The sequence below is a fragment of the Artemia sp. Qi Xiang Cuo genome, chromosome 15 (genome assembly GCF_049724085.1).
Source record: "Artemia sp. Qi Xiang Cuo chromosome 15, ASM4972408v1, whole genome shotgun sequence".
Classification (NCBI taxonomy): Eukaryota; Metazoa; Arthropoda; class Branchiopoda; order Anostraca; family Artemiidae; genus Artemia; species Artemia sp. Qi Xiang Cuo.
The window spans coordinates 32,101,149-32,223,044 of NC_142808.1; the positions used below are offsets into that span (position 1 = coordinate 32,101,149).

The window sequence follows — 121,896 nt, forward strand, 5'->3', positions numbered from 1 at the left end:
TATATGATCTTTGAATTATTTTTAACAAAATAGCTATCTTAAAATTTTTATTGGATGCATCTGAGGGGGGGGGGGAGCTTATTACCCTCCAATATCTTTTGACGCTTAAAAAGTGAACCAGAACTTTCAATTTCCAATCAAATGAGTCTCTGAAGTTTATACAAGCATTTCTTCCATAAGAACCATATATGTCCCCAGGGCATAACTTATAACCCTTGTCCCTGAAGACTGTGGGGGGAATGTTCTGCTCAAACATATAATTTCCAGAAATTTCAACTACGTTGAACAAAATGGCTATATCAAAATTTTGATTTGATGTGTTTGGGGAAATGGTGGGCGTGGAAGGCTTGTTTGTTGCCTTAGAATCACTTTCGACTATTAAAAGGGAACTAGCCATTTAAATTTCCAATCGAATGAGCCCTTTCTGGAGTTTCTACGACAACGTTGTCTATACATAACCTTACATGCCCCCAGGGCATATAAGGTTTACTTAAAACCCTTGCCCTGAGGGCTGTGGGGGAGATGTCATCCTCAAAGACCTAATTTCGAAACATAAAACTACGTTGAATAAAATGGCTATCTCTAAATTTTGATTGGATGCGTTTGGGGAAAAGTTGAGCGTGAGAGGGGGTTAGTGCCCCTCAAATCACTTTCGACTTAAAAAGGGCACTAGCCCTTTGAATTTCCAATCGAATAAGCCTGTTTTGAAGTTTCTACGACACCGCCTTCTATAAAAACTTTATATGCCCCCAGGGTATAACTTAAAACCCTTGCCTTGAGGGTTCTGGGGGAGGGTCCTCCTCAAGAATATATTTTCTATATGAAAATCAACTATGCTGAACAAAATGGCTATCTCAAAATTTTGATTGGATGTGTTTGGGGGAATGATGGCCGTTGGGAAGGGGGCTAGTTGCCCTCCAGTCACTTTTGACTATTAAAAAGGGCACTAGCCCTTTGAATTTCCAATCGAATGAGCCTTTTTTGAAGTTTCTACGACAATACCTTCTATAAAAAACCTTATATGCCCTCAGGGCATAACTTAAAACCCTTGCCCTGAGAGCTGTGGGGGAGTGTCCTCCTCAAAAAAATATTTTATATCTGGAAATCGACTACGCTGAACAAAATGGCTATCTCTAAAATTTTGATTAGATGTGTTTCGGGGAATGATGGGCGTGGGGGGGGGGGCTATTTTCCCTCCAATCACTTTCAAATATTAAAAAAGGGCACTAGAATTCTCGATTTCCAATCGAATGAGCCCCCTTTGAAGTTTCTACGACGACCCCTTCCATATTAAGTACCTCTGGGGAAAAAATAATAATAATAAATAATAAAACATTGGAGTCGTATGGCCTTTAGTATAGGCAACGCTATAGCGTTGCCTTTGATAATTTAGTTTTTAAGTAATATTGATAGTGTGATTGATATTTTAGGAATTTGCGGATAATTCTTGAGTGTGTATAGTCTTCTCTCTTGCTACTCTTTTCCTGGTTACCAACTGATATCAAAATCGCAGCAGTCAATGGGGCACGGGGGACTTGTATTTTTGGTGAGAGAGAGATTGAATTTTAAGGAAAGGGAGGACCAATTATGGAATGAAGGTAAGATTTAAATTTTTTCTATTGAGATTGAAATCGATAAAGGTAAAAAGTTAATTCTTTGCCTGGTTTATATACCCCCAGGCTCATCCGGAGGAAATTTTTCAGGAGTTTGATCACTTTTTAAGCAGGGTCCAGTCTAGTTGATCGGAGTGCGTAATTCTGGGTGATTTTAACTTTGATTTATTGAATTTAAATGGTTTTAATTTAGAATTTTTTAATCTTGCATTATCTTATAATTTGTACCCAGTGAATCTGATTCCTCCCCATATCACTACTCAGTCGGCAAAATTAATTGATAACATATTTGTTTCTTCAAATCTATTGAGGCAAGCATTCTGTTATGTTCTCCTTCAACCTGCTTCTGACCACCTCCCGATTGTTTGTATGATAAATAGTATTAGAACTTCGGCAAAAACCTAAGTAAGAGAGTTTTTTTTTAGAGATTTGAGAAATAATAACTTGAGAAAGCTGAAAGAACAAGCAGAAAGAGCGAAGATCAAAGTGCAACTAGAGCATTCGACAGGTTTATGAATATTCTCTTACCGGTATATGAGGTATCTTGTCCTCTGAAGAAAATGACGAAAAAGAAAAATGAGTCAAGAAAGCCATGGATGACCACAAAACTGCTTGATAGGATGAAACCAGCTTTTTGAAAAACGTATACAGAGCCTGGAAAATGTGAGTCTATTTGAAGAATTTAAGCAAGTGAGAAACAAAGTTAACCATAAGCGTCTCAGTGAGAAAAAAGCAAATTATGCTTCTGCTTTTGATAGTAAAAGTGGTGATGCAAAAGGAATCTGGCGACTAATAAATGAGGTTTTGAAAGGGATGACTAATGATAATGATAGAGTAAAGAGTCTGTTGGGGAATGGAAGTGAAATCACTGATAAACAGGAAATGGCAGATGAATTTGGAAAATATTTCACGAACATTGGCACAAGTATTAAGGAAGAAGTAGCTAAAAAGTCTTGATGACATCTGGAAAAGTCCTTTATTGATAATCTAGGTGAAGGGTGCAGTTTTTCGTTCGAGAAGTGCGCAGCAAAGGAGATCGAGAGCATAATTAAAGAACTGAAGTCCAACTCGGCCGAAATAGATGGACTTAATCTTAGACCTGTAAATGGTATCCTAGTTTAGGCCTATATATTACCTTGCCTACTTCATTTGATAAATCTATCACTCCAGACCGTTGAATTCCCTAGTGGCCTTGGACTGACAAAGGTAATACCATTACATAAAGGAGGCAACAAACAAGAACTATCGAATTGGGGACCGATTTCGTTATTGCCTATTGTTTCTAAAATCTATGAAAAGATAATTCACAGGAGACTTTATGAATATTTGGATAAACTAGGAATATTGTGTGGCAGCCAATTCGGATTCTGCGGTGAACATTCTACTAGCAAAGCTGTTCACCATCTTCTGGATGTAGTCAATGGAACAATAGAAAAAGTTTTTATTCCTTTAACGATCTTTGTCGACTTCAAAAAAGCCTTCGACACTGTGGATTTTGAGTTGTTGCTGTGTCGCCTATCTAGTTTGCGGATAAAAGATATTTGCTTGGATTGGTTTAAATCCTATTTATATGGAAGGTCAACTAAAGTAATGTTAGGTGACATCGTTAGCGAAGTCTGTCCTGTAAAATGTGGAGTTCCATAGGGCTCAGTCCTGGGTCCGATACTTTTCTTGTATACGTTGATACTCTGAGGTTCTACATGCCTGAAGCAATTGTTACAGCATTTGCAGATGATACTGCTTTGACGATTTCTGCACGGTCACTGGAAGAACTACTGAATAAAGCAAACCGAACACTGGAAAACCTTTTGGTGTTTACCTTCTTGAGTTACCTTGCTGTTAATACTTCTAAGACAAATTACATGGTTTTTAGTAGGGTAGAAAAATTTTAAATAGTGCTTTTATAGTGTTCGGAAATTTTTCACTTTCACAGGGTTTTGAATAAATATTTTAGATTTTATGTTGATAATAATTTTAGTTGGAAGAAGCACATAAATATGATTTCTTCTAAACTTGCACGAGGTCTTGGAGTGGTGCGGCGTTTGAAACACGCGTTACCTTTAACTGTTTTAAGAAATGTATATCATACTGTTTTTCATCCTTTTATAGTTTATGGTTGCTGTATTCCTGCAACTAATTTTCTTTTAAATATTAAAAGACTGCATATTCTTCAGAATAAGGCACTTCGAGTACTGGGTGAGTTTGCTCAATATAAGCACAAGCGTGAATGTTTTATAAGTTTTTGAATTTTAAATGTTCATCAGACCAGGGAGTTTGGGATCAGGTTGGAGTTTTTACTTACCAAGTCCTTAATAGATTATTTTCTGAATGTTTTAGAGATTTTTTTAAGTTTAATTCTGATTATCATCATCATAGGACTAAAGGTCGTGGAAGCTTAGTCTCAGAAGTAAGGAGTACAAGTCGATCCAGCTTTGTAGTTAGAAATTATGCAGTTAATTTGTGAAATGGTTTCCTGGAGAGTATTTGGGAGTCAGAAAACCAGTTTCAGTTTAAAATTAGATTTAAAAAGTATTTTGTTGGGTAGGAATTAAAAATGTTTGATTGTTGTTTGTTATATTTTTTGGGGGGGAGGGGGGGGGGTTAGTTTGTATTTTGTGTTTTTTCTTTATTCGGGAGAGTTAAATAGTATTTAAAGGTAAGAAAACAGTAGGAAGAGTAAATGTGTGACTCTGCTCAAGCCACAATAGTGGCTTAATAAAACGTCATATGTTCTTACCATTTCTACGTTTGTTGATGTTGTTATTTAAAAAATGTGGTAAGTGTCAGTTAAATATGATGTAACTATTAGTTGAAAATAAATAAAGTCCTCTAAAAAAAAATTCAACAGTGCTGATGTTGGATGTACGAGAGCAACTAAACCACGAAGGCAACTGTTTGGGCAGCTAAACCATTCTCAAGCCTTTCCCTAAAACCGTTCCCCCAAACACATCAAATCAAAATATCAAGATATCGATTTTATTCAATGTAGTTGAAAGCTGTGGAAACTAGGTCTTTGAAGATGACACCCCCCCTTCCACAGCCCTCAGGGCAAGGGGTGTAAGTTATGCCCTGGGGGCTTATAAGGTTTTTGTAGAAAGTGTTGTCATAGAAACTTGAAAAAGGGGTCATTAGATTGGAAATTCAAATGGCTAGTGCCCTTTGTAATTGTCGAAAGTAATTGGAGGGCAACTTACCCCCCTCTCATGCCCACCATTTCCCCAAATGCAAACAATCAAAAATTTTGACAACACCCATTTTTCTAAGGTTTTGAGATCCCAAAGTTCTGGAAATTAGGTCTTTTAGGATGAAAACCTCCAAAGCCCTGAGGATAAGGGTTGTAAGTTATGCCCTGGGAGGTATATAAGGTTTTTATAGAAAGTTGTTTTCGTAGAAACTTAAATAGGGCTCATTCGATGGGAAATTCAAAGGGCTAGTGGCCTTTTTAATAGTCGAAAGTGATTGGAGGGCAACTAACCCCCCTCTCACACCCCCCTCACACACATCCAATCAAAATTTTTAGACGGCCAGTTTGTTCAACTTAGTGGAAAGTTCTGGAAATTAGGTCTTTGAGGATGATAACACCCTAAGAGCCCTCAGGGCAAGGGTTGTAAGTCATGCCCTGGGGGCATATAAGGCTTTTTTTTATAAAAATTGTCGTCATAAAAACTTCAAAAAAGCTCAGTTGATTGGATATTGAAATGGCTAACGCCAATTTTAATAGTTGAAACTGATTGGAGAGCAACTAACCCCCCCCCCTTCATTCCCACCATTTCCCCAAACACATCCAATTAATATTTTGAGATAGGCACTTTTTTCAATGGAGTTGAAAGTTCAGGAAATTATTATTTTGAGAATGACAAACCCCCCAAACCCATAAGGGCAAGGATTGTAAGTTATGTCCTGGGGGCATATGAAGTTTTTATAGAAAGTGTTTTTGTAGACTTCAAAAAGGGGTCATTCGATTGGAAATTAAAAGGGCTAGTGCCCTTTTTAATAGTCAAAAGTGATTAGAGGGCAAATAACCCCCCTCTTACGCCCACCATTTCCCCAAACACATCCAATCAAAATTTTGAGATAGCCATTTTGTTCAACGTAGATGACAGCTGTGGAAATTAGGTTTTTGAGGAAGAACCCTCCCCCCACATTCTTCAAGGCTATGGTTGTAAGTTATGCCCTGGGAGCATATAAAATTTTCTTATAGAAAATTTTGTCGTAGAAACTACAAAAAAGGCTCATTCAGTTGGAAACTGAAAGGGCTAGTGCCCTATTTAATAGGCTAGTCGAAATTGATTGAAGAGCAACTAACCCCCATTTCACGACCACCATTTCCCCAAGACATCCAATCAAAATTTTGAGACAGCCTTTTTTTCAACGTAGTTGAAAGATCTGTATATTATGTCTTTGAGGATGATAACCCGCCATCCCTCAGGGCAAGGGTTGTAAGTTATGCCCTGGGGTCAAATAAGGTTTTTCCAGAGAGCTTTGTAATAGAAAGTTCGAAAAATTTGAAAATTTGAAGGGGTAATACCCTTTTTAATAGTCCAAAGGGATTGGAAGAGAACTAACACCCCTTCCATGACCACCATTTCCCCAAAAACATGCAATAAAAATTTTGAGATAGGTATTTTGCTCAACGTAGTTGAAAAGTCCCGAAATTATGTCTTTGAAGATGACACTCCCCCACAGCCCTCAGTGCAAGGGTTCTAAACCCTATGATTTCTAAAAGCCAGAATATAATTTTTACTTTACTGAAAAATTCTTTTAAATGCTTTCCCTTTTAAAAATTTAAGAAATCAAAAATTAATTAAGATTTTAAGGAATAAATACCAGTATATGTATATTAAACTGACAATGCACATTTCTTCGGTAAATTCATTTGATTTTTTTTTCAGTAAAGTACAAATTATATTTTGGCTAATAGAGAGCAAAGGGTTTAGAAATTTAGTCAGATTAATTTGTGCTCGTTTTGAGCTTGAATTATATTTATTTCTTTTTTTTAGGGGGTTTCATTTATTTATTAATACTGATATGTGGTAGTTGTATGCTTTGTAGATAATTTAATTCTATGTGTGTTCATTTTTGGTTTAATGGAGTTCTTAACTTTGTTTGAAAAACTTATTTTGTGCAAAAAGTTTTTTAATTAATATCACTCAAATAGAATGCAAACATAAAAATAATAGTTGATGAAGAGGGTTATCTTCTTGCTCATGGTTCTGGTAACGCGTTTCCTGTTGATAGATCCTATTGTCGTCGTTCTTGTGTCAGTAATAGAATGAAAGCAAAGAGACAAAGAAAGCCCTACTTCTGCAATAATATCCTAAACCATATCTTGTCTACGTGCCATAACTGTTACCTATGTAAAAACAATGTGATAATAGACAGTGAAATCGCAGGCGAAATAAAAAGGTCATTGGTAGACAATATCACCTATGAATATAAGGATAAATTGATGGAATATAAAATAGATGTGAACATTATTACTGCCATTGATCATATACCAACAAATATATTCAATGAACCGAATAATACCAAAGACGAAACGTATATTAAACCTGTAGGTGACACCACTGGAAAAATTGTGAATGACTAAAAATGGGTTATTGATTATGCTACTGGTTATGAAAAAAGAGAAAAGAATACCTAAATTATCAAGAGCGAACATGATAAATTATTTAATGGAGCAGATTCGGAATGTCCAAAACTTGTTTAATGATATTAATAATGTATAAAACTATATGTAACATATTTTTTAAGTTAATATTCTACATTTCGTTATTTCAATAAAATTATTGAAATGTGTGTCTGAGTCGTTATGCTACCATCTATAACTATGTAGACAAGATATGGTCTATGACATAAGTTCAGCAGTAGGCCTTTCTTTTTCTCTTTGCTTTCATTACAATACTGATACCAGAACGACTGCAACAGTATCTATCAACGGGTAATGTCTTACCATAACCATGAGCAAAAAGACACCCCCCTTCATAAATTATAATTTTTATGTTGGCATTCTCTTTGAGTGATATGATCTTTGGATATATCACTCTCACATATCCACCATCAGGACTGTTGAATGGTTTCGGTACTTCAAAGAAATCTAAACTCTCACTGTCATGACCATGTACTCATATGTTTCCACTAGTGTTACCACTAGTGCTGGTTTCAAAGTTCAAATATTTGTCTCTCTTTTTCAGCGCGACGATGATTTTATCATTTGCACAAACTTTCTTCGAATATTGCATTTCCAATTTTAGAAATATGATTAAAGTGTTTATCCTTACGATTTACGAAAATTACTGATTTAATACATACAATAAATTACGTAGTTTCGATAACCAGCCATAGAGTACTACTGGGACAGCTAGGTAGTGTCTATGAGCAACCAGAGTACCATTGATACAGCCGCACAAATAAAAAAAATGAAAAAAAATTGAATAATTTTGTAAGTCCAAAAAATTCTAAATAAAAAAAGGAAGTGTCACTTTTCTTTCTTTATTTATAATTCTTCTAATAGTAAAAATCCCGACTAGCATATCTATATACTTCTCATTTTGTATCTCAAAAACATTAAATGTTATTTTTTTTTCAATTATATTTCATGTCATTTTAAGACTTGTATAAAATCTCTGATTTCATAGGATGCAGTTTTATTATTTTTTGTTTTGTGATAAGAGTATGTAATTTCTTAGGATGTATTTTGTTTTTTAAGAACTATTTTTTGCTTTGTATGAAGTATTTTTTTGTGTTTTGTAAGAAGCATTTTGTATTTTGCAAGAAAAATCTATGATTTTATAGGATATTTTTATGTTTTCTAAGAATGATTTTGGCTTTTTAACACGTATTTAGTATTTTATAAGAATAGTTTGTGAGTGTTAAGGATGTATTTTCATATCGTAATAATTATTTTTGTTTCTTTTTGATTGTTTTGTATTTTATAATAAGAATTTGTGATCTCTTAAGATGTATTTTTCTTGTAAGAATTATTTTTTCCTTTGTAAGAATTATTTTTTTTTGTAAGAAGTATTTTGTACTTTGTAAAAAAAATCTCTGACTTTTTAGGATGTATGGTTGTCCTATAAAAATTTGTTGTTTGTTTCTTAATAAGTATTTTGTATTTAGTAAGAACGATATATGATTTTCTAGGATTTATTTTTGTTTTGAAAGAATTATTTTGTGTTTTGAAAGTATTATATTTTGCTTTGTAGGAAGTAATTTGTATTTTGTGAAAACAATCTCTGATTTCTTAGGATGTATTTTTGCTATTTTTTTTTTGTTTTTTAATAAGAACTTGTGATTTCTTAAGATGTATTTTTGTTTGGAAAGAACTATTTTTGCTTTATTTGAAGAATTTTTTTGTTTTGTAAGAAGTATTTTGTATTTTGTAAGAAAAATCTCTGATTTCTTTGTATTTAAAAAATCTGTATTTTAATTGTTTTTGTTTTGTAGGAATTTTTTGGTTTTGTTAGAAGTATTTTTTGTAAGAACAATATCTGATTTCTTAGAATATAGTTTTGTTTTATATGACTTATTTTTGTTTTGTAACGTGTATTTTGAATTTTGTAAGAATAGTTTGTGTGTGTTTAGGATGTATTTTAGTTTTATAAGAATTTTTTGGAACTTGTCAATGATAAACGATGTGAGACGAACAGCTTGTACTAGGAACAAGTAAGCTATATGCTAATATATTAGAAATACTAGTTTTCATTTATTTTTAGGTATATATAGTAGAAGGCATTAAGGCAAAATATCTCAGTTTTGAATATATCAGTCAAAGCTATAATAGATTTTTCACTCTGAATATATAATTCAAATATAGAGAATTTTAAAGAGAGCTTGTGAGTACCTTTTTTAAATATTAAAAGAAAGAATCCATTTAAATCCATTTTGCGTGGCAGTAAGTTTTTACTAACATAGCCCGCAATGGTCAATATTGAACTAATGTCTAAACTTTGTCTCGCCAAATAATAGAATAGCACCAACTTGCTAAATAGTCATGAATATTAAGTTAGTGGGCTATTGAGCTATCATTAATCAGATTAAAATTCGGGTTCAAAGTTTGCGTATTAAGATGTGATATAATCTGATGTTTTTTCTGCAATACACTAATATGCAAAATGTATTAAAACCAATTGCTTTTCGTGTAGGGGAGAGGGCTTGGAGAATAGCTATGAAGTTAAGGAAGAAAAAAAAGGAGATATCACATGTCAACTTTCATACGCGGCAACCCCCTCCCCCTTTTTTATTAACCGTCTCGAGCTATGAGGCTGTAAAGTCTTTGGACCGAAAGCTCTATACCTCACAATTATTTTAACTGTTTGTATGCCTTGCAATGCGATAATTAGTTTAGCCTGGTAAGTGTAATGTTTCATTTAAGGCTTTTTCCAATTGCTAAGTGTTTTTTTTCAATGACCGTCTTTCCAAGTATTAAGTACTATTATTAGGTTAAAGTACTGTTTCAATTAAGTGTTTTATGAAGATCACTCATCAAAGTTTATGTTATTTGTGACTTTCATTTAGGTTATTTTTCTGTGTTCATGGCCGTATATTTGGCTTTAAAATACTATTATCTATCTATCTATTTAATATGCAAAATAATCGTGCCAAGCTCATTTTGCATGCAGACGCGCTATACTTTACCCCCTCTCCCCTAATATGCAAACCTATAGCTCAATTTTTTTCTAAAGTAACGAAAAAACTAGGCGTCTAAATATTCTAGTCATTTACCCCCCCCCCCTGGTGATTAAACCCCCCGAAAAATACCCCCAGACCCCCCCCCCCAGAAAATACCTTCCGCGGAAAATACCCCCTCCCAAAGAAAATACACCCCTTGAAAATACCCCCCGAAAAATATTCCTCTGATAAATACCCCCCCCCCCCGAAAAATACCCACCGTGGAAAACAAGGTTTTCCAAATTTGAGAATCTTATTTGATTTTTTTTTCTTAATTTTCGTAGGAGGAAGGAATTTGATACTTGCGCATTATGGGTCACTCACTCAAGTTTACGCTGCGTAAAACTCAAGAGAAAACCGTTTTTTCGTTAGTTTCTTCGTTACTTTAGAAATAAATTTGGGTTACATATTTGCATAATGGGGGATATTAGGGGGGATATTAAAGATATTAGGGGGGGGGGGTAAAGTATAGCAGACCTGCATGCAAAATATGTTTTGTACAATTATTCTGGTATTGCGATAGTATTGCGAAATACACATTGGTCGGTAGAAAAAAAGGTTGGTAAAACAAACTCCGACGGCAGCAATGCAGCCGTCCACTGTTAAACAGTTGGTGATACGAACTATAAGATAGGAGCGGCCCGGCTAAATAGTGACCAAAACTCTTAGAAATGGAATTTTGATACCATTCGATGCATCAGAAAATTCAGCTTATTATGTTGATTTCATATATATAAGTTTCATTTAGTTTAGTCTTACCCATTAAGGGCTACGAGCCTGAGAAAATTTGCCTGATATTCTAAAAGGGGGAATCACCCCCTAAAAGCCATAAAATGTTAATAGAATTCACATCATCAGATTCAGCGTGTCAGAAAACTCTATTATAAAGGGTTTCAAGTCCTATCAGCAAAAATGTAGAACTTTGTATTTTTTTGCCAGAAGAAAGAGTAGTAATCAAGGTACTATTTTGCCGCCTTTACGTTCCCTGGCAGCTTTCCAGTGCATGTACCTATGGATCTGGTTCTGTGAGTACAGTCTGGTTTGGTGGGGTATAATCTGGTTTGGTGGGTATAGTCTGGTTTGATGGGTATTATCTGGTTTGATGGGTATAGTCTGGTATGGTTTTTCAAAGAGAGTGACTATCCCTATGCATATAGGTAAACATTTTTACAGGGCATATACACCTTTTCAAAGAGAGTGAGTATAACTTGATTGGTGGTTGGGATTTGAATAAAAGGAATAGTTTTCTTTACAATTCATATTAGTAAGAGAATTGAATTCAAAGAGAGTAGTTTATTTGAGAGGATATTAGTAGAGAAAAAATGAGTGGTGCATTTACATTATTGGAGATTAATGATGGAACCGACAGCAGCAGCAGCGGCAACGATATACGAGTACCCAATGTGGCTGTGGAAATAACTGCCGGTTGTAGACTATGCCTTGAATGGGATACTATGTATGCTAGATACGTGATATCATTAAGCAAATTTAAGCAGGAGGAACAGCTATGTTTTGCTGGAAAAGTGAATATTCTCCATATAAATGAACTTCGGTCAGCACTAGATGTCCTATCGAGATATATTGATGAGAACAAAATGCATCAATGATTATTATTGTAATTATGTTCAATAAAATTGTTTCTAAATAAATGGTTTCCTTTTTTCTATAGTAGACTAGCGTATATTTTTTTGAGTAGAAAAAAATTCTGGTTAGTCTGAAGTTGGTTGTGAGAGAGTTAGAACTCTAAAAAATGGATAGATTCAAGAAAGAGCGAATCATGGGGAGTCTACTTCTTATTAGAAAACATTTGATTCTAGATGATGATTTTCTAGAGCTGTCAATTTAAAGGAAGATATTTTCTCGAAGAATGCTTGTCGATATAATGAAAACTGGTCCTTCATCATTAGACTCTTGAATGAAGCTTCTACATCGTGGTCCAAATGCATTTACACAATTTATTGATATATTGATTACGACACGGCAAAATGATATTGTGGATATGCTTTTAAACATTAGTTTAGAAATTTAGGACTTTTTTTCATGAGAAAGATTGGTGTTCGAGGATGCTTTACTCCTCTCTCCCTCTCTCTCTATCTGAGACAATATTTTGTTGTTGCTAGCTCAGTTTCTTTGTGGCAGTGAGAGTGTCAAGACCTGACAAAATGTTCCATACATGTCCGTTATATATGTACTCACTGGGCAGCTGGTCATCATGTGAGAATTGCACAATGATTGATGAGTATGATGAAAAATTTAGATCATATACCCAAAGTAAATTGCATAGAGGATATGCAGTACAAATTAAAGGTTGTAATTCCTGTCTTGAAGAGGTGTGTGACTCTCATCCTAGAGGCTACCTATGCTCCAATTGTCATTATGATAACTGTAAGCAGTGGGAGAGTACATATCCCGGTATGATCGGAAAGAATCCTAACCGTGATTTTAGTTTATTGCTACGAGATTGGTATCGTCGTGGTTTTAGATTGTTCTGAGAAGAGGAGCCAGGTCAGAGATTCAACTGTTGGAAGAACAAAAGAATATGGTTTCTACTTCATCGTTGTGAAGACAATGGGTGTTATGATTATACGCCCACTGATTTTAATCTGGCTGTGACAGAATGTGATTCGACACTTGAGGACACTGTTTATGAAATTGCTTCAAATAAGCAAATTGAAACATGTGAATTCTATAGAATGAATGAGAATAGTATTATTGACTATACAAAGAGATATGACAAGAGTGAAGTCACTCTCTACTGTAGAAAATGTGGCCCTGAAATTGCAGTACATCAGTATCAGTACACTGTGAATCCAGATAATCTACCTGCAATAGTTGTTGTCGACAAATACCTATTAGTGGATGAAATCTAAAGAGAAGAAAAGTCGTTTTATTATGTATATAAATTTTTTTAGTAATAAACAATTTCACAAACATCTTTAGTACAATTTATTCTTAGGGCACTAAAATCAATATTAAATACACTTGTAAGTATATTCTCCACTAGAAAGTCGTTCAATCGAGGTAAGTCAACGTAGATGTTGAGAAACTGCTTGTAGGTGTAGCCACGGCATCTGAACATGAAAAAGAGTAGTGCATGAAAGCCACATGTCTTAGTCGTTAAATCCTGTACTCTTCGTTGATTTTGAATAATGGTTTTCCCACTGCTTTCAATAAAGTTGCTGATGTATGGAGCATAGAATTTATACGATAGGCCAAGAAGATTCAAAAATTCAATATTCTTTATTGTTTGAAAGATGCACAGCCAATGGCCCGTAGTCAAAGTCGATGGACTGCTATTAACAATGATTAGGGTGTTGTTAACGCTTGGAATTTTTTCAATGAAGTCTGAAGGTATGCAATAGGACTTGTGCCGGGACATGTAAGGATCCATACTAAATACATTGATTACTTGGTTTGTGTTCATGGTGCTAGGTCTATTAGAACACTGCCGTCGGGTGTGATTTCCCAATAGGTTTCAAATTGACTCAGTGATATTAGCGTGATACTCTCAGTCAGAGCATTGGCAAATGTACACTCTAAACGTACATTCCAGGTTCTTGCTATGCTCATATTCTGTGTGCCTGATAAGTCCAAAACAATGGCTCCATGTTTTTTTGAACATACTAAATCGGCTATTCCATTTCCAAATAGTTGAGAATCGTTATCTAGGGATTGCATAGTCAACTTGTACAGAGTTCTATAGGATTTTTTGTCAAATAATAGAGTGTACAGTGGAATACCATTCACTTTGCACACGAGACTAGATAGAACAAAAAAATTATAATCATGGGGTGATTCTGTCCAGAATCCAACGGTACTAGCACTCTTTACAAAGACCAAGTCCAATTTTGATAGGACTTTTCTATTGATAAATGATGAGTTGCTGTAGGTACAAGATCCAATGTCACTGTGACATTGATTGATTATTATAGGGGGACCAAGAAGTTTAATGTTCTTACCATTGGCTTTTAGCTTTTTCACTGCCAATGCAAAAGAGCTCATAGCTTGTTGTTTTCAGAATTGAAGACTCGCTTATGTGATAATAACATTTGCATTGGAAGCTGCAGGTATTGTTTTTATCAAAATAGAATTGGATAGAGGCATCTGCAACCTCATGTCAATCTTGATATTGGGGGGTACCCATTAGGATATATTGAATGTCTCATGATTTAATTTTCCAACTAGATGATACTCCTGGGTCACTGCAGTAGTCACCTCACCGTCAGTATCAACACCTGATCGATATTCATAGCCCAGTGATTGTCCTCTCAACTCCTTGTATGCCTTTGGTGTCATCATCATAAATTGTATGTAGCTTGCATAGTTTGATAAATTATTGCTAGTGCTCACCAATGTCCCATTAATAAATACATTAATTTGTTTGAATAGGTTGTGTAGAATACAGTTTTCATAGGAGAGACCATCGCCGGCATTTGGAGTTTTATTATCTGACTTTTTCTTCACCACAACATTTAAATCAATAAATGTTGATGACAAATCAATGAAATAGTCTTCATTGGAAAATATTTGAAAGTGTATATTTTCCGAGAGGGGTTGTTGGGGGTGAAATTGTTCATAGGAGCCATACTTGACACTGACATCAACATTTTCAGCATTGAATAGATTCAATGAGGAACTAATTGATGGATATGATTCCTTGTGGGGGAGATAAGTCATCTTAAGAGAAGAAATCCTTCTTTGATCTAACAATCTTTTTCTTCTTATTTTTATTGGCCTTCGTTTTATTATTCCCTCAAAGTCTTTGTTGATGTCTTTTGCTTCTTGCCTGGGAGGAGACTGATGAGTGAATGACGCGAAAGCATCCTTTTCAATCCCTCCCCATTTTGCCGAGATTTTAATTGCTCACCAACGGCTCTTGCTGAAGATCCAATATTTTCCTTAACACTCTCCTTGAAATTCTTGCCCCGACCCCCAGTCCTGTAGTGTTGAGGCAGCAAAATTTGATGCAGCAGGTACAAGATATTTTCTGGCAAAGGGTAGTGCAGAACCAAATAGCCTAGCAAACCAGCTACCAAGACCATAGCCAGACATTGTAGTACGCCCCTTGTAGTAGTCCAATCCATTGGCTATTTGACTTGGACTCAAAGCACCAAGATAACAGTTGATATCGGGACAGACAAATCGAATTCTCCTATTGTTCATTTTAGGTGATTGTGCTGTCGTTGACAATGGGTCGAAAATGATCTTTGATCACTGCTAAGCCTTTGGTTATTGCCAGAGGATCGCCCAATTTACTTCTTAGTCTTAACTGGCATAGTTCTAAATACGAAGTTTTTACAGGAACATACTGAAGATGCTTTATATTATAGTGATGAACAAGTTCATGAGTTGTTTTTCGCTCAAGTAAACGTAGGAGGGGGACATTGGACTTACCGACTCTCGACGTTTCAACAAAGGATGCATAGAGAATTATGCAGGAGGCCAAGGCAAAATTGGGTGGATAATCAGCAAAAATAACTTGATCCATGCCGCAAACGAGGCCTGAGTTTATCCCATTGATGATATTCGGTTTAAAGCCAAGAACGTCTCTCAGATTATCATTGAGAATAATTGTTTCAGTGTCAACAGGTGAACTAAGGTAAATCCTATCATGTTCCATTGTATAATTAAAATGGAATGTACCATTCCTACTAAAAGATATTTTTCTATTGATTGGACGACGAAAATCCCCCATATTATCATATTCAATATATTTCAATTTGACATATGGATATTACCTAGAACTAAGTGCCTCAATCTATTCATAGTCGACGTAGCCCAACCGATTCATACTTAAATTGAGTTGTATAATTTTTATATCATAGACACGATCCTTTCTCAGGATGTCATAGGTATTTTTGAGAATAAAGTCGACAAGAGCCACTTCATATGCACCGTCAAATTTGATGGCGGGTGAGACTTTTGTCCAAAAATCAATTTTCGTATTCAAGTCATTTTAGAGAGCATCTGAAACGTTGGAGATGAAAGTAACATAGAAATAATGGGGCGTTGTCAGTATCATCACCATCGATTAAAGAATCAAAATCAGAATTGTATCCTAGCCACCGAACAAGCAACTGTTTCTTACCCCCGAAAGTTCGTGTCTTTAATATCTTTTCAATTTGATAGATTTCACTTGCATTTTTAACTTTTTGCAGGTCATAGTCATAAAACCCGCCGAGATTCTCTCCATCCTTGGTATCACGCAGGCGATCAGTTATGGGTTTAGTGTCTAGGATTTTTGCCACTTTAGAAAGTTCGGTGGACCACAAGTAATTCCCATTTTCAAAAACATTAGTTGTTCTATTAATTCGAACAGTATCACCAACATTGAATTTATTTTTTTTCTTCTTGACAATCGTTTCATTGGAATACTGTTTAAGAAAGGTGTCAATTGTATCATGATCAGAATGATGAACTTCCGTTGGCTTAGAGTCGGACAATGATCGATGAGGTCGTTGATTATAAATCAAAATGATTTTATCTAGATCATGAATAAAATCCGATGTATTTTTCAATTTACAATATCTTGAAATTAAAAGTCGAATAGTTCTTATCAATCGTTCGGCCAATGCAGCCTTTATAGGACTGTGACTATGATAGAGCACTGTACTATATTTTTCTAGTACTTTTGCAACATGGGGATTAACAAATTCACTACCGCGATCCGTTTGAATTTTTTTATACGAATCCTGTTCGAAAATACTTTCAATGGCCTGAGCAACTTCAACACCTCTCTTTGATCGCAATGGAATTGCATATGCATAGAAACTTAAAACACTGATTGCAAGTAGAATGTACTTGTACGGTGTATTGTGACATCTTTGAAGCTCATCTAGAGTCAGGAGATCTGCTTGCATTATATGCAATGGGTAAAAAGCATTAGTTTTTCAATATTGATTGGCACGAAGTCTATGATTTCTATGCAGAGTGTAACTTGATTCATTTTGTAGATAGTCTTGTAAACTTTTAGTGTGAACACCGGTGACTTTTGAAAGAGTGGTGGGGGTACTTAAACTCCCCACCTCGCTTATATTTTTATAAATACCATTCAGAACTCCAGCCATTTTGAACCTAAAAACGTTATGCAGCCTCCGCTACACTTTTGTATACTGATCGCTGGTGGTGATGGTGGTGTTGGTAATGGTGAGGTTGACTTGATACGTCTTTGATTTTGTTTAGCTGTCAGCGGTGTAATAGTCTTTTCCAGAATTAATTTATAATCTTATTCATATTTTATTGTTGTCAATGTTGTTGATGATGATGATGATGCATGTTTATTTAATTCTCTTAGAGTTTGTCTACTGCTAATAAGACTTTTGGGAAAGTTTATGACCTTTAAAAAGCTGTATAGATGAGTGTCAAATGATAATAGTCCTTTACGATTTGTAACCATGTCATAGATTAAATCAAGTAGATTATAGCTCTTGCCCTGAATTATAATCCCTTCCCCATTGCTCTCAACTTGAATTTGACCACTTTCCAAGAGATAGATTAGGAGTCGTTTACTTTGTTCACGATATGAGTGGGGCATTAGATATACAATTTTCAATACAATTGAATACAATTCCTCCTTCTTTAATTGTGTTCAAGCAGACTCTTGAGGAAATGTTCCTCTTTTGGGGTCAGCAGCAGCAGTGGGCTTCGACCGATAGGACTTGTGTTTGTCCACTCGGCGAAGTGCATCTTGAAGTAAAATCAGTTTTTTATCACCCCTAGTAGTCTCAGTGTCAAGGAATTTAATAGGATTGTCCTCAAAGTATTTCACAGGTGGGATAGTGACCTACATTGTAGTCGAAATATAACTATCTGCCGTTCTCACTTGAGGGAAACACTCTCAGGTTCTGCCCTAACCGGTACCGAAAGTGTAAAAAATCTACCACCCGCCTGAAGAAGTCATTTCCTTTTAAAATTCTTTCCTTCATTTTTATAGGCCAATGTTAGTACAATGGAACGATTTTGCTTTGCCTGTTGATTAAATAATTCTTGCAGTTGAACATTAACGTAGGTCAAATTTAAAAAAAGTTAAGATATTATATTAATGAAATCATTTTCAATACCATGTTTGAGCATTGCTTTACTAAGCTGAGGTTTTGAAGTGCTTAGAACTGAAAACAAATGTTTATTTTCATGTAGTTTCTTCAGTGTCATGATAGCGACTAATAGGTCTTTTTAGTGTTCACAGGGAGATATACTGTAATTTCATTGTCGAAAATATCTGTGACTACACGCAGATCCTCGGGTGTATTTTGATTAAGATCCAATAGGATATAACCGTAGGGTTTATTATTTGCCTGATTGTATGTTGAGAGCAGAAATTTAGGGGCAGCCGGATAGATCTGTTTATTGAGCGTTATTAGCGAGCTAGAATCACGGACAACTCTGTAGATGATATAGTAGGTGCAGTTCAAAGCAAGTGTTCGCATACATTTGCTCTGATGAAAGAGATTGTGTAGAACCAGAGTAACGGAAATCTGTTCATGATGAGAGTGAACAGTCAATGATTGCAACATTTGCTGGGACTATTGTTCAATAAATTCAGCCAGATCGTCGATGATCAGCCAAGAGTTTCGTTCAGTAATGCTGAAAACATCAAGTCCCTGTATGAACTGTATCTGCACCAATCCCATGGCAGCAATTGCTTTTATTTTATCGTATGACTCCTGCCAAATACTATAGCAATAGTATATTTTTTTTGGCTTTTCCACAAACATTTTATTACAATTTTTAATTATTTTAGTTAAGAGGGTTGTTTTCCCCGACATTGAGGGCCCACATAGACATGATGTGAATTGCGTTTTATATTGATAAATGTTCCCTTCAACAGTTCACCGGGAAAACTAACTGTAAACCATGATTGTATAATGACTAAATAGTTTCCCCACTACTACTCTGTTCTTCAATAAGAAGAAGACAAATAAATAATCATATTTTTCTTTTATTGTATACATAAAAAAGTTACAATACATTGAAAAAAAAACCCATTAGACAGGAAAAAATACACTTTTTTTTAATTTATGTATAAAAAAAAATACCACATTTACATAGGCACAGAGAGAGAAAAAACACTTAAATAAATTCACTTTTTTTTTGTTTATTTATAGAGAAAAAATACAACATTAGATTAAAGCACTTAAAATAATATCACTTTTTTTTTAATGAAACACTTACAAAAAAAATCTGCTCTAAGTAAAAAAAAAAGACAACTTTGATAGTGGCAGTGCACCCCCCCCCCCCGCTGGCGGCCGCCCCCCCCCCGGGCCGCGAGGCTCCCCCCCCCCCCAAGGCCACGAGGGCCCCCCAAAGGTCTTAGGAAATAATTTACAGGACTTTATTTAAACCGAGACTTTCCCTATGGGTAACACATTCGGCCCGGTCTGAAGTTAAATAGTGACTAAGAGGGAGGGTGGTCACACCGGCTTGAGAAACATAAACCTTGTTAGAAATGATACTCATGGCAATTTTCTCCACATATACATTAAAGTTCATGTAGTTGGGAGAACGAATTGCCAGCAATTTGCCTCGTGGAATTGTATATTAAACAATACAATTCCTATAAATGTCCATGTTAAAATTCTTATCCACATAGCGCTTGGGTACTCCTTTGCAACGTTTCTTGATTTCCTCATCGTGTTTCTGTATAAAGTACACCTTCGGACTTACGAACATACCGATAAAAATCATGTTGCGTCCCGTGTTAGATTTACAAAATAAAATTTTATTTTGTACCCAACGTATCACTAGCTCATGGTAAAGACTATTACAAATTGTGTAGTCCATCCGTGAACAGATAATTTAAACATGCGCTAAATCATCAATTTGATTTGGAGTTTTTACTTTTAACAGTAGACAATCCGTGTCCCCGTAGCAGACCTCTACTTTCCCCTTTTCCGGCCACTGTACCCTAGCCACATTGTAGTAGAATTCCAACATGAGCTTTTTAGAGATCTCCAAGATCGCACTGCCTGCAGCAATATTTTTATTCAAGACAATGCGTCTTTTTTTTTCCTATTCAATAGTACCGTGTCCGGGCCAATGATTGTGGAGGAAGTGTAATTTGGATCGGCAATAATTCGAGCACATTGTTCGGGATCGGTCACGACATCACAACGATTCCTATTGCGAACACTCTCACACATTTTGCCGAAAGCCGAATTCAAAATGAGTTTATAAATTTCTTTTTCGGCTTTCGTCTGCGCTGCAGAACGTTTGTTGACAAAAGTGTCAACAAACGTTTTCAGATAGGGTTTTTGACTAAATTGGAGTGCTCTGTGAACCGTTTGTGACGTTGAAACAGTTGTTGCACATCCATTTTAAAGCTACATGATGAACAACTATGTTTTTTTTTTGGCAGAAAGTCAGCAATAATTTTTTGTTTTGAATGTGACCAATTCACTCTTTCCGCATCGACTAAACGCCTGATGCAGGGACTCAAATAGTCCTTAGTCACAGGTCTATTGTTGCATGGGAAAACAAAATACTTTACTGAATCGTGAAGTTCGAATGGAATCTCTCAATCAATTTCGAAAAACCATCCAACCGGTCCAATCTCATCAACACCACTGTCTCTGGCGGGGAAAAGAGAAGTTTGAGGGTCATTTATCCATTTTAGTCGATGCAAGGTAGTGGATATTGGAACATGACCGAGGGGTAGAGAGAATTCAAATCGGGGAAAACTGCATCCGATTTTGTCCTCGTCCTCTCTCCTGTTGGATCAGTTTCCAAGATACGTTCCAAGTGAAAAACAAATCCACCCCTCATTGACTTTTCAATGAACAGATGCTGATCAATGTCTGTGATTAGCCCTATTTTTTCCCCACTAATTTTTAGGATGAGGTCCATCACTAGATGAGGAGATGAAAAATAATAGCCCAAATCAAGATTAAACTCTTCATAGATTTTGTCCATATTTTTACACATAATGTCTAACAAAGTTAACACGTCGCTCGACAAATACACCTTGCAGTAGTCAAAGCCATTTTTACACCCTCCCTCTGCCCAAACTTTTTTAGCAAAACTGTATTCATCGGGGGTGCACCTAAGATCGTGTAGACTGTCGTAAAACGATTAAATTGAAGGAATAGTTTCCTCGGCGAATCTCGACATGGAACAATAATAATCATAAGGATATATGCCCTTGACCGTCAACAAATCATATAAATCATTTGGAAATTGTTGCTTGAGAAGGGGGAAAGCGTTGCAGCCGTCATTGTTTTTCTGCACTTGAATTAATTCGCTCAATGATTTGGGGAAAAAACTGTAGAAATCTAAAAAGCGAATTTTATTCGTGTACTCAACGTTGGCTTCAACAAATTTCCACATACATTCCAAAACAAGCAACTTTTCCGATGATTTAGGTATGATTTTGTAGGAAAAGCTGTCTATCACCCATGCATCATCATCCACTGTTCCATTTCTTTGAAGATGCGCTAATGCTGGTAGCTTATACTTCAGATCGTAGTTAGAGTTATGTATAAAAACAGGAAGAAAAAGTTGCTGTTTAATTTTTAAATTACATGAATTGTGTGCCCACCCCCGAAAGTTACTTTTTCCCGTTGAATTGGGGTCAATAAGGTGATTGTGATCCTGGACCGCGTCTTTTGGGGCAAGAACACCCCTACATACCCAGCAAATCTTCCCCTTTTCCAGCACCAGTTGCTCTTTATCTGACAATATCATTAGGTAATTGATATGACGTAATCGTGAAACTTCGCCGTTTGCTGTTTTTATTAAAGAAACTGATAAATTTTCAATGCTGCTCACCTCCTCCACAGCCAAAAAAAAAACTTCCAATTGCATTTTATTGTTGGAATTACGACGAGCATGCGCATAGGAACATGCAACTAGTTTGTGTTCCTTGACTGTATTCACCCTTGATGGGTCTGATACCTCGACCAGTCTTGTTTCACAATCTATAGACACTTTATCAGTTTGGAGCAAAGACTTTTGGATATTTTTTAATTGTAAAGTATATTTGACTTCTACCAAGAGTTAAAGTGGGCGGTTGCCATAAATTTTGCAATGACTCATGTGATCTGAGAGTGTTCATTCATATGTGAATGAGGAAAGGCACATGGGGCAATAGAAACGTTCCCCTTTGTTCTTGCCTTGGGATAGGAGTCGACTTATTGCTGTAACGGGGAAAAAATGACCATAAGAATTTACATCTTTGGGAGGCTCGTAAATAACCCATACCCAATTTTTAACATTTTCCACCATCGGTGTCCTCACTGAATAAAAAAACCCTTTTTTATTTGGTTTTTTCCCCCCATCTACAAATTCAGTGTCATACTGGAGAACAGCCACCCCCACCCCAAGAATTTCAGTTGCTTTCTCGAATATGCTTATTTCTTTCAAGGACACCGGATACTTCCCCTCAAAACAGTCAGAAATTACTTTAGGGAAATTTTTTCCACCGTTACATGCAAGTTCATCGAGATTTTTCATTGTTGACTCATTACATGATGTTTTATGGGCTCCTGCTAAAAACGCATACTTAAAACATTGCAGCCCCGTGTCAAATTTGAAACCCTGAACTCCTCCTGTAGTAGACAAATCTGGGTGGCATTTTATTTTTAGATTACCCGCTCCCCTTAAAATAAAGTTTTTTTTTAATCTACTGAGATTCAGATCCATGTGTTCAATGTATAAGATGGTGGAACCACTTCCCCTCTCATTAAACGTGTCCAAAGTTGATATTAGTTTATTCACCCAGTTGAAAAAGTTATCTTCGAATTCGTTTAGACCTGGGTAAAAAGTCTTGTTGCCTGTTGAAAAATGAAAAAAAAAATATCCCCGGATGTCCCCTTTTGTAAATAAACTTTTTGATTAACTGATGCTTTAACTCCCCCTTGACCCCCCCATTTCTGAATCTGAATCTCTATTTTCGCTCGAATTCTGTCGATATAGCTATGGAGAACTCTCATAGGGTCAGTTAAAATAATGCCTCCGTCAATCGCGTTTTCCTCGGGAGGGTTAAAATCTACCCTGTATGTTTGCAAGTGACCTAGAGCAGATTCTAACAAATAAAATTCACGTAGTTCCGGGGACATAGCACTATTTTCATGTCCTGCACCTATTTGTACAGGATCCAATTCACTAATAGTAAAGTTATCGTTAAAAGTGTCCCCGGAAAAATTAGGCCCGACAATTTGTATAAAACTGTCAAGTTCTTCAGCTGTAAATTGAAAATCCAGGGGGATATCAAATAACATACCTTCACTAACATCATCATCCGGCGAGAGGGGACAATTACCCATGATACTTTGAAATCCTGGACCAGGGAAGGCAGAGGTTTTCACAGCTTCCCCCTGAAACTAGAAAATGAATGGATTAAGTTTTTTTTTCTTTGACGAAATGCATAATAAATTAGAAATTTTTGCTTATAGCATTATTTACAAAACAATGTATAATAAATTACAAATTTTGTTAATAACACACTCACACACACACACACACGCACACACACACACACACACACACACACGCACACACACACACACACACACACACAAACGTACACACACACACACACACACACACAAACACACACACACACACAAACACTGACACACACGCACACAAGCGCACACACACACACACACACACACACGCGCATACACACACACAAACACGCGCTGAAATATTCTTACAAGTGAAAATATCATTGCTAACCCCTTAGCTTATATTCAATTAGCCTATAACGTACTGTAGACACGGTGTCAGATATAAATGCGCCGTGGAAAAACTTTATGCAATACTTGAATTTCTACTTTAAAAATTTTTAATTTTTTCATAATTTTTGATGGGTTGAAATATAATCCAGTTGATATTTAGTGAAGCATTGGAATTTTCTGATATACGGGAAAAAAAGCGGCACATGTACCGCTCACAGAGGGGGGGGGCCCGGTGGGGGCGGGGAGCTTCCTTTGGAGTAGAAGGATTGGAGCTCTTTCGAGTTAGGGTAGAGGACTTCACAATACCGTTCAAATAGAACTTGTGTATTATAACGACACTAGAGTTTCAGCCTCAAATCCTTTTCAAAAACAACTTTTAAGAATCCTTTTTTTCTCGTGTTAATATCTTGTCGAAGATAGACATCCTGTTATTTAAAGCTCACTTTGCAAGGAGCACTTAAAACTCGAATCATACCTGTCGGCGGATTAAAAATTCAGGTGTACTGATGGGACATTTTGATAAGAGTCCGGATGCGTGCGAAAGCTTAGTGCAAAAACATAGACCAGTTTAAGAATGTTTCTTCAATTGCCAACTGTGAAATAGTGAATTGTTTTTTTTTATATAGTTAGTTTGTTTAAAGAAATAATGGATTATTGCATTAGAAAACATCTTGGCTAGAAGAGAAGTTACAGGTGAGGTTGTATAGAAATGTATGATAAGCTATATACTGCTAATTTGGTTAATGAAAGAAAATGAAATAGGATTATTATTATAGAATAGTTTAGAAAAAAATTTAAGTTTTACTCATCAAAAGTTATCCAGTTGAGAAAAAATTTGTCTTATTTTTGAAAAAAATATGGAAAAGAAAAAAAATATATAGATTTAAATGTTCTGGCTGCACTTATACATCAGAAGCCCCTAGCAATGGGTAAAGAGGAATGTTCCCCCCATTTTGATCAGATGAGGCTGACTCGAATTTCTTGCCAGGTTGCATAGAGATTCCCGGCTGGTCCAACGAACGTGTATTGGAACTAGCAAATCTGATGACTGATTGTCTTGCAGCTTGCATTGATGTGATATCATCCCATTTTGGTCTCTTTTCGGAGGGAAGGCAATTGCATGAATCCACCTCAACATCCTTAAAAAAGAAGAAAAATTTAGCAATGAAATAATAACCCCTCTTTTACAGATAAATTGCCCTCTAAAGTTTATTCTGGTGTTTGTAGCACTTTAAAAAGATTTAAAAAGCTTCTTCAGTAAAATTTGGAAAATTTTGAGTTTGGAGGGAAGGGAAGGGTGATTTCAAAACATCTTCCCGTGATATAATTTGACCTATAAAGTCGATTCTGAAACTTGTAGCGCTCAATCTATTAGTGCTTTAGAAATATTTAAAAAGCTTTTAAAATAAAATTTTTGAAAATTTTGAGTTTGGACGGAAGGGGGATTTTAAAACCCTCTTCCCGTGATATAATTTGACCTATAAAGTCGATTCTGAAACTTGTAGTGCTCAATCTATTAGTGCTTTAGAATGCCTGCTACTTTTTACAAATCAATATTTTTCTGCTCAAATGTTCCTTCGCGTACATACGAATATCATAGTACTAAACCCCTAAAATTTGAAATAAAAAAAAATGACAAAATTTAATTAGCTAGCTCAATTCTTACTTATTCAGGATATTAAAGGAGGGCATTGGACTCTCAATTCCATAGTATCAAACACAAAAAAGTTGATAATTATGTGCAAAGTTTTTAAAAGTTATATACCTAAATTACGAAATACTTAAAATCACAGAAAAAAAGGAAGAAAAGGATTCCTGGACATAGCCTAAACTAAAAATTTATTAAGTATATAAGTAATTCACCCTCTAGCCTATATCTCACCCTATACGCTTTTTTTTTTTTTTTTTTTTTTTTTTTTTAGCATTTTCAAAAGAGGTATCTATTCTAATTAACCAGCCTGTATGCTTCAAGATTTCGTGATTTGAACAAAATTCGAACTTTATCGTAAATAGCGAAGTATTGACTAGGGGGTAAACCCCTTAATATATGTGATAAAAACATATAAATATAGAAGTTTTGTTATGTAATTTAATTCGTAAGTTAATTCATAACTCAATTTTGAGAAAGCCATTTTTAGCCAACAAATTTGTAAACATGCTCTTCTTAATCAGATAGTGAGAAAACATCCCTTTACATGTAGAAGAACGTAGTGATTTGATTATTTTATTGGTGAAACTACCCGTCCTGTTTGAATATTAACACCTTTTTTCAGGTGGAAAGGATGAAAACGATTTGATTATTTTTATAGCGAAACTGACTGGCCCTGTTTTTGAATATTTACCGAAATTTGATGAAAAAAAACAGGGACTTTTTAATTAGAATAGGAAGCTTTTTTGAAAGCGCTAACAGCTTTAGCGTAAAGAGCAAGATATTGAGGAGAGGGACGAGCTTTTATATCTGCCGAAACTAATATGCAAATTCTATTTTAATTTTTCATATACAATGAGCCAAAATCAAAGTGAATCTGCCTCTCTCTTTTTTGAATATTTACTAAAATTGAAACACATGGACTGTTTAATATTTAAAAGAATGAAGCTTTTTAAAAGAGGTAACAACATGGTGAAAAAGAACAAAAGTGTAAGGAAGGAATTTCTTCCTTAACTTAATGGCGAGACAATTTCTTTTTATTATTATAATGAGAAAATTTTACTAACCAGAAGCTGCTTAGAATATTCCATATCTATGTAAATTATCGCAAAAATACCGATACTAATAGGTTGAATGAACTATTCAAACTGTTGAAAATCCTAACTTGAAATCTGAATACATACAAAAAATAATTGAATATATTAACAGCGAAACAAGACACGCTGGTTTTCTAACACGGGCTTACCCTACAAAAGACATGTATACCATGAATTAGAAATCCGGTAAATTGTGTCAGAAAAAATTGCACCAAACCAGATTATACCTACCTAACCAGAGTGTACCTACCAAACCAGACTGTACTCACCAAACCAGATCCATAGGTACATGCACTGGAAAGCTGCCAGGGAACGTAAAGGTGGCAAAATAGTACCTTGATTACTACTAGAAAGATAACTGATGAGTGTTTTTTTCGGTCCCAGGGGTGATCATATCGAACCAATGGTCCTAGAATATGGTAAGAGGGCTCTTTCGAAAGGAAATAAAAAGTTCTAGTGCTTTGTAAGTGACCAAAGGCATTGGAGGGTAACTAGGCCCCTCCCCACCTGTCTTTCCCCAAAAATCACCCGATCAGAATTTTGAGATAGCCATTTTGTTTATCATAGTTGAAAAGTCCAATAACTTTGCCTTTAGATATAAAATTACCCCCTCTCCACATCCCAGGGGAAATATCTTTCAGTCATAAAATTTGTCCATTATTTACGCATAGCATTTGTTATTGGGAAGCATGCATACATTTTACGGGAGGGGGACAAGTTTCTACTGGGTGTTTCTAGACGGGCGAATTATCCGTGGGGAGGGAAGTATCCAGGGGCTGAACTTGTCAGGGTGAACTATACACTGGGGGAGTATACAAGAATTTCAATAAAAAATTATTTTTGTATGTCTTGCTTTCTCTTTTCCGTCTCAATTTTACGCGTGGAGTTGTTAAGGGTAATTCTCCTCGATAAGTTTTCACCGGGATTGAATTGTCTAGAGGATATTTCCGTGGGGGGGGGGGTATTTCTCCGTGGATCTGGGGCCAGATTTCTTGGAATTATTTAAAAACGATCAGAAACTGAATAAAAACAAGTTTTTTCAACTGAAAGTTAGGAGCAACATTAAAACTAAAAACGGATAGAAATTATTGCGTATATGAAGGGGATTGCCTCCTTTTCAACACCTCACTCCTTACACTAAAGTTTGAGTTTTGTCGTAATTCTTTAAGACGACTTTTGAAACACAAGGGTCGTTTAATTAGAACAATGACAATCTTTTTTAAAACTACTGGAAAACTTACGTCAAGAATTAAATCAATTGTAGAAGCAAAGCTGTTTTTGCAACGAGGTAGGGATCAAAGTGATTCCATTTTGCTCCTGGTGCCTCCTGCTTTATTAGATAAATGCCTTTGTCTTCGTTTAAGTTACAAAAGGAATTCATTGAAAAGAAGGTTAAGAACTATTAAATTTGACTATCTTTTGCATCCAAGCCAAATAATGAAGATTATTCTTATTCTTCAATCATTGGATCACATTAACTGTTAATTGAAATTAATTGATACGTCATATTTCTAAATTCTGATCGATTGATGTTTCGTCGGTAAAATATTTACCGCTCAGTGTATAAGAGACGACAGTAGTATCGATGTACACAGTCAGAGGGGATATTGCATAATACAGGCAAGCACGCTATATTTTGAGACTATAAAGCGAGCAAACACGCTATATTTCAGAACTATAATGCGACCAAGCAATTAGACAGGTTCTTAGGGTCAGTACCTAGACTAAATAGATTTCCTCGGTATAATGTGTTCAAAGTTTGAATGCACTTCCTTTGAAAAATACCAGTTTTGGTTGAAGGGCGTATAATCATATAAATTTGGAATAACATCAATCTATTGAAACCGGCTACCGATGACAGGAAGATTTTGTGACTTAACTTGGCTTTACTTCTTGGCCGTCTTCTGTATAATACACAAATAACAATTTACCTAGCTTTTGAATTGACCTAGCTTTCACTTCTCAGACGTTGTCGCTATAATACACAAGGACGTATTGAAGGATGGGGATAATATATAATATTTTGTAGCATTATAGTATACGAAAAAGTTGAAACTAATAAAGATGTAGATGACAAGAAAAGAATTTTAGTATAGAAATTCAGAACATTCCTTAGAAATCAACTAGTGAGATCGTTATGGATTCGAACCATCAAGGACAGCAACCACCAATGACCCTAACTACCAAGGACCTCAGCCTCCAAGGGCCTCCTATCCCCCACTTACAAGGGGGCCCCTCCCTCTAAATTTTTGGGCCAATCCACCAAATTTTTTTACTTTTTTTTTGTTTTAGTTTTCAGAAATAACAACATCCAAGTTTATAATAAGTAGTAAGGGTGTATGCACTTTCACCAGTGATTGCGTAATTTGTCTTATCTCTAGCATGTACAAGAATATACACTACAGTTTCACGTGCACATTGTAAAAAGTGAGCAATCCTTTACCTATAAAGTGATCAAACACGTTTTGAGGGTATAATTGAGATTATTTAACACAAGCAGACTGGTTTTTGCTATTTATTGAAAATGCACATGGAATTACACAAGAATATACAGTGTGGTTTGACGTGCACATTGCAAAAAGTGAGCAAACCTAAAAAGTGGTCAAGCACGTTTTGAAAATATAGTCGAGATTGTATAACACAACGAGACTAGTGTTTGAGGCTACATCCATTTCTTAGGGCCAATCAGAGACAGCGGAGGTTTTTCTATATACGATAACTTGATTGGTTATTGGATTCAAATAAAAAGGTGTGATTTTCATTCGTCCTTGAGATTTTGTATATAATGCTCATGCATTACGATTAAATTTTCATAAGGTTCTAACATACCATGGATAGCACATTTGATATTATTGACTTTGAAGCTATGGCTACATCGATTTATAATGTGAGTTCAGTTTACTAAATTTTCTTAATTTATTTCCAAATAAAATCATTTTACATAGTCACCCCACTAGTAAATTCAAATCCAGGGCATATGCCCATCCCCCCACAATACAAACTCTACTATATGATGATTATAGTCGATAGAAAACGTAAAATACGCTCTTTTTTCCATTACGTAAACCCCATCTTCCCTCCCCCTCTGTTTATGAGTTTAATTCATTCATTACAAATAGTTCTTTCGTTCAAAATGTCATTTCCCATCGTGCTTTCGTTGCAATATAGATTAAAACCATGTGTGTTTAATCTTTTTACAAAAGGGTGATCTTCATAAAACAAACTTCACACGCTTGTGTTATCGGCAGAGATTAATGCCAGATGCGTTTGTGTAATTCTAGCCAGTTTGAAAAAAGAGATTGTTTTTGGTCAAATTAGCGAGAGTAAATCCTTTGAAATGCAAAGCACAAGTGGTGTTTGAACAATGTTGTCAATTTAAAATAGGGTATAACGTTATAGTATACTAAAAAGTTGATATTAAAATCGTATTCAAAATATTTTCTTCGAAAGAAATTTAAGTTTTCTATTAATTTTGGATATCTATGGATATTCTTTGAGTTATATCATTAAGGAAGTTACTAATTAAAGAATAGTAGACTAAACTCAGAATTGATATACAGCCAAATCGTATTTAAAATATTTTCTTGGGAAGAAATTTAAGTTTTGTATTAATTTTGGATTTTAGCTCGCCTTTAACAAACTTAGCCATAACAATTTTTTTGATTGTCAAAGAAATCACTCTTTTGCGTCTTTTTGAACTGCCTGGGGAGGGGGTGGGGGAAAGTATTTAAATGAACTATAGCTAGGAGGGGGGAAATCGAGTTTTGAGGGTGGGGTGAAAAATTAACATGTTTTTTAAACTTTTTAAAACTATAGTTATTTCATATAAAAAATAAAAACCTTTCTTCTATTGATTAATAAATTAGCAGCGCCATCTTCATAGGGTCATGAAGCATCCATTTTTGGTGGACCTCAACCAATCCTCGCACCACCAATGGAGTTTAGAGATGAGCCTACACTACTTCCTGATAATATGGACTGGCATAGGGGTTTTCTAAATGATTATTTTGGGGAAAAGGCCAGCCTAGACGATCTAACTTGTGACATTGACATGGTGGAGGACCCGGAATGGACAGATAGATTTATGCGAGAGCATTTAGGTGACTAACTAGCTTAGAGGATTTCATGCCAAGTCCATCCAATGCAATTGAACAGACTAGGAGTGGTGCTATTGACAATTTTACGTCACCCCCCACCATTCTGGTTAATGATACAACTAGTAGTAGTAATAACGATATAACAACATCACAAGTATCCACACTTCCAGATTTTTTTCTTTCCAACTCTGCCTTGTACCATACAAAGGTCTACAGCGCCAAATTCGGTGACCCCTTTACCTCTCTAGTGTCAGGGGATATAATAACAGATCCCCTGGCAATTACACATTTATATACTAATAAGATTAGAGCCATTCTTGAACACCCTATGGGGGCGTGGGGGTGGGGGTCAGTTTAAAAGCCTCAATAGCACTAAAAATATTTTTTTAAATCAAATTGCGAGCGAGCTGCATTCAAAATACGTGCACTCGGAGATGTTGGCAATTCGCCCACATTTATTAAATTATGAGGAGGTTTTTCTAGATTGGGCTAATAGCATTCAAACTAAATGGGAAAATTATAACAAGGGGGTAGCGGGTCGGTGGTTTTATTTATTGAAATTTTAAACGTTAATATTTGTAGATTTAAAAAGGATTTTATTTTAAGAGGGGAGCGGGGAATATTGAATTTAAATATCATTCAGATTTAGAGGGATGTAGAGGGATACAACGAATCTGTTTCGATTAGAGGCTACAGTGTTTCAAGTATGCATTTTTAATTGCCGCATACAGACCACTGCGAAAAGATGCATCTAAGAAAAAGTTGGATAAAATGGCAGTTAATGGTGGGGAGGGTTCAAAGAACCTAAAAGTAGATTTTAGAGGTTTAAACGGCTAATATCCCATAACACTAGAAGGAATAGATATTCTTAAAAGTGCTAACGCAAATTTAAAGACTGCTGTAATGGTGGTACAGCATGAAGCAAGGTTTGAGGAGGGCCGGCGTTCCAGTAAAAAGGGGTTGCTATATCCAGTGCGAGCTCCTTCAGTGGAATCATTAGGACGTTGGACGTAGCATTTATACACTCCTCCCATAGACCCCTATTCAATTCGACATTTTAATCCAATTACCGATATTAGTAGGGTTTTGAGGAAGGGTAAAAAGCTGGGAGGTGTGTGTTATTACTGTCTAACATGCCTCTCAAGATTTCACTCTGATTTAAAGTTAAAGCATCACATAAAACACTGTTAACGTCTTGGATACTGGGCCCTGGAAATGGTAAGTAGAGATAGAGCGATCTCACGTTTTAAGAATGTTCCAGACACGCTCCTACAGAGAATTAAGAATGCTTTAGAATACGAGGCGAAACTCACAGTCGTGTACGATTTATCAGATCCAAATCGTGTTAAAATTCACGAACCCATAGGGGTCTCTTCCGCTCACGCGCAACGAGATTCCAATAATATCATGCAAGTGCTGGATGTAGTTGAGATGTTGGGTGACGGTGAAGACTGCATGCGCTCGGCATTGGTCAGTCTAATAAAAACAGCAAACTGTGTAGTTTTGTACCTACGTGACACAAGCTATCCTATGCTACTACCACGAGATGACATATTGGCCCTTAAAAATCGTAAAATGTGGTGGGTTTACAAGGGAGAATTTGATCATGGTGTTCGGAATAGGGAGAGGAGGGTGAACGACCATGATCATTTTGTGGCAGGAAATTACATCGGGGGGAGGGGAGTAACTTTAGAGGGGTAGCACATCAGTTGTGCAATTTAAACGTTAGACAGCAATATTTCGTACCTGTTTTTATACACAATTCCAATTACGACTTAAAGCTTGTTCTACCGGCGTTGGCCCGCATTGCCAAGGGTGGAGTTGTAGATAACGCATGGATAGATGGTTCTTTTTCTTATAATATCATACCGAAATCATCGGAGAAGCTACTGCTGCTACAATTCATGTGGAAAACAGTAGACAAGGGTAACACGTGCCTGAATAAAATCCGTTTCTTAGACTCTTTCAGCTTCTTCCCCAAGTTCTTAAGTCAATTGATTCTGGTATAGAAAAGCGACAATTTTGATAGTTTCTCCCTCCTTAAACAGCATTTCCCCGATGATGAAATGTATGATTTATTAACGTGTTGGCATATATCTATATGATTATTACAACTCTGCCTCGAGGCTAGATGAGGTGTCATTACCGCCCATTGAAGCTTTTTACATTTCTCTTACTGAGAGTGAGTGCACCACTAGCGACTACGAATTTGCTAAGAGGGTTTGGGCAAAAAGCGGATGTAAAAATGGGTGGGATTATTGTAAACTCTACTTGGCCAATGACTTACTCACTCTTCTGGACATTGTGTGCAAAAATACGGATAAAATCGATGGGGAATTAGGGTTGGATTTAGGTTATTATTTTTCCGCTTCTCATCTGGTGATGGACTTGATTCTTAAAATCAACAAAGAAGAAATAGGTCTGATCGCCGATGTAGATCAGCATCTGTTTGTAGAGAGATCAATGAGGCGTTGGTATGTTTTTCACGGGGACTGTATCATGAAAACTGATCCGACCGGAAAGCACACCGATGAAAAGTCAGACGCAGTTTTTTTGGATATGAATTCTCTTTACCCATCGGCAATGTCTCACTACTGTTTGCCGTGTGGCAATTATAAATGGCTTGACAATCCGTGTGCTTCGAATTTCCCCATCATTGCTAGCGTTGAGGAGAATTGGGCACAGGGATGTTTTTTTTAAATTGACAGTGAAATACCCATGGAAATCCATGACTCGGTAAAAGACTTTGTTTTTCCGTGCATAAATAGACCGTTGGGTAGGGACTCTCTGAGCCCATACAATTTATCTTTAGTAGAGGATGGGAGTATGCACTGGGTACCTTCAAAACAAAACTAATTGCCGACCTAAACCCGAAACATAATATCGTTGTTCATCACGTGCTGTTGAAATGGATGGTGTCCACTGGTTTCAAAGTCACAAAGATTCATAGAGCCCTCCAATTTGATCAAAAGCCTTACACGAAAACGTTTATTGACACCTTTGTCAGTAAGCGTTCACAAGCGAAAACGAAAGTTGAAAAAGAAGTCTATAAACTCATTTTGAACTCAGTTTTCGGTAAAATGTGCGAAAGCGTACGAAACAGAAGTCGATGTGACATTGTAACCAATCCCAAAGATTGTGCTCGAATCATTGATGATCCAAACTTCACATCGTTCACAATCATAAACTCTAATATGGTGCTCCTACATCGCAAGAAAAGAAACATTGTTTTAAATAAAAATATTGCAGGCGGGATTGCAATAACTGAAATATCTAAAAAAAAATCATGTTGTCATTTTTTATAATTTATGCAAGGTGCAGTGGCCGATTGAGGGACAAGTTCAAGTGTATTACGGGGACACTGATTCCCTCCTGTTAAAAGTCAAAACTGAAAATCTATTGAATGATTTGGAAAATGGCGACTACATTAGATCACGAATGGGCTATACAAATTAGGATGAATCACGCTACCCAGAGCTAGTGAAACGCCAGGCCCCAAATCAATTGTTAATGTTAAAATCTGAAACGGGTAGCGATCTGATATCCAGTGGTGTTACCTGAGCCGAATGTATACTGTGTAGAAACGCACAACAAGGATATCAAACAAGTTTGCAAGGGGGTACCTAAACACTTTGTAAAAAATAATTTCGACATGAGTGTGTATAGAAACTGTGTTGAACGTAGTTTAGTCCCAAGTGCGAAAATCATGGCGATTCGCTGTTTACAATTTAAAAACTACACAGTTAGAGTTGAAAAAACGCCATGTCGGCCATATCGGACAAAGTATATGTACTTGAGGATGGTGTGAAGATAATACCACACGATCACTATTTAATCTCAGACCGAGTTGAATGTGTAGAGTACAGAAAACAACTCGGTCTACAAAAATTAACTTAAATTCATTAAAAAAGTACAAATTGGGAGGGAGTTTTTTTTTGTGTGACGGGTGTTTTTAATTTTTTTTATCAAAAACAATTTTTAATGTGTGAGTGTGCAAGGCAGAGCAATTTCCACTATTTAATGCCCCCTCCGGCCCACTGCAGCGGGCCCCACGGCACTTCACTGCCCGCGGCGCTTCCAGGCCCGCCGCAACGGGCCCCCACGGCGCTTCCCGGCCGCTGCAGCGGACGCCCCCCGGGGGGACCCCAATTCAAATTTAAAATGCTGTAAATAAAAGTGTGTGATATTATTATTTTAAGTGTGTGCATATTCTAATAAATGTTGTATTTTTTATAAATAAATTAAAAAAAAGTGTATTTATTAAAGTGTTTTTTTTTCTAGTGCTTATGTAAATGTTTTATTTTTTATTATAAATAAATTAAAAAAAAAGTTTATTTTTTCGTGTTTAATTTTTTTTTTCATGTTCAATGTAGTATTTATAAAGTGCTATTACTTTTATGCGTATAATAAAAGAAAATATGATTCTTTATTGATTTTGTTCTTCTCATTATTCTTGAGCGGACTAGTAATAGGGAAATTATTTAGTCATTAGACAGCTATAGTCTACAGTTAGTTGTCTAGGTGAACTATTGAAGGGAACATGTATCAATTTAAAACCATTCAGATCGTTTCTGTGTGGGCCGTCAATGTCAGGCAAAACAAGACTCTTAACTAAAATAATTAAAATTGCGATAAAATGTTTGTGGAAAAGCCGAAAAAAACCTAATATTGTGACAGTATGCGAACACTTTCATTGAACTGCACCTACTATATCATCTACAGAGTTGTTCGTGATTCTAGCTCGCTAATAGCTCTCAATAAACAAATATACCCTGGCACTCCTAAATTTCTGCTCTCAGCATACAATCAGGCTACTAATAAACCCTACGGCTATATCCTATTGGATGTTAATCAAAATACACCCGAGGATCTGCGTGTAGTCACAGGTATTTTCGACAATGAAATTCCAGTATATCTCCCCGTGAACAGTAAAATAGGCTATTAGTTGTTATCATGACACTGACAAAACTACATGAGAGTAGACACTTATTTTCCGTTCTAAGCACTTTAAAACTCCCACTTAGGAAAGCCATACTCAAATATGGTATTGACAAATATTTCATTAATCTAATATCTGAGCTTTGTTTAAATTTGACCGAGGGCAATGTTCAACTGCCAGAAGTAGTTGAGCAATAGGCAAAACAACGTCTTTCCATTGTACGTACATTGGCCTCTAAAAAGAAAGGAAAGAATTGTAAAATGAAACGTCTTCTTCAGGCGGGAGGTAGCTTTTTTACACTTTTACTGCCAATAATTGCAGGGCTTGTAAACAGTTTTCTCTGGAGAGAATAGCAAAACTCTATAAATTGACTCCAATAGAACTCGCTCTATCACCCGTGGAACACTTTGAGAACAATCTGAGTAAATTTATGACAACGAGAATATTGAGGATGATAGAAAACTACTTTTACTTCAAGATGCACTTCGCCGAGTGGACAAACATAAGCCCTATTGTTGCCAGAACCAGTGGTATTGATCACAAAAAAGAATCATCTCCTCAGAATTCTGCTGCTGCTGGAACACAATTAAAGAAGGAGGAATTGGATTCAATTGTGTCGAAAATTGGAAATCTAATGCCCCACTCATATCGTGAACAAAGTAAACTATTCCTAACATATCTTATGGAAAGTGGTCAAGATCATATTCAAGTAGATAGCAACGGGAAAGGGATTATAATTCAGGGCAAGAGCTATAATCTACTTGATTTAATCTATGATATAATTACATATCGTAAAGGACTGTTATCATTTCACGCTCATCTATACAACTTTCTAAATACATTAATCTTCCCCAAAAGCCTTATTAGCAATAGACAAATTCTAAAAAAATTAAATGAACATGCACCTTTGTCATCATCATCAACAACAACACCATTAAAATATGAACATGAAGAGGAAGAAGAAGAAGAAGATTTTAAATCAATCTTGGAAAATACTAGCACACCTAGTGGAAACTTGACAATGGTGGCGAGGAGGAGGAGCAGCACACCATTGATAGCTAGACAAAAGCGAAAACGTATCAAGTTGCCATCACCCCCATCACCAACCACTAGTATACAAAAGGGTAGCGGAGGCTAAACTACGTGTTTACGTTCAAAATGGTTGAAGTTCTGAAAGGTGTTTATGAAAATATTGGTGAAGCGGGGAGTTTAAGTTCCCCCACCACTCTTTCCAAAGTCACTGGTGTTCACACTAAAAGTGTACAAGACTATCTACAAAATGAATCAATTTACACTCTGCATAGAAATCATAGACTTCGTGCTAATCATTATCGAAAAACTAAAGGCTTTTTCCCATTGCATATAATGCAAGCACATCTCTTAACTCTTGATGAGATTCAAAGACGTCACAATACACCGTACAAGTACATTCTACTTGCAATCAGTGCTTTTAGTCGCTATGCATATGCCATTCCATTGCAGTCAAAGAGAGGTGTTGAAGTTGCTCAGGCCGTTGAAATTATTCTCGAACAGGATTCGTATAAAAAAATTCAAACTGATCGCGGTAGTGAATTTGTTAATCCCCATGTTGCAAAAGTACTAGCAAAATTTAATACACTGCTCTATCATAGTAATAGCCCTATGAAGGCTGCATTGGCCGAACGATTGATAAGAACTATTCGACTTTTAATTTCAAGATATTGTACATTGAAAAATACATCTGCTTTTATTGATGATTTAGATAAAATCATGTTGACTTATAATCAACGACCTCATCGATCAATGTCCAATTCAACCCCAACGGAAGTTCATTATTCTGATCATGATACAACTGACACCTTTCTTAAACAATATTCCAATGAATTGATTGTCAAGAAGAAAAATAAATTCAATGTTGGTGATACTGTTCAAATTAATAGAACAACTAATGTTTTTGAAAAGGGGAATTACTTGTGGTCCACAGAACTTTTAAAAGTGGCAAAAATCCTAGACACTAAATCCATAACTTATCGTTTGTGCGACACCAAAGATGACGAGATTCTCGTCGGATTTTATGACTATGAACTGCTAAAACTTAAAAATAATAGTGGAATTTATCAAATTGAAAAGATATTAAGGACTTGTATTCGCAGGGGTAAGAAACAGTTAATTGTTCGGTGGCTAGGATACAACTATGATTTTGATTCTTGGATCAGTGTTGAAGATATTGACAATGCCCAATGGTTTCTATGTAACATTTATGTCCAACGTTTCCGATCCTCTCTACAACGACTTGAATAAAACAAGTGATTTTTGGACAAAACTGGCCATCAAATTTGACGGTGCATATGAATTGGCTCTTGTCGACTGTATTCTCAAAAATACCTATGGCATCCCGAGAAAGGATCCTGTGTATTATATAAAAGTTATACCATTCGATTGGTCACTCTTTCTTAACAATGAATGGGTTGAAGCTCTTAAATCTAGCGAACATTCGTATATAAAATTAAAATATATTGAAGACCATCGTATGACAGATTTGTGTCGTACAATCAATAGAAAAATCTCATATCGTAGGAATGGTACATACCTTTTTAGTTATTCATTGGAACATGATAGGATTTACATTACCTCAGCTGTTGACACTGAAATAATTATTCTCAATGATAATCTGAGAGACATTCTCGGCTTTAAACAGAATATGATCAATGGGGAAAACGCTGGCAGAATTTACGGGATGGATCAAGTTATTTTTGCTGATTATCCACCTGGTTTCGACTTGGACTCTTGTATATTTCTCTATGCATCCTTTGTGGAAACATCGAGAGTTTTTAATTCAAATGTCCCCCTCCTACGTGTTCTTGAAGGAAAAACAACTCATGAACTTGTTCATCACTATGATATAACGTATCTTCAATATGTTCCTGTAAACACTTCGCATTTGGAACTCTGTCAGTTAACACTAAGAAGTGAATTGGGTGATCCTCTAGCAATAACAAAAGGCTTAGCAGTGATTACATGTCATTTTCGACCCATTGTCAGCAACACCAGTACCATCACCTAAAATGAACAATAGAAGAATTCCATTTGTCTGTCCCGATATCGATTGCTATGTTGGTGCTCTGAGTCCTCGTCAAATAGGCAATGGATTGGACTACTACAAGGGGCGTACTAAAATGTCTGGCTATGGTCTTGGTAGCTGGTTTGCTAGGTTATTTCGTTCTGCTCTACCCCTTGCAAGAAAATATTCTGTACCTGCTGCATCAAATTTTGATGCCTCAACACTACAGGACTGGGGTCTGGGTAAGAATTTCAAGGAGAGTGTTAAGGAAAATATTAGATCTTCAGCAAGAGCCGTTGGTGAGCAATTAAAATCTCAACAAAATGGGAAGGGATTAAAAAGGATGCGTGCGCGTCATTCACTCATCAGTCTCAATCCAGGCGGGAAGAGAAGGACGTCAACAACGACTTTGAGGAATCAAACGAAGATGAGTAATAAGAGAAGAAGAAAAAGAAAAAGATTATTAGATCAAAGAAGGATTTGTTCTCTTAAGATGATTTATCTCCCCCACAAGGAGTCACATCCATCAATTAGTTCCTCATTGAATCTTTTCAATAATGAAAATGTTGATGTCAGTGTCAAATATGGCTACTAAGAAAAATTTTACCCCCAGCAACCCCTCTCGGAAAATATAAACTTTCAAATATTTTCCAATGAAGACTATTTCATTGATTTGTCATCAACATTTATTGATTTAAATGTTGCGGTGAAGAAAAAGTCAGATAATACAACTCCAACTGTTGTCGATGGTCTCTCCTACGAAAACTGTATTCTACACAACCTGTTCAAGCAAATTAATGTATTTATTAATGGAACAATGGTGAGCACTAGCAATAATTTATCCAACTATGCAAGGTACATACAATTTATGATGATGACACCAAAGGCATACAAGGAGTTGAGAGGACAGTCATTGTACTGCAGTGAGCCAGGAGTATCATTTAGTTGGAAAATTAAATCATGAGATATTCAATATATCCCAATGGTTATCCCCCAATGTCAAGATTGACATAAAGTTGCAACTGGCCCCATCGAACTTCATTTTGATAAAAACACTTCCTGCAGCACCCGATACAAATGTCATTATAACATCGGCAGTTCTCCACGTCCGAAAACAACAGGTTATGAGCTCTGTTAAATTGGCAGTGGAAAAGGTAAGAGCCAATGGCAACAACATTAAACTTCTTGTCCCCCATACGATCACCAATCAACGTCACATTGCCACCGGCTCTCGTAGCTATACCGATTCATCATTTATCAATGGAGAAATTCCATCAAAATTGGCTTTGGCCTTTGTGAAGAGTGGCAGTGCCGTTGGATCCTGGACTGAATCCTCCCATGATTTTAATTTTTTCGGTCTATCTAGCCTTGTGTGCAAAGTAAATGGTATTCCACTGTACACTCTATCATTTGACAAAAAATCCTATAGAACTCTGTACGAGTTGACCATGCAATCCCTAGATCATTACTCTCAACTATTTGAAAATGGAATAACCGATTCAATTTTTTCAAAAGATCATGGTGTAATTGTTTTGAAATTGTCGGGGACCCAGGATATTAGCATAGTATGAACAGGGAATGTACGTTTAGAGTGTACATTTGCTGATGCTTTGACTGAGAGTATCACGCTAATATCATTGAGTCAATTTGAAACCTATTGGGAAATCACACCCGACGGAAGTGTTCTACTAGACCTAGCACCATGAACACAAGCCAAATAATCAGCGTATTCTATACGGATGCAGATATGTCCTACTAAAAGTCTTAGTTCATACCATCAGACTTCGCTGAACAAATTTCGTGTTTTAACAATGCCTTAATCATTGCTAATAGCAGTCCATTGTCTTTAAACACTGGTTACTGGCTATGCATCTCTCAAACAGAGAAGAATATTGAATTTTTTGATCCTCTTGGCCTATCGTATAAATTCTATACTCCATATATCAGCAAATTCATTAAAATCAGTGGGAAAACTATCATTCAAAATATAAAGAAAGTCCAAGATTGAGATAATAATACATGTAGCTTTCACGCCCTACTTTTTTTCATATCCAGTTGCCGTGTCTACACCTACAAGCAGTTTCTTAACATATACGTTTACTTCCCTATTTTGAACGAATTTCTAGTGTAAAATATACCTACAGGCGTATTCAATTTTTACTTTTGGGCTATCCTATTAAATCGTTATAAATTTTTTATTTCCTTTTTTTATTATTAAATGAAAAATGTATGTGCATGATAAAAACTACTTTTCTACTCTGTAAATTTCACGTTCTACTATATATAGATATATGTCGAGAACAACTATTGCAGGTAGATTATCCGAATTCACAGTATACTGATCCTGACGTACTGCAATGTCAGGGTCACATTTTCTACAGTAGAGTGTAACTTCATTCTTGTCATATCTCTTTGTATAGTCAATGATACTATTCGCATTCATTCTATAGAATACACATGTTTCAATTTGTTGATTTGAAGCAATGTCACAAACAGTGTCCTCAAGTGGCGAGTTATATTCCGGCACAGCCAAATAAAAATCAGTGGGCTTATAATCATAGTAGCTATTGTCTTCACAACGATGACGTAGAAACCAAATTTTGTGGTTGTTCCAACAGTTGAATCTCTGAACTGGCTCCTCCTCCCAGAACAATCTAAAACCACGACGATACCAATCTCGTAGCAATAAACTAAAATCACGCTTAGGATTCTTTCCAATCATACCGGGATATGTATTCTCCCACTGATTAAATTTATCATAGTGGCAATTAGAGCATAGGTGTCCTCTAGGGTGAGAGTCACACACCTCTTCAAGACAGGAATTACAACCTTTAATTTGTACAGCATATCCTTTATGCAATTTACACGGGTTGCATAATCTACACTTTTCATCATGCTCATCAATCATTGTGCAATTCTCACATGATGACCAGCTGCCCAGTGTGTACATGCATAGTGGACATGTATGGAACATTTTTTCATGTGTTGACACTCTCATTGCCATAATGAAACTGAGCTACCAACAACAACAAATTAACTGGGATAGAGAGAGAGAGGAGTAAATCATCCTTGAACACCATCTTTCTCATGAAAAAAGTCCTAAATTTCTAAACTAGTGTTTATAAGCATATCCACAATATCATTTTGCCGTGTCATGATTAATATATCAATAAATTGTGTAAATGCATTTTTACCACGTCGTAAAAGCTTCATGCAATAGTCTAATGATGGAGAATCAGTTTTCATTATATCGACAAGCATTCCCTGAGAAAATATCTTCCTTTGAATTGACAGCTCTAGAATATCGTCATCTACAATAAAACATTTTTCCATATGAACAAGATTCCCTGTGCTTCGCTCTTTCTCAAATATATCCATTTTTTAGAGTCCTAACGCTCTCTCAACTAGCTTCGGATTAAACAGAATTTTTTTTTCTACTCTACAAATGTGTTGTAGCCTACTATAGAAAGAAAAATACCTTTAATTTAGAAACAATTTTATTGAGCATAATTACAACAATAATAATCACTGATTCAATTTGTTCTCATCAATATATTTCACTAGCGCATCTAATGCTGCCTGAAGTCTATTTATATTCACAATATTCAGTTTCGCAGAAAAACACAATTACTCCTCCATTTTAAATTTGCTTAATGATATCACATATCTAGCATACATATCGTCCCATTCAAGGCATAATCTACACTCGCCGGTTATTTCCGAATCCAGATTTGGCAGTGGTATATCTTTGCTGCTGCGGCCGGCTAAATCATCAATTTCTATTAGTGTAAATGCACCACTCATTGTATCTAGTAATATCTACTCAAATAAACTATTCTCTTCTAATTCAATTCTCTTACTAATATGAATTGCAATGAAAATCACTCCTTTAATTCGAATCCAATTACCAATCAAGTTATCGTATATAGAGTAACCTCCGCTCTCTCTGATGCACCCTAAAAAATGGGTGTTGCCTCAAAAATCAGTCTGGTTGCGTTATACAATCTCATTTATACTCTCAAAACATGTTTGACCACTTTATAGGTTTGCTCGCTTTTTGCAATGTGCACGTGAAACTGTACTGTATATTCTTGTGAAATTCCTTGTGCAATTGATATGAATAGCAATAACCAGTCTGGTTGCGTTATACAATCTCGACCTTAGTTCCAAAACATGTTTGACCACTTTATAGCTAAAGGTTTGCTCGCTTTTTACAATGTGCCCGTCAAACTGAAGTGTATATTCTTGTATATGCTAGAGATAAGACAAATTACGCAATCACTGGTGAAAGTGCATACACCCTTACTACTAAAATACATCTGATTTCATTGATAATATTTGATTTTTTATAAAGTTGGGTTTTAGTTTTCAGAAATAACAACATCCACGTTTAAAATGCATCTGAGATTATTAATGATATTTGATTTTTTCATAAAATTTGGTTATAGTTTTCAGAAATAAGAACATCCACGTTTAAAATATATCTGATTGTATTAATAATATTTGATTTTCTTAATAAAGTTGGGTTTTGGTTTCAAGAAATAACAACATACAAGTTTAAAATACATGTTATTTTGACACCCCTTAGGTCTCAAAGGGTGTCTGCAAGAAAATCATTAATTAAAATCAGAAATCAGATGACATAGCTCTCCAATTTATTTAATTGCTGGTTCGCTTTGTTTTTGAGTGAATGAATTGTTTTCTTTTCTTTCTCAGCTGTTTGCTATTATCCGTCGATGACAGTTCATAATTTTTGGATTTTGTGCAAATCGCTGATATTGGCAAATAACTCGCTTTTTTGTTTGTTAGGTATTTGGTTTTAATTCTTAGAATTTTTGGCTTTCATTGAATTTTATTCATCTTTTAAGTTTTTGTTTTTTTGGTTCTTTTCACATTGACTTTCCGTGTTTGTTTGTTGTTGTTTTTTTCTTCGGTACATTCCTTGGATACATTATTTCGTTTCGCGCTGAAGAAGAGAGGCGTTTGTCCTCTCGAAATATTCGCTTTGTTTTGTTTTTTCAGTATTGTCATTTGGCCTATAAAAACCCCATTTTTGCTCATTTTTCTTTCTTTATGTCATGTTATTTTATTACTAATATTTATTTTTTAATAAATTTCTAATTAAAATACATCTGATTGTATTAATAATATTTGATCTTTTAATAAACTCAGGTTTTCGTTTTCAGAAATAAGAACATCCACATTTAAAATACATGTGATTTTATTAATAATATTTGATTTTTTAATAAAGTTGGGTTTTAGTTTTAAGAAATAAGAACATTTACGTTTTAAATACACCTAATGTTATTAATAATATTTGATTTAAAAAAAATAAAGTTGGGGTTTAGTTTTCAGAAAAATGAACATTCGCGTTTAGAGCATATCTGGCCTCATTAATAATATTTGTTTTTTAAAAATAAAATTGGGTATTAGTTTTCAGAAATCAGAACATTCACGTTTAAAGCATATCTGGTTTTATTGATAATATTTGATTTCTTAATAAAGTATGTTTATTTTTCCAAAATAAGAACATCCACGTTTAAAATACATCTGATTGTATTAATAATATTTGATTTTATAATAAAGTTGAGTTTTAGTTTTCAGAAATAAGAATACCCTGCGTACAATCATGGTTTTTACTAAAAAATAATGTTTCTACTAAAGATACAGCCAAGCCAGACATGTTTCTGGGTCAAAACTTGTCAAACAGTCTTATAACCTCTAGCTTAAATGTATTTTGCATCTCGTCCAGAATTGACCGCACTATTAGCAGTAACTAATAGAGATATCAAAAAGTTATATCATATGCATGAAGCTAACACAATTTTGGAAAAGGTAATCCATTTGCGTAACTCTGCGTTGAATGATCTTAACTGGTGATTGGATAATAGGGGTGAAACAAAGCTCAAAAATATTCTTATTTCAATTGGATTGTATGAAAAGGGTAAAAAAGATAAAAATTGCTTACCAGTTAAGGTAAGTTTGAGAGTATGGTAATTCTCACGCAATTTAATATAAATTCGGAATAACATCATTGGTATCAATCTATTGAAACCGGCTACCGATGACAGGAAGATTTTGTGACTTAACTTGGCTTTACTTCTTGGCCGTCTTCTGTATAATACACAAATACCAATTTACCTAGCTTTTGAATTGACCTAGCTTTCACTTCTCAGACGTTGTCGCTATAATACACAAGTAAATATTGAAGGAAGGGGGTAATGTATAATATTCTTTAGCATTGTTGTATACTAAAAAGTTGAAACTAATAAAGATGTAGATGCCAAGAAAACAATTTTAATATAGAAATTCAGAACAATCCTTAGAGATCAACTAGTGAGATCGTTATGGATTTGAACCATCAAAGACCGCAACTACCAAGGACCTCGACCACCAAGGACCTCTACCGCCAAGGGCGCCCTCTTCCCAACCTGCAAGGGGCTCCCTCCAACTTTTAGGGCCTATCCCCCCATTTATTTTTACTTTTTTCAAAAATAACAACATCCACGTTTAAAATACATCTGAGATTTTTAATAATATTTCATTTTTTAATGAAATTGGGTTATAGTTTTCAGAAATAAGAACATCAATGTTTAAAATACTATATTAATAATATTTGATTTTGTTTAATAAAGTTTGGTTCTAGTTTTCAGAAATAACAACATCCAAGTTTAAAATACATCTGATTTTATTAATAACATTTGATTTTTTAATAAACTAAGGTTTTAGTTTTCAGAAATAAGAATATCCACGTTTAAAATACATCTAATTTTATTAATATTATTTTATTTTTTAATAAAGCTGGTTTTTAGTTTTCAGAAATAAGAACATTCACATTTATAATAAACCTAATTTTCCTAATAATATTTGATTTTTTTTTATGAAGTTGGGGTTTAGTTTTCAGAAAAATGAACATTTGCGTTTTGAGCATATCTAGCCTTATTAATAAAATTTGATTTCTTAATAAAGTTCGGTTTTATTTTTCCGAAATAAGAACATCCACGTTTAAAATACATCTGATTTTATTAATAATATTTGATTTAAAAATAAATTTGAGTTCTAGTTTTCAGAAATAATAACACCCATCAGAAATAAGAACATCCAAGTTTGAAATACATCTGATTTTACTAATAATATTTAATTTTCTACTAAAGTTGGGTTTTACTTTTCAGAAAGATGAAAATCCACGTTTAAAATACATCTTATTTTATTAATAATATTTGATTTATTAATAAAGTTGGGTTTTATTTTTCAGAAATATGAACATTCACGTTTAAAATGCATCTGATTTTATTAATAATATTTGATTTTCTAATAAAGTTGGGTTTTAGTTTTCAGAAATATGAACATTCACGTTTAAAATACATCTGAGTTTATTAATAATCTTTGATTTTCTAATAAAGTTGGGTTTTAGTTTTCAGAAAGATGAACATCCACGTTTAAAATAAATCTGATTTTATGAATAATGATCGATTTTTTAATTAAGTCGGGTTTTAGTTTTTAGAAATATGAACATTCACGTTTAAAATACATCTGATTTTATTAATAATATTTGATTTTCTAATAAAGTTGGGTTTTAGTTTTCAGAAATATGATCATTCACGTTTAAAATACATTTGATTTTATTAATGGTATTTGATTTTTGAATAAAGTTGGGCTTTAGTTTTCTGAAATAAGAACATCCAAATTTAAAACACATCTGATTTTATTGATAATATTTGATTTTCTAATAAAGTTGACTCTTAGTTTTCAGAAATAACAACATCCACGTTTACCAGTATTTTAAGCCTAAGAGTCCAGCTGGACATAAGGAAACATATTAAGAAAACAATTCTTACTCAATAATATGTAAAACAATCCTAGTTAACACATTTTGTAGGGGAGCCTTTATCTTCACTTCCTTCCTTGTTTTTCCAGTTTTTCTAAGAAATGCATGAATTTCTTAGGATCTATATATTCACAGAATATATACCCCCACCCCCCAATGTGCAAATATATACCTAGGATTGCACTCGTCAATCTAAATATAACTTCCATTTGCATCAGAACTGAACTTTACTCCCATATTAGCCATATGGTGGATGTGCCGTAACCTAAGGTGGACATCCACCATATGACTAATATGGGAGTAAAGTTCAGTTGTGATGCAAAGGGATGTTATTTAATATATGCTATGCTTTACCCAGGAAGTTCCAAATACCGCCTCAGTAAGGTCTTTTTTTTAAGAATCTACTTAGGTCTCCTCCCCCTGCCAAAGTCACTAACCTTTGATGGAAAAGGACTTTTGCAGGTACTTATTTAGAATCCGGTAAGCACGCAGGAAGTGAAGTTTCTTTAACGCAAATGAAACAAAACAAAATGGGATGAAAATATAATAGTTCAGAAACATATATGGGCTATATATTTTCACATTAGGGGGGGAGGGGTAAAGCAAAGCATATATTAAATACGTAACCTAACCTAACCTAAGTACCTTGGTTTGCCCTTTTAACCCCAAAAACTGAAGTCTAAATTTTCGTCACGGAGTGAGTGACTAGGCAGCGAAAACCTGTTTTTGGTATAGCATCTTTGAGATTTCGATGCGGTCTTCCCCACGTGCCTATCGGATTCTAAATAAGTACCCTTTTGCCTGTGGTATGTTCATCTCTTAGTTTCATTCACCTAACTTTTAAAGAGAGTAAAAAGCCCCTCATTATAAAACTTTACCTACCTTTTGTTAGATAATAACTAAGCATATATTTAAGGATCTCAACAATCATTCTTAAGCGATTGATTCTGACTTATAATAACATTGAATTTAAAATCTTCCGTTTTTCATGGAACCGGCCAACACTAAAAGAGACCAAAGAGGTTGTGCGCAAGTTGCATTCGTAATGGAGACTGGTATATGGAAGCAAATGCACACGTGAAGGTATATGAGGCAGAGCCCTAGATTTACTAGATTTCGGGAAATTTACTACATCCTCTTAATTTACTAGATTTTCTTTCTTTTTTTTTACTAGACCTAGTAAAATCCTACTGACGGTGGCTATCCTGGGCAGGGCCTTGGGAAAACTGCCATTTTTCTCTCCACGTTTCGTATAATCATTAGGTGAATGTTCAGCATACTGAGGAACAAACTCTAAGGGACTGTAGCCAAAAGAGGCAAAGAAGCCTTGTGACTTAAGCAATTTTATTCTTATTCCTGTCTTCGAGGGGCGCCCACTTTCGGATATCCTTTACGCAGGTGGTGCATAGTGGAAGTGCGCTAAGTGTCGAGAAAATCGTAGCAAACGTGGTAGAGACTGTGCCAAGCGTGGCGTAACTGTGTGGCAAACTTGTCGTTCTGGGACTTACACCAGGTTGCGGAAAGTGGGTGCCCCCTTGGATGGCTTAAAATTTCAAAGAGGAACCATTCATGTTTTACTAAGGCGGAGCTACTGGCTTTCCGGCACAGGCTTAAAGGAAATTGTGACTAACTGTAAAAGCTAATAAAAATCAAAATATACAACAGAAGTATTAATTGGATGGGACCCTAGATTTTGAAAAAAAAAATTATTTCTGGTTTTTCCAATGGAAAAAAATGTGTTATTTGGCATTTTCATTTAAACAGCTGAAAAAAACAACAACAAAATTGCCCCTTGGATTTTGACAAATACATTTTCCCTCCCCCTCCCCCCGTAAGCTTTCTTGAATTGACGCTTCTGATGTGTCATATATAAAATGATCAGTATAAAAATTGAATGAGTTTTGTCAGATATAGATAATATGATAATTATAGTTCGCCAGAATTTCAACTTCCGGTCAATATATACCTAATAATTGTAAATATTCAGCTTAATTTATTGTGTATTGTTATTATACAAAATCGGAACAATGTTAATTAACGTGTTAATTTACCGCAACTGGAATGATACAATTACAAATATTAACAACAAACCCTCGAACGGCAAGAATTTCCCCCAAACGTCACTCCCCGTCCAGATTACGGCTGCCTCGAGCTGTTTCTGAGTCCATCCCTGTTTTTCCCTCATTCGCCGCGTTACTTCCAGATACGAAAGAACTTCTATCCCCTTCATTACAGAAAAATGAATAAAATGTCCCACAAGTTTCTCATCTTTTTTTATTAGCTGATGGTTGCACTCATTTGCTTGTCCCTTCTCTTTTTTTGTTTTAATTCCCCCTGTAATTCGTATATATTTTATATTCCGTTCTCTTTTTGTTGTTGCTTATTTATTTATTTTGTTCCGTCCCCCCCCTTCTTGACCAGTTTTTATCTTTTCAACTCTTTTATTGACTTCGTGTAGTTGAATTATTGACGCTTTTTTAGTGTCCCTTTTTATTTATATGCATTTATGTCTCGTTCTTATTTGCATTTATTCGCTTATTTTGGCCCCCCTTTTTTTATTTCCCTTTTAATTCATTTTCTGATTTGTATTTGTGTAAGTTTAGTTTGACCAGTTTTTATCTTTTAAACTTTTTTAATTGATTTTTACAGTCTAATTATTGACTTTTAAAGGTTTGTTCGTTATAATTTTTTTTTTTTTTTTTTTTTTTTTCATTTTTGCCAGTTTTAGTGCAATCATTGATATTGTCGACTCCGAAGTCCGAATTTGGCCCTTTCTGGGCTTGTGATAGAGGTTTTTTTGAAATGAATATCTTATCTTATAACATCAACTATATGATCAGATCGAGGAGTCTTTAAAAAGCGTATGTGGAATCATTTTTACCCAGACGACATTTGTTCGTTATAAAATGCATTATAAAATAGTTATTGTGCACAATTCGGTACTTGTGCATTAAAACCCCCATGCCTTCCCAAGGCCAGAACATAATTTGCACTTCACTAAAAAAAATACAAATGAATGTGCATTGTCAGTTTAATATACATATACTGATCAAAATGTTAATATTATTTGATTTATTAAAGTTAAAAAAGTAAAAACATTTATATTTTTTCAGTAAAGTGTAAATTATGTTCTGGCCTTGGGAAGGCATAGGGGTTTTGAGCCCAACTTATGTTAATTTCTGCTCGTTTTGAGCTTAACTCTGTTATTTATTGTAATTTCTGTTCGCTTTGGGTTTCATTTATTTATCGATGCTTATTTGTGGTAGTTTCACGCTTGGTAGATTATTTAATTTTAATTTTGCTCATTTTTTGTTTAATGGAGTTCTTTACTTTTGTTTGCAAAATTTATTTTGTAAAAAAAGTTTTTTTAATTAGTTAAACAGTAAACAGTACAAAAAATATGACTCTATCCCGCTTTCTAGGGGCTTTAATGAGAGAAAAGTTAAGATGGCTAGGACATATTTTGAGGTTGAAGGATGACAGGATGTCAAAGATTGTCCTTTCCGGACATTTATACTGGGTCGTCCCTGAATGGGGTGGGAAGAGATAGTAAGAAAGGGTTTAAAGCAAATTGTAACTCCTTGGGAAGGTGTAAAGAGGGAAGGTTTGGATATATTCCGGAGACCGAACAGTTCTGCTGGTCTCAGACGCCTTTGTGCTCCAGTGAGTTGAGAGCAGTAGTAAGAGCATCATCAATTCAATTTCAATTTATTAAATACTACACTAAATACATAAATACATTTAAGCGATAGAGGGCCCAAGAAGCATAGCTTGTAGAAGACCTCGTATCAATCACAAAATCCACACAAAACAAATCAGGGAAGGAGAAAAAAATACAACAATATCTCAAAAATATAAACACAGTGTGAAAAAAATCAACCAAAAAAAAACAAACAAAAAAACAATAAACAACTGCTACACAATAACCTTTGACTTAATTTTATCCAAACTGAAAATGTCTTGTAATTTATTAAAATTAAAAACCATTAATGATATTATTAAACGACGGGGTTCAAACCTAATTCAAAATAACAAAAGAGGATAAAATAAAAGAAACCATATACAGTTAAGTGGAAAAAATAGATGGAGCAAAATCAATAAAGAATTAAAGAAAAAAAACGAAATTACTTCAAGCCTTAGAGAATATTTTCTGCGAAGGGAAGAAGAGTTTTTGATAAGAGAAAGTTCACTGGGAATAGAGTTCCAAAGAGCAATTGCTCTATAAATTAGTGACCTCTGAGCTGCTGAGGATACCCTTTTAGGCAGACGAAATTGGTGAACAGAGCTCCGAAGCAACGTCTGGCTCTCACGTGTTGATGCTAGATCAAAGTAAGATAAGATGTTTGGATGAAGCGAGAAATTGAAGGCTCCATGAGCTAGTTTTAGGTTCTTCTTCTTGATAACCACATCTAAGGCATCTAGACCTGTATGACTTTAAAGATCAGTTGTAGGATAGAGTCGGCAAAGGCGAAAAGTTGGCTTTATTGCTCTATTCTGTGCTGTTCGGAGTTGCCGAAGGAAAGAATGGTTAGTATTGCCCCATACAGTGCAGCAATAAAAAAGATAAGGAAGGACAAATGCATAGTAAAGAGAAAGCATTACATCGGGAGGAAGAAATTGATTGGCCCGGAAACAGTGCCGAATTTATTGGCATGCTTTATTTAGAAGAAACTGAAATAAAGGAGTTAATTTCTTGGAATGAGCACAGCATGATTTTGACTTATAACAGCTTCACATTTGAAGAAAATCTATGATTTAATATTTGGATAGGAGGAATTTTCATAACAGTGCACTTGTTTAGGCTACTTCAGCTAATCATGGCAGACAATCATAGATCTAACCTTGTTTCTCAATTCATGGCTGTCACTGGCTGTAAGTATTGCCACTGCTTATTTTGAAACATTCATAGTAAAGAAGTTGGATAAAAAATGGGAAAAATTATACTTCAGCTACTTTTGGCTATCTTGGAATGGGGTTAGGTTAGGAAAATGAAGCTTTCAGGGATGCATCTACAAACTAAAGCATGGGTAAATATCTACCAAATCATATTATTGAGTTAGGACTAAAGTGAATATGGTAAATATCTACCAAATCATATTATTGAGTTAGGACTAATGTGAATACACCATGTGTTCACTGAAATGAATTTCAGCCCCCCCCCCCCTTATATAGGCCTATGCCAATTCAGTGTTAGGTTGGGTTAGGTATATATAGGGGGGGGGCCGAAATTTATTTCCAATAGAATTGCTTATTATATTTGTAATCAGCATAGAAAAAGGCATCGAATGGTGTATTCACTTTATTCCTAACTCAATATATATGATTTGGTAGATATTTAGGTAAAGTTCTACAAAATCATATTATTGAGTTAGGACTAAAGTGAATACACCATTTGATGCCTTTTTTGGTCAATATAGCCTATACCAAATCATATTATTGAGTTAGGAATAAAGTGAACACACCATTTGATGCCTTTTTTTATGCTGATTATGAATATAATAAGCATTTCTATCGGAAATGAATTTCATCCCCCCCCCTATATAGGCTATAGGCCTACCTAACCTAACCTTGAATTGGCATATATAGGGGGGGGGGGCTGAAATTCATTTCCGATAGAAATGCTTATTATATTCATAATCAGCATAAAAAAAAGGCATTGAATGGTGTATTCACTTTAGTCCTAACTCAGTAATATGATTTGGTATATAGCCTATTGGCCCCTTTTTTGTCAATATATACCAAATCATATTATTCAGTTAGGACTAAAGTGAATACACCATTCGATGCCTTTTTTATGCCGATTTCAAATATAATAAGCATTTCGATCGGAAATGAATTTCAGCCCCCCCCCCTAGAGCTGCCACTTCAGGGTTAGGTTAAGTATCGCCTATATAGGGGGGGGCTGATATTAATTACCAATAGAAATGCTTATTATATTCGTAATAAACATAAAGAAAGGCATGGAAAGGTGTATTCACTTTATTTGAAACTCAATAGGCTAATATGATTTAGTTTATATTGACCCCTTTTTATTCTGATTACAAATATAATAATCATTTTTGTTGGAAATTAATTTTAGCCCCCCTCCTATATAGTCCAATTCAGGGTTAGGTATAGCCTATATAAGGGGAGGTTGAAATTCATTTCTGATAGAAATGCTTATTATATTCATAATCAGCATAAAAAAAGGCATTGAATGGTGTATTCACTTTAGTCCTAACTCAATAATATGATTTTGTAGAACTTTACTGATATTTACTGTGAATACACCATTTGATGCCTTTTTTTATGCTGATTACAAATATAATAAGCATTTCTATCTGAAATGAATTACAGCCCCCCCCCCCTGTATATACCTAACCTAACCATGAATCGGCATATATGGGGGGGGGCTGGAATTCATTTCTGATAGAAATGCTTATTATATTCATAATCAGCATAAAAAAAGGCATCAAATGGTGTATTCACTTTAGTCCTAACTCAATAATATGATTTGGTAGATATTTACCAAAGTATGTCCCAGGAAGGTATTTTGAAGTACCTACCTCTACTCCTTCCCCCTCTAGAGGTTCTTGACCTTTAAAATCTGTGTGTTATAAAAGTGAACCTTGGAAAATATATCTTCTGCTTAAATGAAGTCCAACAAAACTATTTTGGTAAATTTTTTGCAGATCATATTAGTGACTTACAAATAAAGTAAACATTCCACTCAATGCCTTTTTTATGCTCTTTCCAAATATAATAATTAGGTAAAATTCTACTTTAGCTACTTTTGACTATCTTGGAAAGGAGTTTGGATAGGAAAATGAAACTTTCAGGGATAGATCTACAGGGGAAAGTATGTCCTGGGAAGGTATTTTGAAGTACCTACCTCCACTCCTTCTCCCTCTAGAGGGTCCTGACCTTTGATGACCTTTAAAAATTTGTGTGTTATAAAAGTGAAATCTTGTAATATAGATCTTCTTCTTAAAATGAAGTCCAACAAAATTGTTTTCAGCTTCACAACTTTGCTCAATCCTGATTTATAGAGTCTTAAAGATATGCAAATACATTTCCTAAATTTTGAAAATTAACATTGATATGGCTTAAAATACTACTCAAAAAACAGGAATTGCATTTCAGAACTAAAGCCAGAGAAAAAGAATCTTATAACCAAAAATTAAGGTAAAATGTTGTTTTGCAAAATTTCAATAGGTCATGTAGGCAAATTTCAAGATCCTTTAGAGGGAGAAGGAGAGGAGATAAGTACTTCAAAATACCTTCCCAGGACATATTTTATCCTGTAGACCCATCCCTGAAAGTATAATTTTCCTAACCTCACCTCTTTCCAAGATAGGAAAAAGTAACTAAAGTAGAATTTTACCAACTTAATTTTGCCAACTAGCTGGAAAGAAACATTGTCCCAGAAACCAATTCATTTTCCAACTAGTTGACTAATAATAGTTAGAATTTATTCTGAATAACATAAAATATGTTAATAATATAGGGTTTTTTCAAATTTAATTATCACTATTGTAATGGGATACCACCAGATGGTTAATTTGACAGAGTATATATATACAAATCTTTGAATTAGCCAACTGACCAACCAGTATCTTAAGCCTAGGTGTCCAGCTGGACATAGGGAAATATATTAAGAAAACAATTCCTACTCCATAATATGCAGAATAATTCCAGTTGACACATTTTGCAGGGGGAGAGCCTTTATCTTATTTCTTTCCGTGTTTTTCTAAGAAATTCATGGATTTTCTAGAACTTATATATTCATAGTATATATTCCCCCCACCCCCCTAATGTGCAAATATATACCTAGAATAGTATCCTCAATCTAAATATAACATCCATTTGCATCACAAATGACATTTACTCCCATATTAGCCATGTGGTGGATGTCCCCATTGTTACTATTGTGCTACAACTCTCCCTGTCTCCATCTTAATGGGAGATATATTTTGAGTTTTATATTGGGCTTATTACCTTAAATCACAGCTTGGAGTGAAATAAGGACTTTCGATCCTGTTGAATCACTCCTTATGATGACTGTTGTAGTTGGTTAAGTTCTGGTAGAAGATTCTGGTGCTTCCCAGTCAAACTTCCACAGTGTATCTTTCCACTCAGCATCCAGATGGCGTTTGAAAGCATCTGTTGATTCAGCAGCAACAGTGTCCTCCTTGAGGTTGTTCCAGAGGTTCTCAATCTGATTTGAGAAGAAATTGCATCTTGCTCCAGTTGTAGCGTGATGTTTGCGGATTTGTCTAGGGTGTCCTCATGTTTTTTGGGAGGTGTTGATCTCCAGGATCTCATTTTCTTGATTGGTTGAGAGGAGTTTGTGCGCCTGGATCATGTCTCCACGTTTCCATCTGTATACTAAGGAGGGGAGGTTGAGTTCCTTCAGCCATTCACTGTATGTCTTGTTTTCCATGCCAACAATCATCTTAGTGGCCCTTCGTTGGATTTGCTCAAGAACTTCCTTGTCCTCTTTGAATCAAGGAGTGGCCAGTATTGTCCCCACCTCCAGTCTAGGTCTTACTAATCCTTTGTAGAGTTTGGTGATTACGTGTTTACTCCTACTGGTGATGCTGTGTTTGATGATGCCTAGGGCTCTACTAGCATTGGCTGAGATTTTCTGTGAGTGGGAGCTGAATTTCAACTGGGAGTCAACAATGATGCCAAGGTCACTCTCCTCCTGGACAGGCTCGATTGTGTAGTGACTTCTAGAATTTTGGGTCATGAGGTACTGATGTTTGGGGTTTTTTTGTCCAAAGTGTATGACCTTGCATTTTTCTGCGTTGAATTCCAGCAGCCATCTTTTGACCCAGGAGCACATGTGGTTGAGATCAGTTTGGAGGGATTGGATGGCAGAAGAGGTGTTGGCAGGACCTATGAGTTTCGAATCATCCGCATATAGGGTGGTTTTGCTGCTGGTGATGAGGGGTAGCTCATTTATGTAGATGTTGAACAGGGTGGGGCCCAGGACGCTGCCCTGGGAAACCCCACTACTGACTTTGATTTCAGCAAAAAGGACATGGCTGTTTGGTCCGGTTGTACTTTCACTTGCTGTCTTCTGTCCGTCAGAAAGTCCTCTGTCCAACTGACCACTTGTGGACTAACAGATACAGTATGTAGCCTGTGAATGAGGTATAAGTGACAAACCTTGTCAAATGCTTTGGCTAGGTCCAACAATATTATATCCACAGGTAATCCTCTCTCTAGTAGGTCAGTTACAAGACTATGACTCAAGAAGGTTTGTGTCCACCAATCTCTTTGAGCAAAAACCATGCTGACTACTGCTGATAAGTGAGTTGGCTTCAAGACGGTTAATGATATGCTTGTTTATGATTCTCTCCATGACCTTGCATGCCACACATGTAAGGCTGATTGGTCTGTAGTTTGCTGCAGAAGTTTTGCTACCCTTCTTGTGAATTGGGATGACTATTCCCTTCTTCCAGTCCCCTGGAAGCTTTCCTTGTGCCAGCGACAGATTGAATAGTTTTACCAGTGGGGCTGATATTGCAGGGCTTAATTCCTTCATCAGTCGTGGGCTGAGACCATCAGGTCCCGTCGATTTATTGGGATCGAGGTCCTTAAACTGTTTGGTTACTTCTTCGATTGTGACTGGTGAGTGTACCATCGGGAAGGGAGTGTGAGCCTGCTCTGCTGGTGGGGGGGGGGTTGATTGGGGGTCATTCATGGAGAACACTGAGGCAAACTGCTGATTAAGCAGGTTTGATTTTTCAGAGGGGCAAGAGGATAAAGAGTTGTTGTTTACCAGGTCTGGTACGGTGTGTCTGCCTGGCTTCTTATAGGAGATGTATTTCCAGAATAATTTTGGGTTTTCCTTGACGTTTTTGGCCAGTTGTTCTTCGTAGTTTGAGGTCAGTTTTCTAGTTTCTTTTCTGAGGAGGTTCCTTGCAGTTTTGTAGTGCTTGTACAAAGCTGTAGTCTTTTGTTTCATGTACTTCTCCCAAAGTTTTTTCTTCCTGTTGTGTAGTTTCTTGATTTTTGGGGTGAGGAAAGGTAGAGTTTTGGGTTTCTTTTTCCATGTTATGCTGGTGTGTTTGGCTTGGCTCTCTAGTAAGGTCTTTTTTAGAGTTAGCCATGAGGGTTCAACATCTTCTGATATAAGTGTTTCCAGGTTAGCATCTAACAGCTCCTCCACCATCATCTTGTAATTTGTAAAGGATTGCTTGGTATATTTTGATGGTTTGGAGTTGAGTTGAATAGATGAGAGAACTGGCATGTGGTCACTTGAGCCAATTGGACTGAGAGTGTGTGTGTTGATCACCTTTTCTGGGTCATTCGTTATGACTAGGTCCAGTATGGAGGGATTTTGTCCTGGGTGCATTCTTGTGGGCATAGTTACTGTTTGGTACAGAAAGTTGTCAGAGAGGGCTTGTACTAATGGGTTTTGTTCAAGGCTTGACTTGGTCATACCTTGGCCATCTACCCAAGACACGTTTGGGAGGTTGAAGTCCCCTGTCATGAGCAGGGTTGCCTTTGGGTAATTGTATAGTATGAATTGCGTCATTTCGGCAATTGCTGTTTCAGAGGACAGCTGGCAAGGGCTGCTGGGGCTCCTTTAAATTGAGCTTAGGACAAACATTTCGTTAGGTAGGGACAGGGAGACCCATGTAGCTTCAACCCAAGGTAAGTAATAATTTGGGACAGAAATTTCTTTTACCTGGAATTCCTTGGAAGCTAGAACAGCCACTCCTCTTCTGCAGTTTGGATCAGACAGATTGCTGAAGATGTTGTATCCAGAGGGGCAGATTGAGTCTTCTGTCAGTTGAAATCTTGAGTTCTTGGGGCAAATTTCTGTCAGAGTTGCAATGTCTATCTGACTTAGTTGGAGCACTGTTGCCAGCTCCGGCATCTTGTTAGTAATAACATCAACGTTTGCCGTCATAATGTTCGCAAGTTTTTGGGTGTGTCTGGGCAAGTTTTTATTCTGCTCACTAATATTCTCGCTTTTGGTTGAAGTGGGTGAATTGCAGCTTAGGTACACAGAGCTGCTAATGAGGGACGAGGCAGAAGGGCATGGGGACGTAACTGTTAATTCACTATTTATACATTTACACAAACTTGCATTTACAATGTTATTATCACTCACACATGAACTATTTACAAGGGGGACGAGACGGTTGGAGGTAGTGGTTATTCTTGCATGCTCGAGCATCTCTCCATCGGAATTGCTCGAGTTTGACCGTTTTTTGTGATTTTGTCGTTTCTTATCACTAGGTATGTTTCTCTATTTACCTGTCTTTTCTTCATTTCTTCCAACAAGACTTTTCTAGCATTGCGATCTTCTTTGGAGCTGTCGCCATAGAATCGAATCGGGTCTTTATGCTAGTAGGATGCATCCAGGATAAGCTTCTTGTCAGTGAAGCTGGTCACCGTGAATAGGGCTGGTGGGTGTCGCAGTGGCTGTCTAGCCATGGGGGCCGAAGCTGGTAGTCTTTTCATAGCGAAGACTTTGATTACTAGTTTGTAGTTATCCTTGAAGTATTTGGCAAGGAAGTCTTTGTCTCTTGCTTGGACTGGAATCCCATATCCAACGACGTTAAGTTTGCATCTCTGCCTGTCTTTCTCACTTCTGACTGTACTGCATATATGTTCGTCAAGTGCATCTGGTGCAAGCCCTGTCACTTGAGCGGTAATTGCCGATTCAACAATTGCTTTTACCTCGACAACATTGCATTTTGTGGCAAGTTCATCGTGAATCTCTCTGAGACCCTTGTTGACTGTGGTCGTTATGCTAGCAATGTCTTCTCGCACCTCTGATTTGAAAGATTCGATGGCTTTGGTTAGGGTGTACGTGTCGCGCACAGGCTTGTTCAAGATGCACCGGGGGCAGCTCCATTCACAGGTCATTGTACGATTCATTTTCTCTAGCAGGACGTACTGTTCATCACTTAATCCTAGGCACTCAATACAAAACCAGTTAGGACATTTGTCGCAGTTGACGGCTTGCGAGTTCTCGTCCAGGCTTATTATTACTATTATTAGTTAACTCGTTGGAAAATAAATTGTTTTCTGGGGCAATGTTTGTTTCAGCTAGTTGGCAAAATTAAGTTTTGCTGGGGAGAAGTTATTAGTCAACTAGTTGGAAAAGGAAAGTTTTGCTGGGGCAAAATTTATTGTCAACTAGTTGGCAAATTTAGATTTTTCCTATACAGATTGGCCAAATTTTCCAACTAGATGACTAAAATGTTTTTAATTATAAGGAGATTGGATAGTACCATTCTATATAAGCTTATAAACTATTTTTTTCCAATAGTCAAAGAGTGGATATCCATTTTGAAGTACCTACGTCCACTCCTTCTCTGTCTAGAGGGTTGTGAAATTTGCCTACATGACAGGTCTATTACCTATTGAAATTTTGACAGAACAATATTTTATCTTGATTTTCAGTCATCAGTTTCTGTTTCTCTGGCTTTAGTTCTGAACATGCAATTCCTGTTATTTGAAAAGAATTTTAAGGCATATCAATGTTGTTTTTTTTTTATTTTAGGAAATGTATTTACATATCTTTAAAACCTTATAAATTGGGATTGAGCAAAGTTGTAAAGCTGAAAACAATTTTTTTGTACTTCATTTAAGCAGAAGATCTATTTTGCAAGGTTTCACTTTTATAACATTCTGATTTCTAAAGGCCATCTAAGGTCATGATAACTGAAAATTAAGGTAAATTATTGTTTCATCAAAATTTCAATGGGTAAGCCTATAGACCTGTCATGTAGGCAAATTTCTAAAACTTAGAAATCAGGAGAGGGTTAACATAGAAGCTTGGTAATACCTCCCCAGAGTATAGCTTTGGCCCTGGATTCATTACTGAAAGTTTCATTTTTCTAACCTAACCCCTTTCCAAAATAGCAAAAAGTAGCTAAACTAGAATTTTACCCCAAAAAGAGGGTAAATTTTTCATTATTCATATTATTGACTTAAGCGCTAGGCACACATAGCTGATTTTGGGAACCAATTCCAGCAAGGGTGTATTCCATGTCAAGTGATTCTAATTAATGATGCTAAGAGGTGGGGCTTATTGATGGTTTTTTGGTGATTAATGATCATTAATTATGTTCTAGACAAGGAATGTACTAGGGCTTTGGAGCTTTAGGCATGTAATCAATTGTATTTAATGATTATTGTAAATTAATTGTAATTAATGATGATTAATCAACAAAAAACGTCACTAAGCCCTTCCTCTTAGCTTCATTATTTATAATCACTCAACATGGAATACACCCTTGCTGAAATCGGTTCCCAAAATCAGCTATGTGTGCCTAGCCCTTTATGGATAAAGTAAACATACCACTCAATGCTTATTTTATGCCCTTTCCAAATATATTGGTCATTTTTATTGGAAATTAATTTTCCCCCCACCCCTATTCAGGGTATATATTTACACATTAGAGGGGTGAGTGGGGGGGGGGGGGAAAGTTTAAGCTTACCTCATTTACAAAAGAAATAAAATTTACCCCACCCCCCAAGTGTGCAATTATATAGGCCTACCTTGAATTGGTATATATAGGGGTGGGGGTAAAATTCATTTCTGACAAAAATAATTATTATATTTGGAAAGAGCATAAAAAAGGCATTGAGTGGTATGTTTACTTTATTTGTAAGTCAATAATATGAATAACAAAAAAATTACCAAAAAGAGTATTAGTTTATAGTTAGTCCTGCTGAGAAGGAAGCACTATAGAATTCTTGGTAAATTTAGTGATACTTCTGTTACTGAGCTATGAATTAGAAGAATGTACCTTTGTTATGCCTTTTAAATGCTCTTTTCAAATATAATGGTAATTTTTCTTGGAAATTAAATTTTAAGCTCTTTATGGACTGTTTAAGATGACACCTTTTTCTCTTAGCCTATGTTTGGCTATAGAAGATGGTTAAAAACAACAATTCTTACTTCACAATATGCAGAATAATTGTAGTTTTCACATTTTGACTGCAGATTCATTATACTTAACCCCTCCACCCTCCCCTAATGCACAAATATATAGGTTGAATTATATGTCTACAGTGTATTTTCTGGTTCTGGATTTTAGGGGTTTTCCACTGTCCATTAGAAAACTGTTATATAACATTTTTTCCCAACAATTGTTTTTCTACTGTCCAACTAAAAACTGTTAGCTAACATTGTTAAAGGATTTCTCTAACAAATCAAGTACTTGTTGAAAGAAGTTATTGGAGAATTTAAAGCAAAATATTCAAAAATTAGCAGGATGGGCACTTTTTATGCTTACAATATTGATAGAGAATTGAGGAATGCTACTGTTTCTTATTTTTCTTCTCTTCCCCTTCTAGATTTTGAGACATATCTTTTCTGGTAATCTCATTGAAAACAAAAATCAATTCTTCAATTCAAAAAATAGAAAAACAACATCATAGTTCCCCCCCCCCCCATTTCATTGGCAATGGATACTGTTCTCCTAAATTAAAATTTCCTTCGATTTGCACCTTTAATCAAGATACATTTTTCATCAATTAAATTGATTCCTCAGTTTTACTGCGTCAAAAAGATGCAAAGCAAGTTGTTAGAAAGAGGTATGGACAACTTAAAAGTCATAGCAATTTGATATGGTCAACAATCTGACAGTTTTGCTTATGCAATCAAATTTTTAAATTTTTACTAGGTTGATCCACTTCTTCCATACATGGGATAATTTATGTAAATACACTAAACAGTTACTCTAAGATAGCTTATGTACTGGCGTTTTAATTTTTACCTAAATTCAATTTACTTTGCCAATTAATAAAATGCTTTGTGCCTATGTTTCACTTGCTGGCATTAATAGTTACATTTTTTTTTCTATAAGATATGAACACTTTTAAATATTATACTGTTTGAATTTCAAAGCTTTTGCATCACTTGGGCTTTATCAAGCTGAGATAAACTCACTACAACACTATCTTGATCAGAATTTTTGTTTGAATTTCCTGCCCAATATCATGTTTGTGCAAATTGTTAGCTAATAATTTCTGTTTGCTAACAATTCTGTTTGTGCCTTCCAACCAAATATTTGTTAGCTAACAATTGCATGGCAAAGAAAACCCCTTTTGTCACAATTGATTCAATTTATGGGAAGGCCTACACAAGTTTAAACAAGTGATGCTAATGGCTGAATTTTTAAAACATTTATAAATTGTTTATGGATCATAATGAATCAATACTGGTGCAATATATAGCTTCAAAAAAAAAAAAATATTATAATTGAATAGTAGGTTTTTAACCAATATTTTAACCCTTCTCTCTAGCCAAAAATAAGAGAAGAAAACATTATTTTGGGATCCATAAAGGGCTTAAAATTCAATAACGAAGTAAAACAGCTATTAGATTTGAAAATAGCATAAAAAAGGCATCAAGGGGCATGTTCCCCTTATTCATAGCTCTCCTAATTATAGAAATATCTAAATTTACCTCAATCCCCTCCCCCTTGATATGGAAATATGTAGCTCAAATGCATGGGGAATATATAATTTGGGCTATATTTTTACACATGATAGGGGAGGTAGTGTAAAGTAAGGTACTTTTAGGAAATGTATAAGGGTACCAAAATAAGTAAGTATATTTGGAGATTATAAGGGTACCAAAATAAGCAAGTATATTAGGAGATTATAATGTACCAAAATAAGTAAGTATATTAGAAGATTATAAAGTTGTTTTCAGAATTTCACAGTGTTTCCTTCTAACTATAAGCTAGTACCACAAAAATCTAAACAGCCAAGACAGTAAATTTTGAGAAAATTCTGTTACTTACAGAAGGAGAAGGTGACCACAAGACTTATTGCCTTTTTATGCTCTTTCCAAATATCATTTGTATTTCATACAGAAATCTAATTTAAGGGCCTTTAATGGACCCTAAAGTGACATTTAATTCTAACAATTCTGTTGTGATCACTTAGACAGAGTTGTTTTCCCACATCTCACAAAGTTCATTCAGCAAACCTGAAATAACAAAGAATACATGATGTAACATAAAATGCTATATAACAAAGATGTATATTTTCAAAACTAGCCTAGTTGATTAAGGCAAATAAATCTCTCTGGAATAAATCCAGAGCCATAGTGATCCCTGGGAATTTTTTTTTTTTGAAGTACTTACCTCCATTGCTTCCCCCCTGCAAAAGACACCAACCTTTTACAGCTTATATATGTGAACTTTTGTAATCTATGTATGTAAAATTAAATGTATGTTATATGTGTCTATGTCCTATATGCATTATTACATTGTTCATCTGATCACCAAAAAAACATTTAAGACACTGTTGAGTACACTCTTGCAAAAGTTTTAGGGCTAGATTTTTTTTTGCCAACTGCATATTTTTTTTCCAATTCTTTGTATATGTAATCAAAATAAATTGATTAGGTGGTTTATATAAATATAAGGTAAAGGACAATTTTATTCAATCAGGGGTTAACTCTATTATAGAAAACATGATGTTAAAAAGAATTGGTGTTCATCACCTTAAATTCCATTATGAAGGCATGGAAGGGTGGCTCCTTGTGGTATACCTGTCAGTGACAACTTCAAAGTTTGGTTGATAACTCTGGGGCTTTCCAGTGTAGTCGTCACTCCCTCTTCTCCCAATCTCTGTCCACACCATGCTTGAATAGCTCCAGGGTATGAAATTTGATTGTATGATTTCTTAAGGAGTTCCAAAGCAGGGCAACACAGTTGGAAAAGAAGTGGTAGTGATCTCTTTAATTGCTAGTTTGTAGGGTAATTTTCTGGGAGTTTTTCTGGGTTCTCTGGTTGAATTGATGGGAAGAAGGCTTCCAGATGCTGCAATGCTGTGATGCTGTCACCCCTTTTCTTTTGGTAAACAAGGGTTGAAGTTTTCAATGCTGCAAGCATCCCATGGTAAGGGATATGACAATTTGGTGATCTGCTACTGGACGTTTTCAAGGAGTTTTTTTTTATCTCCCTTGAATTGAGTGGAGGCCAGTGTCATACCAAACTCCAACCTTTTTAATCAATTGCTGGCATTATGGTTTAAGCTTCAGTCTATGATGAGTGACCTTCTCAATGGACTTAGCCTGGTCAAGGAGAAAAAGATCAGCTGGGACCCTTTTATCTATGAGCTGAGTAATGTCATTATTGGCATCAAGGAGGTTTGTGGCTATTGACCTGGTTTTTCTAAAACCATCTTGGTAGTTGGGCAAGAGCTTGTTGGCTGTCAAGTGTTGTACAATGGCATCATTTACCATGCCTTCCTAAATTTTAGAGGGAACAGAAGTCAGACTGATAGGTCTGTAATTTTTGGAATCTGTATGCTTCCCTTTTTATAATCTAGGCAGCACATTAGCAGACCTTTAATCTTTGGGGTCTGTACTGGTTTTTAAAGATGTTAGCTAATGGGAAGGCTATCTGATTTGGCAGTTCATTCAGAAGTATTGGACAGATTCTATCTGGACCTCTTGCTTTAGTTCTATCAATCTTGGATAACCATTTATGGATATTTGCAGTAGTGAATGTCGTCTCATGTCTTGGGTTAGTGATATGCTTAGACAATAGGTTTGGAAGTTGCCCATAGGGGTTTTCATCACAAAAGTTTGTTGAGAAAAATTTGTTAAGTCCATTTGCAATTTCAGTTGGAAAGTATTATCTTGTATCCACCTGGTAAGCTAATCTCTGGTATGAGGCATCTGGTTGGTTTGCTGGGGGACACATGTCCAGAAGGTTTTTGTATTTTCTTTGCTACAATTTGCAGGTTTCTCTTCATACTCAGTAAAGGTAGACCTTACCAATGTTGTCATCCAATTTCTGGCTAGTTTATGCTTGGTGAAATTCTCTTCTATTTGAGTTTACTTATATTTAGCCCATTTCTTTTTGTTTCTTGCTCTTCTATGTTTCTGGGGGATATGTGGTTAAGTCTTTGGCATATATATGAAACTAGCTCAAGAGTTTCTTTTGTATTATCAATGCTCCTAACAATGCAAATTCAAATTCATTTAATTCAAAAACAAGAGATAGCTCTCGTGGGCAAAGCCCAAATATGATGTCTCTTAGTCATAATTAGCAAAATAAAGTTGTCTGATAAAACTTCGTCAATAAATAAACTGAAGGATAAAAACACTTGAGACTGAGAATAAAATTATCTGATAAAACTTCGTCAGGATAAAATAAACTAAACAATAAAAACATTAGAGATCATTGTAATATTTGACAAAGCTTGGCACAAAGCTTTTACTGTAGCGGATGGTGTTACAGTGGACTGGGGTTATTTTCGGAACCTTCTCAGCTACTTCCCTGGAGGGACGAGATCTTATAGGGACAAAAGGTGGGGGAAGGAATGATCGGTAGATGGGATGTTGAAGGAGGGTGGGGTCAAATCTGGTATAATTTTCCTCGGCGGGAAGAAAAAGATTCAAGTTTAAATTCCTTGAGGTAAAAGGAGTAAGGTAGAGGGGAACCGCCATAAATGATTTGCAGTGATCTCTTCTGAACTCGTTCTATTTTATCAATTTCATCCTGGATAAGGGCAAAGTGCCAAACCGGACAAGCATATTCCACTTAGGGACAGATGAAAGTGTGAAATATTAGTTTCAGCTTGTCCTTAGGAACTTGAGATTTTTTCAGTGTTTTTAGCATTTGGATTGCGCTGTTAGCTTTTTTTACAATTATCTTTGTATTCTCCTACCATGAGAGGTCAGAAGAAATCACCACACCAAGTAAAGTTATTTTATGGCTTATTAGCTCGGAAGCAATAGGAGGTTTGAAAGATGGTTGAGTATTCTGAAGAAAAGAAAATGTTGTGACCGAGCATTTGTCTTTATTCACAACCATTTTTAGTTCAGCCGCCTCTGAGGTAACTTGGTCAATGAAACCAGCAGCATTGCTCTTCAAATCCTTAGATAAGATTTCTGTTAAGGACAAATCGTCAACGTATTTCCATCTGTCCTCCAGCTCAGCAACAATTTCATTTATCATGAGGAGGAAGCCCAGTGGCCCAATCACAGTTCCTTGTGGAATTCCACAAAAAACAACTGGTAGAGAAGTAGAAAATTGGTTTTTATACTTTTCAGTTTGCTCTCTATTTGTTAAGAAGCTCTTGATGATTTTAATCATAAAGCTGGGTTTATTTTTTTCTGCCATTTTTTCTAAAAGGATTTTGTGATCAACAAGGTCAAATGTTTTTCTGAAATCAATTGCAATTAAATTTATCCATTTTCCAGGTTCATCCAGGTGTTTTAAAATAAAATCAATTAAATTAACAAGGTAATGAACTGTCGAACACTTAGGGATGTTACCAAATTGCTGTCGATCAGTTACTTTCAAAAGATATTTTTTCAGCCATGTGGCAACAAAGCTTTTGTATATTCTGCTAAAAACTGACGTAACTGTGATTGGCCGGACACCAGAGAAATCATTAGCTGCTCCTTTCTTTGGAATGGGAGTAATAAACCCTTTCTTCCATTTCTTTGGAAAATATCCTGTTTTTGTTATATTATTGAAAATTATCTGAAGGGGAAATGATAATTCTTTAGCAAATGCTTTAATGAGAGCAACTGGAATGTCAAAAGGGGCAGCGGAAGTTCTTTCTGACGAAGAGAGTTTACGGATTATAATTGCCCATGAAATATCAGCAATTAAATTATCATCTGAAGGAGTAGTTAAACTTACTGGAGGATCCTCGGGTGGAAGAGAGGGGTAAGACTGCACAATTGAAGCAAAATGGGCATTTAAATCATTCGCGGTTTTCTCTAGAGGCTCCTCCTTCATGAAGTCAACTGGTTGAGAACTTTTGCCAATCAGACTTTTTACTTTACTGAAAAACTGCAACGGTTTGGACTCCAAAAGATGGTCAACTTCTGTTTCATAGTAATTTGCTTGTGCCTTTTTGATTTTCCATTTTATTTGGTTTGCCAACTGTTTTGCTTGGTTCACTTGACCTTTTCGTATCAGGTGCAATTTATGTTTTATCAGTTGCTTTATTTTTGAATTTTATGTTTGGTTTATCACTAGAACAGAATTTAGTCTTACGTTCGGGAAAGCACTCGAGAAATTTTGAATTTAACTTATTATGGAATTCTTCTACTTGGGAATCCAAGTCTTAAGCTGAAGAGACTGCGACCCAATTTTCTCCCGTCATTAAGTCACCAAAGTGCAGCAGACCATGGCCAATAATCGGCCTTGAATAGACTTTGGTTGCTTAATATTTAATTTTCACTTTTTCTATGGGGTTCCACTGTAACATATAATGATAACTTGTACCAGGTGGTGCTAGTTTACTTGGAGTCTCGTAATATTCCGAAAGATTTGTCAGGATTACATCCAGAGAAGTATTCCCCTTAGTTGTTGGGAAATCGGCTAGAGTTTTAAGGTTAAGTGACCTGGCCAGCGATTTGCTATCGAGTTCGTTAGCATCTCCTAGCATTACTACTCCAAAATATGGGTGAGTTCTCTGGACGTAATCTGTTGATTCCTGCAGCTTCTCCCAAAAAGCTTTTCTTGCTGCAGCTGACTGACCAGGTGAATAATAGAAAACGCACAATGCTACGGCAGAGAGTAACATAGAGTGTCGCTTAGATTGGGCTATTTCCCAAAAAAATTCATCATTATGTCAAAGAAAAGGTATATTTATAATCGGAGATTTAAAATCTTAGTGCAAAAGTGTAATAATTACTCCTTCATTTTTCCCAATAGGATGGTCATCAGGCCGAAGTTTAATAAAAGAAGAAAAGTTAGGAACCCTCAATAAATTAAGATCTTGCCGGTGGACCTCGGAAACACAGATAACGGAAGAGCCAAGCATTTAAGCCATAGTCTGAAGTTCAGTAAATTTCTCTAGATTTAAACTTTCGGCGTTGCTGTAAAGGAAAGAAGGAATATCGTAACGTTTGTCATGAAACTCCCGGGAAAAAGGTTTGTTTTGGAATTTCTTGCCCCCCATTGTGACTGGGGCAGCAACAGGATTATTTAAACTGAAGTCACCAACAATTTTTTCCTTCTGCAGGGAAAGGGGTAAAGGGGAGGGGGAATAGAATAAGGACGGGGCTGGTTGTTGATTGGCTGTTGATGAAAATGGCTCGGTGGAGGAGGAGGAGGGAGGGGGTCTAAGAGGCTCCTGAGATGTGTCATAGGAGGGGTGGTGTACTGAAAAGAGTTGCTAGATTCCCCAGGAAGGTGGACCTAAGTTTGAACCCAAGAGTGTCCCCTCTTTTCTAGACCCTAAGAAGGTTTGTTTTGAATTTTCTGCTGTTTGCGTCGTCGAAGGTGGGCATTTTTTGAGGAGCTTGGGTCAGTACGCTTAAAATGCGCTAGTCTACAATTTTCATCTAAGCATCTAAAACAAGGGCACATCTTTATATGATGAAGGACATATTTAATACTACTACATGACTTGGCAAGGAAAATATAACATGGATGTAGGAACCAGCAGTGAATACCAAATTTACATGCTCCTTCTTCGAAACATTTACACACCCCTCTTGACTTGGGCTGTTCAGGGCAAGGTCGAACTTTATTTTTGTTTATCGGAGTCACTTTATTTTCATGAGCAAATTTACAACTAGCTCCCCTCTTGCAAAAACCATTCCGAAAGAACCAACACTCTCTTTTACATTGTGGCTTGATTATTTTCTCGAAAAGGATATGTAAGTCCTCTTCCTGTAACTTGTCAATCGGAATCACATTATTCTCATCACTTGAGGCTATGTAGGTAAAGCTATGTATGTAGGTTGAGGCAAGGGTAGAGCATTTATTTCTTAACGCTGAAATTTCTCGTATATATTCTTCACAATCGACACAGGGAGTTTTCTGTTTTATGCTGGGCCTAGTTATTGTCTTTGCTTGGGGATTGGAAGACCTGGGATATATTTATTGCATTGGCAGAATATATTTGGCTGATTGGCAGAATATATTTATTAGATCAGCTCTATCACAACAGAACTGAAGACTAGGCAACTGTAGTCTCTGGATTCTCTGGTGTCATGGTAGATGTCTCATGTAAGGTATGAGTTTGGTGGCCCTATGTTGCTTTTTCTCAACTCTTTCTCTATTTTTCTTATTAAGGGGATACCATACTGATGAGCAATACTCAAGTATTGGATTTACAGTGGATACATAAAGTGAAATAAATGGACAAAGATTAAGCTTAGAAAATATATGCTTTAGATGCAATAATTGGTAATTTGTCTTATGGGTGATATCTGATTTATGTTTTTCAAATTTGAGAATTGAATTGAAGCAAATCCTAAGGTCTTGAACATACTCCATGCTTGACATTGATTTGTCATCAACAAAGTATTGGTAGTGCTGAGGGAGTCTATGCAAATAGTGCACAGCATTGCACTTGGTTTTGTTAATGAACATAGAGTTCACCATACACCACCAGCATAGATCATCCAAATTCTTTTGAAGTAAAGAAATCTAATGTTCATTCATGACTGACGCATAAACTTTCAAACCATCTACAAACATTTTCAAGCTCAAACTCCTAACAACAGGTGGCAAATCATTGATAAAAAGGCAGAAGAGTACCAGACCAGGACAAATGGCTTGCAGAACTCTACTTATAACAAACATAGATGATGACAAAGCATCACCTACTGCAACCTGTTGGGTTCCATTTGCAAGATAATCCATTATCCATGCTTCAGTTAGCAGGCCAATACTGTATAGTTGACATTTCTTTATCAGAAGTGGGATTGAAATTCTTATCAAATGCTTTGGAAAAGTCAATATAAATACATCAAACAAAATACCATTATCCACCATATTGGAGGTGTTCATTAATCACCTCCAGAAGTCGTGTGTTACAAGAACGCTGTTTACAGAACCCATCCTGAGCTGAATGCCATAAGTTGTTTTCCACAAAATGTGGCTGGATTCTCCTCACCAGAACTTTCTCCATTATATGGGCAAAGATATATGTATTTGAAATCAGTCTGTAATTTTTAAAATGGGACTTTGAACCATTCTTGTAAAACAGCCTAATGATTGCTTTTTTCCAAGCTGAAGGACAAAAAAATATGGTTGAATCTCATTTTCTAGGGCTATAATAAAAGAAAGGTTCAAATGTCTATATTATGTTCTACAAACGATGGATATTAGACTGCCAAAGATTTTGCTTTCCAGCTGTCTTTCTGAGACCAAATGAAAGACAAGTCATACCTACAAGATTTGGTAAAAACTTTAGATGTGATACTATATTTTGATGCTGGAAAGTAGTTGAGCAAAGTGGGTTAAACTTTCAGGAATGGACCCAGGAATTTAACTTTCAAGAATGGACCTGTGGCCTCAATGACGTCAGGGGGACATCTGTTTAAGTGTCCACTTCCACCTCTTCCCCCTCCAAAGGGCACTGACCTTTGATGACCTTGCGCAATCTGTGAAATAAAATTGATTCTGAGACCCCACTGGCTAATCTTTTTTCACTGGCTTGTATAATCCTCGTTTTTCTCTTTTTAAATATTTTTTTCGTTTTATGATGTAAAATTGGCTTACACCATAGACATGCAGCTCTTCTGAAAGATACACTCAAATAACAAAATAACAACCCTAATTGATCTCTTTCCAAATAAAGTGTTTGTTACAAAAGCATGCCCCCTGCTAATGGTGCCAGGTATAGCCATAAGTTATATACAGAATAACAAGAAAATAATGAAATTCTTACTATATAATATGCAGCATCTTTATATTAATATGGTTTTTATATTTTTTCCCTTTGTTTTCCATATTTTTAATACTGTTTGCCTAACTGATCTTAATTCTTTTGCAAGAAGATAATGTATTTGGCTGGTCAAGCATTCCAATAGCTATTAACAAAAAAAATACAATGCATCATGTGATGAAAAGCAACAGAGAAATGTATTATTTATGGCTATATCCGGCTCTATTTGGGGGAGGAAGGGAACACTTTTGTCAGAGAAATGAATATCATATTTGGAAAGAGTGTCAATTGGGGAATTGAATGATGCTACTTTTTTTTATTATTATAGTGTATCCTTCAGAAGAGCCATAATTATATAGTGCTACCTATAAGTGAAATCTTCGGAAGTGGATTTACAGCTCAAATGGTACACAATAAAAGTGTTTTGGGTAAATTTATAGTTTTTTTCCATTACTTTGCTAGGTAGAAAAGGTTTACCAAAATTATTAAACTACTTTAAAACAATTATAATTACCATAGAGTACTTACTTATGTAGTTCCTAAAAATACCTTGCTTCACTTACCCCCCCCCTCCCCATTCCTGGTAGATAAATATACTGCCAAATATAAATATTCACACTATATTTCATGACAATGAAAGTTTTTTCATCCTGCTGATTGATTAGTGTATCCTGTAAAATAATGAACAAGAAAAGAGTTGTGCCATTGAAAAATATAGTTTGAATATATATAATGGATAGCACATCTATTCATCAGGGATTGGTGTAAAGTGAGGGTGTACATTTTAGGAATGAGATGAGTAAGCAATTATGATATATTGTAAAGTATGAACAAAGTCTCACTTTAGAGGTCCCTTTAATGGCACAAAATGAAATTCGTGAAGAAAGTGATTTCTACACGTGGAAAGGGTATTAAAAGATGCATCAAGTGGTGTATTCATCTTCTATCTAGCAAGTAATGGTAGAAAACTACAAATTTATCATGTATTGAGTATTATACTTTTGCTCAATCCTAATTTGTAAAGTTTTAAGGATTTACATATCTATCTATTAAATTTTAAAAAGAAATCCATGATAATCTCGACAAAAATATTGTTGGTTGAAAATCTTGATGAGATCACAGCAATTCTGTTTTCAAAACCTAGAGGCAAGGAAGAAGTGACTAAGAATGCAAAAATATGATGCAATATTTCTTCTCATAATTTAGATTTAGATGCAATCTTCTAAGCCCTAGAAATAAGGAAAGTGCAGAGATAGTAGCTTGGCAACGTCTTCCTAGAGTGTATTCTATGCCCTGGATTAATTTCTGAAATTTTTTTTTTTTTTTTACCTAACTCAACTACTTCCAAAAATGGCAAAAATCATCTCATGTTGAACTTTATGAATGGCTATGCCATATTTTATGTGTGAAGGATGACAAATTGACAAAGATTGTGTTTTTGGCAATCTGTCTGTGGCCAAATAAAAAGCAGGTCATCCATGAATGAAGTGAAAGAGGTCATAAGTAAGGATTTGAAGGAAATTGGAACTTCATAGGAAGGGGGAAGTAAAGCATGAAGCTTTGAGTAGATTTTGGTGGAGGATGAGTGTACATAGCTGTGCTGGTCTGAAGTAGCTTGATGCTGTAGGAAGTTGTTACTAGTACTAGTATTGGCATATATACAGCTCGTGTATTTTATATATTTGAATATTAATTGAAATTGTGAATTTTTCAGTTCTGTTTATATATAAAATATATTTGTATTTTTCTTCTCATCTATTACTACGGTTATGGCTATTAACGTTCGTTCTTTCTGCCACCAACATCTCAGGAGCAATACAGGCATGAAGTGCCTTTTTAAACTGGGATTGCAAGGAATCTCAATTAGTGTAACTAGAAAACTGAAGGGCCAGAGAGTCTTCAATGCCCTTCTATCTCTCTTACAACCGAATTTTCGCACAAAGATAGGCATTCTGCATCATACTTGAGCTTTAACAGTACAATAATTTTTAATTTCTGTGATTAGAAGGCCAAAGGAGATCTAAGAACCATCTAACACTCCCAGTGCCCACTCTCTTGATTTTACCAGAAAGATAGCAATGATCTACATTGTTTAAATCAGAAGCTTGGCCCAAAATACCCCATCTCTCTTCATGGGAGGCACAAAAAAGGCCCAGTGAAGATGAATCTTATAATCCAATCAGGAATTTGTTTAAATATTGATCCCCCCTCCCCCTTAGAAATGAGTACTTCCAGCCACCCCTGATGCTATTATTTACAAAATACTAAATGAGGAAAAACCACGTAAATAGCAACAAAGACCACACTGCCTTTTTATCATAAACAATAAGTGGAACAACGGGGAAATTTTTTATACAAGATAGTGGAATGCAAATTTTAAATGAATATTTCGACCCTATATCCAGGGGTCATCCTCAGCAAAACAAACGAAGAGAAAAAAAAATAATATAAAAGAAACTTAAATTAAAATTCAAAGCAGTTCTAGCATTCTTACTTCAGCGAAGCTCAACCAGGACTCACGAAGTTCAGTCCTGGTTGAACTTTGCTGAAGTAAGGTTGCTAGGACTGCTTTGAAATTTTTTTTATTTTTGGTTTTATTGGTCACATGTTGTTGTGAGTCTTTTTTCTTTTATATAATTCATAATTTTTTCAAAGAAGTCCTAGCATCCTTACTTCAGCAAAGTTCAACTAGGACTCACGAAGTTCAGTCCTGGTTGAACTTCGCTGAAGTAAGGATGCTAGGACTGTTCTGAAATTTTTTTTTATTTTTGGTTTTATTGGTCACATGATGTTGTGAGTCTTTTTTCTTTTATGTGATTTTGTCTTGCTGAGGACAGCCCTTGGACATAGGGCCGAAATATTCATTTAAAAGTTGCATTCCACTGTCTTGTATAAAAAATTTCCCCGTTGTTCTACTTATTGTTTAGGAAAAACCGCCTGAATGGCGATGTTGTAAAGAAACAGGAATTTGAGCAATGGAGCTGCTAAATCAATTATTTTTTATCAAACAAACAGAAAATCCATAAAAAAAGGCATATTGCTGCTAATGAAAAATCAACCTCTTCTATGCCTAAAAATGGACTACGAGTATTGTAAGAAAAGGTGGGGTTAACATTAACACTATTTAACTATATGGATTTATTTTGTGAACATGATGCTTACAACATAGAGGAAAAATTGTTTACACAAATAATGAAAGATAATAAATTATTGGATTTCATCAATGGTGCTCTGGGATGAAAATAAATTAATACTGTGAATTCCATGTTTGTGACTCATTGTTTGTAGGACCATGGTTTTGGAGGCGTATTCTCTATCGTCAGCCTTGGCTGCTGCTGACGTCTTTGTCTCTCTTGACATTTGGGATCAGAAGGATCAGTATGGCATGAAGTAGGTGGGACAGTAAGTGAGTGGAGTGTATGGGATGTGGGAAGCAGGTATTTTGGCTAGATTGGGGTACGTGAATTGTTGTGAATTAGTGTGTCAAATAGAGGGTGGAATTTGAAGTGTCAGCAATAGATCAACTGAAATAAAAGTTAAAATTCTTCAATTAGCTTTAATTTTTAATTATTTTTCAATAGACAGTTTTTTTTCAAAGGTATTTTTAAACTTCAGGTTGCCTTGAGCCATGGTTCACTCTACTAAGTCGCAGCTCTCATACTAAGATTGTTATGGGCCATTGTTCAATATCCTTCATGTCCTCAAGACTTAATGGTCCTTTACTTCCTTCAACTTTGAACTCTGGAATTGTTTGGGGAATAGCAGATGGTTTTAATTTTTCCAGTGATTTTTCAAACAAAGCTTGGCCAGGAGAGCTTGAGGATTTTACAGTAGCACATTGAACTTCGGTGCCAACAATTTCCGCTTCTAAATCCAGATTACACTCTACTACACCGTTTTTAATGGTTGTTTCAATATCTTCACAAATTAAAGCTGGATCTTCTGTGGTCGAATATACTTCAGAAGTTAACTTCCGCTCTTTTTGATCTCTTCTTCTCTTATCTCCCAGTCACTTGTTGGAAAGTGCTGCCCGGGGTGGTCTGAACCTCTAGTTAAGCCACTGAATATGCATAAGCATATTTTACTGTGAAGTTAATCAAATCATGTTAAAATTATTTAGGTTCCAATAGCCATTTTTTGTTGCTGCTTTGGGTATTAGTCCTTGTGGTTTACAAATTCTTTTGTGACTTGATACTTCATGTGCTCGTAACTATCCATTGCTATTTTTCAACCAACAACCCTTCAATTGCACATATCCATTGTTGAATAAACTAGCAATTCTGGGGAAGAGGGTTCTAAACAGTCCTAAAATATATTGTTAGGCTAGTAATTTCTTGGATGGTTTTTCAGAGCAATATTGCTAGAGATTCATTTTTGTGATCTTCTTGGCAGCAATTTAGGTATCTTCCATTAACATATTTTCTTGGAAAAATCTTAAGCAAAGAGCGTGTTCCATTATTGGCTATGTGAGGTTTTGGATAAGAAATTCGTTTTCTGTATGAATATTTTTAATTAAGCTGCTTGGAAATTTTGTTGAAAATTCAGAAAAATGACATAATAATTTTAAATCTACTCTTTTTTCTTGAAAGTAACGTTTTAGTCTGTGGGTTCTTCAGAAGAAAACAATTTAATATCAGAAGCGTATTACCATTCAATATCTCAATCAGTATTTTTTCCAAATATGAGGGTCTCTACCATGATAACTGTACTGTATCCCCCCCCCAACCCTTAATGGATGCCAGCTCCAGCCTAGATAATATATTTATCCAATGTTTTTCATTTCTTGAATCATTGTTCATCTCTGTGCTATTGGGCATAACATCCGAGTGAGTGAGATGAAAAATTGAACGAAACATGAAAATCGGGTTAATCGAAACTTTCTGTGTTTCATAAGTAAGAAACCCATTAGTCTAATAGTGTTTCTTTGTAGGTTTACATTTAGCCAAGAGCTATATCTGATCCCATTAAGGGGGAAGAGGCGTCTTTGTAAGAGTTGATTAAGGGAATCTAAATAGCACCTTTCTTTAGGTATCATAGTTTTTCCTTCAGAAGAGCTCATAAACTATAATATCACCTCTTGAATAAATCATAATTAATAAAAATTTTCAGTAAGTATTATCTGTATTGTTAGGGTATTTCAATATTTCTCTTTTATATTCTAAGTATATTTCCTAGAAATGTATGTTCCATTCCAACCAAATATCGCCTACCTTAATACAGCTGCTAAACTCATACAATCTGTTCCATTGAAGTTTATACGGATATCTGATAAAAATGCATATATATAAAAAAAACTGCTTTGATGTCTAGTGATGACTTGGCTTCTGCCATATAGACTTTGTATCTCCTGAGTGCTTTGACAGGTTTGGATAAAGTTTAGATGCAAGGTCATGCTAGTCTGGATTTTCTGAATGGAGAATAAAGATTTATGCTTTCTTACGTTTACTAAGTGCTGTAAAAGAAATCCTGGAATGTACATGTTTAAACTATTTTAGATGATAAGTTCTTAGGGTATTGTAATATCACAAGCCATTGGTAAGCTTTCCAAAGAGAGGCGGGGGTCTCTTTTGTTTAAGGGTGGCTGCACTGGATAGGAGGATCTTTGTGAGGGAAAAGTTTCTTTGTTTGCGTGTGCTTCCACTGCTCTGGTCTCTTTTATTAATAGATGTATGAAAACTAGTTATATTAGTAGTATTTGGCAGGGTATTTCACAAGGGTAGTACAAAGTACAGAGTTGGTACCACGTTAAAATTTCTTGGATTCTTCTATGCACAGGCATAGGTCCGCATTCCAAGGAACAACTCTAACTCTACCAACTTGTTAAATGATTTTACGACTGTAGAAATATCATCTAAATAGGTTACATAGAAGATTCATAGCAATTACAGTCTGGCAATAGAAAGTTAGATCGATAACAGAAGAACTTAAGTTCTTTAAATATTTTGGAGGTGCAACTAAAGATGTGATATTCGTGTTTGAAATATAATAGGCCTATCATTAACTGTCTTGCTTTAAGAACTTTCGTTCTAATGGTCAATATATTTCTAGGCTCTAGTGAAGAATTGGCAAAAAATTTTCTAGATGCCTGTTCATATAATTTGGAAATGGCAATTAACATGTTTCTTGAAGGTGGTGATGAAGCAAGGGTCCAGGGTTTGTTATCTATGCCTTTATTACTGTTACTTGTGCTGCGCAATGGGATGAGAAGATGATAAATGCTTTTCTTTTAAACACGATTTCTGTCTAAATATTTTTGTAAATAAATTGATAAATATTAATAGAATTAAATTAAATCATAAATAAGTTTTTAATAAAAATGAATTTTTGTCTAAAGTTTTTAGATACGTTTCGCCTAAAGAATTTGGACTGTTGTAAATACTGTCGTTTAGTAGTATATTTGTTCTTTGATAACCTTTCCATAATTCTTTATTAGTGAACCAACACAGGAGGAGGGGAAACCCGCTCAAGATTAGTCCAAAAGACCTCTCCCAAGGAAAAATCCTCTTTTTTAGTCAGTCTAGACACTTACAAATAATGACAATGGGATTTAAAAAAGTATGCTTGCAAATGTCAGAAGCAACAACATAAATATTCCGCACAAATTAATTAAGTTTGCAGGATTTATAGATTTAGCCTAAAAAATAAAATTGGTCTCCTGAAATGGCCTTTTTAATAATTACTCAACGATCCACAAAATATTAAAACATTAGATATGTTTGAATAACGGCAATGCAAAAAAATCGTCCAGATTTTGTTTAAGCTGCATGAATATCCCTTAAAGGTTTTTGTAAGATAACTACATTTTTTTTTAAACTACTCTGTTACTGTTCTCTACTTTTGAAGGTAAAGTTTTTGAACATATTAATCTTCCTAATAGTATAAAAATGTATATTTCTACTTCGTTTCAATTGGTTTAAAAAATAGGGTATGTTATCTGCCAGCTCATCAAGTTGCATGCTCACTGATGAAAGATGCAGTTTTTAGCAATAACCATCTTTCTCTTTTTTCTGTTGCTCCTTTGATAACGTGCAACGCTCCCAAGCTTTATTTTGTTTTAATGTCTAGTATTAGTGTGTCTACCATTGCAATATTGAGATATTGGTCTTGAAATTATGTTGCATAAATTAAATAACTTTTTAGGTAGGTATAAGGTAATTGCAAATGAAAAGGGGGTCCGTCAATGTGTTAAACTTTCGTATTATATCTTTAAGTGTAGTCTTCAAGATACGTTTATATTCAACGATATTTCCATAAGTCATATAGCTTGTGCTGATGATTTTATGTTTGTAAGCTGTAATTTGTCTTGCTAAAAAAGCTTGTCCCAATTGACTCTAAATAAAATTGCTCTTGATGTAATCTGTCCATATGTTAATGCGTTATTTTTGGTAAGTTTTTGTTGTCTCTGCACTGTTGTCAATTGGTTTTTTATTCCCTAATTCTTCTACCTGATGAAAATTGAAGTGTTCTTAAAATGAATTGTTTTTTTTTTAACTAATGTTAATGTAATGTTAATGTTAATGTGTGGTATCAGCTTTGACAGGCAATTGAAAAGAAAAAGTTACATTTAATATTTGTGATTTATAGAACAAATCTCAAGAAGTAAAAGCTATATTTTTAGAATCAGCTTTCTGTTGATATGTAAAAAAAAAAACTGAAACACTGAAAGGATATATTCATCAAAATAGGAGAGAGAGAGAAAGAGAGATAGAGAGAGAGCCCCATTGACTAACGTTATCTTTTGAAGAATTTAATAAAGTTTGAAGAGATTGATAGCCTAGTTATTTTGGTGTTTGGATCCTCCTTTAGCTTAGGGACTATTGGATGTAGATTTAGAAGCTTACATATCCAATTTGGATATTGCCTAAGGCTAAGCTATACCTGGTCTCCCTAGTGGGGCAGTCCGGCAGAAGAATGTTGCAAACATATTTCTGCAAAGTCCCAGTTAACAGATCTATTCTTAGAGTCCCAAAAAACTGTTAGCTCATTACCTAGGCCTCATTCAAGCATAAGAGGTAATTCAAAACTAAGACATTAAGAGAAAAACTGATAACCTTTGAGGGTCCATAAGCGCTTAAAATTGAATTTATGAGCAAATTCACTAATACATCTGGAAAGAGCATAAAAAAAGCAACAAATGGTATATTCACCTTAGACTATTTGTAGGTGAATAGTTTGAACTCCTCCAAATTTAGGCCTACCCTTTTATTCTATTGGCAGGGTAGGGTCCCTTTGAAGTATACAACCACAAAACTGATAGGTCTATCAAATGTATAATTAAAGCTTAACATAGTTTCAGTAACCTCATTCATTCTTTAAATTTGCCTTTTCTCTTCTATTTCAGCAGGCGGGGCTTTTTAGTCGAGACTATTCAGCCCTTTTCCTTGATCTTCTGAGCATTATTTCCTTATATTATAAGCTATTTTTTCTTATGAAAAATTCTAAAATTGTCAAAATTCAGCGTTCACTATTGGATACCATACCCATAGACGCATTATTATTAAAATGCAACCCGGAAAATAAATTTATGAGTCAACCTTACTGCACAACTTGAAGGTCTCGGTGCCGTAAAAAGGGATGTTTTCAGAATATCCTTGCAACAGAAATGTGGTTAAGCTTTAAATATTTAGTTATATATTTTTATTTGTATTAAGTTATTTGTAACTGTTTATACTGAGTCATGATTTATACTTTATATATACTTATTTACTTAAGACAAGACACAGGCTATTCAACCCAACTCGGCATCAAGAAGCTGCTGTACCAAATTCTTCCACTGGGTTTTGTCTTCTGTGAGCGGTCGAAGAAACTTCAACCACGCCTTGTCCCATTTGTGATCATGCTTTCGGAATCCCTTTAGCGGTTCGACATCTTTTCTGACGACGTTATCCCAAGATTTCATCTGGCCAGCTGGTTTTTTCCTTCATAAGGAAGTGAGGGCTGCTAGTAGTACCTGGCATGTCAGGGTCTCTTCCGGACACCTCATTACGTGACCTAGCCACTTGAGACGTCTTTTCTTAGTCATTGTTTAAACGTCATGCTTTTGTCTGCATACTTTCGTCAGCTCTTGGTTGCTGATTCTTTACGCCAGTCGCATGTTTTTAATAGCCCATAGCTATTTTCAGTCAAAAGTGTCAAGCTGTAGCTCTCTCCGCTTTGAGGGACCATGTATCACATCCAGGGTTGCCACCCCTATTGATTTATCACTAGTTCTAGTGTGTGTGTAAAGGTGACGTTGGGTAATGAAAAGAATGATCAGGTGGACAGCTTCACTTACCTTGGTAGTGTTAATAGTAAGGATGGTGGGAGCAGTGAAGATGTCAAAAGTAGAGTAGCCAAGGCTCAGGGTGTTTTTTCACAGTTAAAAAAAAGTTTGGAAGAATAGGAAGATAAGTCTGCAAACCAAGATTAGAATATTAGAAGCTACGGTGATGACAGTGGTCAAATATGGCTCTGAAGCATGGACGCTCCGAAAAGCGGATGTAGATTTGCTAGATGTTTTCCAGAGAAATTGCTTAAGGATTGTTCTGGGTACCCGACTGACTGACCGTATTTCAAACAATACACTATACGAAAAATGTGGTTCAACACCGCTCTCTAGGGCTCTAATGAAAGAAAGGTTGAGGTGGCTAGGGCACGTTGTGTGGATGAAGATTGTTCTTTTCGGCCAACCGTCTAGGGCTAAACGGAAAGCAGGTCGTCCTCGTCTAGGGTGGGAGGACGTAATAAAGAAAGATTTAAAGGAAATGGGAACTTCCTGGGCGGGTGTAAAAAGGGAGGCTTTAAATAGATTGGGATGGAGGAGGAGCGTGCGTAGCTGTGTTGGCCTCAGGCGAACACACCTAGTTGATCCGGCCGTGATTAGAGGGGAAGCTAACCTCATGAAGAAACTCGAGATTTACTCAGCATGTAGCTTTCAATTTTTTTTATTTGGATGTGATCAGGCTTGCCACCCAGTTAAAAAAAAAACAATCACTAGAATCATAAAAAAAAAATCACTAGATCAGCTCATAAATCACTAGATTATTGACTAGAAATCACTAGAATTATAATACTCTTTATTAGTGTAATTAACAATTGTTTTGTTTCTTTACCATGTTCTATACAGGTGCAAATATAGTAAGGGGGAAAAATTACCCCCATAGGTCTGGAAAAAAAAATAGATTGATGTTTTGTTGTTTCTCAAGAGAAAAATACCCTTGGAACTTTGAAAAATGTCTTTTCGCATCTTTATGCAGAGAATACAAGAAAGTTCGTGCTTCCTGCATGTGTTTTCCCAAAGTTGCACCCTTAGCTTATAACCCGATCACTGAAAATTTGTTATCGGTGATGTAATCGAAATATTTACTTTTTCTTTTTATTTTTATTTCTTGTCGATTCAAAACCCTAATTTTTTCTCTAAAGACAAGCTAAACCAAAGGTATAGTTTTGGAACCTTTCAACTATACTAAGCCAAACGCCTGTCTTAAGCTTTTAATCGACCAATTTTAGGGAAAAGGTTGACGTGAGAGGGGGGCTAGTAGCCCTCTGATCTTTTTGTTTAAATAAAAGGGACTAGAAATGTTGGTTTCCGTTAATGAGCCCTCTCCCCATGTTCTGGGATTGTTTGTTCTATACGATCACCCCCAGGAAAAAAAAATGACACGCATTCGTGATTGTTCTTCTGGCAAAAAAAAAAAAAATAAAAAGTTTTTGCAGACAGAAGCTTGAAACCTGTACAGTAGGGTTATCTGTTACGCTGTTTTTCATGGTGTGATTTTATTTTACTTTCAGGGGTGTTTCCTCCCTCTTAAGAATATCAGGAAAAGTTTTGCAGATTCATAGCTTTTTATGGGTAGCACTAAGCTTAATAAATCTTTATTTCCAACCTTTTTACCGTTGCAGATCCCTTAAGATAAATGATATGCCTCAAAGAACCCCTTAAAATATATACCATATCTCTTCTATATTTTTTTCTCGTAGTAGAAAAAAAGTTTTGCAAGCTAATGTTGATGTGAATCATTAAATTAGGCTAGATATTGATTTTACTTTAATTTTGCAAGCTAATGTTGAAGTGAATCAATAAGTTTGGCTAGATATTAGTTTTACATTAGTTTTGCAAGCTGATGTTGAAGAGAATCAATAAATTAGGCTAGATGTTAAGTTTTACATTAGTTTTTCAAGCTAATGCTGAAGTAAAGAATAAATTTGGCTAGATATTAGTTTTACATTAGTTTTGCAAGCTAATGTTGAAGAGAATCAATAAATTAGGCTAGATATTAGTTTTACATTAGTTTTTCAAGCTAATGCTGAAGTAAACATTAAATTAGGCTAGATATTTGTTTTACATTAGCTTTACAAGGTAATGTTGAAGTGAATCAATAAATTAGGCTGGACATTAATTTTACATTAGTTTTGCAAGCTAATGTTGAACGGAATCAAAAAATTTGGCTAGATATTAGTTGGCCTCCCCCAGGCCATTCAGCGTGTCCCCAGGTGGTGATAGCGGAACGCCCTACAGACATGTAGGGTACCTCCACAGAAGGCCCGGACCAAGGGGGGACCTTGTCCCTGGGGATCCATAATAGAAACTGCGGCACCCTCGCACGGGGTCATAAATACAGGTGGAGGAGGAAGAAGGCCTCTCGAATGTACACTCAAAAGGGCCCACTGGTTTGTTCAAAAGTCCCAGGAGTTACAAACCTTCTCCCAGTAATCTAGCCTAATAAACAACACAGCATTCGCACGGGATCCTGACTAATGGATAATTCTTCTGGGCTTGGTATGTTTTGACGGGCATCTTCGGGCTGAAAAAACCTCTTCCTAGCTAGTTTATTTATTATGGGCTGCCTCCCCGTAGTAGCATAATATTTGTGAGCATGAATATATAATGAGTTGGAGGTAATAAGCTTGAGATTGTCTGTGCAGGATTTCGACTCTTGTTGATGGAAGAGCATCGCCAAGTGCTGAAAACCATGTTGTGACCAAGATGGGCCCAGGATTTCACAAAGCCCCCATTAATGGAGGTCCCAGGGACTTCTTGCTGTCCGGTTCTAAGCCGGCTTAAGCACTTCGGCGTAGACTTGAGAAGATACGTGATCCCCGTACTGCACTGTTATCCGGGATCACTGCTTTTCCTGAGGCGAAAATAATTTCAATGATTTAAAGAATATGAAAATTGGAAGTTCGAACGTTATAACGTTAAAAAATAACTATTGTATTGACATTTTGGCCGAGGAATTCAGACGATTTGAACTAGACTAATTCTAAGTTTCGGAAAATCATTTCCCAGGGGAAGGAAGTATGAAATTAGGTAATATAGAATTTGTTTACTCAGGGAGGAAGGATGAGGTACATAGACAGAGAGTGGGTCTCATGATGAATAAGGAAGCTGCTAAGTCTTGTTCAGGCTGAAAAGTTGTATAACTAAGTTGGAATGGTTCATTTTGTTACTAAAAAATTTACGATATTAGTCATAGATTCATGTACCCAGAATGGGCCAACTATAAGATATACTAGTAATTAAGATAAATTTTACTTACTGCTGCACGAGCAAATAAACAGGACTCGAGGCAAAAATATGGTGCTTTTACTAGGAGATTAACGTCCAGGTCGGGAGGAATAGGGATAGAGGGTATCCTAGCCTAGTTAAAATTGGGGTACGAAATGAAAACAGTAGTGGCTACAGACTTTTGTAATTTTGTAGGTATAACAATCTAGTTATAACCAATACGGTGTTTGGTCATAAAATGGCTCATAAGTTAATATGTTATTCACGTGATGGTAAGACAGCTAACTTTATTGATTATTTCATTGCAAACCGAAGACTGGAAGGATCAATACAAGATACTAGGGTATATAGGATTGCTGTTATTGATGTTAAAAGTAAAGATCACTATCTAGTAGTGTCAAGGGTTAATTTAAAGCTGAAATATTGGAAGTGTAAGTACCTCCAGGGAAGTTATGATGTTGGTAGACTCCAGGATAAGAATTTGAGAGAAACTTTCCAGGAACAGTTGAATATTAAACTTAACAGTTTAAAATTTGATAATGTGGAAGATGGTTGAAATAATTTTAGAAAAATAATTTGTGAAGTTGCTGAAGGTGTCTTAGGGAAGAAAGCTAGAACTACAGCTAAGAATATTAGTGAAAAAGCTTCATGTTTGATAGAAAGGAGAAAGGACTTGTACAAGAATTACCTTAGTGATAAACCTTATGAAAACAAAAGAAAGTGGAGAAAGTTTTAAAATATAAACTAAGGAGGTGTGAAGTGAAGGCCATGGATAAAATTGCCGAGAATCTGGAAGATGCAGCTAGACGGCATAATAGTAAAATATTGTACTGGCATGTTAAAAAATTGAGAGGGAGTAGTCAATGCGGACTTGGCCCAGTTAAAGGTAGGAATGGGTTCGCAATTAGCGATAAGGAAAAAACTAAAGAGAGATGGGCCGAGATTTTTGAGAATTTGCTTAACCAAGATAGAGTTGAAGGAAGAGATATAGAGAAAAATGAAAAAGTTTGTGATACATTGGATGTGAAGGAAAATTTGTTTTGTGAAGAGGAATTAGCGACAGTACTAAAAGGACTAAAAAATAATAAGGCTCCAGGTGCTGATAGGGCAGTAAGTGACTTTCTTAAATATGGTGGCTCTGAGGCTAGAAATAAGTTACTGAAGATTATGAATATGATTTTTGGAAAAGAGGAAGTACCTAACGATTTTAGGAAAACCTTAATTAAGTCAATTTATAAGAAAGGTGATAAAAGTGAGTGTGGTAATTATCGAAGGATTAGTCTGGTCTCTGTAGGTAGTAAATTACATATTAATATGATGCTTTTTAGACTGAGAGATGCCGTAGACAAAGTTTTGAGAGAAGAACAGTGAGGTTTTAGAAAAGGTAGAGGATGTGTCGACAAAATTTTCACTCTTAGGGTAATAATTGAGAAGTGCCTGAGTTTTCAAACACCTTTGGTCCTTAGTTTTATAGATTATGAGCAAGCGTTCGATTCTGTTGATAGAGGAGTTTTAGTAAGGGTTTTATCTATGTATGGTATACCAGACAAATAAATTAAAGTGATTAGTGCTATGTACGAGAATAACACTGCTGCGGTTAAGATAGGAAATGAGGTTAGAAGCTGGTTTTGTATTAAATCAGGAGTTAAGCAGGGTTGTGTTTTATCCCTCTGTATATGGATTATTTTGATGTACTTTGCCTTAAGGAGCACAGGAAAGGCAATAGGAAACCACGGAATCAAACGGGGAGGAAAAAGTCTCCTGGACTTAGATTATGCTGATGATTTGAGTATCCTAGATGCAAGTGTGAGAAAAATGAATGAAGTTTTTGAGGTTTTGCGAGTTCATGGTGCTATAATAGATCTGGAAACTGTTGTTAGAACAATAAGTCACAAAGGTTGGGAGAAGGTGAAAATAAAAAGTTGAAGCTGGATGATGAAAATATTGACGAAGTGGACCCTCCCAACAATCATGGATGCATTGTATACGAATGTTACTGGGGCAGTAACAAAGTTTAAAGCAGAATAGCCCAGGCTCAGGGTGTTTTTTCACAGTTACAAAAAGTTTGGAAGAATAGGAAGATAAGTCGGAAAACCAAGATTAGAATATTAGAAGCTACAGTGATGACAGAGGTCAAATATGGCTCTGAAGCATGGGCACTTAAAAAAGCAGATGAATATTTGCTTGATATTTTCCAGAGAAATTATTTAAGGGTTGTTCTAGGTACCTGACTGACAGAACGTATTTCAAACACTAGGCTACGCGAAAAATTTGGTTCAGTACCACTCTCTAGGGCTATAACGAAAGAAAGGTTGAGGTGGTGAGGACACGCTGTGCGGATGAAGATTGTTCTTTTCGGCCAACCGTCTAGGGCTAAACGGAAAGCAGGTCGTCCTCGTCTGGGATGGGAGACCGCCGTAAAGAAAGATTTAAAAGAAAAGGGGATTTGATTGGAGAACGTAAAAAGGGAGGCTATGAATAGATTAAGATGGAGGACGAGCGTGCGTACCTGTGTTCGCCTCAGGCGGCTTGGTTCTGCGGTAGTATATGTGTATATATATATTGTATATATATGTATGTATGTATATATATATATGTATATGTGTATATATATATATATATATATATATATATATATATATATATATATATATATATATATATATATATATATATATATATATATATATATATATATATATATATATATATATATTTACTTACAAAATTTTGCTTAAAGAATTTTACTTCAAATTTAATATTTGGAGGGGGCGCAGAAAAAGAAACTCCAATTGGGCCCTGCACCTAGTTGATCCGGCCGTGATTAGAGGGGAAGCTAACCTGACCGTATTTCAAACTATAGGCTATACGAAAAATGTGGTTCAATACTGCTCTCTAGGGCTATAATAAAAGAAAGGTTGAGGTGGCTAGGACACGTTGTGCGGATGAAGGATGATAGATTGCCAAAGATTGTTCTTTTCGGCCAACCATCTAGGTCTAAACGGAAAGCAGGTCGTCCTCGCCTGGGGTGGGAGGACGCCATAAAGAAAGATTTAAAGGAAATGGGAACTTCCTGGGCGGGTGTAAAAAGGGAGACTTTCCATAGACTGGGGTGGAGGAGGAGCGTGTGTAGCTGTTGGCCTCAAGCGGTTTTGTACTGCGGTGAGTTGTTAGTAGTAGTATTAGTAGTAGTAGTAGTAGTAATGTTTCTTTGACATGCTAAGGTTTTAATTAAAACCGCAATTTATTAAACTTTACATAACTATAATTTATTAAACTATAGGGTGACTTCATATACAAAATGGCTTAAACCTGATTTATATAATTTTAAAGTAGATTCCATTAATTTGTATGTGGTAAAGAAGAAAAAAATGATGAAAATAGAATTAGCCATTTTTTAGAGTTTGTTGATAATGCATTATTTTTATGTATCGTGTTGGTAGTAAATAGTTTTGGAATAGGAAGTGAAACTCTCTTTGTAAGCTCATCAGAAAATAAATTCATTTATAGATTTACTTGACTGGGTCTTATTTTGCTTAATACCATTTTGTACATAAAGTGTATTGCACCTCAATGAGGGTATTTCAAATATTGTAAATTCCTTATGCATATACAACATTGTTTTAGTAATATTAAAGTTGTAAAATGGTCTTGCATTAGAAATGTTCTTCTGAAACTTCCAAAATATTGTAGAAATTGGTGAAAAGTTGAACTAAATGTTCAGTTAATAAAGAAGTTTTCCTAATGGAAGTAAAATTAAACAAAAATGCTATCACAAACCCTGAAAGGCTAAATTCGAGTTTTGACGTCAGTAAATGCAAACAGGACTAACGAAAAGTAAGACTGGCAAATGAATTCCGAAATTAAAAAAATGTGAGAACGAAATCCGTTCATTAGCCATTAGTTAGACTAGACATTGGTCATAACATGTTAAAAAGATAAAAATAAGTAAAACTCAGTAATGAGAAAGTCAAATGTAAATATTAGGAACAAAAATAAAAGGGACATTAAAAGAGGAAGGAGAGGGAAACCAATCGGATGTTTATTCTTTCCGTAATGTAGGGGACAAAGGTGTTTTCATATCTGGTGTTACAGGAGCGAAGGGGAGGCAAGGTTGGAACAGGCTTGGAAACGGCCCGAGGAAGATGGAATCCGGGTGGGGAATGTCTTTTGGGAAAAATGTATTCCATGCGAGGGCTTTGTTATTGAATTTAACAAAAAAGAAAAAAACCGGAGGCACAACATACATCTCCTGCACTCAAGCATTTCTAACTTAGCTTTTTTTTTTATAAAGAGAGAGTATGGGACTTCACCTTCTTTGAAAATTATTCGCAGGGCTTCTTTTTGGATAGATCCAGTTTTATTTGGCTTCCCTGGACATGCCTTGGTGTGAAACTGAATAAGTATATTTGAGTTGAGGGCGGGCAAAGGAAGCATAAATCCTTAAAGAATGGGAAGGGGGATGTCAAATATATTTAGAAGCTTAAGGAGGGATATGGAAGCATTAATTCTACGGATAATATTTTTAATATGGATACCTCACTTTAAATTAGAAGAAATTGTGAGCCAAGGAATTTAAAGGAGGGCACGGGTATTTCAGGGGGATAGGATTAATAAAATGGGGCGGGGATTTAAGGAAGCGAATTGACATCATCACGGATTTTGAAGGGTTTACTCTCATGTCCAAGTCCAAGGCATCTTCTGCAATGTCTTTGAGGATGCTCATACGGTTACTCATTAAGTTTTCATTGCAAGTTTCAGCGACTGCAAGGTCATCGACCAATTTTTATCTGTCAGGAAATTTCTTAGTCTGACCGAGAAAAGATGAGGACCCAGGAGAGTACCTTTGGGCACTCTGTTGAGGACAGGGATAAGATTTGAATAATGACTCAGATATTCAGCTACTTGTGATCTATTTGATAAGGGGGGGGAACCAATGTAATGTTTTGAAGTAAAAATATGGCTATGTAGATTACGCAAGATACATCTACAAACTAGCTCAAATAAGCTGACTTTTGATATTTTTAGCATTTTGTATAATTTTAATAGCTAGTAATTTACTGAAAACACAAAACCAACCCCCCAAAAACGTGATGTTCCAAAAAATTAAATAGCATAAATTTTATGAGGAGCCTACAGAAACTGAAAGAGTGATTTATAATGATCACAATTGTTGTTCACCAACAATTGTGATAATATTGATAACTTTTAGTATACAAATGTAATTCTCTGAAAAAAAAAATCAAGCAAGCTAAGTTTTTTAATGAAGTGCTAGTTTTTTGAATTTTACAAATATTGAAAAATATCACGAGCCAGTTTTCTTAACTTATTTTCTTAGATGTATCTTAATAATCTGTGAAGCAATAATTTTATTTATTTTAAGTTCCAACATCGATCTTTACTTCCATACGAAAACTTTGTTTTTTTTAAATTAGTTTTTGCTCGTTTTATTTTTTTTAATTACTCACAATAAACCTTACAACAAGATTTTAGTCTAACTTAGGCGATGAAACCAAGAAGACAACATGATAAATGCCTTATTTCGGCTGATGAGTTTTTTAAGATTTAATGGAAAGTATATATGCCTTTGTGGTAGCTGAGAGGTTTTTGTGTTTTATTGTTTACCTTTGTGATGTGCACTTTATTTCAACACACACACAAAAATGAAGAATTCAATTTCTTTGAGATGGGCTATTTCGCCTCCTCAGGAGATTTGCCTCGTAGTATTTTGTTTTTCTATTGTTTTTGTAAAAAAAAAAAAAAAAAAAAAAAAAAAAAAAAAAAAAAAAAAAAAAAAGGGATCCCCAACCGAGTCACCCTGATTGCTGTGTGGATTTGCTGAGCGGAGGATTATGAATAGGGGATTTTTTTGGTGTGGGGGGGAGGGTCCTCTTTTGTGCAATAGGCCCAATAGTTTAGAACATGATTCATTACGAATCCATTGTGTGGGCTCACGCATTGCATATCTGCGTCTATATATCTTCTCATACTTAATTTTTGATACACCCACAAAAGAAAAAAATGATACAGCAAATGTACAGTGGAGCCTAAGAGGTACTGTTCAATTACCTAACTACCTCAAGGTAAGAGTTTATAAAGTAATTTAACTGAAATGAATTTGAGACTAGACAGTTAATACTCCTGGATGTTCTAGTGCGAAATCATATTGGTTTGGATTTGTACCTACCTGTCATTCTAATCAAATTGACATACAGGGCTGCTGCATCTCTACTCACTACACTACGCTCTATTCACAAAAACATGTGAAATTGTATTCAGCAAACAAAAAGAGACAGTAATTGTGAAAGGTGACTCACCTTAAGTGCTTTATAAATAAGCTTTGCTTACACTGGAGTAAATTAATATTATTATTCACCTAGTTGCCTATAGCGTTTCAATTGACAAGTTGCCAGATAAGTTTTTTTTTTATCATTCCATAAGACTGAAAGTTTGAATAATCTCCTTTCCCTGGTTTAGGTTTAAAAACAGTTCTAGTTCTAAGCCACATACGGGGGACATAGCTTAAAGTGAGGATTCTCTTAGTAATCTCAATATAATGCGCTTGTATCTTACCCCATCCTTTCTGGGACATTATGAGATACCATCTATGCGCAACAGGGAATGTAACACAGCTTTTTGACCTACTCCTCCCTTAAAATTTGGGACGCCAAAATTTGATGTCCGAAAATGACGGAAGATCACCGGCATGCCATTACTTTACTTAGCTTTCTTTCTGTTAAGAGATCATTATTAAATCCAACACTTCTCTTCTTCTTGTTGTTATAAAAGTAGGGTGGTTCAAATTTCTGTTGCATCAGGCGATTTTTGCCTCAGCCAGATGCACCAATAGATTCAGGCCTAAATCCTTTGTATGAGAATTCCCCATAATGTGTGATGTCACATCAGGAGAAGAAGGGGATTTTTGTTCCTTTTCAAAATTCCACCATCTCCATTACCTTCTTCGATAGTGGTTTCTTATCATGTGGCGTGCACACTGAGCTGAATACCACAAGTTCATGGCCTATCAGATCATGGCCTGTCAGTGTATCTCTCATGGGTTGTTCCCCTTTCAAGAGAGAATCCTTAGCTTTTATCCCTTTTCGCCCAAAGCAGAGATAGTGTGCAGAGAGTATCAAAATTTCTTCAAAAAGGTAGCAAGTTATTTTTTTTTTAACAAGCGCTTTGGCTTTGTTAGATGGTACTCTAATAGAAAGATTTTTAGTAAAAAAGAACTTCGTTTTAGTGAATGAAGGAAAAATAAACACTTTCTACGTACTAGCAATGCGTTCGAGCATTCCAAGATTGCTTATCCGACAAACCCGATTGCTTATTCTTAGCTTTTCACGAAACGTAAACGACGACAGAGATAATTAGGATAACTACTTAAAACAGTGTGGATTAGTCGTCGAGTAAGTTACACCTGCTAACCCTAGAAAATGCTGGATTACTGAGGATAAGTGCCGTCATATATAAACAAAAATTTCAATCTTTTCAGAAATGAAAAAAAAAAAAACAGGTGAAATTGTATGCAGCTAACAAAAAGAGACAGTAATTGTGAAAGGTGACTCACCTTAAGTGCTTTGTAAATAAGCTTTGCTTACACTGGAGTTCATGTGATTAATATTATTATTCGCCTAGTTGCCTATAGCGTTTCAATTGACAAGTTGCCAGATAAGTATTTGTTGTTCTCTTTTATGGATTACACCCAGGCAACTTAATATTAAGTGGCTAAGTTGGGTAAAGGATGCTCGAACACACTCTAGGAAGCCAATTTGTCTTAACGATATATATATAATATTTGGAAAAATATTTTGGCATGGACTATATCTGATGTAAATTTGCAGGACCGAGTACAGGCTCAGAGGAAGTTATACGAGCTCCTATACCACACAAGCAAGAGACATTGATTGAACAAGAAGTTCTTACCTTTGGGTTTAGAGGAAAATCCAGAAAAAGAGCAGCAGCATCTGTTTTTGATACCTTTAGGGATTTTCAGGCAGAAACAAGTAAGATTGGTTTTACTGTAAGTTTGTGAGTATGGGAATGTCAAACTTTTAGAATAGTGAACATTGAAAATTGTTAGACGGTGGTTGCAAAAACATAGCAGAAAGCTATAAAAAAAATGATCTGAGAGTACTGAACATTTATTAAAGTATTGGTATTTGCGTATTATATCGACCACACTTGGACAGCGTCACTTGGAATATAGCCATAAGACTCATTTATTTTGCAATGTATAGTGATAGTGAAAAGTTTAGGTCAGGCTAGATTAGTTCTCTAGGTTTCTTTGTCCACGTTTATGCTATCAAACAGTTTGTGGTAAACTAACTGTATAGTAAGAGCGACTCGTCTCAATAGTAACCGAAACTCTAAAAAATGGAATTTTAATATCAATAGATACATGAAAAGAATTGGATTTTTATGCTGATTTTAAATATTTAAATCTCATCAAGTTCAATCTTACTCGTCAAAAGTTATGAGCCTCAGAAAATTTACCCTATTTCCGAAAAAAGAGAAAAACTACCCCTAAAGTAACAGAATATTAAAGAAAATCATACCAGCAGATTCAGCGTTTCAGAGAACCTTACTGTAGAGGTTTTAAACTCCTATCTGCCAAAATGTGGAATTTGGTATTTTTTTTGCCAGAAGAAAGATCACGGATGCGTGTTTATTTGTTTGTGTTTTCTTTTCCTAAGGGGTGATCGCATCGACCCAGTTGTCCTAGAATGTCGCAAGAGAGCTCATTCGGACGGAAATTAAAATTTCTAGTGCCTTTTTTGATTAAAAAACAAAAAAAAACTTAATTATAGAATATAGGAAAGGAATAGATCTAGTCAACGGAGAACTCAGTGTGTGGTTAGGGCCCATTCGGAATGAGATTTTACTAATACCAAGATTTAGCTTTAGCTTTCCACTATCACTATGCATTTGCAAAATAAATGAGTTTTATGGATATATTCCAAGTGACGCTATCCCAGTGTGGTCGATATAATACGTAAGTGCCAAAGTATTTGCTGATGTGTAGCGAAACCGTGTATCTGGATTTTGTTTTCTTTTCTTTTTAAGCGCTAAGGCATATCCACTGAATATGCGTCTGTGGGCCCAAGAATTACCATGATGAGCATCATACGACCGAAAGCTATTGGTCCAAAAATTTTGAATGTTCACATTTATATTTCGGGAATTTTTTCTGCTCTGCTAGACGTCTGGAAAAAGCTCCTAAGCAACGTTTTTAGCCTCCATCTCCAAAAAATATTTGAAGTGATGTGAGCCATCCACCTGCCAAATCAGTTAAAACCATCTAAGAAATAATAAAGAGTAACAAGAGAAATATTGTCAGTTTTAGATTTGATTATATCAAGGTAATCGTCTAGTAGAAATAGTGGCTGAATTCGATTTTGTATTTGCTTGCGTGTTTGGATATAACGGATGTGCTGAAATGCGTGGAATTAAAAAATTAGTCCAAAAGGGTTCTAAATAATGTTCATTATTCAATTTTCCTTTTACTCTGTTATAATAAAAATACTGTATAAAAATACTGCATCATAATAAAAAACTGTATTTCCTAAGAATGTTGTTCGGGATATATGCTTCCCAAAATTTCGACTTCCTGTTATTGATTCTGTGACCTTTCTTATATCATACCTTTTCAGCCATAGAATATGTTTAGTAGTCAGAGTGGGATGAAGTTTAGGGAGTAATTCCTTTGTTTCATCCAGCTCTTCCTATGCCAATTTGTCCCTTCCTCCCAATGTTCCAATTTCTCGCTGCCGCCTTCCTGCAGTATTGACAATTTGGGATAAAAAGTTTTGGTCCATTTCATGTCAATGATGTTTATTCCTAGCTACTTCATTATTCATTTCAGTATCCTCAATTCTATAATGTCTGATGACTCGCATCACAGTAATAATTCGACGCTTCATAGCAATCAATTCTCTCTTTTTCCGGCTCTTTATATTCTCTTAAGCCCTTAAACATGCTTGATTGTTATTTAAGATATAAATATCTCTCCGTAGTTTCCGTTTGCGTCAGTCTTGTAGCTGCCTGCTCTATTCTAAACATATCAGCCTGAAAAACTGCTACAAATTCTTCCAGGTGATAACTAATTGTCTGCTTATCAAAGTCAGGAGTACTCTGATATATTACTAGTCAAGTAGCTGATTTTCTATCAAACCGTGAACCATGTATATGGACAACATAATATACATGGACCTATATAATAGACTACCGTGTTACTTTGATGAAGCAGCTCAATCTCTTGCTCAATTTCATTCCTATCCTTCATTGCAATCTGGAACCGTCTCTTGGGTTTTAATGATGAAACAGAGTTATCAGCAGTTCTGTTCACTTAAACATCAATAAGTTATAGATGTCAGGATGGCTTTTGTTTTTCCCATTTCGTATCTGCTGTCTCTGGATCCATTCACCATTTATCTGTAATCTGCCATCACTTTTTAGTGCTTTTTCCTTTAAAAAACATTCTATGGGTCTAAGTCCTAGTATTAGCTCCGTGAATGCTGTGGCCGTTAAATGGTGTGCTGAGGTTAGCATTAAGCACGCTAGCCTTTGAACCCTTATTAGAGTAGCGTGGCTTTTAATCTGTGTCAAATTGACCCACACCACTACTCCATATGATAGAATCGGTCTGATCACAGTCTTGTATAGGTACATAGTTTTATTTGGAGCTAGGCCCCAGTAGCTTGATTGAGGAGGTCACAGTGTTCATAATCCGAATCGAGTCAACCCAAACCACTGGTCCATATGATAGTATCGGTCTTGTTAATGACTTATGTAATAAATATTCTTGTTTGGAGCCAAACCCAAATTCTACCCCACCACAAGCTGCGATTGAACTAGGGAAGCTGTGGCTTTCCTTGCTCTTTCAATACAATGAGTTTTCCAGCTCAATGGAAAGTCAATTATGATGTCCAGGTGTTCCACTTTTTTTTTCAGAGACATTGGTTTTCATATTTTTTAGAGCGAAAGGAGCTTGCTATTTTCTTGTTTGTTTTTATAAAAACTACCAATTGACTATTTTCTGGTGCTAGCTGGAGTTTAGGATTTTTTGGTCAAATTTTGATTCCATCTAGTATTTGTTTGTAGTATTTGTTGATCATGTGCCTTGGTATATCCTGAATATTGTTTCAGTAACTTCAAAAGACTATTCGTGACAAGCCTCCACGTATGTGGGGAGCTTCCTCCTCCCTGAGGCCAGCCTTTTTGAACGGTTCTCTATTTCTTAACTCACTCAACCTCTACGACTACCTATAGTTTCTGGTGCATATGGGACGATAGATCTATCTAATCTTGATTCTTCCATGACAGCCCCTCTCACATACGGAATAATTTCTGTTCATTTTAACATTTGATGTTGCTCCTTTTTTTATAATCATTCTATAAGACTGAGGGTTTGAATAATCTCCTTTCCCTGGTTTAGGTTTAACGACAGTTCTAGTTCTAAGCCGCATACGGGGGACATAGTTCAAAGTGAGGATTCTCTTATTTATCCCAGTATAATGAGCTCGTATATTACCCCATCCTATCTGGGACATTATGAGGTACAACCTCAGCGCACCAGGGGATTTATATGATCCACGGTTTTTTGACATAGTCCTCTCTTAAAATTTGGGACGCCAAAATTTGATGTCCGAAAATGACGGAAGATCGCCGGTATGCCATGGCTTTACTTAGCTTTCATTTTGTTAAGAGATCATTATTAAATCTAACACTTCTTTTCTTTCTCTTGTTGTAAAAGTAGGGTTGAAACCCCTGTTGCACCAGGCGAGGTATGCCTCAGCCAGATGCACTAACAGATTCAGGCCTAAATCATTTGTATGAGATCTCTGGTCCCCCTCAGGTCCCCATAATGTGTTATGCAAAGTATAATCACTTACGGAACAAGTACTGACAAAAGCTATCCTCTCCACACAAAAAAAGTGACCCTTTGTCTGCGTCTCCGGAGACGATTCAATACCTATGCGAACCTGGCAACTAAATACCGTAGTTACAAAATTCAATACAACTTAGGAGAATAGATTGGCTAATTGGCTCGGAGCGATTAAGTAGTACAACATTTTACGTCTAAAGGCGCTGAGGTACGCGGGTTCGCATTTGGAGAGTTTTGTTAGTACTTGTTCCGTAGGTGATTATACTTTGGTGTGATGTTACGTCACGAGACGAAGGGAAATTTTTTCCTTTTCAAAACTTCGCCAGCTTTATTACCTTCTTCATTAGTGGTTTCTCATCATGTGGCGTGCACACTGAGCTGAATACCACAAGTTCATGGCCTATCAGATCTTTTAACATATTGATTTCTACATCTCTAGATTTAAATTTAGAATAATTTCAAGTTATCTAAATCTTATGAATGGTAAGTAGACGCTCTGGGGGTGATGCTTATGTCTTTATTAACATGGAGCTCGGCTCCTCTGACCTTCACCATGATCGTTCTGGCAACAGTCCTAGGGTGCCCTGTGCCATGGCTTATGTCTTCATCTTTGTCAGTAGTCTCGCAGTGATGCAGATTGAACTGCCAGCACTAGTCATTGCGGCTCATATGTTGATATCATTTTATTTAGTATAGATGGTACTGAAGTTTGAATCGAGTTTGACCCCATTTCGATCTCTTTTTGTCTTGGGTGAGAGCAACAACTTTCGTCAGCCGCGTTAGTCTCATCCTCAGGATTTACTGAGTCCTCGACCATTGCTGGTTCTGAATTCTTGGAGTCCACGATTGTTGACAATAATTCATTGTCACTTTGCAGCAACTCCTTCTTGTCAATGCTCATTGACTTCATGTATTTTTTTCAAAATGTGTACTAAACTTGCAATAAAGTTCAAATTCCTATAAATTCGACTATACATTCTCCTTTTTCAAGGATTGGGGCATTTTCTTTTGAAATGTAATGAGATTTTCCAACTTCAGAGGATATGGTTCAGCTAATGTTTTTGGGCCTTTTCAAGAGAAGAGCAAGTCAAATTTAGAATTAACGACAATTATTAAAGTCAGGAGGGGGTGCTGCTGTCCTACTCAGTCTTCTGCGAAGATTGGGTATGTTCCACTATTTACCTGAAACTTGGTCATCATTTGAATACACTGTGTGTTCTCTTTTTTCAGTTTGGTTTTCTAAGCAAAGGATGAATTATATCCCATCATACTTCGCAGGGAATTCAGTGGGAAGACAAACCCAATCTAATACTTGGTAAATTTGGCATGTTTTAAGTTTTGATAAAGGATATGATATATATTTGATTTTGTGTTCGGTTCTGTAGTTCCCGTACAAAAAAAGTTGGCTTCATTTGGTCTTTGTCCAATAAAAGCAAGGTTCGTGGACAAAAGACCCTTGTCTTGGTTAGGTGGCAGCTTGGGGTTTGGAACCCTTTAGAATAACCACCCGATTTGCAAGAGAGCCTTTCCAAGTGATCAACCGGCTCTGTGGATGGTGGGTCTGACCTTACCCGAGCAGTAGCACGGGCGTTTAGGCCTTATAAAGGGCAGTCCGTTTTAGAAACAGGGTTCTAAAAGATAAAAAGAAGACAAAGCCAAGCGCAAGCCAGTGTATACACTCTAAACTTATGAATTTGTACGTCTTACTTAAGCCTTTTCTTAGTAATTAAGTTATGTATTTTATCGCACACTTGTGAGACTATTAGGAGAGGGGGGATTGTCTGATGACCAAAAATTTTTACTTTGTCCAATTTTCTCAAATTTTTCGTATGACCCTTCAAAAATAATTTTTGGAGAGAGAGAAACTGGTTAACTCTGCTTTCTCTATGCCCCATGTGTGCAGTTATTGCTGTCTAACATTTTGTACTAGTCTGCAGTATTTCTAATTTGGTTTTCAGTTCTGTAGCACATGCAATATAAACTCATCATTTTTCACTGAGTCCTGTGCTATGCTTAGTCACAAAAAGCAACACCACAAGGTTATGTTTTGCTGTAATTCTTGGATATTTATGAAAATTTTTAACTTTGTCTTGCTTGAATTTCTTGAAACTCCAATGGTAATCTAGACTTTTTGGAGGGCAAAATTAATGTCTACCATTTAAGGACGTGCGCAGCAGGAGGGGAGAGGGGTTGCCCCCCTTGGGGTCCTAAGTTTTCCTGGATTTCTGGGCAGGTTATAAAATAAAATTTATCTTATTATGTATCCTTCCTCCTCCTTCTCCTCCTCCTCCTAAAAAAAATGCTGCGTACATGCTGCTTCGAACACTTGGTTGTGGGGAAAGTCAGTTTGCTACGGCCAAATTTCTTTAGCATTATATCTACAAACTCCTTTTCGAATGATCTTTCCGCAATTTTCAATTGCCACTGGCTTAATAAGATTGCCCCTGGAAAAAAAAACCTCGACAGTAATCACCTGACAGAAAAGGCGTGAACTTTTTCGATACTCGAGTTATGGCCTTGAAAAGTAGAAAAAGAGCTGGAGTTCCTTTATATTCGTGTAGATCGAGGACTTTCTTTGGTTTCTCTACCGAATTTTTGTGATCCCTCCTCCTCCCTCCCCATTGTGAAAGCTTTTCTTATGAAAGGCCTTTATTTGTGAATATGTGGTTATGGCTAAGTTTATTGATTGTTTTTCATCCTGAGACAAGTTGAATAATTTTTGCTGCTAGGAGTTCTGAAATTTAACAAATGAAAAGTTTTTTTTACTTAATTATTTATTTATAACCTGTCGTACAATACAAAAGTACACAGAGACGGAGTACATAGAGAAAACGACAAAAAAAATGAACGGGAGAAAGAAAAAAAGAGACATTACAACTATCAGAACAATTAATAAAGAATAAACGCTGAACAACTTTTAAATACATACAACTTTAGATAACACCGTATAAGAAGGAATACCATGGATGAAAACTGATTTTGCGATTGTGTTTCGAAATACGTTTTGATAGAACTATTGCTGGGTCGGCTATTTTATAATTGCAGATTAATGTTGAATTTTGGGTCCACGGGGGTAAATGAAGCAAATATTTTGCAAATTTGAAATTGAAATTCACGATTTGACTGACAATTTTTCTTAAATTTCGGGCTCATGGTCAGAGACTTGGGGGTTTAGTTAAGACTGGATACACTTCCCTTTAATTTTTTTGGTCCTTCCGAGAAAAAATATGTTCATCAAATAAGAGCTTTTGGACAAGCTGCATTTCTGCTTAGGATTAAGATCGAATGAAAATCTTTTATTTTTTCCTTTTCCATTATAATTAAAGCAAATTTTTTGTCAAGATCTCACATCGGGAGATATCTTACGCTATTAACCGTTATTGTCACTGTAACGTTATTAACCGTTATTGTCAACGTGACGCTATTAATCGTTATCGTCAACGTAACGTTATTAACCGTTAAGTTATTGACCTCCACGACATTAAAAAACAAATATATTAGGATCATGGCTGTGTGTATATTGTCACACTAGATTTTATTGGTAGTAAATAACAACTTTAGTTTATCAGATTTGAGTTTCTTTCAGTTTTCTTTTTTTTTCTATAGCATTTTTTCAGCTATGAAATAAAATGATAGTTCATCTAGTCCGCTCAAAACAGATTTATTGTTGCAGGATTGCAGGAAGCAGAAGTAAAGAGGAATGGAAGTGTCAATGGTTGTTCGTCTGTTGAATCTCCTTCGAAGAGGAAAACGTTAGAAGATCTTTTTCGTCCGCCATTCGATCTAATGCATAGAGGAACTTTTCAGAGTGTATGTTATTTCCCAACTTTTTTTTTTTTTTTTTTTTTTTTTGTATCTTCCTGAACCTATTTTAAATGGCTACATTCTAGACGGAGACCTAGTTTGAAGACGTTTCTAGTCTGTATAATTTATGCTATTTTTCTTGAAAGAATTTAGTAGTTTGATTGAAGCTTCGAAGCAGGGGTGTTTACCACGTTTTAATGGATTCTCGTGTAAAATACGCTTTGTTTAAGTACCCTTGGCCTTGGCTGCTAGTTTCTAATGTCAGTAAAAGGTTTATCTTGTGAGTTGTATTTCGGATTTCTGAAATTACAGAAAAGCCCTGCAGTGTGAATGAATGGTGTTTGGATTTTATCATGTTTCGTATAGTCTGTTTTAAACCAACGCAAGTATCTTCATTACGACCACATTTGAGATATCTTCTGGGATGATACTCACGCTAGTGTGTTACAAGTCAATGTGTTTGAAACTAATACCAAAATGACTTTTTTGATGTGCCGTTATTGTAGGTGGAAAGAGGATGATGTGGTAATGGCATATTATAACTTCAGTTTGGTGGGCGGAACCAGACCCCGTTCCCGTTTTGCTGTATATCACCGGCGGACTGCGAAGACTTTGCATCCTCATAGTTTTTTTTGTAAAAGCCACTTTTATGAATATATTAGATAGATAGATAATTTTATTCACCCACTCGATACAAAACCACAAATGGCACGATTGGAGTATAAAGAAGAATAAAAAAAAAACAAAAAAAACACTTAACTGCAAAAACAAAAACAAACGTTACGATACACCGCCAATAAATAAAAACATTAATACAAAAACTCACTAAGGACGAATTGCAATTGCCAGACTACTAGGCCCAAGCGACCACAAAAATTCAGAACGACGTTTCGTCACAGCAGCAATCGGATCTGTGATACCGAACCTTGCAGACATCTTGGAATTTTTAACCCACGGTGGGGTATTTAAAAGAAATTTTGCATATTTGTAAAAAAGTGATCGAAGGTTGTGATGGACGTCGTAAGCCCAGTCGTTCTTTATTCTCGAATGTTAAGATTCGCCTTCATGAACACGTATTTCTGAGGTTGTTGCTGTTAAGCGATGATATTCGGAACCGACAAAAAAAAAAAAAAAAAAAAAAAAAAAAAAAAAAAAAAAAAAAAAAAAAAAACTCAAAAGTTTATTTAGGAAACACTCTTTCTGAAAGGGTGTGCAGTTGTTTTGATGTACCAAACTTATTTGATTGACAATAATGCGTCCTGGGTCTCATTGTTTTTTTTTTGTTTTTTTTCTTAGGCCAGAGATGCTGGTGTTGTGTTAAACAAATGGCTACTTGTCAATGTTCAAGATGCAGCTGAGTTCACATGCCAAATATTAAACCGTGATGTTTGGTCAAATCCTGCAGTCAAAGCAATTGTTCGAGAGCACTTCATTTTCTGGCAGGTAATTTGTCTATTTGTGAATTATATCATTTAGTTAGTATCCCTTTTATGGTAAAAAATTTAAACTTGGTTCAATTTTTTCAAGATTTCCTGAATGACCCTTCAACCATAATTTTTGAAGAGAGAGAGGGGTTAATTCTGCTTTCTATGTCCCGGCCCATGTGTGCAGTTTTTGCGTTCCAACATTTTATACTGATCTGCAGTATCTTAGTTTTGATTTTCAGATTATAGCACATGCAATGCAAACTCATCATTTTCAATACTGTTATTGTTACTTTTAAGCAGTGAATAATGGTCTTCTGTATCGGAAATTCCAGTTGCTCAATTGGCTGATTCAGACTGGTATCAGTGCGCAGCCACAAATGTTGCCGGTTCAGCTGCAACTAGAGCCAGATTCTTCGTCCAAGTTGAAAAAGCGCAAAACCAGTCTGTAAGAAAGTTAACTTTGCCCAAACCCACGAAAGTCATTGAGCCTCCTCTAGAGCCAGAGCCGGAAGGTGTCTATCTTAGATACGTGGAAAGGGCTCGAGCACATCAGTCAAGGCAAGAAGAAGAACAAGTATCTGAACTTCCTGTGTTTGTTGTGTCCCTTAAAGATAGAAGCACATTTGAGGGTGATAGAGCTCAATAACGTTTTTAGTGACAAGAAGTACCAACATAAGGTTACGTTTTTCTTAAATTAAATAAAAAAAACAAGTTTTTTAAACTGAAAGTAAGGAGCGACATTAAAACTTAAAACGAACAGAAATTATTCCGTATATGAAAGGGGCTGTCCCCTCCTCAACGCCTCGCTCTTTACGCTAAAGTTTTTTATTGTTTTAAAAAATAAAGTTGTGAGACAGAGTCAAACTTTAGCGTAAAGAGCGAGGCGTTGAGGAGGGGACAGCCCCTTTCATATACGGAATAATTTCTGTTCATTTTAAGTTTTAATGTCGCTCCTTACTTTCAGTTTAAAAAACTTGTTTTTTTTATTTAATTTCTGATCGTTTTTAGTTAATGCAGCTTTTATTTGTATAAAAATTTTACTTTTCTTTTGCTAAATGGATGTCTTTACAAATTAACTTACGTAACTAACTTCTATATTCGTATATTTTTCTTCTGGCAAAAAATACAAAGTTGCAGATTTTTGCAGATATGAGCTTGAAACCTATGTAATAGGGTTTTCTGATACGCTGAATCTGACGGTGTGAATTTCATTAAAATTCTTTCACTTGTAGGGGATGTTTCCCCCCTCTTTAAAAAATCGGGTAAATTTTCTCAGTCTCGTAGCATTTGATGAGTAATACTAAACTTAATAAAATTTATATATTTAGGATCAGCATTATAAACACATTCTTTTGATACATTTATTGACATCAAAATTTCGTTTTTAAAAGTTTCGATTACTATTGAGCCGTATCGCTTGTTTTTTTATTGTTTTTTTTATTACGTATATGTTATTACTTATATGAAGGGGTTCTCCCCTTAGTCAATACCACGCTCTGTACGTTAAAAGTTAAAAAAAATTTTGATTCAGAAACCCCTGAATCACAAAGGCCGTTTAATTAGAATAGATAGCTCTTTTGAAAGCACTAAAAAAAAACTGTAGCATAAAGAGCGAGGTATTGAGTTGGGGAGAACCCCCTCACATACGTTATAATTTCTGTTCGTTTTAAGTTCTAATATTCCTTCTTACATTTCAGTTGAAAAAACTTGTTTTTTTTTTATTTAATTTCTGATCGTTTCTTAAATAATGCTTGGAAATCCGGCGCCCCCTTCATAGACCTGTCCCTTACCCCACCGACACATCCTCCCCGGAACTATTCTCCAGAGTAACCCCCTCCTCTAGCCCCCCCCCTCCAGAAAAAATCGTTCCTGAAAATGGTTGTATACTTCCCAATAACCAATAAATAATGCTGGCAAGTCCGGCGCCCCCTTCATGGCAATTTCCCTTCCCCCATGAAAACTTCCTTCATGAACAGATCCTCCAACATAACCACCGACCCACCCTTCCCTCCCACTACCAGAAAAAAAACCTCCTGAAAACTTCTGTATACTTCCCAATAACCAATACTATATGTTAACATTGGGTAAAGTTCATAACTTTTAGCCCTCCCTCTGGGAACTTCGGGGGATTAAGTCATCATATAAGACACATTTATGATATTTTCGACCATGCTGAACAAAATGGCTATCTCAAAATTTTGAAAAGGTGACTTTCGGAAAAAAATAAGCGCGGTAAGGGGCCTAATTGCTCTTTAATTTTTTGGTCACTTAAAAATGGAATTAGAAGCTTTAATGTCCATTCCAATGAGCCCTCCTATGATATTCTAGAACAGCTGGGTCAATACGATCACCCCTGGGGAAAAAAACAACTAACAAATAAAAAAACAAAAAACAAATAAACACGCATCCGTGATCTTTCTTCTGGCAAAAAATGGAAGATTCCACAGTTTTGTAGATAGGAGCTTGAAACCTCTACAGAAGGGTTCTCTGATACGCTGAATATGATGGTGTGATTTTCATTAAGGTTCTATAACTTTTAGGGGTCTTTCCCCCTTTTTTTGAAAATCAGCCAAATTTTCTCAGGCGCGTAACTTTTGATGGGTAGCACTAAACTTGATGAAAGTTATATATTTGAAATCAGCATTGAAATCTGATTCTTTTGATATATCTATTGGTATCAATAACCCGTTTTCTAGAGTTTCGGTTACCATTGAGCCGGGTCGCTCCTTACTTACAGTTCGTTACCACGAACTGTTTGATTCTTGGATTTCATGTGAAAAGTATTGAAATACTTTTTCAGTGTGGAAATATTTATGAGGATACTTGAACTCGGATATTCTTTATTATGATCTTTAATTACAATTTAGTCTGGTTGTTTCTTCGTAATCTTTTTCTATATATTTGGTAATTTTTTTTCTGAAAAGGAGTCTGTTGCCTTCACCTTACTTGCCTGGAGGTCCGTTCTGTGAAAAAATTAAGAACTTGTGCATTATGCAGTGATGAAAAGAAATCTGAAATAATGACTGGTAATGTTCTCATTCGGGGGTTTCCCAATTTTTTTTTTCTTTTGCCAGTGAACTCTATATCTTATATTAAAAAACGTGGAACTTTATCTATTACTATTATTTATCCTATTCTTGTTTATTTAAGTATTGTTATTTAAGTATAATTATTCGTCACATTGATTTGTGTGTGAAATGAAAATATGTAGAAAACGCTTTTATATTCTCAATTGCACTAAAAAAGAGAAAGTATTTTTTGCTGCTACCCCTTAAGAATCGGAAATAGTTTCTAGAGATGGCCAAACTAAACGCAGAACTCATGAAAGCTTGGGTCAATAGATGAAATAATCGTAAAAAACAAAGAAAACGTATTGATTCAGGCGATGAATTTTCAGAAAACCAAGGTCAGACCTCACCTTATTGTTAGAAGGATAGGAATACCAAAACGTATAAAATAAATGACATCTTTAACAATAAGTACTTACTTACTTTTACTTTCGGCGGGAACCATACCAAGAACTGTCCTGCCCGGCACCAATAGACTTCGGGATTACATCCAATGACCACTTTGATCTATCGATTGCAACTTTCTCAGCGATCTTCAGCCAGTCTCTGTTCCATCTCCTACCATGCCTACGGAAGCCACCCCATGGCTAAACATCCTCCTTAAATTTTTGCCAAATGTTAATAAAAAAAATCTTGAGCACATGGTTCATCCTATTTATGAAACACTGCAAATTCAGATCTATGGGGTTTACCCACCGAAATTCCTTGATTTCAGTTTGGCTACCTATGTTTCCATACGCAGCGTCTACGACTTCATAGAGTGAAGTGTATTTTAATTATTCAAGAAATATGAAATCATCATACATAAGTCAGGACCATGTATAGTGCAAAAAGGGCATATATACAGTCCTCTCCGTATACAATATGGACCACTTTAGTGTTTACATTTTTTCCAGGTATATATATCAAGTGAAGAAGGTGGAAGGTACAGGACATTTTACCCAGTGACAAAGTATCCATATGTTTCGATTATTGATCCAGTAACCGGCGAATCTTTAACTGTATGGCACTCCCTTGATGCTGTTACTTTCTGTGATTTGACTTCTACTTTCCTCGAAAACCATATAGGTGGCCCGTCCCCCGGTGCTGGTGAAGGGCCTCAGAAACGAAGGAAAATGGAGGTATTTATTTAATATTTTATCACTTTAAAACTGTGTCGATTTAGCATCCTTCTCGACAATAATATCGTTTAGAAAATCAATCATCGTGTTCCTATTCGGTCTTAATGCCAATATAGTGGTGAAATCCTTTGCTAGTCTATGAAAACTCTTTAATGAACTATTACAGGGGTGGACTTTGTTTTTCTATTAAATGAAAAATAGAGTTTTTTTTCAAATGAAAGTAAGAAATGACATTAAAACTTAAAATGGACTGAAATTATTCCGTATATGAGGTGGGCTACCCCATCCTCAATCCCTCGTTCTTTAGTTTTACTTTTTGTCCTAATTCTTTAAGAACAACTCCCGAAACACTAGAGCCGTTTAATTGGAATATGAACCTTTTATAAAGCCCTAAAAAGTTTAGCGTAACGAGCGAGGGAATGAGGAGGGGGCATTCCCCCTCATATACAGATAATTTCTGTTAGTTTTAACGTTGCTCCTTACTTTCAGTTGAAAAAACTTGTTTTAAAAAAAGTTAATTTCTGATCTTTTTTAAATCATGCCGGGAAATCCTGCCTCCCTTCGTGGAAAATTATCCCTAGAGAATTTTCAAACCCGCGAAAAATTTCTCCCACAGAAAATCTCTCCCATCCTGAAAAAAATTCTGTAAATTTCCCAATGACTAATACTAATGTAAGCAATTGGCAAATTGTATAGCTTACAGCCCTTTCCCCAGGGGCTTTGGGGGGTCAAGTCATCCCTAAACGTATAATTATTGGACCTTTATTATTGTTAATAAAGCCTAATTATTGGCTCCTTACTTACAGTTCGTTAGCGAACTTTTTTTTTTTTTTTTTTTTTTTTTTTTTTTTTTTTTTTTTTTTTTTGTCATTGACCGACTGGGGTTTAGGAACGCCTTCTTTGATATGGTTTAGAAATTTTAGGTAGGAAAACCTACTTTGTTGATTGTCCACCTTTCTAAACCTAGTTGGGACTGGTGAAAAATAGTAGAAGTTTTCACTACTAAGTCGGCACAAAATATTTCAAAAGCTTAGTTGGAGATGAGGATGTTGCTATGGAACACCGTCCTTCCTATACTTCATATACATACATTTAAATGGATCAGATATTTATGTAAAAAAAAAAAAAAAAAAAAAAACTGTTTTCGAGAGTTCGCAGTTTCGTTCGTATGTGGGAGTGGGAGTTTGAGAGTGTTTTTAAGAGGGATGTTAAGAAGGTTTTGAGGCATAGAGCAAAGGTGATTAAAGGATCTATCACAAATGTTGTTTTCTCTTTTCGAGCCAGGGGAATTGTCCATAATTTATTGCAGTTCAAAAATTAAAAATTTCCTTTTGAACTGTAGAAAGCATTCCCGTCGTGTCAATGGAAGTAGTCTGATGCACTTAGGAAATCTATATATGTATATATATATATATATATATGTATGTATATATATATATGTATGTATATATATATATATATATATATATATATATATATATATATATATATATATATATATATATATATATATATATATATATATATATATATATATATATATATATATATATATATATATATATATATATATATATATATATATATATATATATATATATATATATATATATATATATATACATATATAGATTTCCTAAGTGCATCAGACTACTTCCATTGACACGACCATCGGTCGTGTTCCATTTCCATCGGTTTGCGGACGTTTTGAGAGAGAGATTTTGCTTTTTTTTTCATTTTGTCATTTGCCGAAGCTATGCAAGTGGGAAACCGGGCGTTTGCTCAATTTAAATATTAAAAGCTGTGGCCTTGCAAAATTACGCAGGTGATAACTGTAAAAGGTGATGGAAGTAATTATGAAGTTTGCTGTTACGGAACTGACGAAATTAAAATAGTAACGTCCGAGAATATATGGGCTTACGCGGAGAAATATGAAGAAGCGCTGAGAGATGGCAGAAAAAATGTTCAGCGAGCGATAAGGGTGTGTACAGAGGACTCGGAAGGTTTAGCCGGGGATTTATCTGAGTCAGTTAACTTGATGCAGTCAGAAATTGTTAACCTTCGTGACGGCATACAGGATGAAATTCGTAGGAGAGTGGAAGAACAGTGCAGTAGATTAGGGAGTTCTCCGGTGACACAGATTAAGTCAGATTTTCTTGATACTGTTACGCAAGCTGTCTATGAGGCGATCGATCTGCAATTCAAGGGTAAATTTGAACTGCTTGAGAAATCACTTGGCGATTTGCGGGCAAGAATTTTCCAAAATTGCGCAAAGCTCCAAAAGCTTGAAACTAAGCTGGATGATATAAACCAGTCTTCTCTTCTGACTAAGGTCATTGTATCTGGGATAGAATCTCCCACGCGTGATTTGCCTCACCTTGTTGAGAAAGTATTAGCTCGACTTAACAGTGAAATGGGACTTAATCTTGATAAATCCGTTGTCAAGGGTGCAAGGCGTTTGGGAGGTGCCTCGGAAATAAAAACTCCGATTGAACTTGCATTTTTTACTGAGGCATCTGTAGTTGAGATCCTGCGCAATCGCAAGAATTTGAAAGGTTCCCGAATCTATGTAAATGAGGCTCTAACCAGGGAAAGGCAAGATATCTACAAGCTTGCGCGCAATAAGTTTGAATTGAAAAATGTATGGACTTTACGAGGTGTTGTTTATGTCAAGTGCGGTTCGCAAATCATTCCGTGTTAAACGATTTCCGACGTAGTTCAGATTCGCAATGTGTCATATGAACCTGTCGTCTAAACTAAGAAGCGGTGAATTTTTCTTTTCTTTTTTTGTTTTATGGATCGTTTTCAGTGTTTTCTTGATTCTCGTTTGAAATTAGATGTTATTCTAAATTCAGCTACCGGAAGTGATAAAGATATGCCTTATGTAAATAATCTACCTGAATGTGATTATTCTTCAGGCGAGTTTCTATCGGATAAAACAAAAAGTTGTGATTTTCCGATCAGATCGTTACATGTAAATGCCCGGGGGCTACAAAGTGCATTCAATGAACTGAAGCTCTTGCTTGCATCTAGTCCTATAGACATTGTTGGAGTTTGCGAAACTTTTTTGTCTGCTAATACACCCCTTACAATGTTAGATCTGCCCGGGATGAAGTGTATTTCACGTAAAAGGTGTCAGAATGCGAGAGGAGGTCAGATGCTGTATATTCGTGATGACTGGTCTTTTAGTATTGTCAGTGATTTGTCTGTATTTGATGAAGGGTTATGTGAGACTGTTTTTGTTGAAGTTGTACCTTTGGGTTGTAATCTATTTATTTTCGGGTCTGTTTATCGATCTCCGTCGGGTAACCCAAAAATATTTTTTGAAGTTTTTGAACCGTTGTTGAAAAATCTGGAAGCGTTGAAAAAACCGGTTATTATTTAGGGTGATTTTAATTTTGATCTTTTGAATCTCGATGTTGGAAATAATAAGTAGTTTTTAACTATTATGTTGTGTTCTAATTTTCTTCCAAGTATTTCTCTGCCGACAAGAGTTACAGCTAACACAGCTACATTATTAGATAATATATTTTTTTTCTCCTGTTTTATTTGATGCTGAAAAATCGTCAGTAATTTTGTCTGATATGTCAGATCATTTTCCGGTGAGTGTTCTTTTAAATTTAAATAATAGCAATAAACAACATCGAGATTCAACAATTGATAATTCAAAAAAGCGATATACATGGATTGATTGTAAAGTTCTACGTCAGTTAATTGGTGACTATGATTGGAGTTCGGTTTATGGCTCAGATGACGCAAATTCTGCGTTTTCAGATTTTATTGATCAAATGATGTGACTGCGGGATCGGGCTTCTTCAACACGAGTTCCGCATGGAAAGTTTGCGTAGAGATTTGACCCATGAATTACTGAAGATATTTTGGCATCGTTAAAAAATAAAAATAGAAAATTTAAGATTTATTTAAATTTACAGACACCTGAGTCGTTTTTAGAAATCAGAGTTTATATGAATAATTTAAAATCAAATATAAGAAATGAGAATAGAAAATATTATATATAAAAAATTTTGGAGTATAAATCGGATATGAGAAAAACATGGCAATTGATAAATGAAAATATACGTCCTCATAGTCGTAAGAATACTAGTGTTAATTGCCTTGTTTTAAATGGGGAAAATGTTACAGAGCCCAATGAAATTTTAAATGGTTTTGTAGATTATTTCAGTAATATTGGTTCTAGACTTGCATTGACTATGAATATGCAACTGAATTCCCTTTCTGTTCCAGTTAATGAGCAACATGCGGAAAATTCGTTTTCTTTTTCTGAGATTAAGCCTCATGAGATTGAAAAAGTTATTCTGAAGCTTAAATGGAGTTTTTCTAAGGACGAATTTGGATTTTCGGCTCAAACCGTAAAGCAAATAGCATCAAGCATTTCACCTTTGCTGGCACATATTTTTAATTTATCACTTATGCATGGGGTTTTTCCTGAGCTTTTAAAAAAAGCAAATGTTATAGCATTACCTAAAGCTGGGAGTTCAACTGACCCTTCAGATCCTAGAGGCATTTCTCTACTTTCGGTTTTCAGCAAAATTTTGGAAAAACTTGCAAATAGTCAATTACAAAAATATTTATTTGATAGTAAGATTTTACATACGTCTCAATATGGTTTTATAAAAGGAAAGTCAACTGAACTGGCATTTCATGAGCTTTTACTAAATATTAATGATTCACTAGATGATAGTCAACAAGCGTTGGCAATTTTTCTCGATGTCGCAAAGGCGTTTGACACCGTAAATCATTCGTTGCTTCTTTTTAAACTAAAGTCTTATGGGTTTTCAACACAAGCTCTTAAACTTTTTTCATCTTACCTTTCTGGGAGACGACTAGATTGTGTTGATAAATCTCGTGATTCCGTTCCGAAACTTTTCCAATTAATTACGGAGTGCCTCAGGGCTCTGTTCTTTGGCCTATTCTATTTATTCTTTTTATAAATGATTTGCCAGAAGTTTTGCCTCTTTGTAAAATTATAATGTTTGCTGATGACGTAGTAATTTTTGCTTCTCACCGGGACCTATCAGTTCTTTTCCAGAACCTTGGAAGTACGTTACTAACTGTATCTGATTGGTATTCAAGGAATTTACTAGCTCGTAATGAAAAAAAATGCCAGTATATGTTATTTTCGCGAACTGGATCAGTAGTGTCAGATACCTTCTCTCTTTTTTTGAATGGTCTTGATTTAAGACGGGTGGATCAGTTCAAATATCTTGGGATTATTTTGGATGAAAATTTGTCGTTTCATAATTATGTAAAAACACTGTCGTTAAAAACTTCCCGAAAAATTGGCATGCTAACTCGTCTTTGTCACTTTTTTCCTAAATCTATTCTAAAATCTATTTATTATTCTTTTGTCCACCCATATTTTATCTAGTACATTTCGGTTTGGGCATCTACCTTTCCGTCTGTTTTCAAATCTCTTCAAATACTTCAGAATAAAGCAATGAGGATTCTTTTTAATATTGATTGCAGAACTTCAGTTAGACACCTATATGGGACTTCAGGAATTTTCTCTTTGGACCAATTTCATTTAATTTCTATCTCTAGTATTTGTCATGATTATCAATATAGTAATTTACCTGTAAATTTCTTCGGCATTTTCTCAACTAATTCTCAATTTCATAATTATCCTACTACGCATCGTTCAGACTTTTCGTGCGAAATTCGCCCGACATCGAGAGCGGGATTCAGCATCCGTCACATTGGCCCAAAAATCTGGAACTCAATTCCTGCATCAGTTCGAGAATGTAGCAACAAGCGACATTTTCTAAGACTGGTGAAGAAATATCTTATGACATGCTAGGCATTTTTTCATTAGGATTTTCTTTTTCGTTGTTGTAAAATTTAGTTAGAAAATGGCTGTGTATTTTTGTTGGCAATATTTTCAGCGCTAAAGTATGCCACCAGGCATGTGCGCTGTTTTGTGACATTTATTTATGTACGTGTTATAAATAAAAATAATCTACTCTACTCTACGACGGGAATGCTTTCTACAGTTCAAAAGGAAACTTTTATATATATATATATATATATATATATATATATATATATATATATATATATATATATATATATATATATATATATATATATATATATATATATATATATATACGAATAATTTTTAATTCGGTTCTGGTTCCCGACTCGATTTTTACTGATATTGTGATGCCTGTTCAGAAAAAGAGTGGGGAGGGGGTAGACCTCTGAATGTGGTTCTTTTTATCTGATCGCCGTATCTTCTTTCCTATGTAATCTGATAGAACTGCTTGCAATTAAAGAAGTAAATGTCTGTTGTTCTTCCCCGGATTCACAGTTCGGATTTAAAAATGGTATGAGCATAGAATATATTTATGGAATACAAATCTTCTAATTGAGTCAAGGGAGCTCGGGGAGCCCTTTTTTTAGTCCCAATATGCGTCAAACGTTTGACTCCTGTATACATCCGTTACTTTCGGCTCAGGGCCTATGTCTTGATCTAGCAATTATTATGTGCTTTAGAAGTATGTATAGAAAGCTTCATGTTAGAATTAAAATACCTACTGATAGTGAATTTTCATTTCTGATAGTCATATTGCTGTGCGAAAAAGGATTAGACAATGTGCCATTTAGCTCTCCTACACTTTTTAATAATAACGTTTTTGTGGCACAGTCGCTTACGGTCACTTGCTGTATTTATCGCGGCTTGTGACCGTATTCTTATACTGATGATATGTCAAGCTTAAGCTGGGTTTTGCCTGCTATTGTGTTATAATTCTACTTGTTTTGTTTTTTTCGCCCTAAGAGTAACGATGATGCTTTGTTTGGGGTGAAATTTGGTGGTCAGGAAATTTCTTCTTCCAATTCGCTGACTTAACCTGACTCCTTATCGGCCAAAATATGAAGTCAACCGTTATGGCCTGGTCGGAAATTTTGGCGAGATCTTGTAAGCCATTTGCTGCTTCAATATATTGCAAAGGGTGTCATGACTGTAGTATTTGTTCGTTTTTGCATAAGCACGTTTGCTATTCTAGTAGTTACTTGCTACCCACCTTGGACAACCAACCATGTGCTTATGAAAATAATTAATGCTCGTATGTTTTATTAATCACGTTTTTTTGTCTGTATTTATTTTTAATACCTTCAAAGTCTGTATTTGGAAAGTTACAGTTTTGTTGGACTTAAGTGTTGAACCCTACAGTTCTTCGCATTAAGTTTTTTAATTGTATTGTTTTGTTCTGTGACATCTTTCTTTTGCAGGCTATCGTAGATGCTGACGAAGACGCTCAGTTTGAGGCGGCCATTAAAGCATCACTTGTTGAATCTCAGTCCAAAGTGGAATCAGATAGTGAAAGTGAGCTAGAAAGCTTTTCGGATGATAGTAGAGACGTTGCGAGCCTCCCACCTGTGCCTGTTGAAACTTCAATTAAGAGTGATCTTGAAAAGCCTGAATTAAAAGTAGATGATAAATCGTGGGAAGACTATCTAGGAAGCCCAGAAGGTAAGTTTGGTAAAGGGGTGCATTGAGACTAATCTGGAGTGGTTTTTTGAATCTCAGTCCAAAGTAGAATACAAGATAGTGAAAGGGCGCAAGAAAGGACCAGATGATATCAGACACGTAATAAATGCCAGCAAAATGAATCTAGTAAAATCTGGATTAAATGTCTAGTCTGAGCTAGGCAGGTTTTATATGGGAGTATTTTTTCCTATTCCCCTGACTATTTTTTTTTCTAAGAACTACCTATGCACACATACGTATCATTGTACTGACGGGATATAAGATTATAGGATATAAATAATGCTAATAATTCATCTATGCCTTCTATACACACATGAATGTATACAGAAGAGCATAGGAAACAAATGAAAAGTAACAAATAACAATTCTATAGAGAACAATAATAACAGCACTCATAACAAATAACTTAATTTCATTATTCATTCATCAAACGAGATATGTGAAGGGAAAGTCTATTATTTTATCTCTTGATCGTCTCAGAAATCTGTCGTATTTCCTTTGTCGTAGATATGTTACTGTGAAAGACCGAAATTGAAGAATGTAGACCTTCACTGGTGAATGTCAACAAGCACCAAATACGTTGGTGAAATATCCAATATTTCATCACATTCTTGTACATTTGAACCCTCACCTGTGTATGTTGACAACCACAGATATGATCTGATGAATGTCCAAAAGGGAGGAGTCGATTAGGAGGCAACAGACTGTTTCCTACCAAATTGTTTTCCTTGCTTGAAAAGTTAAATGCATTAATTGCGGGTAACTATACTACCGTCAAAGACCGAAATTGGAGAATGCCGACTTTCACTGGTGAGTTCAACATTCACCGTTAGTGTATGGTAAATGTTGACATTCACCGGTCAAAGTCAGAAATAAGGATATTTAACAAATATTTCGGACATGCGCCAAGTGACTGTGCGTTTGTTGACATTCACCAGATTTCGGTCTTTCATCGTAACATGTATCAAATATTAATGTTCTAGGATAGTCTAGCATTTTCTGAACCATAATGGAAGTCCAAGAAAATATTAAAAAAAATACATATGAATACGTTTCCTCTTTCTCCCCCCTCCCCCTCTCCCCCTATTTCTTAAAATTCTCAAAAATGGAACGAGGAAGAACACATGAGGTGTGAACATTGTATTATAATGTTTGGCAAGTGTTTGCTTATCAAAACGACCTTTCACTCTGATTAGCAGGCTATAATTTTTTTTTTTTTTTTTTTTTTTTTTTTTTTTCAATAGAGCTGACAATACCAACTTTCGTGTAGCTTGAACTGCTGGGATGAGATGTACTCCAAGGTATTTAATAGAATCTTGATAAAAAAATTTCGTGTGCCACCACTCTAATTGAATAACGCTGGAAATCATTTTTATTTTCCAAAAGGAATTCTGTTTTTGAAAGTGTAACCAAAGAGGATGGGTAATTTATAGAAGTGGAAAATGATGCTAGCGTTGGCAGAAAGAAAAAAATCATCAGCACCATCTAGCGTTAGGCGTTCGTTGCCGTCTTTTCAAGCTTTGTAGTTGGGTTTTTTTTTAAGTTGAGATCAGAGACACTAATTTTGCCTTATTATAACACAGAAAGAATGGCAAGAAACGTCAAATTTTAGATGGCGTTGATATTTTTTGTCGACACTTACCTATTCTTACTCTTGTAAGTTACCCTTACTAGTGTTGGGCGATATCTTAATTAAGCAATATATCGATATTTTTACTTTCGATATTTGATAATCGATATATCGATTTCAATATTTCTGATCAGTTTTTTGCTCAGATTAACTTTAGGGTTGGTTAAAATTGAATAACAAAATTTGCAAATAAAGAGTTTTTGGCGTATTTTAATTTAAATTTTAATTGCACATTATTTAAATCAAATAAACTTCCACTAAATGAATGAACATGAATTACATAAATTAAAATTAATAAACACTACATGAATTAAAATAAATAAACTTCTACTTCATGAATGAACATTACAAAAACCATGATTTGAAATTACTCGGGCTCAGGATAAAGAAAAATAAACTACTGGTTATTTTTGGCTATTCAAACCAGCAACATGTCAATATTTTCTCCTGAGAATTGGGTCTGCCTTTCAGTGATCAAATAAAATTTTTTTTTTTCATCTGAAAGCAAGGAGTAATTTTAAAACTTAAAAGAGCAGAAATTTTTCCGTAAATAAGGGCGATAACTCCTCAATATCTCGCTCTTCACGCCAAAATTTCTTTTTGTATTTTAAAAATCTCCTGACTCTTATAAGAGTTGTTCTTAAATAATTGGGAGATGAAGTTAAAATTAGCGTAAAGAGTGACGTATTGAGGAGGAAGATCCGCCCTTATACACGGGGTAATTTCTGTTCGTTTTAATGTTGCTCCTTACTTTTAGTTGAAAAAATTAGTTCATTTCCTTTAGTTTCTGATCGTTTTTCAAATAATGCTGGAAGATCCACCTTTTCTCTCCAGGGAAAATCTACCCAAGAAAATTTTTCCTTTGAAAGTTTCTCCCGCGTAAGATCCCCCTTCCCCCAGTCAATTCCATCCCTGTTTGCAGCAATTCCGCCTGGAAAATTGTTTTTAACCTACTTTCGTTTGAAAAGTCAGACGTGTTTTTCTTTTAATTTTTAATATTTTTTCAAATTATGTCAGAAATCCTCCCTCCGTGGAAAGTTTCTTCCTGGAAATTCTCCCCAGCCAATGGTTTCTCCCGTATGAAATTCCCCTATGGAGAACTTCTCCAGTGGAAAATTACAAACCCCACGAAAATATCCCCAGACAACTTAAAGTCCTTTAAAAATTTTACCTGGGCTATTTCCCCGGAATATCTTCAAATATTAAATTGAATTGGCAAAGAGAAAGTAGGTCAAATAAAATTAATTTCGTATAAAAATTTTCTTAAATTCATCCCTTTATAGTTTCCTTTTGAAAGCTCATCCCCGGATACTTCCCTCTTCATGGAAAATTCTGCTCTTGGAAAATCCTCCTGCAGAAAATCCCCCCCCCCCAGAAAATTCACCTGCCCCCAAAAACGTCTGTTTACTTTCCAATACAAAATACTATATGTAAACACTGGACAAATTTCATAACTTACAACCCTTTCCCCAGGGACTTGCAGGGCCGTGTCATCCCCAGAGACATGATTACTTGACCCTTCAACTATACTGATCAAAATGGCTATCTCAATATGTTGATCGGATGACTTTGGGGAAAAGGAGCGTGGGAGGGAGGGGAAATCTAGTTGCCCTCCGATCATTTTGGTCACAAATTAGGGAACTAGAACTGTAACTTCCGTTTGAGCAACCCTCTCCCGATCTTTTATGACTATTGGCTCGATATGATCACCCTGGCAGAAAAAGAAAACAACAGAACTAATAAACACGCATCCGTCGTCTTTCTTCTGGCAAAAATAAGAAAATTTCACATTTTTGCAGATGGGAGCTAGAAACCCTTGCAGATTGGTTTTCTGATATGCCGAATCTGATGGTAAGATTTTTATTAAGATGTTTTGACTTTTTAGGGGCGTTCTCACTCTGTCTAAAAACAATTCCTATAGAAACTTTCATACAAATTCTCTGAGGCTCTTAGCTTTTGATGGGTACATGAAACTTGATGAATTTTATATATCTGGAGTCCTAATAAAAAGCCAATTCATTTGATTTATCTATTGTTATCAAGATTCCGTGTTTTAGAGTTTCGGTTGTTATTTGGCTGAGTTGCTTCTTACTAACAGTTTGTTACCACTAACTATTTAATTAAACTGATCAGGCTTGGAATCTATTTTCAGAAAGGACATTGGTGGCGGACATGGACAATAATTTTATGACAAGTTCGTATACTTGTAGGTATTCTGAGACATATATTACAAGATTTCCACCATTTAAGTGGATCAGTTCTTATTGGAACTAAAGACTCCCTACCTAAAATCTGGAGAGCCATGATAGATGCAGCAGCTGATGAAGCTTGCTTTGCATTGACTACTGAAACTCTGTCATGTGCTACCCACAAACTGGCGTGATTCTGTAGTGGCTGAATCACAGGAACTGTGACGGCACTTGTATCTGTTGATGCCGTTTCCAGTAAGGCCCAATACATATCTCCTGCTATTTTACTCTCAACTTGGAGATGATCGTCATAGTTAATACACAATTTCTAGAAACGTGAATTGAGGTATGTGGCAATCGTGACCTGACCTGAAGTATGATCTGAGCAAGGCCTATAAGCTTAGAAGATATTTTATGTAGACAAGACTTTTGGAGGTTCTCAGCAACATTTGATAGTCCACCCACACTAAACGTAGTTGAGAACAGGCATTTGTCAACTTATGGATACAGTTGTGCATGCTGTGTATCAGGAACTGTGACGGCACTTGTATCTGTTGATGCTGTTTCTAGTAAGGCCCAATCCATATCTCCTGCTATTTTACTCTCAACTTGGAGATGATCGTCATAGTTAATACACAATTTCTAGAAACGTGAATTGAGGTATGTGGCAATCGTGACCTGACCTGAAGTATGATCTGAGCAAGGCCTATAAGCTTAGAAGATATTTTATGTAGCCAAGACTTTTGGAGGTTCTCAGCAACATTTGATAGTCCACCCATAATAAAGGTAGTTTAAGAACAGTCCTTTGTCAACTTGTGGATACAGCTGTGCATGTTGTGTATCAGAATATATGAGTCAGTGGATTGAATACATTATTCTTCTTCTCGGCCATTAGCGAAATAAACTTCCATGTTGGATATTTTCTGCTGGAAGTTCACCGGTAGACACCAGAAAAAAACGAAATAATATCCTTTTCGATATCGATATTTGTTGCGATATATCGATATTTATATCGCCTAACACAAACCCATACTCATTGGCTTCAGAAAGTTCAAGCCTTTTTCCCGCAGATAGGATTATAAAGTACTAATTTGATCACCTAGATTCCAAATTTCAATAAGTATTTTGCCTACTCAGCCCTACCTTAGGTCTATTCATACTGAAAACTTGGATAATCTAAGAGTTTTTCTTTTTTCCCGTTTCAAAATTATAAAATTTCAAAGGCAGTATTATATTTTCATCAGCATCCATATGCTGACTTAAGAAAATAAATCAGCAAAAAAAAAAAAAAAAAAAAAAAAAAAAAAAAAAAAAAAAAAGCTAAATTTGATGACGCTTTTCGTCTATAACAATTAGTTAATTCCCAAAGACAACTAGGCAGGTGTTCTCAAAGACAGCTGTTAGGGCTGCATATTTTTAGCTAATTTTTTTGCTGATTTTTTCAAGTATCTTTTTTGTATTTGGCATCGCTACAACCAAAAATTGCACAACTGATATTTTTTTTGTTGTAACTCGTTTTCAACAACTCGGTGTCTTGTTTGTACGCACGTATGTATTTTTGTCCCAAGTGGAATTTTGTGTAAAATTTTATAAGGCGAAACAAACATTCTTATAATAGTAAATAACACTTAAAAACGGAGAAAATGACAATTTTGGCCGCCTTAATTGGTCATTACTTATTCTATAATTCCACTCCAGAAGCAGGGTTAACATACAGAAACTCTGCCCTGTTCCCTAAGGTTCAAAATTCTAAAAGAATATGCTAAAAAAGAAAAGCTTTATTCAAATATATCATGAAAATATGAGTTTCTCCTGTTTTAAATCCCTCCCCTCTTATGAGCTCCTTGGTTTTTAATATCTTCCAAGAGAATTGAAATGTTATCAACTTCCTTGTTACTGCTAAGTTTCCTTGACATAGTCGTCTTTTTATGCAAATAGTTTTTACTAGATTAAAAAACAAAGAGTTTTTTTGTTCGTTTTCTCAGTTTAAATGAAATATACGTCTGTGTATCAGTATATCCCTTAAATCTGCTGGATTCCTAAGTCTTTGCACATGTCTGACTGTGCATCTGTAACCCTTTTAACTAGGGATATTCAGGCCAAAAGTAAACTAAATTTTTGCCGCAGTTACAAAACAAAATGCAAAGCTTTAAACAATTTACGAGGGAAATATTGGGGTTGGAACTGTTCTTGGAAAGTGTCTATGTGCCTTATTTTTTCTGTCGTGTAAATTAATCAGATGCGATGGATGCACTTTTTTTGGATACGACCTTATTTACTGTATACACACACTCATATATATATATATATATATATATATATATATATATATATATATATATATATATATATATATATATATATATATATATATATATATATATATATATATATATATATATATATATATATATATATATATATATATATATATATATATATATATATATATATATATATATATATAATTTTTCTTTTCAGATCCAAAGTCTAGATTGGTGATACGGTTTCCTGAACCGTTGAATAGCAGAGAGCAACTTGTGGTTCCGTGTAGTTCAACCTTTAAGGTAAATAATTTAGAACATCCATATTCTGTTTCTTATTCAAGAAGAGCCAGGGGATTGTGCGAAGTTTAAACGTGGAAAATTTTGTTTCAATAAGACAGCGTTATCTATGCAACTTGGCATCTGCCAAAACAAACTCATCACAGCTTTAGCCACTTGAGACTTAATTTTAGATGAATACTCTTCATCTATCCCTTCCTATTATAAAGCTTTTACTTTGACCATCTCTGTAAAACTCCTGAAAATTCCAAGTTATCTTTATAGAGTTACCCCAAACTTATCTGGGATTACCAGCTTTTTTTCCACCCATCGGGCTCTTTAGTGTAGTTTTTGTTGAAATACAACGTTTGTCTATCCAAAAGACTTACCAAACCATTTCTGCTGGGACGACATCGTAGTCACGCTTGTGGATAATCTCAAAAATGCATAAAATTCATGATAGGCCAATCGAGTAAAGATCCAATGCACAGTTTTTTGAAATCAGAAAATATGGATACTTTGAATAGTGGTTCTCCAATTTTTACGATGAATCTGACAGCTGAGAACATATTACTCTCGGTACAAGCTCTTTTAAATCAATTTCTTTTCATCTCAAATTTACGTTTCGTTAGTTCAAGTGTGACGTTAAAATGAAGGGAAACTATAATTTTATTCTTATAATATATATTCTTGGCTTTTTATCAGCAGGTATGGCTATGATTTGGCTTGGGTAAAAAGCTGATATTTCGTGATGCTTGCATGAAATACAGTCGAATCGCTTCGGCTATGAAGAATCGTATTTTTTGCTTCTAGTAATGGCAAAGGTATAATGTTGCGTTTTTTTCTTTAAAGTTGATATCTATTCCCAACCGCATTAAAACGAGCGTGCTAGATTGACTAGTCGACTTCATGCTCCAGTATGTCTTATACTTCTCATGTTCTTTTCATTTTTCAAAATACAGTTTTTGATAACAGGCTATTATTTCAAAATCCAGTGTGTCTTTTTTCGTTTCTACAAATAGTTATAAAACTATCATAAGAAATAGTAAGAAGAAATATCAAGTTCTTGACACAAGCATTGTTTTTTGTGGAGATTATTAAAGACTTAATCAACTAATCTAGACGTAAATTGATTTCCAGCTTATTACTTTTCAGCCCTTGAAAACAAAGAGGGTTGGTTTACCCCGATATCCCCCCTCCCCTCCCGATCTGACCTTGCAAACGGACTTGTTCGTCATGTGTACCGAAATTGGGGATGTCAAATGGATTGGGAATCTTGAAAAATGTTGGCATAGCTCCATTACTACTTTTTTACTATTGCTTCTGTTGAAATTTTATTCGAAAATATGTCACATCAGGGTCGTTGACAGCATTATAAAATACTAGGTATCAAAACCAAGCGTCGCAAAGAAAAAAGACCTGTCTAGAAGACAAATGAACCAAAAGAGTATGTGACTCGTAAAAAAATTGCAGATGTTAGAAGGATCTTATAAAGAATAATTAGCTTTTTACATTTCATCAGTTTTACTTGAGGTAGCTTTTAAGCCCTCAAAGAGGTTTCAAGAAAGATTTCTGTGTGACAGAAATACTGATCTTAATCAAAAACTCAGTTATACTTGTGTTATATTGAAAAGGTCAGATAGTTGATGAGAACCAACAAGCTAATTAACTTCGGCGTAAATTAGGTTGTCGTTTAACTCAATAGGAACTTAATGAGTTGGGAACAGGTTTGTAGAACGTCAGGACAGTTTTAGAGACATTTCGTATGACGCTCCTGAAATATTTTCAAAAAAGTTTCTAAACGTTCAGAGGGTTCTAAATCCAGCAAAAAAAAAGTTTGTGTAATAATTTATCCTTAATTCCATTACAAAAATACCACCCTTGAGGATAAGAAGCTAAAACTTCCTTGAAAGAGAAGGATTTTTTCCTGTCCTTTTTGCCAGCTGTTTCCAAGGACTGGCATATAAGTAGATCAAGAAAATATGAACAAACCCAGTCATTAGAGTCAACCATTTGGCCCTCGTGGTAACAGCTGTAATTTCTGTTATCCGCGAAATTCTACGTGTAGAAGTGAATGAAAGCTCAGTGAGATGCTGATGGCTTGAACTGGAATTTTAAGCATTGTTGTGCCAGTTTTTTTAAGTGCTTGCATTTCCGAGACATTTGTTGGTTAAACTGTAAAGAAGCTGTTAAAGAAATATTGTGATCGCGATAGGATACAATATAGCGTCTCAAGTGAATAAATAAGGAACACCTTACCTTAGACCCTGTGGTACCCCTAGAAGTACCTGCAATATCATTTTACTTCCTCTTTCTATCCAGATGCCGCCAGCACCTTTTCCCAGTGGCACCGTAGAAACGTTTTGACACTACTGGGCGCGAGTATATTTCACGAGACGTTTTTGGGATAGTCCCTCCCCCTTGATCATGGAGGATGCCACTGAGAATGTGTCTTTGGAATTCTTTGTTCAACCATGTATTGTACGTTGCCGAAGTGTTGCCATCGATGTTGCCGGACAGTATGTATTATGAGACGTGGATAAGTCATTTTTTTCAGTATTTGCGACTCGGTCTGTGCAACGCATGTTTAGGATTCATCGAAGATAGGTGTTCAAACGCCTAAATTTGATCCTCTTACTCTGCTCTGTACTAAATGTGGAAGACGTTCTTCCATATATCCTTTCTTCTTCGGATTGTCGAGGAGTCAATTGACTTTCATCCTTCACACTTAAGATCATGCTTCAATATTAATAATCTCGAAATTTCTAAAAAAGAAATGACATATCTTATTCAGTGCAATGCCTAGTAATCTAAAAGTTGTCATAGATTAGCAGTACAATTAGAAATACAAGTTAGAACTCGGAGCTACGCCAATACTCTTAATTAATTTGCCGTTCAGGTGTTGTCTGCTCAGAGCCAAATTCTTGTATTGGCTTGTTAGGGTCAAACTTGAGTTCAAAGCTCCTTTGTATTAAGAATTGGGGGGAGGGGGATTCGATTGTGTTATCAGCTGAACTTTCTCTGCTTAAATGTAGGGTGGAATTCGCGGTTGTGAAGTTTCAACCTGCAGTTGTAACCATGGTCACACTCAAAACATCACATTCGGTTATAGAGAGGTCGGTTTTGTATTTACGATATATTTGCTCTCAAGTGATGATGTGTTATTTTTTGCCATTGGTGCCATGTTTCAATCTTCTCTGAGTTTTAATCTTTCCTGTTGAAAATTAAACAGGATATAATTTTTAATAGTAACTAATGATTTATTCTTTCGTAGTTGGTCCTACATTTTATGGAGTCAAAAGGCTTTCACCCGGAGAGCTATGAATTAAGAACTTCATTTCCAATTCGTGTTCTATCCCCAGACGACCGAAGCAAAACATTGAAGGAGATGGGTCTTTTCCCTCAAGAAACTGTTTTTGTCAATGCCAAAGACTGATTATTATATATTATGTATATTTTTAAATTTTCCTTGCTTTTACGTTGTCTCGTTTCTTGAAAGGTGCAAAGGTCCAGAGGTAGCGTTTAGGATTCTAAGTTAATTTTGAAAACAAAGCCTTTAGGGTCTGAAATAAGTAGTATTGGAGATAGCAATAGTAGTAAAAAAAGATAAGGATTTCTTCTGGAGGCTACTGAATTCTAACGTCGAAAAGATCTAGTACGAATGTTGACTTTATTCTCAGTGGCATATTTTCTTTAGATCTGTCGATTTAAATTGGACCTTTGTCTTTTTCAGTGAAGTCGTTATCTAAAAAAGCACAGTATGCTAATCTCAATACGTCTATTTTTTAATGATATCAGAATTAATCTGTAACTTTTTGTGCAATTTGAGATTAGAAAACTGAGGTTTTTATGTGTGCGTTTTCTCTATTCCTTCAGTGCTTAGCCTATGAATATAAATCCAGAGACTATTGTCTTTGGGCAGTATGGCTGTGAGGTCGTAGACTAGGTTTCAGAAACCCTTCACATATGTCGTTTTGGTAACTTATTTGAAAAA

The 121,896-nt window shown here is 35.5% G+C and overlaps 1 protein-coding gene across 1 annotated transcript; it reads left to right on the top strand.

Annotated features, from left to right (window-relative positions):
* Nucleotides 1-51,268: 51,268 nt before the first annotated feature.
* LOC148943560 (UBX domain-containing protein 7) lies at nt 51,269-121,361 on the top strand. The gene is made up of 9 exons (XM_089100910.1): nt 51,269-51,480; nt 76,282-76,386; nt 90,565-90,726; nt 98,281-98,417; nt 99,708-99,854; nt 103,803-104,027; nt 111,282-111,522; nt 117,841-117,926; nt 121,177-121,361. Exons 1-9 carry the CDS (start codon nt 51,426-51,428, stop codon nt 121,336-121,338), a joined length of 1,320 nt encoding a protein of 439 aa, XP_088957036.1. The 5' UTR covers nt 51,269-51,425; the 3' UTR covers nt 121,339-121,361.
* Nucleotides 121,362-121,896: the final 535 nt, after the last annotated feature.

Coding starts and splice junctions, on each gene's coding strand:
- LOC148943560 (XM_089100910.1), top strand. CDS start 51,426: ATGGCAGACAATCATAGATCTAACCTTGTTTCTCAATTCATGGCTGTC. Junction 98,418..99,707: donor ATAGAGGAACTTTTCAGAGT/GTATGTTATTTC, acceptor TTTTTTTCTTAG/GCCAGAGATGCTGGTGTTGT. Junction 111,523..117,840: donor CTATCTAGGAAGCCCAGAAG/GTAAGTTTGGTA, acceptor TTTTCTTTTCAG/ATCCAAAGTCTAGATTGGTG.